At 36.8% G+C, this 106,929-nt stretch overlaps 1 protein-coding gene across 1 annotated transcript; it reads right to left on the bottom strand.

Annotated features, from left to right (window-relative positions):
- Positions 1-9,530: 9,530 nt before the first annotated feature.
- On the bottom strand, positions 9,531-83,237 carry LOC307106055 (sodium channel protein type 1 subunit alpha; the record flags this gene model as incomplete). Its single annotated transcript, XM_079782152.1, has 26 exons — positions 9,531-10,708; positions 12,879-13,149; positions 14,728-14,825; positions 17,079-17,220; positions 18,772-18,825; positions 21,316-21,597; positions 29,127-29,249; positions 31,418-31,591; positions 33,648-33,802; positions 35,670-35,790; positions 43,782-44,261; positions 45,471-45,827; positions 46,810-46,983; positions 48,371-48,609; positions 49,740-49,872; positions 51,136-51,516; positions 52,931-53,215; positions 54,721-54,927; positions 55,584-55,725; positions 56,467-56,530; positions 59,339-59,608; positions 60,918-61,009; positions 62,741-62,869; positions 64,406-64,486; positions 66,343-66,509; positions 82,974-83,237. The coding sequence occupies 26 exons, from the start codon at positions 83,235-83,237 to the stop codon at positions 9,531-9,533; spliced, it is 6,063 nt and encodes a 2,020-aa protein (XP_079638278.1).
- Positions 83,238-106,929: the final 23,692 nt, after the last annotated feature.

Here is a 106,929-nt window from a genome sequence, read left to right as displayed (position 1 = left end):
TGCCTAGTTTCATACTATATTTAATGCTATTAACTGCCAAATGAGTTTTATTTCAGCGAACATTATATATGACAAATAGAATGACCTCTGCCTATTTGAATGAAGTCCTTCCTCACTCTCCTTTTTCCTGAGCAAAATATTTCTAGGTATTCTGACCATTCTCCATAAATCCTATTATTTAGCTTCTTACATATTTGTAAGTTCACAATCTTCTGGTTACTATATTTTGCCTGAGCATTGCACCTGTTTCAGGTTATCAGTCAGTATAACTCAATAGATATTTTCCCTAAGGTAAGGCAAAAGGCTGCACTTACCACTGCGGTTGAACAAAGGTGCAATCTGCTTGCCTTTAGAAATTTGTGTTTTCAATGACTTCCAGAGATACTGCTGAACAAGACATTTCTTCACCATCCTCGATGAAAAATGAACATTAATAATGCAGATAAGAACCAGGCCAAGCGATGCTGAGGAGAAAACAAGGTCCAGAAGCCCTAATTCCTTTTAGAGAAATAAATTTAAAATGATAAGTTCAGTAGTTCCACATAACAAAGAATGAGGTGAGTATTGTATAACCCTTAAGTTCCAAAAAGTTAAATATCAATATATGGACTCCTATACCTTGGAAATATTTATGTATATATTGGTGTATACCTATATCTACACTTATACTATGTTTATTTCTTATATAATAGAGAGGAAGTATATGTGTTCTTATGGATGTCATATATGTTTATTTAAATGTTTATTATATGTACTAGAGGCCCAATGCATGAAATTCATGCAAGAGTAGGCCTTCCTTCCCCTGGCTGCTGGCACCAGCTTCCCTCTGGCACCCGGGACCCGGGCTTCCCTCGCAGCCCTGGCTTCGTCTGGAAGGTCATCTGGAAGGACATCTGGTCTAATTAGCATTTATGCTTTTATTATTATAGATACCCATTATTACTATAGTATACCAAAGCTGAGTTTCATTGGTAACTTTTGTGATGTTATTACTTTATATATTTTACATATAATGACAGGCCTCTAAAATTGTATACGAGAGGAAAAGATCTTAGAGAGGTAAATAACTTAAGAGACAAAAAATTTAAAGCAATGCTAACAATTAATTAACTAATTTGCTCATTTACAAACTATCTACTGAGCACCTCCTGTGCACAAAATACTGTAAAGGATACAAAGTACTTAAGGCCAGTTTCTGATTATCAGACATTATCTGGTGTGTGTGTTCTCATGGCAGAAGTGGAGGAGAAGAGCGGTGAGAGGAAAAAGTCCACATTCCAACCACTGTAAGGAGGCAGTTTACATACAAATGGCATATGGGAGGTCCTGTTTTGCCTAGAAGGGTCTGCACTTATGCCTGCTGTTTTAGTGTAATTATTAACAGTCCTCTCCTTCATTCTCAAAAGTGTCTGGGGTTGGACATGTACATCAAAATCCCATGGAGTTCATAGGAGATAAAATTATCTTCCAGTAATAAGAAACAAGGAAGCTGTCGCCGAATCCTAAAAGGTGGTTTTGTTTGTGGAGGTAGAAACAGAGATGAGGAGGGTGGTCAAGGCTTATATCTCATCATTGCTTTCTTGTTTCCCCAGTAGCTGCTTAAATTATGTCCCTGCTTTCTATTTCCTTTTCCTAAAAGTAAAAATCTGCTCTCACTAGCACCCTCAAATTTGTTTATTTATTTATTTATTTATTTATTTATTTATTTATTTACAAATGCCTTAATGATTCTTCATCACCATAAGTTAAAGCCAAACCCCAACCTGCATTTGGGGTCTTCATTATCTGACCCCTGCTTGCCTCCCAGGCACTCTCAATGCTCGCTTTTCACTTCAGCAGAATTGAACGTTTGTGGATGTTCTGAACATGCCGTCCTGCTTCTCATTCTCATATATGTCCTTGGTCATCATCATCAGGGCAAACACATACTACAGTAATTAGTATATGCGTGGAGCTGTTGATCTGAAAGCTTCACTTGTATGAACTCATTCCACGCTCTCAAGAATTAATATTACCATTTCTGATGAAAATTTGGGGCAAAGAGGGATTAAGAAACTGTTTAAGGTTGTTCAGCTGGTAATTAGTTTAACCAATATTTGAACCCAGATAATCTAGCTTCAGAGACTATGCTTTTGACTGCTATTGTAGAAAATTTCAGATGTTTTCGGGTTGCCCTACACCTCTGATTCTTCTAACCTAGATCAGAACTTACCCTGTTATAACTATCCCTGTATTCTCCCATACAGAAAATTTGTACTTACTTCTTTGCTGAGCTACAAGAATAATCCAAACCATAACAGATGTTGGGAAAGCAGTTTAGTGCTATTGGTGGTTGAGAAGAATAGAATTTCATCAGATCAGTTTTACACATATTTAATTGGCGGTGATAGCTGAGTATTCAAGTATAAATGACCAATCTTTGGAATTGCAACATAGGCTTGGCAAAAAAGCGAATGCTGCAGTATAAAACTAAAAGAAGAGGAAAAGTTAACAAGCAGTAAAGGCAAAGAATCTAAAATACAAGAGGCCTAGAATAGTTTATTTAGTTTTATTGACAGCAAAGGAAGATACAATTTTTAAACAAATATATATATATATAGTTGATTTCAGAGAGGAATGGAGAGGGGGAGAGAGAGAAACATCAATGATGATAAAGAATCATTGATCAGCTGTCTTCTGCATGCCCCACACTGGGGATCAAGCCTGAAACCCGGGCATGTGCCCCAACTGGGAATTGAACCCTGACCTCCTGGTTCATAGGTTGATGCTCAATCACTGAGACATGCCAGCTAGGCAGAAGATACAATTTAATGAAGGAGGTGGTGATGATCATTAACATCAAATTCTGAAAATCCACGAAATATGATGACAACAGAATAAAGGTGATTGAATTAGGCTAATTGTAGACTGGTAGAAGTAAGAGGTGGATTTGAGAGCATTACAGAGAGGAAGAAGGTGCTTTGGAAGAATAAAATTCAGCATCTGTTTAATATTTGAATCTGTCAGTCACAAGTTCTTTCACACAGCTTGAAAAAAGGAGAAAAACCTGTGTCTTAATGTTTGCCCATTTCCCATGAAATATATACACTGAGTGGCCAGATTACTATGATCTCTGAATGCATAATAATCTGGTCACTCTGTGTGTGTGTGTGTGTGTGTGTGTGTGTGTATTAGAGGCTTGGTGCATGAATTCGTGCATGGGTGGGGTCCAGCCAGCCTGGCCAGGGGGAGGGGACATGGGTGGTTGGCCGGCCTGCTTGCTGGTCGAACTCCTGGTCGAGGGGACAATTTGCATATTGGCCTTTTATTATATAGGATATACACTGAGTGGCCACATTATTATGCGTTCAGAGATCATAATAATCTGACCACTCAGTGTACATATTGTGGCAAGTTTAACACAGGATAGTGAAGTCATTAATAGTTTAGTGAGAAAATTAAATTTTCTATCACAATATATTTTTCATGAATAATTTAGACAAAATATAGTTACCTATAGATTTATTTTAAGAAATTTTTGGTCCCTAGACCTTCATTAAAAAAAGGTTACATTCCTGGAAAACAAACAACAACGACGAAAAAAAATTTTTTAAAATGCTGCAGTTAAGATTGAATAGCTCTATGAACATACTGCCTTTCTAAGTAAGCATTAAACAGGGGAGACATAATTCACGATAACCAGTAACAGAGTACGTACAGCTTTGCTTCACATGGGTAACAATCTTTGTTCATATATGCACCTTTTGTATTTTCTAGTCCTTTCCTCCTAATGTTATTGAGAAGGATAATAGCCAGAATTTCATTTTGAAAACTCAAAGTGCTATGTTAATAAGATTATTCACAGCCAATTTTTCACATAAATATCATTGGGACCTATATTTCATTGAATTTTAACTGAGATAGAAGGTGATTAGTGTAGAACCCTGATTTTAGAAGGTAATTTTTAAAAGGAATGAGATAATGGGACTGTGGGTCAAAATGCATCAGACTTGAGCAATTATTTTGCAAGAATAAAATTAAAACAGTTTTGAAAATGCAAATCAAGACAAAAAGGATTAATCAAGAGTCAGAGAGAGAATAGATACAAGGGTATGAAGAAATGAATGGGGGAAAATGATCTCTGGAAAGATATGAAGGAAAGAAAAGGGGGGCAGAAGAAGAGAGGGAAAGAAAGGACAGCAAAGAGAGGGTCAAGGAAGGGAAGGGAATAGAAAGGAAAGGAAGAGAAGGAAGACATTTTTCATTGGAGAGGAAGGAAGTTGAAGAAGTTGTTGACAATGTCCTCAGGTTTCTTGGTGAAGTAAAAGCCAGTTATCTGAAAATATGAGACTTCTGGAGGCATGATGAGGAACTTGAGCAACATTAAATTGACATTGCAGATTATCCATTTGTGATGTTAAGAATTTCTTGGTGATGCAACTTCCCTAGCAATACTTGGTTGCCTGGAATATTTTCCTCTGCAAGTGCCTTTGCTGCCACACTGGTTGAATAAATATTGACAACCTCATAGATTATTCCCATGTACCAGGAAGAAATGTATTATCAGCTGCACCTGATTGAAGTAATATTTTTGATTATGAACCTTTTAATAAATTCACAGTGATTCAGAAACATTTATTTTCTTACATAATTACATGAAATTTCTGTGCACATTGATATGAATCGCAATTACAGGACATATTTTTCTGTCTTTAATGTAGTTTATACAGTTCTAATGTCTGAACTATCTGGTACACACATACAAACCTCTAACTTAAAAGGATGAGTGGTTGTGTAACCCAGTGGTGTCTAGATTCCATGTACCAGTAAAACACAAATAGTTAATTTGGCTAAATAAAATATTAAACAAACAACCCCTACAAATTATTCTAACCATAATTTCTAAAAGAGCTTTATAACATAAAAATAATTTTAGTCTTTTTTTTATAAATTTACTAGAGGCCCAGTGCATGAATGAATCATGCACGTGTAGGGTCCCCTACACGCTTTTCGCTTTTGATCACGAGGAGCTGGGTGCCTGTCCACTGGTGCACCAGGCGCCAGAGGCTTCTGAAAGGCCTGCTGCCTGAGCGGACAGGCACCCAGCTCCCCCGCTTTTGATGGTCCGCGCAGCGGGACGTGAGCTCGCTGCCCCAGAGGCCCCTTCTGTGCCGCAGCACAGCCATGGCGCAGATGCTGAGCTCGCGCCGCCGCTGGCGACGCAGCTCAGCGTCCCGCCTGCCCAATCAGCCCCCCCGGCCACCCCGAGTCCCGCCCCCCCGCGCCTCCTGGCCAATCGTGGGCATAGCGAAGGTACGGTCAATTTGCGTATTTGTCTATTATTAGGTAGGATTTTTTAAAATTATTTTTATAGAGCTCTCTTGTGAGTATTCTGAGAACAGCACCCTCTTGTGGAAATTTAGAAAACAGCACCCTAGTGAGAAATTCTGTAAGGCTGAAAAAATTCCTTGCCTCACAGCTCTCTTAAGCTGTACTCCTATTTTTTCTTTGATTTTTCTTTTTGCTTCTTTGATTGAGTGATTTTTTACCACCCTGTAATCTAATTCACTGATCCAATCCTCAGCTTTTCCTAATTTGCTGTGTACTCCTGCCAAATGTGTTCTTTATTAGTGCTATGTCAGCCTTTATTTCTGATTGTTCTTTTTCATAGTTACTATAAATTTTCTCATGCTGTTGAGCATCTTTACCACCATTATTCTGAACTCTATATCAGGTAAATTTCTTATCTCCATGTCATTTATCTCTTCTTCTGGACAATTCTCTTGTTCTTTCACTTGGGGGTTGATTTTGTCTCCCCATTTTGGCTGCCTCTTTGGATTTGTGAATATGTATTAGGTAGATCTGCTACGCCTCTCAATCTGTAGTGCAGGACAGTGTCCAACAGTGTTTATGACTAATTAGATCAGGCAAAGACTCAAAGCCTCTAGAGACCTGCCTCTGCCTGCAGACTGATTGGATTAACTCTTGAGTAAACTTCACCCAATGGTCCACAGGTTTGGAGAGAGGTTTCCAACAGGTTGGGGCAATTGCTTCTCCCTGGAGGCTAATTGTCATTCTCAGTCTCCTACTGGGCCTTAGAAACTCCACAACATGGGGCAAGGTGTTTTCCAATAGGGTGGGGCAACTGTCTTCCCCCCAGGCAAAAGCTGCCTTGATAGCAAAAGTCTTCCCGAGAAAGATGACCTCTCCAGCATGAGGGAATGACTCAGCAAGAAACCGTGGTGCCTGCCTTCTGAGCTTTAACCCCAGAGCCCTCAACCCTGGCTTCTGCATACACAGCTCCAGTCCATTATGACCTTCCTCTGCCGCAGCACAAGGTGAGCGTTTGCCCATGAACTTTTGTGTGTTGGCCCTTTAAGAGGGTGCCTGCATTTCCAGCCATCTCTCCCTCACAGACAGCAACCCTGCTACTTTTCAGTCAGATGTTATGTGGGCACCTTTCTCAGTTCTAGTGCTCTCTGCCCAGGGATGATGACCCAGAGTTCTCAGTGGGAACCCTCCACACCTGAGATATCTTTCCAAAACTTCAGCTGCTGTCTTTGGGAGCCTGGCCAGCACTTTTGCAATTGTGCCCTTTCTTCCAGAGTCTACATGAGCATTAAGTTACTTTTTGGTACAAAAATATTATGCAAAATAATACAAAAATGAATATGTTGATCTTTTGAATTATGTTCACCAGTTCTTTTTGTATTTAGTACTGGTATGAATGTGGAATATAAAAAATCAGCAAGAATTTTTCTATAATTCTTATTTATATTGATTGGAAATAGGAAATTCTTTTCAGCCATTGATAAATCAGTATTTTTGTTGTGGTATTTTAGGGCTACGATGTGAAAAGACAAGCCTGTAGAAGGATGAGAGAAGCACTGTACGTTACTGCTCCTTTTCTTGTCAAGGTCATATTCTCCCTTCTGGCTTCATAACTGAGATTGTCAAATGCGGCCACTGCCAGCCCAGAGCAGCTCAACAAAGGAACCGGGGATAAATACTCAATTCACTCTTCTCCCATCGGTGCTTTCCTGATGCTGCTGCCCATTGGCCAAAGCAGTTGTGAGCTGTAGAGTAAGAGATTGATTGATGAGACTGATGCAATGCATACAATTACCCTCACACAGAGCAGCGTGGAGAAGCTTGGAGAAGTGTGGCTCTGGGTGTACAAACAAAATATCCAACTCACATACAACAACTTTTACTTTTTTAAAATACAAATTTAAGGGATTCTTTTTGTGCTTTAAGTCGCCATCCGCCAATATTTGGGTTTCCTTACGTTTCCTCCTGAGGACATTAGTTCTTTCTCCTAACAGAGACACACCTTACCGTCAGCCCAGGTAGAACCAGTTGTGTGTGTATGTGTGTGTGTTTAGCTCCCCTTTTCCCCCAGTTTGTTGAATAAAAATAGCTTCATTTTGTTATAAAATACTTTTAACAAAAAGTACCCGGGCAAACAATAAAATAGAAAATGTAATTTTTATTAGTTTTGCACATTTTTAATGTTGGTTAGCATCATTTAGGGTAACAGTAGCATTTTCCAGCATGCATTTCACGAATACAGTTTATCTAAGTAGTTTTAAGAAAAAGAGGAGCCTACGGTTTGCTTCTTCTGTAAGAAACACAAAATATCCTGATGTAATTGCCTAGATAAGTTCACTACTCTATTTTTGTGGGGGGGAGAATGTGAAACCCACATCATATTTACCACAATCTAAAGCAGCATGAGTCCAAAGAAATAAAAAAAGTTAGGAAAAAGGACAAAAGTGAAAAATAAACACTACCTTCAATCAGCCACCAAAAATATGTAAATAAAATTTTATACCCTTTTCCAATTACAAAGCATAATTTGGATGTGAATTGTGAACCCATTTTGGCTCTTAAAATTATGAAATAATCTAAAATTAGCAAATGTAATAAAAAGCAGAAATACACAACTACCCAGTCTTGTTTTCATTTCTTTTTTTTAGCAAATTTCTTCCATTAAAAAGTACTATGGACAGAAAGTAAGAAAAGTGATTGTGATCTCAACCTGAAGGTAATTAATTTCCTCTTCATATTTATGTACATAATGCTGAAAAATAAAATAAAATGACTTTTTTTTACAGTATTTATATTTGCTTATAAAATTCTAAACACATTTTTAACAGGTTAAGCAAGGTGTTTTTTTTGTTTGTTTGTTTATTTTTAAACATGTCTGTACAGTCTGGCTATACACCATATGTTATCCACTTAAAATTTAAAAATAACCAAAAGGCTATTAAAGTGCTGCAAACTATTGCTTAATGACATAAAGAAATGAAGTCGGTTGAACAATTACCACTGACATACGGTTTCTCATAAATGAGATTCTGAGCCGTGGGAGAAACCAGATATAGCAGCATGGTAATAAAAACATGCATTTATAGCATCCAAACTATTTATAATGGTACAGAATACTTTATATTACCTGTGTAAAGCTTGCACTCTACATTTGTTGTGGTACATATTTGATGCAATAAATACTGTGCTTAGGTCATTATTTTTTTGCTCAAACGTGCACCACAGGGTAAAATGACTATTTACATAATAAATAGCATTACAGTAACATATACAGCGTTGATCTTGCTGAGCTGAAGATGGCTAAACAAAGTGCAGGATTAAGCAGAAATTTATAAAGGGTTCTTTTGGTCAATTCAGTCTTCAGGGGAGAAGCAATGCTCATTATTTATTTTTTTTAATACAATAAACAAAAACATAACATTATGATTCCAGACATTTGAATGAAGTTTGCACCTACTAACATTTAATGGCCTACCACCCCCAAAATGATGTACTTGGTCTAGGGGCTGGATTTGAAAACAAAAACACAAAAGAAGATGAGCAAAGCACCTCCAATGATCACCTAATTACCCCTCCGGAAACATGGATGGAATTTAAGAACTCAATGTTTTCCTCGTGACCTTTTTTCATGCATGATCTCTAAGTGTTGCATGCCCCCCATGCAAACCACGTCTTTGTTCAGTTAGGAGGGCGATGTGATTGCCATCACTCCCGGTGGCATACCTGGTAAAGAGGTCCTTTAATCTATTTCCCAACAGAAACCCCGTTTACAAAAATAGTCACATATAATAAACAACATATGGATTAACAAAAAAAAGATGAACCCACTAACAGATTTCATAAAAATGTGACAAATGTGGCAGTTGAAATGCAAAGAGTGGATACAATTACTACACTAAAGTGTTTCATGTTAAACAACCCAAATCATAGGTTTGCACCCCTTGGAACTGGTCCTCACATTCTGAGTAGCCGTTTTGTCTCTTGTCTTCAGCAGTGTCAGCTGGTAGTGAGAACAGTAACCTCCTGTCATCTCCCCTTTACACAGAGTTGCAGTTTTCTGACAAGGGGTCACTGTCTTATTGTAGGCACTGACCTTAAGTAGATTTGTGTAAAAACAGTCAGTTTGGCATTGACCTCCTAAAGGAGTCCTATTGACAAAAATACATCACCTTCACAGGCTGTAAACAAATAGTAACCCGATTATTTTTATCTGTTTTTGTTTATTTCCCTTTGGCTTTTTTATCTTTGCCTTCTTGCTCGTGTTTTTCCACGATTGGCTTTGTTACCCGATCATAGGAGGGTGGACAAGCTGCTGTGGACATGGTCAGATCAGTTTTTTCTGTAATAGAATTTTCATTTATTCTGTCAATGATCATGTCTTCTTTTACAAGAAGATTAACCCCACCTTTGATTTTATTTTTGTTATACATAAATGAAGCTTGTTTTACAGTTCGCCTTAAAAGGTAGCGCCTATAAGCACGCTGAATAATAACAGCGGACACCTCCTCTTGTTTTCGTTTTAAAGTTGTAGTAATTGGCTGGTAGGAGGCCTTTGATGGGTTAGAAGCCATGAACCGTTCTTCCATCTGTATTCGGAGAGCGTCCATCTCTCCACTCTCCCCCAGAACCCTCTTAGTAAAAGCAAATAGAATGTCAAGACAGTGGATCCGGTCGCCACTGACCATGGGCAAGTCCATGGCAATGAGCTGGAGTTTGTTTGGTTGTGGCAAATTGAGAGGGGGTTCGAGAGCAGCTGCAAACTGCGATAATTTTTCAAATTCCATGAACTGGGTGGCATCGGGGTCAAACTTCTCCCAGACCTCGTAGAACATCTCAAAGTCATCCTCACTCAGGGGCTCTGCACTTTCTTCAGTAGCGACACTGAAGTTCTCCAGGATGACAGCGATGTACATGTTCACCACAACCAGAAATGATATGATGATGTAACTGACGAAAAAGAAAATCCCAACAGATGGGTTCCCACAGTCTCCCTTAACTTGGCTTCCAGGGTTTACTTTATCAGGATCACAGTCTGGAGGCCCACTATTAAGAATAGGTGCTAGCAACCCGTCCCAGCCAGCAGAGGTGGTAATCTGGAACAGGCAGATCATGCTGTTGCCAAAGGTTTCAAAGTTGAACATGTCATCAATTCCAACTTCCCTCTTGACATAGGCAAAGTTGGACATTCCAAAGATGGCGTAGATGAACATGACCAGGAAGAGCAGGAGGCCGATGTTGAACAACGCAGGGAGGGACATCATCAGAGCAAAGAGCAGCGTGCGGATCCCCTTTGCCCCTTTGATCAGACGTAGGATCCGGCCAATCCTGGCAAGACGGATCACTCGGAACAGGGTAGGGGACACAAAATATTTTTCTATCAGCTCAGCCAGAAACATGCCTGTAGATAAAAAAAATGAGAATGTCAACCAATGAAGAAGTTATCTATTAAAATAACACTTAAGTTTCTGTCAAGGCCCTAGGGTAAAGTTCAGAGTATTGATATTCAGTTACGTAATAATAAATTTGATGGACACACACACACACCCATATATAATTGTATATAATACAATAGAATATAAATAAACCAAAATGATATCCAGTATTAAGTTAACTCAATATTTGCAACAGATGGAATATTTTCAGCCCCAAATCCATATGTTAAAGCCCTAACCATCCTCCCTGTGATGGTATTTAGAGACAAGGCCTTTGAGAAATAATTAGGTTTACAACAGATCCTGAGGCTGGGCCTTCATGGTGGATTAGTTCCCTTATAAGAAGAGACACCGGAGAGCTTTCTGTCCCTCTTCAAACCCCCCTCCCCACAGCCATGTGAGGATTCAGTGAGAAGGTGGCTGTCTACAAGCTAAGAAGGGAGCTCTCATCAGAAACCCACCATGCTGGCACCTTGATCTTGGATTTTTAACCTTCAGAACTTTGAGAAAATATATTTCAGTTGTTCAAGCCACCTGTTCTGTTATGGCAGTCTGAGTTAAAACAACATTCAGTTCAATAAAAATTTTACAGTACCTTTTGACTTTATAAACTATTTATTAGCTTACTTAAAATTTCCAGACTGAATCTTAAAAAATAAGTTAAAATTCTCAATTCTGGCTGAATAACATTGGCCAACAGTATAAGAACAAATTTACATGAATATACTTTTTTTTCTGAAATTGGCAAACCACATATCCTCTTTTCAGTCCTTAACCATCTAAAAGCATCTGCAGTATTTGATGCTATGTTCATCTCTCCATGAACTTAATACTTTCCTGCGTCTCCTCTATAATATTCTTATATATTTATTTACAGATGCTCTGGTGCATGTACAAAGGAATCTAAGGCTGATGATCTTTTTGGTCTCCTGTAGCTGATACTGGTCTCAGCCCTCTTCTTTTAAGCTTCTTTCTCCTCTTACCATTTAAATAATGAAATAATAGTTGTACTGAAGAGGAGCCCAAGAAACCAAGTGCCTTGTAGTTATACTGTCTCATTCTTTACAGGGTAAGTAAGCCTACATAATTGTGTGTTTGGGTGTGTGTATGTGTATGTGCATGTGTGTGTGTGTGTGTGTGTGTGTGTGTGTGTGTGTGTGTGTGAGAGAGAGAGAGAGAGAGAGAGAGAGAGAGAGAGAGAGAAATAATAAAAAGAGAGTCACATACAACTTTAGTACCCTATGCACAAAGGATTACATGAGGGATTAGTGTAGGAATCAAAGGCTACATACAAATGTGAATTGGATATCAATCAACTTCTTCAGAGAGGGGAATGACATAAAAATCTGCCCAATAGAGGTGCCCCATATTGGATGGTTAAATATTGACCTAATCATATTATCTGGTTTAGGAAAGAGTGAATGCTTCAGTCCCACAGACAGACTTTTTTGTTTCACTGGAGCTGGAGTTGTATCTTTAACAAGATGAGCTATTGCTCATGTGACCTGTTGAAGGATTTTGAACAAACATCAAATAATGTCCCGTGCCACCTGCACTTTCCCTTGTACATCATTACTATAGACCCTTTCAGGGCAATCTAGAAAATCTCTACCTGATACCCTTAAAGAAGTTGTGATATGAATTTGGTAACATTTTGTTCTTATTTTTATTTTCTTCTCACTCTAGGCTTTACCTTCTCTTGTCATCAACTTCCACTCCTATCTACTTGCTGATGGCTCTATGTCCATATCTCTGATGCAATGTATTTCCTAAATACCAGACTAAATTTCTAGTCCTCTTCTTAATAGAGCCATCTAGATATTGTATAGGCTATTCAATCTCAACATCTCAAAACATTTTGATCTTAGTTAATAGTACATTTCTAATTCAAATGAATGAAAGTTTATTATGTTGACAAATAATACACCTAGTATCTAAAATGGACAGAATAGGATACAATCCTGTATGTACAGCAGGAGCCTCGTTTTGTAAGAAAAACAAACACACCTGGATGAAATACATTAACATTTTCTTAATGGTTATCTCCGAGTGGGGGGATGACCTCTAATTTAAACGTGATTGTTCCCACTTTTACTTTTACTGAGCTGAACTTAAGAGACTTTAAATACTTCTTACCTACAATGGAGAGAATGACAACCACAAAATCAAAAATATTCCAGCCTATGGTAAAATAATAATGGCGGAGGGAGATGAGCTTCAGAACACACTCTCCGGTGAACAGCACAATGAACACCAGGTTGATACGTGCCAAAACGCTAGTGACATATTCACTTTGGTCATCTGTTTCTACCATCATTGTGACCATGTTGAGACAGATGAGGATCATAATGCTTATGTCAAACACTTGTCTGGTTACAAAGTCAAAGACCATTCCTTGATACTTGTTCTGTAGAGAAATAGAAATGCTTTTAGCAACAGAATAGTTTTCCTGAACATATTAACATCTATGTAATATGTAATAAAAGTTTATATTACGCACTTTCTCCATTTACTCTCTAGAATTGTACAGAGTAATCATTGGCCCTGAATTTTATAAAAGGTGGTTTATAATGCATTACTTTTTAAAAATATATTTTTATTGATTTCAGAGAGAAAGGGAGAGGGAGAGATAGAAACATCAATGATGAGAGAATCATTGATTGGCTGCCTCCTGCACACCCCACACTGGGATCAAGCCCACAACCCAGGCATACGCCCTGACCAGGAATCGAACCATGACCTCCTGATTCATAGGTCAATGCTCAACCACTGAGCCATGCTGACTGGGCAATACATTAATTTTTTGAATTCAGTTATCTAAATTGCTGTTTACCAATGTGTATTCCACAGAATAACAATCTCTTCTCAAAAGGAGACTTCTGATAAGAAACATTGCATAGTAATACAAATGCACATTAATGTATTAAGTTTATGAGAAGGTAAGAAATCTGCTTTATTTTGTTTTACCAAAATGTCCCATTATCAGTTGAACCATGCATCCATTTCAAAATTCAGTATCTAATAACATAATCATTTGTCTTATTTTCAAAGAACTGTTCAAGGGAACTTGGGATTTCTAGGACATTTTGTATTTAAAGTTCATGTATGGCAGTATTGATGTTCTTCCACCACACAGTCTTTGCTGACATTGTCAGACACAGAATTCTGATTGAGTCTACACAGAGATAACCAGACCAGAAAAGCACTCCCTTATTCTTTGATGTAAAAAATTCACATCCTCAGCCCTGGCTGGTGCTCAGGTGGGCATCCTACCATGCACCAAAAGGTTGCTGGTTCTATTTCCTGTCAAGGCACATGCCTGGGTTGCGGGCTCCATCCTTGGTAGGGGGTGTAGAGGAGGCAGCTGATTGATGTTCCATTCTCACATCGATGTTTCCCTTTCTCTCTCCCTCTCTTTTCCCCTCTCTAAAAATCAATAAAGATATTTTTTAAAATTCACATCCCTTGTCACTGATCCATGGTTCTGCTCCCCAGTTCTGCCACTGTCAGTCACTGCCAGCCATTGTCTGGCTCATTTCCCTAGGTCACTGAGGACTCTGATGACATCTTCTATCTTACATTTTTCCTAGACACAGTTGACCCATTTCTACTTCCACTGTTGAGGCTTATCAAGGGAAAGTTTATATTACTCATCATTCTCAAGAATGCAACTGCTGGCTAGCATATTATGAAAGTTCACCAGTATTTTGTGTCCTTTGCCATTTAGTTTGGATGCTAACTGTATAATTCTAAATCCCTTGAAATTTAGAGCACATTTTCTATTTCTTCTTCTTTTTATTTTTGGTTTCTCTCTTTTTAAAAATATTTTTTACCATTACCATAAAAGATATGAATTAATGATGTTTTAAAAAATTAAAGAAATCTTTGAGGCTAGAAATGTTAGCTGCTATCAGTCTTGTACGAAAACCCATGCAAGTTTTTGTTTTTGGTATATTTTTTCCCCATGTCATTTGGTATTTCTTACTCCTGGTCGAGGTATAGGCTTTTGTGGCTTTTTCGATCCTAATTTTTTCATTGCATTATAATATTTCTTCTGTTCTTCTGTCATAAAGATGTCTTGACCTCCAAAGTATAGAAAAGAAAAAACAAAACTGGTTAAAACTATGTCCCTTTGCACACAATATTTTAATGATATACTTAAAATAGGAAAGGGGTAGTTAAAAAAGGAAATGCAAACTTCAACCAGTTAGGATAATTATGCCTGGGACTTAAAATTTAAAAAATTAAAAATACACTTTAGGTAATATAATCCTATTTAATTCTCACAATCATCCAATATTGACTTTATTTTTTTCATTATCCTATATAATAAAAGGCTAATATGCAAATCAACTGAACAGTGGAACGACTGGTCACTATGATGCACATTGACCACCAGGGGCAGATGCTCAATGCAGGAGCTTCCCCCTGGTGGTCAGTGCGCTCCCACAGGGGGAGCGCTGCTCAGCCAGAAGCCGGGCTCATGGCTGGCAAGTGCAGCAGCGGTGGCAGGAGCCTCTCCCACCTCCTGGGTAGCACTAAGGATGTCCGACTGCCAGCTTAGGTCTGCTGCCTATGGGGAGTGAGCCTAAGCCATCAGTTGAACATCCCCTGAGGGCTCCCGGACTGTGAGAGGGCGCAGGCCGGGCTGAGGGACCCCCCCCCCCCCCACGAGTGCATGAATTTCATGCACCGGGCCTCTAGTTACTTTCTGAAGGAAAAAATTCCAGAAACTGGGAGGCTAACTTATTCCAGACCAAATACTAAGTGAGAGGTAAAATTTGATTCTTAGAAACAAAATACTTGGTTCATTACACTATACACACTGCCTTCCTGAAGTTAAAGACAATATTTTAAAATTCAAATGTAGTAAAGAGTGAACATATTTATATTGCAAGATGGTTTAGAGTACTCATAGAAAGGCACTTTCACTCTGCCAAGAATTTGTGCAAAAGTATGGAAAGAAAAGTGGATGAGTTGGTAGAAGAGTTAAGGGATAAGTCAGAGATCATAAGTATGGCAGGTATGTGATAGACCAGTAGATAGGATTTGGAACTCAGTCCTGATATTGACTACAACATAATATTAGTAATAATAAAAGGGGATGGACCTGGCCAGTGTGGCTCAGCGGTTGAATGTCCACCCAGGAACCAGGTTCGATTCCTGGTCAGGGCACATGCCTAGGTTGTGGGCTCGATCCACAATGTGGGGCATGCAGGAGACAGCTGATGGATGATGTTCCTGTCTTATTGATGTTTCTCTCTCTCCCTTTCCCTTCCTCTCTCTCTCTCTCTAATATATATATATATATATATATATATATATATATATATATAATATTTTTATTGATTTCAGAGAGGAAGGGAGAGGGAGAAAGAGAGAAACAACATCAATGATGAGAGAGAATCATTGATCAGCTGCCTCCTGCATGTCCCCTACTGGGGATTGAGTCTGCAACCCAGGCATGTGCCCTTGACCAGAATCAAACCCGGGACCCTTCAGTCCATAGGCAGATGCTCTATCCACTGAGCCAAACCAGCTAAGGCAATACAAAATATTAAAATAATAAAAAAATAAAAGGGGATGGATGGGGCAGGAATGTTCTAAGAGTGAGACTCTCATATAACAAAAGGAATCATCCTATATAATAAAAGGCTAATATGCAAATTGACCAAACAGTGGAACAACCAGTCCTATGATGTGCACTGACCACCAGGAGGCAGACGCTTAACACAGGGGCTGCCCCCTGGTATTCAGTGTGCTCCCACAGGAGGAGTGCAGCAGCAGCGCGGCAGCGTTAAGGATGTCCAACTGCTGGCTTAGGCCCGCTCCCTAGAGGGGAGTCGTAAGTGGGACATCCCCTGAGGGCCTCTGGACTCTGAGAGGGCACAGGCTGGGCTGAGTGACCCCCGAGAGTGCATGAATCTCATGCATTTGGCCTAGTTATATAATAAGAAAACATACTGAGCAGATGAAATGAAAGAGCAATACACAAAGAAAGAAAAATAAATGGCAAAAAAGCACTTGAAAACACATTCAAACCTACCAATAAAAGACAAAAGTAAAATAAGCCCTAGCTGGTGTGACTTGATGGATAGAGTATCGGCCCATGGACTGAAGGGTCCTGGGTTTGACCAAGAAGAAAAAAAAACAGAAGGGAGAGAGGATTTGTAAGTCTATTCCCAGGAATGTGAGCAGTGTATGGCAAGGGAGAGGATACAAAAAAAGACTTTCTTATACACATCCATTTGGTCTCTGAATTAAAGTATACTTTGGTGGTGACAATACCTCAAATAATTTTACTATCTTTAGTGAGAGAGAAAATATTAGAAATACTTATCTTCTTTTTTTGCTGGTTGAAATTATCTATGATGACACCAATAAACAGGTTCAAGGTGAAGAAGGACCCAAAGATGATGAAAATAACAAAGTAAAGATACATGTATAGACTTTCTTCATACTTAGGCTGCAATTCCACCTACCAAAGAAAAATATTTTGTAAAATATCACAATACATATTGATACTAGAAGTCATTGGTACTTTTTCATGAGAATAGAAAAGAAAATTCCTAGTAATACTCAATCAGTACTTCTTTTCTCTCTAAATCAACTACCTCTAAAAAAATCTCTGAAAGTGGGCTTTAAGGATATATTCATGTAAAAAATATGGTTATCAGGACACTTACGGATTTATTTTTATAAGTGTAAATACAACTATCATCTTGATATTTGGACAGTAGTATGCAAAATTTGGAAAAAAATTTAAGGTACTGAATTTTAACAATTTAAAAAGTAGTGAAAAAGTTTTACTTGAGTTAATATGTATACAATGTTTAGAAGCAACCATTTGTGCATACATGAATTTATTCAGCAAACAATAATTGAGTTATTCATTTAGATTTTCAGCATCATATCTTTAACATTACAACATTCACTGAATTTTTCAGATTTAATAGATATAACTAGAACTCCATCTTATAAATCTTCAATTGATAATTTGATATCTAGATTGTGCTTATTGTAAATTAGCATTGAACTGTTATCTATCACTTAGTAAAGGAGTAAAGAAGTCATTATGGAACTTATTTTTGTAAGTTCACTCATAGGTTTATGTCCTTCTAAAGACAATAGAGTTAAAAGCCAACCAAACACACAAAACAAAATAATAAGTAACCAAGTGAAATAACACAACTCTGGAGCATATCAGGATGGCATTTAATATAAAACTAAAGCCACTTAAGGAAAGTGCATACCAAGAAAGATAAAAGTGAGCTCTATCAGGTCAGTTTAAAGATTATCGGGACAGTCTTTAATGAGAGACTAAACAGATTGGGCTTCAGAATAAAAAATCAAGGCTTTTAGAAAACCTTGATTTTGCAAAGTTTGAGTTGAAATGAGCATGGATATTAGTTCTTTTCTTGAGGCTGGAAAGAGGTTGTGGTAGGAGAAATCAAATAAGTAGGTCTTTACTTTGGTGATATACAGTCTTAAAGGTATCTGTTGGCCATAGAAGTGATAACAGCATTAGTAAAGTATGGATACTAAAATCATATAAAAGAATCAATTTGAAAGGAACTGTTATAGAAATTTAGGGTTGCCTGGACAACAACATCTCAAACTTTCATACCATTCAATATGGGGAGTAACTATATATTTCAACCTCTTGATATTTAGACAGTAGTTGGCAATCACATATATTTTCACATTTGCTCCTGCACAGCAAAATTATTACTGATTATATAACTAGTAGATAAGAGGAGAAAAATAGGAAATATTTAATAGAAAAATATTTGTTAGTTATTAACTATATGAATATGCTAATTTAGTTTGCCTTTCAAAATAGTTTTGATTTATCTTTGTAAGATCTTTTTTTATAAACATTGGTATACTTGAATATTAATTTGAGTCAGACTTTTTTCTTTATTTTTTTAATCATTGTAGAATCATTCCATTTGGCTGCAATACTCTGCTGATTTAATTTTAGCACCTAACAAATATTATAAAAAGACAGTATATACAAAATACTTACATTTCTGGAATCAACTGCTGCATACATTATATCCATCCATCCTTTAAATGTGGCCTATAAAAAAGGACACACATGCTTTACTTTGGCATAAAAATAATTGAGATCTAACTTATAATAAATATTCTTACTCATGTATTTTTTACAAAGGAACATTTTCAAAAGACTTTCAAAACAAGTTTGACATGGGTTTTGGACCAACACAATATCTTAGTAAGTCTTTTCACTTCTAGAACACATAATGAACAAAATGGTCATTAGATATCAAATACTTGTGATATTTGTGAATATTTCTCAATTCTTTAGAGTTAATGAAATCATACAATTTAAAGTGCTATCAAAATTTGGTAGACTGCTTTTAGAAAGCTTTACAAATACCACCACATTTGGCAATGTCTGTAGCAGCAAAACAATTACAATGATCTGATCATCTACTGAAATCTATCTGTAAGGTGAACAAAGTATCCAAAAGTTTAAGATTTCTCTTTTTTTTTGTAACACTAAAGATCACGCAGATATACAGGAGTAGGCAAAAGTAGGTTTACAGTTGTGATTATATGAGTTTTTCTTGTATTAATTATTGTATTATTTATTTGTATTACAACTCTAAGCCTACTTTTGCCCATCCCTGTGTATAAAGTCAGAGTTGCAACTATCCTTTTAAGAATTTTGGAATATAACATCCAGAAATAATACATTCTTCTCTATATTTTTTTTAGGAGAGTGAGTTAATATGGGTAAGAAAGGTGAAAAAAGGTACAGTAGACACTTGGCTTTCATAAATTCAAGAAGGATCCTGAGTCTAATAACTTATAGCAATTTGTTATTTTTCCCAGGAAATAAATTTTGAGCCTATGAGCCTGAGAGGATTGTTAGCTAGTAATTTTAACTAAGCTTTCAGCATCTGTATTGCAACACAATACACATATTTTCATAACACTAACACTTTTGAAGTGGTGGCTATTGTAGGAAGAAAGCCACATATGGGTATGATGGCTGTGAAGATCATGAAATGACTTTTAGCTAGAAAATAGAAGTTATTTGTATATCAAAGAGGGAAATGATGAATGTATCAATGGCTGTGGTCAATGATAGAACATGTCCATTACACCCTGGGAACATAAACAGAGAAAGGTGGTTCAAGGAACCACTTCAGTGAATTACTAAACAACAGAGAGGCAATTCTGTTTAAAGCTAAGTATAAAACTTAGTTTATTAAAGAGCAGAATTTATTTTATAGTTTTGTGCAGGATCATTATCCTATATTTTCAGAATTGTTTAGTATTTTAAGGAATTACGTGAAGTTTTAAAATTCTATTTTCTCAATTTTATGAAGCGAGACACTTTTACAAGTGTGGCCATTAGTTAACGGTTAGGCTAAATGCCCAAGTAAATATAATGTGTCTACTATAATATTTAAATAAATCATACACGCCATATTTTTTAAATCCCTATTTTAATTTATTTTAATTGCATGAGCATTCAGAATAAGTCAGCAACATCCACAAGAGAAATAAGAATTCTAACAAGAAGGTGGGAAGAATGTGTAAAAAAAATAGTAGTACAGACACCTCTGAAAGAGATGCAAGAGACCAGTGTAGATTTGTTTGCTTGTCTGGTCTTCAGGCTGAACAACTGAAATCATAATCTTGATGAAAAGAAATAGACTTCTGCCCTAAGAACTCTGTAAAATCACAAGGGGAGAACTTATACAACTTTTAAAAACTTTCAGTGGCATTTCCATGGCCTTTATCCGCTGCTTTGTTGATGTGCAGCTGCAGCTAAAAGCAGCATCATGTGAAAATATTTAAAGGGCCACCATCTTTTGCATTTTCATAAATTATATTTTTATTTTGTATGAATCAGTCTTAGAGACCCAGGAGTGGAAACATTACTATTAAGATAAAATAGGCTTAAGTAATTGTATTGAAAGGTCATTTGAGGTGTAACAACAGCTGCTTATGTTGCTTTTCTGTATCCAGGCATTATCCGGTATTATTTCCATTTCATTGTGAGAATCTGATCCTAAAACCGAAATATCATTCTCCAACCTTCAATTCAAATGATACAACTCAGTAGCAGTTAATGCCCACCAGAGTCAGTCTAATCAGGTGTATTGAGTCTGTGTGCTTTCGTGTGTGTGTGTGTGTGTGTGTGTGTGTGTGTGTGTGTGTGTAGAGGGGTGGGGGGTGGGGAGGTGGGGAGGTGATCCCTCAGTGAAACAAGCTTTTCAATTGCAATAGAAAAAAATAATAAACTTATTGATGTATTAATCAACCTTTTCACTTGGGAAGAGAAAGCAATATGAGAAGAAAAAGACCTTTGGAATGAACTGAAATACCTGGCCACCATCAACTATGTCTGTATTGCTTAAATATATAGAGTTTCCACCCACTTGGGCTCATAAACTGGTACTAATAAAACAAAATTAGAAAAAATAAATGTTATAAACTTCCTTCTTTAGTAGCGAAATAATGGATATATATAATTACTTTGTTATTATTCTAAACAATAAACAAATTTCAGAGAAAAAGAGTGTTCACTTACAACTTGAAGCAAAGAGAGATACCCAAATCCTACATTATCAAAGTTCACTTTCACATTTTTCCATCTTGCAGTTTCATTTCTTTCTATTAGCTTTTGGCAGTCAGAATGATTGTTCACTTCGCTGATATCAAATATTTCACCAGTTGTGGTGTTGATACAGTGGTAGAATTTGCCGGCAAACAAATTTACACCCATGATGCTGAAAATTAGCCAGAATATAAGACAAACCAGAAGAACATTCATGATGGATGGAATTGCTCCTAAAAGGGCATTCACAACCACCTAATACACAAATGGAAAAAAAGAAAAGTCAGAATTCTTGTTGTTTAAAAAAATAAGACACCCCCCTACCAGTCTTTAATTTTTCACTATTGAGTCTATACTGGAAAAGTAAAGTAAAACAATCTTACAATAAAATCTATTATTTCTTAAGCAATACATTTAGGGAAACAAATATAGATAATATGACAAAGAAACAAAAAGTTTAAAAATAGAGAAGGGTAAGTACTCAAAAGTTAAAGAAAAAGCAAAATTAGAGGATTTGCTGCCAGAGAAAGTCAGAATATGTGCCGTTTATTAGGGGAAAAAAAAATCATAAAAAAAAGTAGGGAATCCTAATACAGACTAACTCACTTAAAAAAAGGCAATATATTAAAAAACAAAACTAAAATATTTGGATGAATATATGAATATACTCTAATTGATTAAAAATTAAGATATATAAGTATAAAAATATTAAATACCTAACATAATTTTGTCCTTAATTATTCATGCATTGCTATGACTAATAATTTTTGCAGAAGAAGCAAGACACTTTAGCATTATGTATTTCATTAGATCATCACATCTTTATTTCAAGCTCCAGTCATGTCAGTTGTTTCATTTACTGAGTTTAATTCAATAAACTTATTTTAAATGAAACATAATAGAAATCAGTTTCTTAGGAAAATAAGAAAAGAAGGGATGCCATATATAGTTCTCAAATCTGATGTGATTACATCAGGTTCTGTGCTAATTATCTACTCTTTCCTACTCAAACATGTTTTCTCCCCTTGTCTTTATTTCTTTATCGTAAATTCAAAATCTGAGTTTTCGTATTTGGCAGCATTGTAGAGGTGACTGTCCTTGCTTTCTCCTCCACAGTTCCCATTGGAACGGTATATGAGTAGCTAAGAGGGAAAAATAAAGCAGCCCCTAAAATGCTCCTCAGTGGCAGATGGCACCTCAGACTTGAACATTAATAGCTAAGTTCATTCTACCTATGAATCTCAACTATTCTTGTCAATCTGGTCCAAAGCAAACAACAGGCTTCTAAATATCCTCTATCTGCCATATGATGTCAGCGTATTTTTAGAACAAAGTTTCTGAAAAAAACAGTGAATTCCAGATGCTTCTGAACCTTGCTATTTAGTTACTTATTAAAGTCTCTAAATAACTGTAGGCCTTCAAAATAGTGTAGTAAGTGGGCCAAAGGATATGATAAAACCACAAATGACAAAGGTGGAGACATGAGCATGAAAAAGTAAATCAGTTGCGTTATCCAGGCAGATCCGAATGATGTCATCTATGCAGCCTACTCTCATTGACACATGGCACCTTGCCTTATCTCATTTGGCTCTCCACATTAATATAATTCATTGAAAAATATTTATTTTATACTTCATTTTAAATATGGATACACTTCGATTTCTCTTGGATTCAAAATTTGAAAGCTGAAGTCAAGTTATTATTTATTTGCCTCTTTTTTCTAAATATTTTGCCTACCATCCAGATAAAAAAGCTATTTCTATTGTGTACACCGGAGAGTACATGTTAAAATGTGTACTTTTTACCAACAGCCAATTTAGAGCATGACCAGAGCACTGGTTACCTATACCTATTTCTTTCCATATCAATCTATAGGTGTCACACTTCTTCAAAACCGTTATCACCTCTGTCACTTCTTTTCCATTTTTCCCTCCACCATCCTAGTTCTGGCCTCTAAGAGCTTATACTTGGACTATCGTTAGAGCCTTCTAATTTCTCCTTCTTTTGATCCATGTAAGATGAATTAATCTTCTCCAAGTCTCACTTTAAAATTATTTAATGGCTTCCCACTCATTATCAAAAATTTCCCTACCTTGATATTAAAAATACTCTACAATCTACATTTCTACTTTTAAATTCGCTAGCCACCTACTCTTCATGGCAAGCCAACTAATATAATTACCCTAGAATTGAGTTGCCATTTCTTGTCCAAAATCCTCTTTACTTAAATACTCTTTCTTCTCCCAAGCTTTATTTCAAGCAGAACTTTTTTTTTTTTTTAAATGGAACCTAACTTTACCCCCTCAGTTTAGCTTCCAAAATAAAGGTGAATGTTTCCTCTTTTGACATCAAGAATTAGAATTCCAGTGCTGGTCAGGGCCATAGAAATAATTTAGTATTGTGTTCTCATTTGGTAAATGAGAAGAATGAGGCTAAGGTAGGTCAAGTTCAGAAAGGAGACTAGAAGGAAGTACCATCTAGTGCTCTTTGCACTCAACTTCACTAATTCTCCTTAGAGTTCTTGCACTTATCTGGTACTCATATTGCTCTTCATTAGAGTTAATTACATTCTAATAACCCTCAACAATGATATGCTTTTTATTTTTAAAAATTTAAGATGGAAAAATGTATTTGTGAATTTTCCAAGGCCTTGAGTGCCATGAAAATAGGAATATAACAGAGTGCTTTGAATAAAGGAATACAAAAATGGTTCATTGAATGAATGAATGAAGTTTAGCTTAGCATTTATTGATCAAAGCATAATTGTTAAGTGCTCATTGTGGATATGGAATGAGAAAAAAGAGCTGGGCACAACAAAAAATTGAGGGTTAGTTAATATGTCTGAGAGATTTATTTGAAAAAGGGGACTTGTTTGGCATTGAAATTAACCCAATGGAATTTACGGTACAAGTGTTCCGCAGCAGTGCCTTTCAGACATGATTACAATATTGGCATACATTGGGCCCAGAGAAAAGGTTTATTTTTATGAAGGTAAAATAAGTATATGTAAGAAAATATTCCACTAGTATTAGGGGATTTACTAGACAAAGGTCCATTCATATTCCAAATTTTATTAAATTAGGCAATAAAGAAATAGGGAGGGAAAGGACTGTCTTTTCCCAAGAGCCCCTAGACAGCTCTTGGTTCAGCACCGAAGGGGGTGCATTAACTCTTTTCAGCCTCCAGGGAACTGCAGTAATTGTTTCCCATTTGGTAAAGGCGCTAGGCAGCACTAGCCTGAATAAATTGGGAAGAATGGATTGAGGTTTCAGGCTGTGTAAAATGAGATATCTAAGAAAGGAATTATTTTAATGGATTAACATTAGAGGTTGCTTCTTCTCACAAATGTTTTGTAAAACATCACCAAATGCAATTTCACTATTCTGGCACAACCCATTCTTACAAAAACTCTATTTTTGGTTCCTTATCTGCAGTTTTGATTAAATCAATATGAAATGAGGAATTGACAATTAAATATACAAATTAATATTAGGAATTTTGATACATGAAGAAATGTCCTCTTATCTGAACCAATTGCCTTTGAACTTGAAATCAATACTACTCATGGATTCTAATGTTTCTCTAATCCAAATACAAAATAACTATGTGAATAAAAAATAAAAGTAGGTAAAGTAGAAATCACATTATTAAGTATGAAGAAGAGTCAGATAATCTTTTTAAAATCTAATGCCTATATTTGTTGTGGAATTTAATTAAGGTTATTATTTTTGAAAGATATGATATATCAATTATCCATGCAAATATTCCAACCTTTTTCTGCCTCAAAAATAAAAACTCTCCTCCTTGTACATTATTTCTAAACTTTAGGAATACATAAAATGTAGATTTATTTTCATTTATGTTTTTACTGTGATGTCTTCTAAGATCCTAAGCAGTTAGTTGTATCTTAGAAGATATCAAAGTGATTTATTCTAAGAGTGAGTTCATGCATTAAATTCATTTAATTAATACATCTAAATTTAATAAATATTTAATTTAAATTTATTAATTTAAACATCTTCTCTTACTTCACAGGCTAAGATGTTTTTGTTTTATTTCTAGGTGGGTGTGTTAGTTTACGTAATTTAAAAAAAGCCCTTGTATGTTAAGTTTCATTTAAAATATAAATCACATGTGCTTACTCAACTCTTTCATAATATATATTTGCCTTGTTACATTTTTAAAGTAACCCTATAAGCTTACACTTAATAAAAGAGTGAGAATGGTCACACAGTCAATACCAAACTTAAGAAACCAGAAATATTGTACCCTCACATCTGCTCATGTAAGTCAACAAGGCAAGGAATCAACTGCTGGCAATTTTCAGGACCCAGACCAATGCAAAAAAATGCCAAGGGTTTTATGTCTCAAAGAGCATCATGAACTTGACAAGTTAAAATATTCACCCAATCCTTTTAAACCAAGGTCCCCCACCATCACCAATCCGTCAATCTCCCCATCAACAGATAGCTCAATATATACATAACTAAACTATATTCAATGAAACTTAATAAAAATATCAACAATTGGGGTTCAAATCCACAGAGGGTAAATAAATACTCAAAGCTACTTTTCTCAAAAGAAAATTCAAGACAGTTGAAAACTGGGAATTAGAATGTAAGTACTATATTTTCCCTACTGTGGCACCCTTCCCAATCCCTCCCTCATCCCACTACACAGTCACAGTGAAAGGATGAAAGGTAGCAAAAGGGGTAATACAGTACCCATAATAAAGGGCTGAGGGGAGGAACCAGCGCTCCACCCCATCCAAGTTGGAGCAAGATTATCCTATATAAAATAGAAATATATAGTTTGTTATTAGTTAGAAATCTGATATGACAGAACATTTGGTGTTACTTTTTTTATGATGCTCTCTGTCTGTTTCCCTATCAATCAAGACTTGAGTTATTTGAACAAGGTCTTTACCATTTCCTAGATTAGGAAATTAAAAACACAAATTTAAGTACAAATTTTATTTTACTCTAGATAGTCACGACATCAATTCACTCAGTTCAATTTTACAAGTTGAAAAATTTGGACTGGAAATTTGAAATACAATAAATGTTGAAAAGCTCTCAGCCAGAATGTGCATAAAACATGCAAAACATAAAGTGCAACGTGATGATAATTTGTTTATTACTTTCTAACTTCCTATCAAGCATTGTGCAACATGCTTTACTTGGTAATGTCGCATAAAAGCACATGCTTTGGAAATGTGACAAGACAACAAAAAGAAAATGAATGGCTGATTTACGCTTTTACACAGCTTATTGTGATTTTATGCTAGTAGGAAAAATAATAAAATGAGAGTTTCTACGTATATTCAAATCTCACTTCCCAATTATAATTATCATTATTATCTCCATCCTCACCACCATCCATGATTACATTTTATAAAAAGTCAAAAGATCCAAACACTTAGAAACACACAAAAAAACACCAGAATCTGTAATCAGATTATTTTGTCTCTACAATGCCAAATACACACTGAAATGATCAGCCATTTTAGAGTTGTGTGTATGCTGTCATTATGAGGCAAGGAACCATATTCATAAATCTGTTAATTTAAATGATTAGTTCATCTTCTATCAGTATTTATAAGGAGTTTACGCTTTTGAAACTCCAAGATTAAAAAACGAATCTCTTCTTATATTATAAAAAGCCTCATTGATAAAAAAGTATAGGTAAGGTTATTCCTGTAAAAATTGCAAGTAGACGCACAAGACCAACATTGTTACAAAAATAACATGTTAAATACGGGAGTATCTGGCCATTTGATTTATGGTCAATTTCCATTTGATTCATGGTCCCTTCTTAACTGGGAGGTATGCATTCTAAGACCCCTAGTGGATGCCTGAAACTATGGGTAGTACCAAACCTTATATACACTATGTTTTTTTCCTATACATACAAACCTAGAATAAAGATTAAATTACAAATTAGGCACAATAGGATATTAACAACAATAACTAATAATAAAATAGAACAATTATAACAACATACTATAATAAAAGTTATGTGAATGTGGTCTCTCTCTTCAAAATATCTTACTGTATTGTACTGCCCTTTTCACTGAAAGGAAACATGCCCTGTAAAGCATCACTACTCTTGAGTTTCGGGGCCATATTAAGCAAAATAAGGGTTAGTTGAACACACGCACAGTCAGTCTGATACCCAAGAAGGCTACTAAGTGACTATCTCACTATTCAAAGAGATGAGTCATGCTTTGGGTGGGACATAGCTGGAGGTGTGTGCCTTCTCAGAATGGCACACAATTAAAAATGTATGAGTTGTTTATTTCTGGAATTTTTCATTCAATATTTTCAGACCATGGATAACTGAAACCATGGAGTGAAACCTCGAATAAAAGGGAGCTGCTATACTTTGATTCAGGTGACAAGTTTTCAAGTAGAATGTATTAAAGTAATATTTTTCTCCAGAACTGACACTGGCAGGATTAAACAATAGAAAGTGACATTTAATTGGAAAATAAATTTCATTTTCACATACCCTGGAGAGAATTTAATGTTTTGGTAAAAACATAAGAATCTCTGTGAGAAATAAAATAAGACTATTTATATTGTGTTAAATTGTTTCTAATGAGGGAGTTATTTATATATGTTAGGAAAACTGAAGACAAGTCTTATGTTCTTAAAAGTGACATTTAAAATAAATTTTATTTTAGAAGAACATAGTATAAGGCTATCAACAACCTAGAAAATGCAAATGGAAATAGACAAGTCTGCTTAAATTCTACAAACATAACTAAATCTTAGTCAATAAAAGAGCAATATTTTTCTATTTAAATCATACTTAATTAAAAATCTTTGTTCTGGTTAAAAAATTTGATTTCTTAATAAATAACTACTTTCTATGCTATATATCATATATAAATGCTTCATGCTTTTTAAAAAGGTTTGGAAAATTAACAAGTAAATAACAGCAAAATTTCTAATCTGTTATGAACCATAGGGAATGGTTTAGTATTTCCTTAGAGGAAGTAATATAAAGTTTTGTGTAATTCTGATAAATGATATTTAAGTTATGGTTAATTTATAAATCATCTATGTATTGAGTCAAAATTACATTTTCTGTTCATTATGCTGTAAATGTTTTACCACATTGTCATGAAAATTGTGTGGATTTACATGTAAAATCTTTAAGTTACTATTACTATTTGTAAAAATTAAGAATATTAATACAATTATAAATTGAGGCTATATTAAACATAACTTTTTAAAAAAGTTTAAAATTTAGTCAATATTTAATATCTACCATTGAATATATTACAATAATGCAAGCTTTGGCATTATACAGACAAAACTCTGTCAATTTTTTATTTTTTCCTTTATGTTTATTCTTAGGCACATGTGTGATTCATATTATTTTCAATAAAACTCAAAGTACAGTTTAGATCATCACAATGAGAAGCACATGATGTCAAATTCACTTTAGTTGATTATTATCGTATCATTACACACAGTACTTTTAATAGTGCATTTTCATTTTTGCATACAGGTTTGTAAGGAAACTCCCAAGATAGATTAGGAAATAAAGTCATTTTAATAAGCACAGCAGATAAATGATATTGAATCATTTCAAGGGTGGCCTAAATTCTCTTGCATATCACCTAGAAGTAAATATGCAACAGATAAAAAGATAAAGTAGCAATTTTGCAAGGATTTGCCATTCCTTTGCATGCATGGTTGTTTTTTCGTTTTTAAAATTCAGTATAATTTAATTTTGGCTATAGGCAATACTTCTGGTTCTTTCAGTTTCCTTACCCTCATCCCTTCAAATCGTGATAAAGCTCTTAGGGGTCTCAAAGCTCTTAGTGTCCTGAGAGATTTGATGGCACCAAGTTCGGAGTAACCCAAGGCATTCGCTGTTAAACTGACCAATGAAACCTGCACCAATAAACAAACAAACACAAAGGTAACTGTTATTCAATTTTTAGTTACTATGTCATTCAACAAATATGGTCTTGCTTATAATTACTCAGAAGATAAATGGTTGCATATTTTCAGTAAACCTTTAAAAATTTTAAGGAAATATTTTCAGTTTAATGAAAAAAAAAGTACCTTTGAAGATGTTAATTAAAAGCTAGTTGAATAAAAATACCTCAAATGTCATGTAATTTATTAATTGCTCAATTAATTTGTTAGTAGACCAATTCGTTTTAAAAAACTAAATAAAAATTAATTTAACAAAGAAAGACATCTAAGTGTAAGAAAATGCCATTGGCTATCCTTCCTTTATTTTATTAAGTCACTGCTGAATATAGGGTTTTGCCTATGGCTAAATAAAATACAAAAACTGCTATTGTATCAGAAACAGCAAGAAATCTCTATCCTCCATTCATATGTTCACCTAACTATAATTGATATGCTCCTAAATTAAGGTGCTAAATCACATTGATTTTGCAGTTTATTTTTGGAAGGGGATGCTTTGTCTTGCTAATACGTTGTGTTTTCACTTGTTTAAAGTTCATTCTTATGTAAGTAAATATAACTTAAAATATTATTTCACTATGAAACTCTCAGCTTTTTTCTATACTAATTTACAGCTTCTGCTATAGTACCTGGTCCAAAATGGCCAATCAATATTTATCAAATAAATAAATAAATAAATTTATATACCAAGACTAAGAAATAAAAATGTTAGGTGTATAATTCTCTAAATAAAGAGTTTACCAAAACTCCATGTCCAAACAGAGTTTTCATTCATTTGAAAATGGCTAGTATTGGACAGTTCCAAATACACTGGACACTGTTTTTGTAAAATTTTCTATTTTTAAGTGAATTAAGTTGCCTTATATTTATTGTAATTTTTATAATACTTTAGATTTACTATAATTCCTTTTGTTTTTTTAGACTGATTTGCTAATCCTTATGAAATAATGAAAATAGAACCATTGGAAAATAAAAGTATTATTATTGCAAAACTACAAAATGCTCTATAGAATTATTTTCCTAAAATATATCATAAATGATGATTAAAACTCAACTTGTAATAATTGTAAGAGTTGAAATATAACTTCTAATGTTTGAAACCTCAATATTAGAAACTATTTCTCTCTATGATATGATGAAGCAATTATTTTGAGCTTTTCTCTCAATTTACTAATTTCATAGTAACATTATTAAGCTTTTCAAATAGCTCTGGCTTTGCCTTTGTTTAGAATTAAGAAGATTTAATATATGCAGGACTCTTAGCCTAGAAATACTTTCCACAAGAAGCCTGCATCTTTCTGCTGGATTATCTTTTTGGGATAAAACCATTACCTATAAAATCTGTGATATTTTGGATATACTTTTCTAAAGCTGAAATTATGCCAAATTGATAATATGAAACATGATGTTTAATTTTAACAAATTTTAGGACAGTAATATCTTTTAGGGCAAATGAAATATTATTAATCGTTATGTGTAGAAATCTGTGAAGGTCTGGTACATTGCTAGTTTATAGTCTAGGCTCTAGGGGAACTCTCTTTACTGCATGAAATAGATTTTCCCTATACTCTGTACCTTACCTCCTATAATGAAGTTATAAGCCATATTATATACTTTTTAAGCCTACCCTTTAAAAACTTTGAGTAGATCAAAGAGAATTTAAAAAATTGACAGGAGCTCCCACCATCATGACTATTTATCGAGAGCCTTTAAGACTGTATGTACTAATATCATCCTTTACAGAGTTAGGAGCCAAGTACATTTCTCACTGGCATACAACCAAGTAGAAGTGGGGCCGGTATTCAAGCCCAACTGCCTGATTCACAACATAAGAAATTTAAACAACATGCCCAGTTTTACCACTGTCCCTACAAAGTGCTGCTTTTTATATTCAGCTTTTTCCTAGATAATCACCATAAATCCCATCCTTCCAATGCTAAATCATTACTGAATTAGCCTATTCTTACAAAAACAACAGTTACACTCAAGGGATTATTTTAGGGACTGTTATGTAGCACATCCCGTCAACCCAACATAGTGGTCAGAGACTCCCTATTTTAGAATTAGCATATACATAAGACAAACTACCTTAAATGGCAGACAAAGATATGGAGAATACCTACATCAACAATTAAGAAGTCCAGCCAACACCAGGCATTGGTGAAATATGTTTGATAGCCATAAGCCACCCATTTTAGAAGCATTTCCAGAATGAAGATGTAAGTGAAAACCTTATCAGCATATTCCAACATTGTCTTGATTGTCTTTCGCTGGTCAATATATATATCTTCAAATGCCTATAAGAAAAAGTTATACATTTTAGATTTCTAAAGCCATTGTACTCTATAAGCTATTTTTTTCTGATCTTATATATATATGTATATACATATCTATACTTATAATAGGATAATATGCCAATTGGTCAGGACACCGTCACATAATGACTGATCAGCAGGCTGCATCCCCACCCCCTTCGCTGGCCCGGAGACATGAGGCTCGCGTCCTCGATCCCGGTAATGGGCCCCGGGATGTGAGGCTTGTGTCCCCACCCCCGGTGCCGTCCTGGGGACATGAGGCTCGCATCCCCAACCCTAGCAACAGGCCTGGGGACGTGAGGCTCATGTCCCCACCTCCCTGTGCCAGCCCCGAGATGTGAGGCTCACGTCCCTGCCCCCTGCGCTGGCCCGGAGACATGAGGCTCAAGACCCCACCCCAGCAGCAGGCCCGGATGTGTGAGGCTCGTGTCCCCGCCCCCTCTAACTAATTCCCTTTTAACGTGCATGAATTTTGTGCACCGGGCCACGAGTATATATATGATATTTAATTGGAATAGGAGGACAGAGGAACAATAGCTATTGCTTTTTTTTCTTTTAAATATCTTTTAATGAATCAAGGGGAAAGTTATTGTCTCTCTTTATACTATAGCTGAAAGAAAAAAGTAAATTTTTATGAATTAATTTGACCTAATAGAAAATAGTTCTTGATGTCATATCCTGATAGTACTACCCCAGCTTGAAGTTATTTATTCCTTCTGTTTGATTTCTTTTGCTTCCCCTTGTTGGCTTTTTGCCATTGAAAGGAGGTTGAAGAAGTAAAAAGTAAAACTTATATTTTACATAAAGTAGAATTGTAACTGATAATCACATTATCCAATTTTACTTCATGGTTTGGTTATTTGTCCCTTCCCCCCTTCATTTTGTTTATAGTTTATATTTCTCAGCAGAGACAAAGTCTATGATACATTTCTAGTCTACATTACTTCTCATTTAGATAAAATTACTTCTTATTGAGACCACAATATATTCTTCTAATATGAACCTCTCTTGATATTTTACATATGTCTCACATTTATTTTAATGGTAAAATATTATTTCTTGTCTTAGTAGCATATAGAGAAATTCATTTTATCAGAGAAATATTCAGAAAATATAGGCCTACATTCTAATTATAAACTTAAGTGAAAGAAATGTTAAGATCCATCCATCTATCTACCTATTTATCTATCATCAATCTATCATCTATCATCTATCTAATGGCTTAAGTATTCCATTTGTGTTAGTGTTTTTCTAAAATGATATCTATATGTTACAGTTTATATAATTTAAAGAGAAACCAATCCTTAAATGAATCATATAAAGAGAAACCAATCCTTAAATTAATCACTTAGACACACTGACCAATATTTGTTACCAATATTCATTGTTTCCTAAATAGCATAAGAATAGTTACACAATTCAAAAGGGTCAAAGAAGTGGTTCCTAAGGACTTACTGACTGTCCATAAAGAGATAATAATAATAATACCATTCAGAAAAACAATTCACCAGGATTTAGAAGTTATAAATTCCCAATCACAGGATTATCATTAACTTCACTGCAGCTGCCATGCTTACTTTCTTATTAAAATATAAGTAATTAAATATTCATATTATTTGGTTATAATAAATAAGCTGGAGGGAGAAATTTTTGGGTTACTGAATAAGCAAAAATTAAATAACTTATTAGAAAAATATATATATAGTAAAAGTAAATTCAGAAATAAATAGTTATACATTTAGTCTATAGTCTGGAAGATATGAAATGGGGGTAATTACAAATGCCTTGGAAATGGGTTCAAGGGTAGGATGGTCGATATAGAAATGTATTTATGTTTCAGGAAGAAGTCAGAAGCAGAGATAATAGTTAGGGATTAATTAAATGGCTGATGCTGTGGAAATGAAAATGGATGTACAATGAAGGTTGAGGGGGAAATGTGCATTTACTAAAACAATGCAGCAGAAAGGGTTAATAAGTCATCGGTATTAGATTATTCTAAAAATTAGTATTATACCACTTTTGCTCAATATTCACTCACCAGAGCACCACTACTAAGGAGAATCATGAAAACAATGAAGGTTTCAAACCAGTTATGTTCAACTATTCGGAAACATGTTCTTCTCAGGTTCCACCACTGTTTTCCTCTCCCTTCTTCCACACTGACTTGACAACATTTGAATCTTTGTACACAGCCTGCAAGTATAATGTTCAAATAGATAAAATAATTCTGCTGCTTCCATAATAACTTCTGCCATGTCCCAGATCCATCTTTTCTTCCCTATTGCCAGTTCTACCTTGCTAGGATAACTCTCTAAGCCTGAGTAGTAAGAGCACATTTATTAGCTGAAGTTATAAAATCATTCAGGCTCTTCAAATGGTTCCCTGGCTAATAAGACCTGCTTTTTCTGACTCAACTGTTATTCTCCAAGAAAGAACTTTGTAAAGTGAAAATCAATGTCAAGGAGCTTTGCCTTTTCCTCTATCATAACATTGCGCTCTGTTAAAGTCTCTAGCAGGAATGGGGAACATTATTTTTCTGCCAATGGCCATTTGGATATTTATAACATCATTCCAGGGCCATACAAAATTATCAACTTAAAAATTAGCCTGCTATATTTGGTCAAATATTTAATTGACTCACTCCTAATGCCTTGGCAGGGCCAAACCAAAGTATTTCGTGGGTCTTATAGGGCCCACTCTTACTAGAAAAGGACTTCAAAATGCAAATTAATAATAAACAGAAATCTTCTCTTTTAAAGATGATATACATCTCTCCCAACAATGCTGGGTTTGTTACTGTTCAGGTTTTCTTGTGGTGCTCCTAGAAGAGTTTACATAATTTTCAAAATTAATTTTGTTCACTAAAATGTGATTTGCATGGCCCTGCTTTATTTGTCATTTTTTTCCTTCCACTGCTTCCACTCACTCTAACATAAGAATTAAATCAACAGGAAACTGTAAAAGACTTTGTAAGCACCAGGGAGGACACACACACAAACACACACACACACACACACACACACACACACACACACACACAAGGAAGGAAGGAAGGAAGGAAGGAAGGAAGGAAGGAAGGAAGGAAGGAAGGAAGGAAAGAAGGAAGGAAAGAAGGAAGGAAAGAAGGAAGGAAGGAAGGAAGGAAGGAAGGAAGGAAGGAAGGAAGGAAAGAAGGAAGGAAAGAAGGAAGGAAAGAAGGAAGGAAGGAAGGAAGGAAGGAAGGAAGGAAGGAAGGAAGGAAGGAAGGAGAGAAGGAAGGAGAGAAGGAAAGAAGGAAGGGGAAAGAAAAGAAGATGGACCTTGCTCCCAATAATATTACATCCTGGTTTTCAAGAAAAGATATAAACACAGGAACCCTGCCTCAAGTGGGGAAAAAAAAAGTCAGGTATGCTGAAAAAAAGGGGGAAAAGAAAAGAAAGGGAAGGAAGGGAGAGAGGGATTGAGGGGGAGAGAAAAAAAGACAGAGAAGAGACATATTACAGTTCAAAAGAGAGAAGAGCTCTCATAAAAGAATATATGACTAGTTATCAGGAGAATTAAACGGACATATTGATTATAGCTGCTGAGCTCTTTTCCACATGGTCAGATGAAGGTAGTTTGAGAAAGACTTTGAGTGATGTGTATAATTTATATAGGAATTAGAGGGAGATATTAGATATCAGGCCTTTGAAGAAGGGAGAATATTCAAATAGATTCATCTCTTCAAAGCTCAAATTCTCCAGAAAATCTGACCATGGGAATTACTACTCAGGGAAAACAAAGATGCCAACTTGTGAAATCATTTTATTTTAAAAATGATACATTACTTACTAATTTTGATTATATTAAAATATTTTTCTCCATATTCATGATCCCTACCACATAATGGGCAGAGATAACTGAAACATGACAGACTGAAAATTCATTAGCATATTAGAGGTCATTGATATAGATCCACTACAAAGTTCTATCCTGTTATGAGTGGTCTATTTTGGGTGATCAAGAGCTAAAAACACACAGACACACAAAACAAAACTTCACTCTACAAATGGAAGATTAGCATGGGGGTCATTTCCTTCACCTTCTGTGAAACAGGCTTCAGGCTCCAGGGTTTCCTCAGGCTCCACCACAGGCTGTTCCTCTGCGGGTGCGCCAATGTCTACAGTGCTGCCTTCAGACGAGCTGCTGCTTTCATTAAGTTTCTGTGCGTGAGATGGACATAATTAGTAAATCACTTTAATTCTGGTAACTAATAAGTAGCCCACCAAGAAAGGATTAGTACTATAAACTGATTTTGAATTCTCTTTGAAATGAACAGATTTTGTTTAGAACCAAAGTGGGATTGAATAGGAAGACGAAATAGGGAAATTGCCTATATGAACTCCTGTGCCATAATTCACAATGTAGATGTGAAATCAGATTGCTATGTGATGAAGTCACAAATAGCCACCAGAAACATGTACTAAGCAATCCACTGTTCTACGGATTAGAGAAGCTCCGATATTTGTTTAGGAGCAAATCTTTTAATTTTCAAGTGGTTAGAATTCTTTTCTGTCCTTTCACTATTACTTTCTAGTTTAGCTGCATTGTGATTAGATAATAACCTACATGATGTCTTCTATTTTGAATTTATGGAGACAATAACACTATACAGTATATGCTATTCTGAATTTATTGAGGTTTACTTTGAGATCCAATATATTGTTAATTTACATAAATGTAACATGGGCACTTGAAAGTAAGAATTCTCTCTACATATAACTTTTGAGATAATAAACACTTATAGCATATTTACTTTTATTATTTACTAGAGGCCCAGTGCACAAAATTTGTGCACTGGTAGGGTCCCTAGTGGCCAGCAGCTGGGGCCTCCCTTTCTCCCTCTGGCATTCTGCTGCTGCCACCACCACCACTGGCCAGGGCCTCCCACCTTACCACTGCTGCTGGCCAGGGCCTCTCTCCCCTCGGCCAGCCCCACCCCCTGGCTGAACTCCCAGATGAACTCACGGTCAAGGGGACAATTTGCATACTACGCTTTTATTATATAGGATAATATTCAAGTTATTAGTGTCCTTTTAAAATTTTTCTTTGTTTTATCAAAGGTTAAAAGAATATTATTAAAACCCTCACAATCTTACCTAATAAAAGAGTAATATGCAAATCGACCCTAACTCCGCTACACCCACAAGCCACGTCCACAAGCCACATCCACCAGCCAATCAGGAGCAGATATGCAAATAAACCCAACCAAGATGACTACAGCCACAGAGAGCAAGGTTTCCCAGGCAACGGAGGAAGCCAAGCTTTCCGCCTGCCCTTGCAGGCCTAAGCCTCCACTCAAGCTACAAAGTTTCAATTATAAAAGGTAAACAAATCCAAACAGAAATGGCGGCAGCCACGGAGCTGGAGAGAGCGGGAGGCAAGGGTTGCCCCCAGCAATGGAGGAAGCAAAGCTTTCCGCACACCCTGGCCAGCCAAGGCCTCCACTTAAGGCTACAAAGTTTCAATTACAGAAGGTGAATTAACCCCAACAGAAATGGCTACCGGCCACAGAGAGAGCAGGAGGCTTGGCTCTGCTCCAGGCTACAAAGTTTCAATTGTAGAAGGTAAATAAATTCCAGATACCAGGGCCTCCGCTTGGGTCGCCAGGGGGTGTGGCTGGCCTGCAAACCACCACAGGCCCCTTGCTCAGGCCGCCCCACGCCCCAAGGGAACCCCCATCTTGATCCGGGACACCCTTCAGGGCAAACCAGCTGGCGCCCACCCCTGCACCAGGCCTCTATCCTATCTAATAAAAGAGTAATATGCAGATTGACCATCACTCCAACACACAATATGGCTGCCCCCATGTGGTCAAAGATCCTGCCCCCATGTGGACACAAGATGGCCACCACAAGATGACCAGCAGGGGAGGGCAGTTGCGAGGCACCCGGCCTGCAGGGGAGGGCAGTTAGGGGTGACCAGGCCGGCAGAGGAGGGAAGTTGGGGGCAAACAGGATAGCAGGGGAGCAGTTAGGCATCAATCAGGCTGGCAGCGGAGTGGTTATGGGGTGATCAGGCTGGCAGGCAGAAGCAGTTAGGGGCAATCAGGAAGGCAGGCAGGCGAGCAGTTGGGAGCCAGAAGTCCTGGATTGTGAGAGGGATGTCCGACTGCCCGTTTAGGCCCGATCCCAAGGATCGGGCCTAAACGGGCAGTCGGACATCCCTGGAGGGGTCCCAGATTGGAGAGGGTACAGGCTGGGCTGAGGGACACCCCCCCTCCATGCATGAATTTAGTGCACCGGGCCTCTAGTCAGTATACATTACTTTTATCAATATATTCGTATAGTTCTCATTATTGAAATAAAAGATGAAGTTGCTCTGAGTAGTTTATTTGATTGGAGTAATAACACTATTATACAAAAAGAGAAGGGAAAGATTTGTGGAAAGAATCTGTTTCTACATTAGTACATTAGATATACATTCAAATAAAATGCTAAATAAATTGAATAACAGCAAAATAAAACATCCTCAAAAAAGTGTTTTATTGATTTAAAAACCAATAAGGTCAATTAACTTTTCATTTTTTGTTCTTAAATTAAAATTTTATTTTGAAATTCACCTAATAAAGCCTCTGGTTCTCATAGTATTTAGATTAATAGACTATTTTAAAAATGCATGTTAATGTTTACTAAACCATTAATCAGCCTTTAATTTACTAACTTCCAAATGAGCTAGTTTATTTGAAAACAGGTATATTTCCACACATGACTCTCAGTAACTAAACTACAGTCTACACTGACTTGTATTCTCCATGGGTTTTTGGCAGGCTGACTTAACAAGGGAACACATGGTGCCTGAGGCATCCATTTTGCCTCGTACAATAAGCATTTAATAACTACAACCCTGATAGTAAGAACATTTTTCTTCTCAGTGGCTTTATGCAACATTTTTCCCTTTTAAAAATGTTTGCTATGGAAGCAAATGATTTTGACCCTGAGTGTGAAAACAAAGTAAAGCAAATAAAATACTCCATGATATTATTTTAAGAGTACATGATTAAATAGTATTTTCTTGTTCTCTGGCTTGATCTTAGGATGTTTTTGCTCTTATTTTAGACTTGGTTTGTTAGAGGGAGCTTATCTATAGGGTTTAATAGAAGTTTAATTGATAATACGTGCTAAAATATATTAAAAATAAAGTGGGCCCAGCTGGTTGAGCTTTGACCTATAAACCAAGAGGTCACAGTTCAATTCCAGGTCAGGGCACATGCCTGAGCTCAATCCTCAGTGGGGGGCATGCAGGAGGCAGCCAATCAATGATTCTTTCTCATCATTGATGTTTCTGTCTCTCTCGCTCCCTTTCTGAAATCAATAAAAACATATTTTAAAAAATAAATCTGAAATTTTGGGGTTCTAAAGGGTACAGAATATGTATGTGTTTACATATATTGTTTTTGAAAAAAATACTTAATTTTAAAGCTAGGCATGTACTATTTTAAAGGTGAATTTTTCACTATTGTTATATATTTAAGATATATATATATATATATATATATATATATATATATATATATAATCGTAAGTCATACATAAATGAGATGTTCTACAACCTCAACAATATTAATATTTCATTGTGTATATTGTGCATTAGTAAATATTTCCAATGTACACTAAGCATATTAAAATTTAAAATAGCCTCTATAAAAGACTCTCAACAAAACACCCATATAATATCAAAGGAAAAAATACTGTACAGAGATTTAGTATTTTCACAGAGCAGCTAGAAAGATTAAATATTGTCATTAATTTCCACATCATTCCTAAAACACAGGTGATTTCTTCATCAATCTGTGTATTAGAATGACAATCTTCAGTAGATCATTCACAATTACTAAATATTGAATTGTTCTTATTGTGAAATCTAGTGATAGTCAAACACTTGCCCAGAGCAGAGGTGATGGTGGAGGAATAAAATTCTAATATATTCTAAATTCTGCTTTTTAACATGAATTTTTGTATCAATGATTAGCTTTAAAGTAACAAAAGAAACATAACATTCCATCATATATTAGACCAACAGGAAATTATTGTAACGCAAATAAGTTAGACACACACACACACACAAAAAAAATCTGCAAAATTCATTAATAATCCCCAGGCTAGAAAACAAAATTGTAAACCAAATGAGTAATTTCCATTGTTAAATTCATTTTGCTGAATTGAGCAAAGTCACTAGTGTTTTGACATTAATTTTTAAAGTTAAATAACATAATCTATATTAATAAAAGTGTAATATGCTAATTAGTCCAGACCACCTTCCTGACGACCTTCCTGATGACCTTCCGAATGACCTTCTGGACGAAGCTGCGGTGGCAGGGGCTGAGGCAGAGGCAGCTGCCGCCATGGCGGAGGCCAAGCCCCTTGCACCAATTTCATGCATTGGGCCTCTAGTACTATATAATAAAAGGCTAATATGCAAATTGTCCCCTCTGGAGTTCAACTGGGACACTGGGAGTTTGATCACTTGCTATGACATGCACTGGCCACCAGGGGACGGCGTGGAACATGGCGGGTGACCAGCGGCTATGGCTGGGTGCTGAGGAAGTGAGGGAAGGAGGAGGTTGGGAGGCTTGGAGGCAGGGAATATGATCGGCCCTGATCACCGGCCAGGCCTAGGGACCCTACCTGTGTCAGGCCTCTAGTTAACAAATATTTAATGTGCCTACTGAAAGCGTTTAGTTCTCTTTTTAGTCAGACAAGCTTGGGTTTGAGTCACAATAACTGTTTTATAGACCTTAGGCAATTAACTTGATTCCTTAAGCTTTAGTTTCTAATTTATAAAATTATCCTTACTTCACATAGTTGCTATAGGGATCAAACCAGATAACACATGAGGAATGCTTGGCATGTGCTTACTGAATAAATGGTAATAATTTTCATAACAGTATTATATAGTTTTTAATATACGTATCACCTCACAGAATGGCTACTATCAATAAATCAACAAACAACAAGTGCTGGCAAGGATATATCGAAAAGGGACCCCAATGCACTATTGGTGGGAATGCAAACTGATGCAATCACTGTAGAAAACAGTATGAGTTCCCTCAAAAAATGAAAAATGAAACTGCCTTTTGACCCAGTGATCCCACTTCTTAGGAATATATCCTAAGAATCCTGAAACATCAATCAGAAAATATTTGCAACCCTATGTTCATAGCAGCATTATTTACAATGGCTAAGATCTGGAAATAACCCAAGTGCGGATCAGCAGGTGAGTGGATTAAAAAAGCTGTGGTACATTTACACAATGGAATATAACATGGCTGTAAAAAAGAAGGAACTCTTATCCTTTGCTATTAGCATGGATGGAACTAGAGAGTATTATACTAAGTGAAATAAGCCAATCAGAGAAAGACAAATAACAGATGATTTCACTAATATGTGGAACCTAATGAACAAAATAAACTGATGAATAAAGTGGAACCAGAATAATGGATACATGAAACAGCCTGGTGAGTGCCTGAGGGGAGAGGGGTGATGGTGATTGGATAAAGAAGGTGAAGAGATTAGTTAAAAAAACACTTATGCAAACCCCATGGACATGAGTGTGGTGAAGGCCAAGGGAGGGGAAGGAGAAAGTGGATTGAGATAGGCAAAGGAAGGGAAAAAGGAAGATACTTGGAATAAAGTCAACATTAAAATTTTTAATTAGCCTGGCTGGCATGGCTCAGTGGTTGAGCGTCAACTTATGAACCAGGAGGCCAGAGTTTGATTCCTGGTCAGGGCACATGTCTGGGTTTCAGGCTCGATCCCCAGTGTGGGGTGTGCTGGAGGCAGCCAATCAATGATTTTCTCTCATCATTGATGTTTCTATTTCTCTCTCTCTTCCTTCCTCTCTGAAATCAATAAAAGAATATATTTTAATTATAAAAGAAAATAATTTAGACAATGTACACTAAAGAGCATTCTTCTGTTTTTGAGATTTCCTCACAATAAATGGGAAGTGAAGGTGCTTTATTCTAGACTTCCTTTGAATTATCTTTCATATCCATTAGAGTTTTATCTTAATATTTCTAATTAAGTTGCTATGGATTAAATTGTGTGCCCCCACGATTTATTTCTTGTAGCTCTAACTCCCAGCATGACTGTATTTGGAGATAGGGCCTGTGAGGTATTGATAAAGGTTAAAGGAGACCCTAAGGGTGGGGTCCTAATCCAACAGGGCTGTTGCTCTTACAAGAAGAGGAAAAGACACCAGAGCTCTTTCTCTCTCCACACATACATATCAAGGAAAGGCCAGGTGAGCACACAGTGAGAAGGCAGCCATCTGCAACCCCAGGAGAGCACTCTCACCAGACACTGACCCTGCTATCACCTTGATCTTGAACTTTACAGTCTCCAGAAATGTGAGAGAATATATTTTGGTTGCTTAACCCTTTGCACTTGCTTGCTTTTTTCTCAATTCCTTTATTCTAATGCTAACCGTGTCGAGTCACACTCGACATCCGAGTGCAAAAGGTTTTAAGCCATGCAGTGTACGACATATTCTATGGCATCCTGGAAGATTAACACATAGATCACTATAATTTTAATTGGAGGATCTATATAGGATATTTCTTCTTGTTAAGTTCTCTTCCATGTATATGAGACAATGTGATGCAATGGAAGATACACAGACCCTGTAAACAAAGACTATAAGTTCAATTCTCATCTATACCCCTCATTAGTTATATGACTTTAAGCTATATAAGCTAATTTTCTTATCTGAAAAGTTAGAATAATAACACATTTCTTTCAAAGTTATCATATGTATTAAACCAGATGACCCTTATTCATTTCTGGGATCATTCACTTATTCACCATCTAACAAATATTCATTAATAAAAATGAGAAAATTCACACAAAAACTATATTATTCTTCAATTTATCAATCATTTTCCTGGTCTTAAATCTTTGATTTCTCAGTGAAATAAAACTTTATATGATGGCAAAAAAATATAGATGGAAAATATCCTATCTAATAATAGACAAATATGCAAATTGACCATACCTCTGACACACCCACAAGCCACACCCACAAGCCACGCCCACCATCCGATCAGAGCGAGTATGCAAATTAACCCAAACCAAGATGGCTACAGCCACAGAGAGCAAGGTTTCCTAGGTAACAGAGAAAGCCAACCTTTCCACCTGCCCTTGCTAGGCCTAAGCCTCCACTCAAGCTACAAAGTTTCAATTATAGAAGGTAAACAAATTCAAACAAATGGTGGCAGAATGGAGCTTGAGAGAGCAGGCCAGGGTTGCCGCCTGCAACAGGGGAAGCAAAGCTTTCCGCACACCCTGGCGGGGCCCACCCGCTTAAGGCAACAAAGTTTCAATTATAACCCCAACACAAATGGCTGCCGGCCTCAGAGGGAGCCCCAGGCTTGGCTCTGCTCCAGGCTACAAAGTTTCAATTGTAGAAGGAAAATAAGTTCCAGATACCAGGGCCTCCGCTTGGATTGCCAGGGGGCGTGGCCGGGCTGCAAACCACCACAGGCCCCTCACTCAGGCCGCCCCACGCCCCAAGGGAACCCCCACATGATCTGGGACGCCCTTCTGGGCAAACCAGCTGGCCCCCACCCCTGTACCAGGCCTCTATCCTATCTAATAAAAGAGTAATATGCAGATTGATCATCACTGCAACACACAATATAGCTGCCCCCATGTGGTCAAAGATCCTGCCCCCATGTGTACACAAGATGGCCACCACAAGATGGCCAGCAGGAGAGGGCAATTGGGAGGCACCTGGCCTGCAAGGGAGGGCAGTTGAGAAGGACCAGGCCTGCAAGAGAGGGCAGTTGGAGGTGATCAACCCTGCAGGAGAGGGCAGTTAGGGGTGACCAGGCCGGCAGAGGAGGGAAGTTGGGGGCAAACAGGCTGGCAGCAGAGTGGTTAGGGGGTGATCAGGCTGGCAGGCAGAAGCGGTTAGGGGCAATCAGGAAGGCAGGCAGGCAAGCAGTTGGGAGCCAGCAGTCCTGGATTGTGAGAGGGATCCCATCGGGCCTAAACGGGCAGTTGGAGATCCCTTAAGGGGTCCCATATTGGAGAGGGTACAGGCTGGGCTGAGGGAAAACCCTCCTCCGTGCACGAATTTCGTGCACTGGGCCTCTAGTATAATTATAAATACACATACATATTCATATCTACCCACAACTACAAAATCTTACCTCTTTGCTTTCTTCCAGATCTGATTCACTACTGAAGTCCTCTGTGTTTAAATTTTCGAAGTCAGACTCTCCTACAGCAATTGGTACAGTCACAGTAAGACTGGGATTGTTTATGAATGACATGTAATCACTTTCATCAATAATGTATTTTTCAACACTGCTGCCAGTTGCTATTCCACTTGTGGTTCCATTTACATCTTTAAGATAACGAAGCTCTTTCCCAATTTCTGTATGATTGGACATACAGCTTTCTTTTTTATTGTGTAGATCATCAAGTGGTTTAATTTCATCTAAAATCTTTTGCTTTCTAACGAAGGATTGTTGAATAAATTCATATATTTTTCTCTTCACATAAGCGATTCCTTTATGCATCCTCTCCACAGCAATTTGGAGATTGTTCATTTCATTATCGTCATCAGTGGCTGCAAGGTTGTCTGCACTAAATGAACTCAGAAGCAAGGCCAGAAAGAGGTTCAGGACCTTAAAAATAATATAAACATGATTGTGATTTCACCCCAATATAAAGAATAGCAGATGGACATCACTTATTCCTCTAAGTGTACAGGAAACTATAAGTTCTAACAACTAGACAAGAAAGGAACACCACAGTACAGTGATTAGAGATTGGGCGATTTGAATTTTTGATCCTGCTCAATAGCTATTTCCCTACACATATATCGTTGGGCAAAGAGATGATTTCTGTTGGTCTCAAGTTCTCTCACTTATAGAATGAGAAGTTGAATGAGATGCCCTAAGGTTTAGCTAAGTTTAAAACTGTGTGATTATAAGAAAACAGATTGATGTGTATACTTATACAAGAGCCCTGAACTTAAAAATCACTAATGCTTGCAATTATTAATTTAAATACATTATATGGTTTCTTTATTGATAAAAAGTGATATTGCATTGGACATTAATTGAATTATGACCATTATGACCCAGAATGAGAATTAGGGGTTTAACATAGGCATTGACACTTATTTTCTTAATCTATTACATTTTTCATACCTCACTAGTTGAACTAATTGACTAATTAGGAGAACTGTTTATTAATTAGAAGAACTATTTATCCCTAATATTTCCATAAGACTGACACACTAATGTATATGTCCTTTGGAATATATTATCTATTTCTATACTATAAAAAGTAATTAATATTCCAAGTTTAAAGAGAGAGAAGAGTTGATCAGTTACTCAATTCAGGTAACCTCAGGACTTATTAGCCAACCCTTGTTTTGATTGTGAGCCACTAGAGAATTGGCTAATCCAGAGAGTGACTGTTACTATTGCCATGAAGGGACAAGAAAATGGTAAAATCAGTAGGAACACTTAAAGGCTTTACTTTTTAGTTCTAAACTAGCAAGTAAGAGTGGGTTTTCTCTAAATTGTTTCCAGACTTTTCCTTCTCTTGTCTCTGAATGTTCCCAACATATCCTATTAGGCCTGTCTTCAATATGATACTATATAGGAATTCACATAATAAATGTGATGACATGATTGACAAAGTGGTGTTGAGTATTACTGTAGAGTCCCTGCTATATTGCTGTGTTGTCAAAATGAGACTATAAGCATATGCAAGGTAAGAGACTTTCAAAATTATTAATCATAGTTTTTGTTTTGGATAAAATGTCACCATTCTATTGTGCTCTTAATCTATTTCTGAAACACATATCTTAAATGGGTGCATACCACCAGGTTTCCAATGACCATGACCATCATGAAGACAGTAAGGCACATGGCTTGACCAGCGACCTCCATGCAGTCCCACATGGTCTCTATCCACTCTCCACACAGCACACGGAACACAATCAGAAAGGAGTGGAAGAAGTCATTCATGTGCCAACGTGGGAGTATACAGTCTTCATTGATTTTGCAGACACAATCTTTGTAGCTTTTACCAAAGAGCTGCATGCCAACCACAGCAAAAATGAAGACAATGATGGCCAACACCAAGGTGAGGTTACCCAGAGCTCCCACTGAGTTGCCGATGATCTTTATTAGCATGTTTAATGTTGGCCAAGATTTTGCCAACTTGAAAACTCGAAGCTGGAAAATAAAAATAAAAAATTATCATGACCTTTAAGAGGGTTATATATATATTATGGTTTACCAAGAAATTATGATTAATATTGAATCTGTTATAACATCTGCCCTGTCTTTGAACCTTCTCAGGCTCATGGTAATTTTGGACCCTCTAACAAGAATCTGGTTCTTACATATTTTAACCATGTAGATCATTTTACCTAAGTGTAGATGTTTAATGCATATGTGGGGTTCAAATGTGCTTAATTTGTTTAGTGAAGGTGGTTATAAGCCAAACTAGGCCTGACACTAATATTAACATAGAAATTGCAATGATTTCTGCTGATACTTATTTGTTAACAGCATGCAAAGTAACATCATATTGAGTTCTACTATAAGTGGAGAAAAGTATTATTTATTAATGCTCCTTTGAGGCACTGCCATAGCTAGATGTGCCTGCATTTTAAAATTTGGAATATTTCCCATGATTACAATTCTTTCCCTGATGTGTAAGAACATATATGTGAATCAATGGGCATGTTAAGTAACCCTACAGCTTTCTTTCCTGTGATTTTTGTGAAGAAGCTCATTTTCCAGAGGTAGAATTAGAAAAAGTTTCTGCCTGCACATCTTGTATCTGATCATCATCCATTGTTACAAAGGGGTGTTTATATTTTAAGTTACTACTAAAATGAGATAGATTTTCATTATAAATATTTTTTAGATCCAGAAATATTGACTGTAGTTATCTCTAGAAACAATAATTAGAATGGTAACTGAGAAATATATTAAACTTTACATGACTATACTTTTTGCAATAAACACTTTTTGAAATAAGTGAGGAAATTTTTATCCATTTAAGAACAGTTTCTGACAATGCAAATGTTACATAAAAAAATGAAAATGTTAGTGGTTGTGTGTTTAAATCTATAATAGTGTTATGCGAAAACCCTGGTTATTGGAAAGATTTTGTTGTTGATGTTTTTGTTTGTTTGTTTGTTTTTACCAATCGAAATGAACGGAGAACTGATAATCCTTCCACATTGGCGAGGCCAAGTTCTACCAGGCTAAGGGTCACAATAAAGCCATCAAAGATATTCCATCCTTCTTGGAAATAATAGTAAGGATCCATGGCAATAATTTTCAGAAACATTTCTGCTGTAAAGATCCCAGTGAAAACCTAAGATCAAAACAAAATTACTGTAATTCCATCAAATAATGATAAAGTAGAATGACACAATATTTGCTCTTAGAACAAAATGCTTATGCTACTTTCCCCATAATGATTCTATTGCTAGCTTACACAATTATAATTGATAAAAGGCTTTCATAGACATTAATTCATTTTATTCTCACAGAAGTTTTTAAAAAAATATTTTTATTGATTTCAGAGAGGAAGGGAGAGGGAGAGAGAGATAGAAACATCAATGATGAGAATCATTGATCGGCTGCCTCCTGCTGGCCCTACATTGGGGATCAAGCTCGCACCCTGGACATGTGCCTTGACCAGGAATTGAACCGTGACCTTCTGGTTCATGGGTTGATGCTCAACCACTGAGCCATGCTGGCCGGGCCTCACAGAAGTTTATTAAATGGCTAAGACAAGTATTATAATTACCTAGTGTTGAGGAAAGTGGACTTTAGATGGGGTCAATGACTTGCCTGGTAACATACAATTGGAAAATGGGTGAACTAGGATTTGAGTGAAAATCTATTTTTAAACAATGTTCTACTCATTAAATCAACCTGCCTTTTCTCCAGACTTTATACAGCACAAGTACTGACAAGATTTTGCCCAGGAACAATTTTATTTATCTATAAGTTTATTCTCATTTCCCTCAAATCAGATAGTTATTAAAATCAGATAGATATGCATATCTATTATAATAATATAATAATAACATAATATCATTATAATAATATAATATTACTATTATCAATTTGTTAAGCACATGAAAAAATAAATTTACTTCCATAGTCTAAACCCTAGTGCTTTGAAAATGTAAATACTACAATGCAGTACATTTTACATGTTCTGCTTTTACCATCATATAATACACAAAATGTACTGGACAATTTCAATATTTTATAGTTTTGATATAGAATAGATGGATAAAACAATATATGTCCTACCTAGATCCTGGAAGTGGAAAAGCTGGAGATGTTTTGACTGGTTAAATTCTTGCGTATAATGATGATGGCCAGGCAAGATAAAAGGATCTACAATTTTATTTTAGTCTTCTACCGGTAGGGGAACTATGATAATATTATTTCAAAAAGTGTGTTCTTAAACTGTTTCTGCATCTTAAAAATATTATAAGTACTGTATCAATATTGACTTTTTAAATAGTCCTATGCCTATTACATTTCTCAGTTTTTTGCTCTGACATCAAGGGCTATTATTGTTGGCAAAATGTATAGTGTAGCCAGCTAGATATATTTCCTATCTTTTGGGAGCCAGGAGTAGGAAGTGTGGTGGAAAGACTGCTATAAGCTATTAAATGTAAACAATTTCTCAAACAAAAAAAAATCAAAGACAGAACACATTTACCTTCTAATATGCTTACCAAGTTTCCTACTGTAAGCACATGATTGAACTGCTCTGTCATGGGGTAGTGTTCCATGGCCATGAAAAGAGTATTTAAGACAATACAGATGGTGATGGTCAGGTCAACAAATGGGTCCATCACAACCAGGTTGACAATATGTTTCACTTTTAACCAATATGGTGAACAGTCCCAGATTAAGAATATGTTGGCAAATTTGTACCAACAGGGCGGGCATTTCTGCCTGGATTCTTCAAGTTCTAGAATGGAAAAAAAAAATAAGAACAACCACCAAAAGATTTATTTTATACACACATTTCAGATCCACTAGACTTTTGTTCAGTAATCAACACGTTTCCCATTGCTACAGAGTCAACCCCTTTTGTACTTATAACGAAACAAAAACCTAAAGTATTTAGACTCCTGAAGATATTTCTTTAGACATAACATAGAACAGATGTAGCAAAGAATAGTGTTTTTTTTCTTGTATGTATTGATAATGTGGCTCAGCCTTTAACTTAAACGAATCATCTTTTAAATGAAGTCTCAATAGAAACATGGATTGGGGAAGTGTCATTCTGTGTTAATATCTGGCTAAGCTATTATCCTCTGGCTGTAAGAGAAAGGGTAGGGATCAACATGAGCCAAGAATAGTTTTTTAAATTTGTTTTTACTTTGCAAAAATGACCTACTTCTCTCTTGCAATCTTGAGAGTATTGAGGTTGATGTTGGAAGTCTTAAACTAAGTAGAACAGAAGAGAGGATCACTATGACTAATGGGATTAGAAACCCCTAATATAGAAATGCTTATTCACATGATCTCACTCATATGTGGAATCTAATGAACCAAATAAACTGATAATCAAAAATAGACCTAGAGTCATAGAAGCATGAACAGACTGTTGAACCTCAGAGAGAAGGCAGGGGAAGGCAGGTGGGAAGAGATCAACCAAGAACTTGTATGCATATATGCATAATTCTTGGACACAGATAATGGGGCGGTGGGGGCCTGGGCAGAGAGGACGGGAGTGGGCTGGAGGAGGTTAATGGAGGGAAAAGGAGGACCTATGTAACACTTTCAACAATAAAGATTGAAAATACAATAAACTAAACTTATATTAACTCTTTTTAAAAAAGAAATGCTTATTTTGCATTTTCAAGGATTTTCCACACACAGGAAAACATTTGTTAGAGGTCCAATATCACTGAGTTTAAAGAATTTTTTTTAAAGCTCCTAGGACTTCTTAGTAGGTATAACAAATAATAACTCTTGAATAAGACCTACTATCTTCTCCCCAGAATATACTGCTTCCAATGCACAAATAAAGATACTTGTTTCAAAAGAGACTACAAGTTTAGTAAAATGAATTGAATGGAATTTGTTACAAACCTTCTACTGTATTTGTTAAAATGCTGGCTATACTCATCGCTCTTTGCCTTTGGGAAGGATCTTCTAGAAAATCCAGGGACACATGGAAAGAACTTGACCGTCTTTTTCTCATTTCAGTTTCAGTAGTTGTTCCCTGTAAAGAAAATGCTGATGTATTAAATAATTAACTTGAACAATATGATGAGTAAACAACTAACGTGACACAGTGAATTGCATGAAACACATGCATCATGCACTTTCATATTTAGTTGGTGATGGCAGATATTGCTGACTTATTGTATAATTAACCTGGAGTGTCCAAACTGTCAACTGTTTAGCCATACAGCAAAAACTGAGTTTTTTTTAACCTTCTCATTTCTTAATTTTATGAGACATGATGCAATTTAGATATAGTTGATAATCTCTTGAGAGACATATTTAACAGTTCCCTTTATTTTAGAACTAATAGTGAAAAACCAACAACTTGAAAAATTCATATAAATGATTAGGGCATTTTCTTTTGAGAAAGGAAGCCATTTATTTTTAAAGAAATACAAATGATCATAACACATGTAATTGCCATCTCAGTTTCTGGGCACAAGACATAGATGGTCATTGACAACACAAAATGTATGTTTAAAGAACACACACACACACACATGCTGCATGGACAACAGTTTCATCCAGGGTACCAAAGCAATAAGTCATCTGATACTGACTTAGTCATGCCTCATCATGCTGATATATTTCCAAGTGAGTTAACAGTCTAATGAGGCAGCATGTGTTTAGAAATTCCTCATCAGCAGGGTATGCATCACAAACATATAACATACCTTTGAACACAATTATTTTACCTGTCTGTATTAATCATTTATTTGTTTCTTTTCACTAAGATGTTTTGAGAAAGCCTATATCAGCATTTTTTTTTAGTAAGACAAATATGAGTACTAGAAATTTTAAGAGGACAATGAAGCTATGTATTTAGGCACAGTGTTCTTAAAAATCTTCTAAACTAAAGCAGGGCTATATTGAAGACTCTGATGGAAAGATTTATTATACACCCTTTACACTTAAACATGGACATCATCCATTCACTTTTATACCAGGCTTTAGAAGATGCCCTACTATCTAAGTTTAGCATGGGTATATAGCAAATCCTCCAACTGGAGCCAATAACTTAGGATTGTGTCTAATTTATCCTTAGCGTGTTTAATAAGTAAGTGCATTCACGTGTTATGCAAGAGAGTGTTGAGGCTTTAAGTTTTAGTCGGTTAGTCTATAAAGATATTACAAGATGCAGGTGCATTCACAGCTTGACCAACCAGGAATCATTCTCAAGGGGTTCCATTCTGTAGAAACACTGGCTGGTGCAGCAGTAATAGGCCAGCCATGCCTGAACTGTTTAAAACTTCCTTACATTGTCATCAGTAGCTGGCTTATCTATTATCACCTCTGGCAGAAGCTGTCCAACAGGCGATGTAGGAACCGAGGGTCCACCAACCAAGGAAACCACACCATTGCAATCCACAGTGCTGTGCATCTTCCCACTCGCTGGAAACACTGCCAGCACCCGGGATGACCGGCTGGTCTGACTTAGGTTACTGTTGCGCCGTTCTCCATGTCGTCGGGGCACAAACAAGGAGTCCCTCCGGCTCTCATTATCCTCAAAGGTGCTGTGCTCATCATCAGCAAAGTCATTCTCTGATCCCACATCCTTCGCTCGCCCTCTAAAGCTGAAAAGGCTTGTTCTGCTATTGCGCCTTGGAGAAAAGATGGAGCCCCGGATGCTCAACAAAGACTGAAGTTGGAAACCAAATAGAAAAAAATAAGTAAAATCATATTAATATAGCCATTTGAAATGAAATGTGTTTTTAATTTGCAAGATTAAGTTGAAGGAGATTTTAGCATTCATGACATAACATGATTCATTCCTTTTGATTAATAACATTTTCATTTTATAACATTTTCATTTTATGTGCATTTTCAGATTAAGTTAAATTTGTTTTATAAGAGAAGGTTTCGAGTCCTGGAGATTAATGAATGGGGAGACAGATTGCAACTTAAAGATATTGAAAAACAGAACCCTGAGCTACCGTTTTTTAAAATTGAAAAGGAAACATCATTGGAATATCACTATGGACATTGTAAACTATCGATAAATATCAGTAGCATGGCCGTAATAAGGCTACCTTTGTTTTCATTGCTCTTTCCTTCCAAGGAATTTCATCACCTTTCACAAATTGCTTTAGTACATCTTTCTAAAATCACTTTAAATTAATCATAATGTCTGCTTCATCTATAAGGCTCAGTATCTTGGAACTAGAAGTCAAAATTTCTGAAATCAGACTGATGAACTTTTCGATAAAGTATACCATGACTCATATTTTCAGAAGCACACATGATGTTTTATAAAGAAATTTGGGGGAGGGGGACCAGTATAAAATGACCAAAAAGACTGATTAGCTAGTCCAAAATCCACTTTTTTTTTCATTAAAAAAGCTGAGGAGCCCTGGCTGCTGTTGCTAAGTGGTTGGAGTATTGGCCCTCACACTAATGGGTCATGGGTTTGATTCCCGGTCAAGGGCATGTACCTGGGTTGTAGGTTTGATCCCCTGCCCCAGTCTGGTTACGTGTGTCAGGCAACCAATCGATGTGTCTCTTTTACATATATGTTTCTCTTTCCCTTTTTCTCTCTCCCCCTCCCTCCCTTTCACTCTCTCTAAAAATCAATGTTGATTAACAACAACAACAACAGCAACAAAAAGCCGAGGAAAGGGGGCATAAATGGTAATGGAAGGAGACTTGACTTGGGGTAGAGAACACCAATATAATTTACTGATGCATTACAGAATTGTACTCCTGAAACCTATATAATTTCATTACCCATTGTCACCCCAATAAATTTAATTTTGAAAAGTTGCTGATCAGGACTATTAAATGCCATTAGTTACAAATAGCAGCAGACAGTATTAGGATGAGAATCCAGGTCTCCTCACTTTCAACTCAGTGTTGTCTCAACTACACCAGGCTGTAAGACTTCCATATAGATGGAGTATAATTTTCTCATAGCTATGTGAAGAAAGGATGGGTTTAAGTATAATAAACATAGCAGTCAATTCAGTTGATGGAGATTCATAAGTCTGATTTGATTCTCCCCCTGTTTCAGCATTCTCATTTTCATCCGGGCATCATTGAACTCAGTAGTGCCGTACCTGGTGTGGGGAGGAGTACCTCTTTTCATAGGTCAAGCGATTCCCTTCAATGGAGAAGCGAAACCCTTTCCTCCTGATGCTGTCTTCAGATTCAGATTTTTGGAATTCATCCTCATCTTTCTCTTCCCCACCGGACTGTTCTTTCTGTTTTCTCTTCTTTCTCCGGTTTCTTCTCTCCTTAGCACTCTTGGAACTCAACTTGGAGGCTTCAGATGAGCTGTCTGAGAGCCTGCCTGCTGCACTGGGTTCTCTGGAATGCTCTGAGGCGGTTACAGTGGCTGCCTGCTACATTGAGGAGAAATGGTTTTAGCATGGCGCTAGAGAAGACTTTATCGTTTTTAAAAAAGTGTCCCAACTATTTGCATGACATTTAAAAAATACATTTGGCTGACTCAAGCTCATCTTACATAGAAGCAGCTCTGCAATTATTAGAGGGAATTATTTTTTCTTTCCACCCAATGAACGCTTGCAGAGTTAACTTGGTGTTCTCTGGGCTAACATTTATTGTGTTTGTGTTGTGCTTCACAGGCCACATATTCAAAAGGATCAATCAGGCATCAACAAGAACAGATATTTATTGTACTTTTGGGGATCTCATGTACTCTAAAAATTGGTATTTACTTAGCACTGTCTTCTTTTCTCTGAAAAAGAAACTGGCACTTGTGAGAAAAGCTGATGAGTTAGTTGAGGTCATATCCAAAGGCAGGAAAAATGTGATAAGAGCTGAGGTCCTCTCTCCAGTTATTGAAACTGTGCTGTCCAATATCCTCAAAATATTGTCAGTAAAATCCATGGAAGGTAGTAAAATCCCTTCCTCAGCCCTGCATAATGCTCTATCAGAAGACTAGAGAGGGGAGGGTCAATAGTTTCTGCCAAGCAAGACAAAACATTCAATTCCCCAGTACAGTCCCCAGCTTCAGCTCACACTGGTTCTTGCTGGCCATGTGAGCATGGGACCGAAACAAAGTTTTGTATTGCAGCTTGTACTGGTATGAAGCTGGCAGTGTTTGATTACTATTATTGTCTCCAGAGAGCACTCAATACAGGGATTCCTTCAAGTAAATTAATGTTACCCAGTCAACTTGGGTAAAGACACTGAGTGTGTATGCTAAACTAAAGAGTGAGGAAAGATGGAAGTGATAGAAAAGGAATTTTATTGAACTATGAATAGGGACACCTCCCTATAAGAACAAGTAAACCTTAGGTTACCTGATCACCACAGAATTGATAACTTCCATATCGCTATTGGATATTGCTATATCAGAGAACATTATATTATTTGATGAGTTCCTTATTTACATAAGAAAGGCAATTAAGAACCACATTAAAAACAATATAATTTTGGTTATTGAAAGAATGGACTATCTTCTAAGAAAGAGGTAAACATTTTTAATTTGCAATACATTTTTTAAATAACCAATAAAGTTTTTTCTAAGAAAAGATGATTTCTTAGGATTTTTTCCAAATGCCAGTCTACCCATTCAGTAAGTGTCTCTCATTTGAGAAGACCCAAAAATCATATTTCCCTTTTATTCTAAAAATATTCAGCTGATTAAAATAGCATGAGAGTGTTCTATTGAGGTTAATATTTTAAACAATGTAGAATGACTAAAGGATCTATATAGATGCTCAAAATGTAGAAATGTTTACTAATCTCCTCTACTACCAGCTTCTCTTAAATACAATCAAATTATCTGTCTCTCACTTTCTTTCCAGTATTTTTGTAACAACCATAACAATAAAAAAATATCATACCATGAGACAGGACATATTTCATTTAATGAATTTACCTGAGCTGCCTCTTGCTGCTTTTTAAGCTGTTCGAGCATCTGCTGAAATTCAGCCTCTTTCTGCTCTGCCTCTTCCATGGTGGCCTGATTCTGTTCCTCATAGGCCATGGCCACCACAGCCAGGATCAAATTTATCAGATAGAATGAGCCCAAGAAGATGACCAGCACAAAAAAGATCATGTATGTTTTCCCAGCAGCACGTAATGTCTGGAAACAACAACATCAGCATTAGTTTTCAATATTATTTCATTAACTGGTGGCCTCATCTTTTAACTTACTTGTGTATTTTGAAGGATTCTGACCTAAACAACAATAATGATAGTCACACCCCCTCCCACTTCTTTGTTTGTCTTTTTAACCTTAACCTCTTCTTCCCTAACTCATGCATTCACATTTTGAACTCCAAGAGGGAATTCTTAGAATTACCAAGAATAAAACAGAATTGAGTAAAATACCATGGAGAGCTTCATCAAGGAGCTGAATCTTAAATGAAAGTCAAGGAAGAAACCGAAATCATCTTTCTACATCTGCCTATGAGTTTTCATCCCCTGCCACCTGAGGGATGTAGATAATAACTGAGGGTGTAGATGGAGCCAAGGAGAAGGTGTGCCTTCTGTTGGGGAAGCTGTGTCTCGGAAGGGTGGTTAGTAAGTTTTGAGTCCAGGGGAAATTAGAGAGAATCACTGTCCCCAGCATCACTATGCTTAATAAATGTTATAATCAATAGGATAAAGGAACTCAAATCTCCTGATTTCAAGTTGTGCCCTTTCTATTATATTATGCTGCGGTTTGAATTTCATAATTAACTTGGTTTTCTTATATATTTCTACTTAAATGCAATATGTGTTGCTTCAGGTTCTCACCAATTGGTAAAGGTTTTCCCAGAAGTCCTGAGTCATCAGTCGAAACAGGGACAAAAAAGCCCAACTGAAAGTATCAAAGCTTGTATAGCCATAGTTGGGATTTCTACCAGCTTTCATACATATGTATCCTTCTGGACATTGGCTGTAATGGGGAAAAAGGAAGTTTTACAAGAAATTCTGTTTTTCTTTTTTTTTTTTTTATTCTGGTAGCATGTTATAACATCGATTATTTCAAGGAATAGAAGTATGATAAATAAGTAACGAATACTTTTCTCAATTTTTTACAACATAATTTTACTAGCCACTGATATCATCATTAACATATTGCATAGAATTTCTGATAATATTTTACAAAATTGTTTTCTGTCAATAATTAGCATTTTATCTCTTTTTCATTGTCTCTACTATGGAAGCCTCCAGAGTTGAGTCTTGGCTCATAAATGCTCATCTAAGAAAAAAAGCATTAGAACCTGGCTGGAGTGGCTCACTGGTTGAGCATCGACCTATGAACCAGGAGGTCATGGTTCAATTCCTGGTCAGGCACATGCCCGGGTTGCGGGCTTGATCCCCAGTGTGGGGTGTGCAGGAGGCAGCCAATCAATGATTCTCTCTCATCATTGATGTTTCTCTCTCTCTCCCTTCCTTTCTGAAATCAATAAAAGCTTATTTTTAAAAACAGCATTAGAGCATTAAAGTTATAAAACGTAAGTACTTGTCTAATATTTAGATAAGTTGTCACCTTATAAGTAACCATAATTGTACTAAATTAGTATAAATAAAGTTAGTTGGCTGTTATCTGTCAGTTTCCACAAAAAAAAGAGACAAAATAAGTGTGTATATATACATGCACATATACAGGAACACACACATATTATTGGCTTACCCTGCATCAGAGCTATTTCCACATAGTAATGCATCTAAAAAACCTTCCAGAAAATAATGATATCCTATTTAGAAAAAAGAAAGTCATGTGATGAACATTTGCATTACATTGAAAAATGAGAACAAGAAGATCAGGCACTACTTTTAGAGTTCATTGAGTAATTTAAAATACACTATATAATTCAAAGACACAGATATTTGCCCCTTCTCCCTACAAATGTTAGATATTACATTAAGGGGATTAAATACTTACTAGTACAAAGCATTTGTTCTTTGTAAATGTAAAATTAGTGGTAACTATAGGTATTAACATAATATTTTAAGAGGTATCAGTGTTTTTCCACAACCCTCATAAAAAATAAAAATTGCATTCTGTAAAAGTAGATAAAAATAAAATGGATTCCTTTGCCTTCTCCAAATAGTCACATGTTTCAAAATAAAGGTATTATATTTTTTCTGGTCTTCTATATTTTTAAACACAACTTTTAAAAGTTTAATAATAAATTATAATTTACATTACACCAACTTCCAGACTATATCATAGGTGGCTTTTATTTTATTTTTTATAGGTGTCTTTATGTAAAGGATACATACTAGTAAGTCATGTCAAGTTATGTAAAACAAATGAAATAAAAATAATCTTAAATACTAAAGCTTAAATAATTATTATAGATGAATACTACATTATCTCAAAGCTTTCTATCTCTGGAAATTCCTTAGATTCTTTTGCTATTCAGTTGAAGAGTCACTTCTGTGAATTATTCTTTGATATTCTCTAATTCTTTCCCACTAAAGATTGGCAAAATTGAGAACTTCCACTGTGCTGCCAATAACATGTACATATTTCAATTATTATTATACTCATTATCCTATAGTGTAATTAGTTGTTTACAAATATTGTTTCTCCTTGAAAGAAAGCCTGATAGTTAATTATTTCCACATTGTAGTATTTATAATGTAGTAGTCTTTCAATAAAGTTTACTGAATGAATAAGTAAAGGGATAACAAGAAGAGAAACACAAAATTAAATAATCATTTTGTGAGAAGAATTTTTCAGAAGAAAAATTTTAGATGTTCCCAGAAGAAATATTTTCTAGATCTTAAACTTTCAGAGAAATTTATCCTATGCATAGTTCTGTAAGGGATACAAAATACATAATGCAAAATATAATTTTCATTTTTAACAACTTTATTTCTTTGAACATAGAAAAATTATGATAGAATTTTTAACTTTTATTAAAAATTAAACAAAGTGAAAGGAATATGTAGTTTCTGGAGGAATTTTTTATATCAGGTATTTATGTGAAGTTTTATAAGCTTAATCTGAAGAAATTTTTAAAAATTTTAATAAATTTAATTTTCTAATACTTTCAAAGAGAAACTACTTAGTTTATATTTCTATTTGCTTTAAAATAAATGTTTTCAACAAATGGAATATTATTAGGAAACAAATTTTAGAGCTGAAAATGGTCTTAGATATCCTTGACTTTGAATATATGAAAAATGGCACCCAATAAATTTTCACTACAGAAAATAAATCCTAAATGACATCTCTAGTCAGCTCTTTGTTATTGCATTAAAAAAATTCAGAGTTGATGACATCAGTGGACTTATTGGCATAGGAAGTCAATAAGGGACATTTCATGGACTGCTCTGACATGTATTTTTCTTAATCAAGGTATTTTCTTAATCTAGATATTTACAACTTTGTAAATTATTTGTTGGCATATCATTAATATCATGGAAGAGTTCATCTGTAGCAACCAAGGTATTTTCTAGATCTGCAACTATAAAAAGACACTGATTCATTTTTAAGATTATATTATCATTACCATAAAAATTATCAAACCACCAGTAACCCTTTATAAAAAGTCACTAATGTTTCTGCCCTTCTTTGATTTTTCCTTATCATCTTAAAATAATAAATTTTTCCATAAGCATCACCTCAAAATAATAAAGATATAGCTAAATTTAAGTACATCTAAAGTTTAAGTTTCATATATTTAATATTTTTCTCTGAAAGAACATTCCTGTTACCCATGAATCATGTTCTAACTCTCTCTGCCTTTGAAATATTGCTACTGGCAGATATTAAAATTAAATAAAAGAGAAAATTTGACTTACATTTCTTGTCACTTTTAAAAGAGAAAGGATATTAGGCCAATTATTTTTTCCATCCTTTAAAGTAGACTATTTAAACATTTGACTATTCGGTCTGAACTCTTGAAATAAAAATAAACTGAATTCCCATAAATCCACTGACTTATTTGACATTTTTTATTACTCTTTTTTAAAGTTTAATTGACTCCAATTCCCTTCTACTTTATGTAATGCTACTTTTAATTCTTAATCTACAAATACAGTAAAAGAGTAATGTTTGCCTTTAGGTCTCACTTGATTTCCATAAAATGACAATAAAAATAACTTACTAAAACATAAGCACCCTGAAGCCATGTGTAATCACCATTAATTTCCCAGCATCCTATACAGTTTCTAGTACATGAAAGGCATTCTATAATTAATGTTTTATGGGTTACATTTGGATAGTACTTTACAGTTCAAAAAGGGCTTTAGAAATTCTTATGTTATTTAATTGTCTCAATCAGCACAAGGAGAATGTACAGCAACCAAAGATTCCAAGAAAATTTCTAACTGAATTCTTCAGCCTCCCTTATGATGATACAACAGAAAATGCCATTTAGGAGTCAACATTAGAATAGTTATGAATAAAGTAATTAAATGTATGTGCAAAACATTGATATGGTGATTAAGAGATTACAAACTGTGATGCAACCATTTAAAAAAATATATCTATGCCTAAATGGAAGGCAGATCAACAATGAAAAATAAATCTACATAATAGTAATTCTTACTTGAATCTTGAATATATGATTTCCAGTCAAACTCAATGACAGTTTCATTTACAAGTGTGCCATTGTAATTCACAGTTATATTCTTCTCTATACTATGCTCCTCCAGGGAAGAATTGGTGGGAGGCCATTGTACACATTTATTCCGCAGGTTGCCCATGAAGAGCTGCAGGCCGATCAGCGCAAACACGCTCAGACAGAACACCGTCAGGATCATGACGTCTGAGAGCTTCTTCACAGACTGGATCAGGGCCCCCACGATGGTCTTCAGGCCTGAAAGAACGAAAGAAGGCCATTACCTCGAAGACATAAAAGGTCTGAAAAAATAAAAGCCTTACAATTGTCTTGAAAACATAGATTCCATGCACAAGTCTGAAAATGATGCCAATGCTAGTGAAAAAGCAACACGTGATGGTAGGCTGGTGCTTCTGGAGATGACCTCCAGAAAGAAACAATGAAATGAAGATCCATATCCCAATATGTTGGAGAGAAAATAAGGGAAGATTCCTGGTCATCATAAAGCCTATATTGGGAAAGGCTCTTGTATTTCTCTTTTTGCTAATGAAACTTGCCCCATAATTTCATTAGAGTCAGTTTTATACCAAATTACCTGAATAAATATTTTTGAATTTCTACTTATAAGTAAGAAATATTTTGATATAAAACTGGGGGTAATTTGGAATATAAATACACCTTAAGATAATACATTTTCCATGCAGACTTATGCTAGTCTGTATTATCTTATTCCCTTGCCTTTGAAATATGTATATATTTTTTATTGATTTCAGAGAGAAATGGAGAGGGATAGAGAGATAGAAACATCACTGATGAGAAAGAATCATTGGTCGGCTGCCTTCTGCATGCCCCACCCTGGAGATTGAACTCACAACCCAGGCACGTGTCCTGACAGAGAATGGAACCGTGACCTCCTGGTTCATAAGCTGATGCTCAACCACTGAGCAATACTGGCCAGGCTTCCCTTGTCTTTTTAAACAATATTAAGATTACATTGTATTGGCATAGATATCAATGACTACAATAAATAAGAAATTACAGATCGGTACCTTCAATAGGGACCAAACCCTTACAACTGATATAGAGAAAAAATTGACATCTCTAAGCACAAATCATACAGATTCTATATTTCAGTGTCTCAGGAAAGAACTTGTTAAACTCCAAGGCTGATAAAAAATGTGAGATCAGTCCAACCGGTGTGGCTCAGTGGTTGAGTGTTGACCTGTGAGCCCAGAGGTCACTGATTCCATTCCCGGTCAGGGCACATGCCTGGGTTCGGGCTCGCCCCCCACCAAGGGTTGTGTAGGAAGCAGCAAATGGATGTTTCTCTCTCATCGATGATGTTTCTATCTCTCTATCCCTCTACCTGCCTCTCTAAAAAAAAAATCAATAAAAAATGTGAGACCATAAAAACTTTTGTCCCAATAATAAGAATAATTTTCTTTAAAACACCCTACTACGATTACTATGATTTTGATTATTATGGTTCTGATTTTCTGAAATGCCGCATATCAAGTAAAGAAGCTGTTGCTGAAAAACACATGATGGCTTTTAACCCAGCTCTCACCTGGAATGACTGAAATTGTTTTCAGTGCTCGGAGAACTCTGAATGTTCTCAACGCTGAGACATTGCCCAGGTCCACAAATTCTGTCACATATCTGTAATAGGGAGTTCACACACAAACACAATAACAGGATACAAAGAAAGAGCTGTAGATACAAGGAGCCTTATGCTTTACACTAACTACTTCTTACCTGGGATTACAGAAATAGTTTTCAAAGCTCTCTGAAAGTTGGAAGAGCTGAAAAATTGCCTAGGCTTACAAATTCTGTTACATACCTGTAGAATTAAATCAGAGTTATTAAAAATTTAAGCAGGATTTTATATATTTGCTTGGGTCTTTTATAAAGACATTCTTGGTGATTTTAAATGATAATTGTGTCAATAGCAATTTAAATATTAGAGTCTATTGCTGTAGGTTTCTTTATTCACATAATTTAAGGCCATCAACTAGATGTAAACTTCATAAAGTGCACAATCCTGTTGCCATTTTGAAAAGCAAATGCAATCAACATCATGTGTGTAACTTAGGAGAATTAAGTTAAAAGAAAGCTTAATTGTAGTTTCCAGGTTGCAGTTAGAAAAAAAATGCATACAATCATGCAAGTGAAATTTATGCATGAAAAGGCAGATTGCCTGACTAGTTGTACATGACAAAGTTTTTCTAGTGTAACCTTTAAGTGAAAGTTAGGCAAATTAAGGACAATATTTTATGGGGACCAATGATGCTCTTGCCACTACTGCTATTTTGTTCTAAAAATCAGTAGTCTCAACATGCCTTCTTTTAAATCATGGCCAGAGGGAATGGCGAAGAATTGGCACTTCTAATTAGATTATGGAATGAAGAGGAGAGAGGCAGCGTTTGGATCCCTGAGTATATCAGCTCTGCGTCTCTTCCCATCTACCCAGTACACCTGTAAAGGCTAAAAACGTTCGCTCCGGAGAGAATGATGAGGGCAAGTGGTGCAGGTCCACTTTCCTCCACATTCTAATTTCACCTACTCCTGAATGACCTTCTATTACTTTTCTGAGTTTCTTCTCTCTTGGGGAAATTTACCACTTGAAATAAAAAAAAGGTGGGGGTGTGGAGGTAGACAGGGATGCTGATATTGTGCACATACTGAGTGTATCTGGAAGGGAGGTATGGATAAAAGGTTTATGTTGAGGGTGAAGAGAGAGATGACAAAAGTCATAAAGGGAAATAAGAAAGAACGAAAAGAAATCAGTTTAGAAGTAGGAAGTGACAGAGAGAGAGTATGTCCATTTATAAGACTTAAAATTATTTGCTGATGAAATAAAAATTTAATATATTAAATACCTTATCTCCTCCACCCCCCACCCCGCACCTCAGTTTGATTTGGAAAGTTTTGATGCTAATAGATATTTATTTTCTATTATTTTACCAAGCTAATAGAGGATGGAAAAGTCAATGGGTAAGGTCAATGAAAATTGGTGCGGCCAGCAGAGTTGTTTGTGCCTGTATTTTTTAAAAGTCATTTTCACAGATGTAAAATGAATAAACTTTTGCTTTCTTATTAGTGTGTGTGTGTGTGTGTGTGTGTGTGTGTGTGTGTGTGTTGAAAAAGCAGCATGTATGAAATTTGCTAGGTGTTTGTTACATGTGAAAATTGTCATTTCAACCAATGCAAAGACTTTATGCCAAAGTGAAATGTCACTTTGACCTCTGTTATACTAAATTAAAATCCGAAGCTTAATTGTATAAATCACACCAAAATATTCTACAGTTACAGCAAGCTTATTCTTTCAAAGCATGAACAGTCATATAAAGCCAAACCATACTCTTTTGAAGTTTCAAAAAAGGCACTTACGCAAATGTAATGACTGTAAAGTCGAGCCAGTTCCATGGGTCCCGAAGGAAAGTGAAATCCTCTAAACAGAAGCCCCTGGCAATAATTTTTATAAGTGATTCAAAAGTATATATTCCAGTGAAGGTGTACCTGGAGGTAAGTATCCAGAAAGAATTGATAAAGTAATATATTTTTCATAATATGTCAATTTCTTATCACCCTATCAGTGGAATAGGTGAATATTATAAAAGGAATCTAAGTAGGTTGATATTACTTTCATGTAAATCAAACATAGCCCTTACTTTAAGTTCAATTCCCTAACACATGAAGAGTGTTCTGAGAGCAGAGTGAGAAATACATGCTGTATAAAGTCTAGCTAGGTACTGTCTGAAGTGTCTTAGTATTGACATTAATGCATAAAGCACCCTGAGAATTATCTAGTACATTCATGTGATGGAGTGGCCAATCCATAATATTGCAGAAGCATAAAGTGATTTTTCTTCCGAAAGTAAAAAACTCAGTTTCAATCATGTTTTATGAATGAAAATCATTGACAAATTAGCAAGTCTTTATTTCTCCCTTTCCATAAGACAGGTTAACTTACTTGCAAAAAGAATTTTGTTAACAACAAAGTAGATAATTCCAGCGTCATAATTTAGAATGAAATATGAGGCTAACTCAGAAACTTGGATGATTCCAAGGTTTAAATCTTTTACTCAGAAGTTGAAGAATAAAATCACAAAAACTAGGATGACTAAAGACCTGTGGACCTCACATGTCAATGTCAATACTTCAGGCATTCTTTGTATATAATGTTTTTCCTTCATAATCTTGTCCCTTTTCTGATTGGCTCCAATCTGGAACTGTCTAAGAACTGAAGAAGATCTTGGGAATAGCTCTGGGCTGTTGTTTTAAGGGTCAACATCCATGGAGTAATAGTGGTCACAACATGGGTAGAATGAGCACCTATCACAGATCTGGACCCTCTGCTCTCAAACGTATTCCAGAACAGAGCCCACAAATGTAGTTAGTAATGTTTCTGTTTTCTGAAAATGCTATTCTTTCACCTCAGTTAGTTTAGTCCTCAGTCTATTGAATTTTCAAGTTTTAAAATCCCAACGGTTGGGGTATTTTGTCTGCAAATTTTTTGGTGAAACTAATACAGGCCTGACCTGAATAGGATGTGCCTGATGGAAGGGAAAACTTTGTGAGACTCAACAATGTCTTCTGATGGCATGTGTAACCTGCCCCTATAAATTTGTAACTCACCGAATTCATCTGAAATTTACCTGGGAACAAGTCCTACTATATTGGCTCTTTTTTGCAATTGTTTTCACCACACTTGCTTTGACCACTCTAGATCCTAAAGGAAAAGTGGTAAGTGTCCAAGGATGATGGGCTCCTGGTATCCACCAAGTACACATGAAGGAGAGATATTAGCCCAATCCTAGCAAGTCTATGGGTCAATGAGTATCGTCTTCCTGCTTTGTAATTGTGCCTAGAAATGCCTTTAATAAACATTCTCTTTGGTTTTATTTAGAAGGTACATTAAGACATAGTTTCAAAATCCTATCTATACATATGTATATCTATGTCTATATGTCTATATGTATATATTTATATATATCTACCTAACATACATATGTAGTCACATAGCAGGTAGTTTAAAATATAAGTTGAACTTACTCTACATTCTTTGTCCATTCAGGAGGGTTACTCATTGTCATAAACACACAGTTGGTCAAAATAGTGCACATAATTAGCATGCTGAATAATGTGGGTTATTGTTAAGGAACACACACAAAAAACTACAAATCCATGTATTATATAAAACTAACATTGTAAAGCTTAAACTGAATTTTAGCCAGGGCTCATGAAAAATACACCATGGACAAGTTATCTAATCTCTTTAAACTTCAGTTTTGTCATTGGTAAAATGTAGTAATAATATCACCCTCACAGAGTAATGATATAGATTAAATGAGATAATGTACAAGAAAGCTTTATATAAGGACAACATGTTGCTTTTGCTATTATTACTAAATGAAATTATTTATCCCCCAGAGAACTTTAAAGGGAAAACTATGTGCAATCTGGAGTCATATAGTTTTTGAGCAGAGAGATTGACTTAAACTATTTCAGGTGATTAAAATAGTAAGTTGTTGAAGAGGGCACATATCTGCAATATTGTAATTTCTGAAATAAATGTTACTTAATAGAGTTCAACACATTTAAAAATTTATGTACAAAGTGCAGCATGGTGCTAGGTATTGGGTTGCTCTGTTTTGACTGAATTAACTATAGCAGCCATGAATATGATTAAAAGTGAATATTCTTGAAGGCCAGGACTTAACATGTTGTGAATATAATTAAAATTTAGCCTAAAAGTGGTCTTGGGCAAGTCACTCAGTCTCAGTTTGAGGTACAGATTAAATGAGTTAATGTGTGTGATATGATAAGTATTAGCTAAAACAAATGACTAAAAGGGACCTAGAAAAACAAACATTGTAATCACTCTATTTTAGACATCAGGAAAATAAGGCCTAAAACATAGAGAAATTAGATAACTCAGCCGAGGACTAGAATACAAATTTTCTGCCTTCATATTCAATATCCTTTCTACTACAGTTTATTGCCAAAACAAAAATTTTCCATTAAGTAAAAAAAAGAAAGTTTTCATCAAATGACCACATGATGGCACTAGAAACAAAAACTAAGATATGGAAACCATACCCATAAAAATGCTGAACATATGATTTTCATATTTCAAATCTTTTAATTTTAACAATAACATATTGATATCACTGAGGATTTTCTTGTTATCAGTTTAAAAATAGAATGGTCTTTTAAGTTTTATACTTTTTTTTTAAAAGAACCAGGTTGTATGAGTTTATGATCATTATATAAGTATTTCTATTTTTCTTATTGCCAAAGCCATCAAATGAGACATAATCAGAAATTAAGTTTTTGCCAATGAATATGAACATTTGAAGTTATTTGTAAAGTCCTTCTTTTTCTTTAACACCATGGGAATCACATTGCCACATCCCTAAAGACCATTTGGAAATATAATCTAAGCTTCTTTTATTAACTTCTGTAGCTTTACTAAGCAATCAGTTTTGCTTGGTAGTAATAATTCAGTGACTTAAAATGGAAATTCAGCCAGTATTTCTGTATTCAAGAATTAGCTAAGTATTAGTCAAGCCCTCTGACCCTCTTTCATAGAAAATATGCTTAAAGGTTTATTTTAAGGTAAACTAAAATGCTCTTTAATATAGATATGTCTAAACTTGGCTATGGAATTAGATTTCTTTAATATCATTCTTTGCTGCATATTCCTGATCATTACAAACTGTGTACAAATATAGTAAAGAGTAGTATAGCTATCTTACACTAGATTTGTAGTACTTAACACATACAAGTATTATTAGAAAGATATATGTACATATATAATGTTAAGACTGTAAGTTTCAGTGACATCTATGTGACTAATACACTTCAAGAATAAAGCTTATAAAAGAAGAATAAGGCTTATATGACAAAAGTAGATACAAAATTAAAGTGACAAAAGCCATAAAATATATATGTGTCCTAACTTAATTTTATATTTAGCTATAAAGCACTTATAGATTATGTAAAAATAGTTAATATTGATTACTTGAAAAGGATATGAATGTACCAAAATCTTAATAGCTATTTTCCTAAGAGGATTGAAGGGAGTTAAAATGTACAGGGCAGAGGTGGCACTGAACCGGAAGATGGCCTTCCCTTTATTCAATACTATAAAAGTCTGTAAGATAGGAACACAACATAGAAGTATAAAAGTATAAACCATTTAAACTCTATTGTCTACTTTCTATTATCTGTCACAATGAATCTTCCAATGTTACAACTTTTTATGTGCACCATGTAGACACCTGGATTTCTTCTTAACAGAGAGGGCATCCAAAGGCATCACTTACCTTTTACCCCATGCTTCCCTGCAATTTCATCACACAAGACATTTGCCAAGGGAATTTATTTTCTTAATATTTTAAACATCTGAGTTAAATGAATGTCTTAAATGGGTGGATATTTCATTTTATTCTGAAAATTGTAAGACACTACATTCCTTTATAGCAATTTCAGCTTTTCCAATTCAAATATCTTGAAAAGTAACTGTAGAATGCAACATCACTCAACAAAACTAATATTTAAAAAATAACTTTTTTATCATTTATGCTTATAAAATGAATATAAATCTATTGGTAATAGGAAATAAAAACAGTCACCATCAAACCCACTCTTGGGTTAGATGGATATAATCCAATAATTGATTTTTGGAGGCCAAGTTCCCTGGAGAGTATCTGTTGACCAAGAGTGCAAAATTCTGTACTGGGATTTCTGAATTAGCTGACACATTGAATTCTAATCCCAATTGACTGCCTATCTCCTGTAGTGCTTTCTTAGCACAGAGGAGTAGCTCAGAGCCTCTGTAGAACCTATAATCCATAAATGTGAAAGAAACTGCATTCCAAAAATTAGGTCTAGAAAGCAATTAGCAGTGTACAGGGAAAAAAAGCAGCAACCTACAATAGCATATGAAAGATTCTGATTCAGTGTTTCTTAAGATGTTTACTTACAATCAGACAGAGTTGGGGGTGGGGGAAGCCATTTTCTCTGTGAAGAATATTTCATAGGAAGAAGACTTCATACCTTTTGAATTAAAATTCACCAATTCTTTAAAAGTTGTGGGTTTTTGCCTTGATCACATTATGACATAGCAAGCATTTACTGTTTACTTTCTACTAAGAATCTTTGATAAGTGTTTACATGCTTCATTTAGTCTTCAGGTCATTCATTGATAGATTTTTTCATTTCTTTTTCCCTCTAAATTCAAGTAGAGCAATCATTCCAAAACGTTCACTGAGTTTCTGTTTGAAAGTAGCATTCCTGTCTGGTATGAGTGGAATGCCCTGAATCAGGGCTGTGAAAGTGTAGTCTCCCTACTGGTGCTGGTGTCCAAGTCATTGCTGGACTGGGACAACATAGTGACAGTGAGTGTTTAGAAACTTGTAAGTCAATATGACACACTAATTTCATCAGTTGAATGCAATAATAAAAAGGGGGTATATTTCATGGGTTTGTTTTTCAATTTTCTAGTACTTAATTTTATTGTATTTTATAGAAGAACTAGAGGCCTGATGAACAAAGATTCATGCAAGAATGGGTCTTCCTTCCCCTGGTTGCCGGCATTGCCTTCGCTCTGGCCGGAGCTGCCTTTCTGCCTTCCCATGCTTCCCAGAGGCCCAGAGCAGCTGGGGTGGGTTAATTTGCATACTCACTCCTGATTGGCTGGTGGGCATCGTGATGGTACGGTCAATTAGCATGTTACTCTTTTATTAGTGTAGATGGTGACCTCACCTCTACAACAGAGTTTGAGAAGCATTGCTCTAACTTTAACTTCAACCCTCTAGTTCCTTTTTCATCTTTGAAGGTCTCTGGTTCAGAATACAAAGAAAACTGTATACCAAGTCCATTGTAGGAGGGGAAAGTTTCACCTGTACTTACTGGAGGAGCAATCACCATGTCTACAATACTTAGTCCCCTTTTTTTCTGATTCATTCAATGCTCCTGTCCCTAAATGACATACTGAGTTCATAAAATGTGAATAGACTTGTAAAATGCAAATGCCTTTGCCCTAAGGAGTATATGCTTACAAAGACACAAAAAGGCCCACAGTGAGCTAATCAGGACTGAGTATGGCCCACCTTGCAAACCTACAGCATATGTTTACTTTTCTCAAAAACATGTTAAGAAATATTGGGGGCTAGGAATGGGAGAGCCAACAAAAATATAACCTAGCATATATATTTTAAAACTAAGAATCTCCTGCCTGGCCTGCATGGCTCAGTGGTTGAGCATCGACCTATGAACCAGATCATGGTTGGATTCCTGGTCAGGGCACATGCCTGGGTTGCAGGCTTGATCCCTGGTATGGGGCATGCAGGAGGCAGTTGGTCAATGATTTTCTCATCATTGATGTTTCTCTCTCTCCCTCTCCCTTTGTCTCTGAAATCAATAAAAATATTTTTTTAAAAAGATTCTCCTTACATCAAATAATATTATAAACTAATTTTGAAATAGATACTAGTGATTCAAAGATATAATGAAGTTACAATTCATAAGTAGCCTAAACCATGGGCTTGAGAGTAAGAGGGATGATGATGGTACTGGATGTAGCTCAGTGGACAGGGAAAATCACCTGGCTCATTCTAAGGAGACCGGACCATGCACATAAGAGGTCACCTGTGATTTTGGCTATGTGTACCTTCCAGCCCGAAGGAAGAAGGAAGTAGATAGTGAAAGGGGTGGTAAAGCAATCAGTGAAGTTGTAGAGGCCAAAAGAGGGGGTAGAGGAGAGAAAGAAAAATTCTGCCTTCAGAACTAAAACGTAAAGGAGCAAAACTCAGAAACTAAGCAGAGAGGAGCCCCCAAAGGCTGTAAAAATGGCTGGAACCATTAACATGAATAGAACGAAGGCCACTGCACCCCTGATGCTGATAAGTAATGCTAAAGCTAAAAGTGCTTTCACATGGAGGAGTCCATACTTTGTCACAAAAAAAGGCTAAAGGACATAACTCTCAATTGTTCCAGCCTTAGTTGGAAACTTTCACTGATTTTAGGTTGTATTCCCTTTATCCTATATAATAAAAGCCTAATATGCTAAGTGTCCGGTTGTCTGGTCCGCCGTTCAACCAATCAAAGTGTACTATGTTAATGATATGCTAACGCCCCTCAACCGCTCGCTATGACGTGCACTGACCAACAGGGGGCAGACGCTCTGACCGGTAGGTTAGCTTGCTGCTGGGGTCTGAGCGAGATGGGTTGGACATGCCCTGGAGCTCTCCCACGGTCCCTCCCCGGCTGGCCAACCTCCCGCATCCCTCCCTGGCCCCAATTGTGCACTGGTGGGGTCCCTCGGCCTGGCCTGCACCCTCTCACAATCCGGGTCGAGGGACACCCCCCCCAAGTGCATGAATTTCATGCACTGGGCCTCTAGTTTATTTATAAAATTCAAATAATGTGTGGAAGATAATTATTTTTAACAACATTTACAAAAAAATATATGTACATTGTGTAAGTGCTTGCAATTTGAATTTATAATGATATTAATGAAGTTTACTGTACAATAATGTTTATTCTGTTTTAATTTTTCACAAGACATAGAGATGGCCAAGGCATCCTTGCTAGGACTCCTCTGCTTTTCTCAGATTGAAACATATACTTACCAAAAAACTTCATAAATGTCGCTTTAAACGGTTTATGGGTTTATTTTAAACAGCCTCCAATAAAGCAGACCTATAGAGCAATCCAATATATAGAATCTTACATGTGTTACCATTTCTATGCCAGTAAGTTGCATTTAGACCTGTAAATTTACTGTTTGCAACTGATTTGATTTCTATTACCTCATCTCTGTATCTATCCTCCTTATAGTTGTTTGCATAGCCAAAAAGCTAAACATTTCATTTACAAGTTTCAAGAATTAATGGGACTTAGATACATGGTTCTCCACATAATGGTATTGATAGTATTGAAGGGAGAATAGAGTCAGAAGGAAACATTTTATTTACAAGTAAAGTAAATCTAGAATTTTCAAACATATAGATAGGTAATTGCCCTCCCCATTTAACAAATAAGAAAAGGCTCAAAATGGGAAGAATTCAAAGACCAGCCAAGATGTTATGTACCTCAAGTTGTATAAACAAATACAGGGTGGGGGCAAAAGTAGGTTTACATTGTAAGTACTCAAAACAGTTTATTCTTGTGTTATTACTTACTAAGTATTGTGCTATTTTCCATATGAATAACTGCAAAACTACTTTTGCCCCACCCTGAATTTTACGTTTAAGCAAATCAAGATTTACCAACTTTTCAATTGAGTGTGATTTTTTACACTTTCCCCTCAAATTTTTATTGTGGTAAACTACATAACATAAAATTTACCATCTTAACCATTTCTAAACATACAGCTCAGTGTTGACTTTTTTTTTAACACATTGTATTGGATGGCTTATTACAGTGAAGTATCTTGACATCCTTTAAATTTAAATTAGTCCTATAAAAATTTAATTAAAACAACTCAAGATACATTCTTTTTGCCTGAAGTCACTTCAATACAAAAGGAAAAGTTCAAAATTGGTGGGGGAAGAGAAAAGCCTGATCCAATAGCATCTACCTTGAAACGGGCTTTAGAGAATTCATGAAATCAGTTTAATGTGAAAAAATTTGTGCTTGGAAACAAATTTCAAAACATGGCAGTTTGATTGAATTAGAAAAATGAATTCTATATATAAAATACCACTGTAAAGATATATTTGTAGGAACTCTTTATATCCTATACTAGAGGCCCGATGCATGAAATTCATGCAAGGGCCTTGGCCCGGGCCCCCGCCCGCTGCCGCAGCAGCCAGGGGCCTCTGCCAGCTCTGCCGCTGTCCGGAAGGAAGGATGTCCAAAAGGACGCTGGTCTAATTAGCACATTATGCTTTTATTATTATAGGTAATAAAAGCCTAATATGTTAAGTGTTCGACTGTTAACACTAATACGTTAAGTGTTAAACCAGTTGCTGTGATGCACACTGACCACGAGAGGGCAGATACTCCGACCAGTAGGTTAGCTTCCTGCTGGGGTCCAGCTGATCGGGACTGGGTGAGACGGGGCCGGACATGCCCTGGCGCCCTCCCCTGGCCCCTCCCTGGCCTGATGATGCACCGGTGGGGTCCCTTGGCCTGGCCTGTGTCCTCTTGCAATTCGGGACCCCTCGGGTGATGTCAGGAGAGCCAGTTTCAGTCCGATCCCTGCAGGCCAGCCTGAGGGACCCCACCGGTGCACAAATCCATGCATCAGGCTTCTAGTATTAGATATTGGTCAAGTTTTTCCACTTATCTCTTCATATAGTTACTAAAGTAACATGTATTGAGCCCCTGTATAATAAGCTATTAATAAGTGTGAGCATTGCAGATACCTGGAAAGTAGCATGAAACTAGTTTTAGGTACAACTTTTGATTTAACTGATTTCATTGTAAAAAAATGTATTTTGTTTAGCACAATACATAAAAGCTCTGTGTTATGGCTTACAGAGGAAGCAAAGATACATAAATCATTACCTCAGGAAGCATATAAACTAGTGAATGCTCAACTGTCTCTACTAATAGAATAAAATCCAAAAGGATAAGTGAAGGTTTTCCTAGACTAGAGCTGCCCAATAGAAACATTATGTGAACTATAAATCTGAACCACATATGTGATTTTAAAAAATATATTTTATTGATTTTTTTTACAGAGAGGAAGAGAGGGATAGAGAGTTAGAAACATCAGTGAGAGAGAATCATTGATCAGCTGCCTCCTGCACGCCCCCTACCGGGGATTGAGCCCACAACCCAGGCATGTGCCCTTGACCAGAATTGAATCTGGGACCCTTCACTCCCCAGGCCAACGCTCTATCCACTGAGCCAAATCAGCCAGGGTAATAATGTTTTCTCTAATCCACTATTTCCAATACGTTACCATTTAGGAATGAAATCAATATTTAAACTATTGGGATATTTTACATCCTTTTTCATACAATCCTGTCTTCCAAGTCTGGACTTGCCACACTTTCCGTACAATAATCACATGTGGCTAATGTCTACTCTGTTGGGCAGCACAGACCTAGACACAAACCATTCATTGTACTGCGAGGTTCTCTTCAGCAAGACTGCCAGGTACAATATCATTTCTGACTTAAAGACAAACCAAGAAAAATAGGTAAACACCCCCAGTCAAATCAGTCATCAGCAGCTTAATAATCTATAAAGAAACATTAGAAAAATATAAGTAGGATTCCTTGGAACTTAAGTGGTTTTTAAGAGTGCAGACTCTGGAGTTGGGTGCCAGGTTCCAAATCTGGCTCTGGTGCCTTCCAGCAGGGAGATCCTAAACAACTGACTTGACTTTCCCGTGACTCACTTGCCTGTTTTGAAAAATGTGAATAAAAGTATGTCGCTTATAAAGGTGTTGTGATTTCAATTCAGGAGAGATTCTCATGCCTAGTATTCTGAATTTTTTTAAAAAAATAACTCAGGCCCTAGCTGTTTTGGCTCAGTAGAAGGGTCCTGGGTTTGATTCCAGTAAAGGGCATGTACCTTAGTTGCAGGTCCTGGTCGGGCCACGTGCGGGAGGCAACCAATCAATGTGTCTCTCTCTCTCTGTTTCTCCCCCTCCCTTCCACTCTCTAAGAATCAATGGGAAAATATCCTTAGGTAAGGGTTAACAAAATAATAATAATAATATTAATAATAACTCAGGTGATTGTGCGATAGCAGGGCTGTGAATCTGTTTTGGTTAACTAGTGATCTTTTAAATTGCTCAAATTATCAATAATTATGTTGTACACATGTATTAATTAGCAAAAGCTATAAGTAACAGAGAAAGCTTAGCAATGATCATGAAGAACAGAAAATGCAGAATACACTATTGGTTATTAAGTTCATGCCTCCGCTTCAACATTTAAAACAAGCAACTTTCAACTTTTAACATACATTGTGTTCCAAAAATGTGTTTGGAAGTCAATTGTTTAGGACTTTGAACATCTTTTCCCACAACAGAGTACTAGGTTGGGCTGCAGGGTACACCTCTCTTCCCTTGATGATGCCCTGGCATTGGCACTAGGATAATTCCCTTGCTCTATCTTCTGCCAGAAGTGGGATCAAACTTTTTCCAGCTCCAGGCTGCTGGCTTAAGAAGAGGTTCCAGCAGGGAGGGGTAGAATGAGTCCTGGCAGGAGGAGAGATGCTTCAGAGGCTTGGGGGTAGAGAACTGCATGGAGAAGTCAAGAGATTCCTATGATTGCACATCTCCGGGGACATTTCTCATCCTGAGGAAATGCCATGGCATCTAATCCTGTTTTCCTTCCTGTGGGCACTCTAAACGGTCTCACCTACTTCCCTGCCTATTTGTTGTAACCTGCGGATTCAGGCCAAGATTTCCCTCCTTTTCTGGCTCCCGGAGGGACGGGAAGCTCTCTCACAGGTTCTCTACCTGACCCTGAAGTGAGCATGTGATAATATAATAACTGTTTCTTCCCTAGTCTCATTCTGCTTTTCCCTTTAGTCGAGGGATAATCAACCTACAGAACAACCTGTGGCACTTGCCTGCTGGGGCCCTCCAAGCTTTAATACACAACCTTTACCTAATTACTCATTGGCCTTTAAGCCAGCAATTACAATCACAGTGTTCATGGAGGCTAGGTAGCAAGGGGGGTCTGCCAATTTTTGGTATGCAAATCAGAAATCCTAAACATGCATGAGTATGTGTGTGTGTCTGTGGTGTGTCTGTGAGTGTGTGTGTGTAGGAATGGGCATGTGTATAATCTCCAGATTTATATATCTCTGAAACTATTTCAAAATTTTAAGCAATATTTCATGAGTCAACAAAACATATCTCTGAGCTCAATGCTTCACAGACAGTTATTTTTTTTTTTTCTGTAAGCTCCTGCAAAGGAGAATAATTTGTATGTAGAGAAGAGTCTATAAAATTGCTGTCCCTGGCCTGTAACTGGGGGAAACAAGGTGGGTGGGGAGGTAGAGCCAGTGCAGGAGATGACCCATCGGAGGTGCCAGCTGGGCGCTCATCAGCCAGGGGTGGGGACGCCTCTGTCTCTACCACAGACAGAGAGAAAAACTATAACCACAAGTGAAATGGTAAAATCGGGGATCAAACCTTTCTTAGCTCTGTATCTTATCCTATACGGTGGGTGTGGTATACTTTTACTTGTGCAGTTACCTTTTCATTGACTGGAAAAAAAAACACAATTTGAGGCCCAGTTTTAGTGCAGACTTGGTGAGAACTTTATGTCAATTTCTACATCTGGATGGAGAAAATTATAGTAGTACTAACCTCAGACTTCTTTTGAGTATGAATGAAATACAACTTGTGAATGCCCTTAAGTTCTAAAGTACCATAAAAGAATAAGGATTAAAAGATTCAAAGTGTGTGTCTGTCTGGCTTTCAAGTATATGCACATATGGACACATGTTTCTGAAAGCAATGCCACTTTTCACATTGGAACTTTTTTGTTCAATAACTTTCCTCCCAAATTCCATATTTAGGAAACAATGCCATTAGCTTGTTCCCTCTGATACTTAAAAGTTACACTTCCAAAATAGATTCTGATCCTACCCATTATTCTCCATCTTCATTGTCAAAAATCTAGACCAAGTGTCCGGACGACTCCTAACTTGATCTTTTAAAATGTAAAGTGGCCCAGCTTGCGTGGCTCAGCGGTGGAGTGTTAATCTATGCACCCTCCCACAGCTCTAGGCTGTCAATGTAAGAACTTATAATAATTTTGTTTGAGCCCAGCTGGCCTGGCTCAGTAGTTGAGTGTCAACCTATGAACCAGGAGGTCATGGTTTGATTCCCAGTCCAAGCATATGCCCAGGTTTCCAGCTCAGTCCCCAGTGGGGGGCGTGCAGGCGGCAGCCAATCAATGATTTTCTCTCATCACTGATGTTTCTATCTCTTTCTTCCTCTCCCTTTCTCTCTGAAATCAATAAAAATATATTTAAAATGTAAAGTGGACCATGTTACTCCTCTATCCAAAGGTTTCTGATAATTCATTTTGCCCTTAAACTTCAAACTCTTTCGGATGAACTAAAAGGGGCCTTTTGCCTGACCCCAGGCCCACATCCCAACCTCATCCTATTCTCTTCTTAGTACAGTCCATCCCCATTACACATCCTCTGATAGACTGTTCTCTTTCTCTAGAAGATGCTTCTTTCTCTTCTCCTTTCTATCCTTCAGATCCCAATTTGAATGCCATTTCTTTACAGAGACACACAATTGAAGTGTCCCGAATCTGTCCTCTTTGAAAAATAAGGTGCTTATCAGACAACTAGAATCTGGTGGGAAGTGTAATTATCTACTTATTTTAGAAGCCGATGCAGACCCAATGAGTCTCTAAGATTTTAGTTTTTGCAAAGGCAGGGGATGCTCCTGATGGAGGAAAAATAGTGAGTGACAAGTCAGCTTTGGGAAATACTGCCAGCCTGGGAGAAAAGGGGTACAACTAGCAAAGCGGCATGGACAGAGGGTCAGGAAAAGCAGTAATGGGCTTATTTAGATTCTATCACTGGTTTATCTTTTCCACTGGTATCATGACTACAAGTGCAGACCCAAAGTGGCATGGCAATGGCCTATGGAAGCGGAGAGATCAGGTTTAAATCTAGTCTCTCTTACTTAATATCTTTGCGATCTGAGGAAATTACCTCACCTCAGTTTCATTATTTTTAAATACAGACAAAAGCTATCTTGGAAGGACATGTGTTTTAAATAAGAACTGTATGTACCCTGATACATTTTGTATAGAATACAGAGCTCTAGTTTTTGCCTGCCTCACATACCTTCTTTAATGGTCCTCATCTCTTCCTTTCAGAAAAACCACTGCCCCATGTCTGCCCTTGTGGCTTCTGATGAGCTGACTCACCCCTTGGCAACACAGGTGAACATGTGACACTGCTCTGGCTAATGAGACCATCACAAACCCTTGGCCATGTGACCTAATTAGAACCAATTCCAGGGCTTTTGTTAGAGCTTTTGAAGAGAGTGTTCTTTTTCTTGGAGTTACTAAGCTGTAGAGTTAGGTTAGTGCTACTGGTGGCTATTTTTGCCATCGTGTGGGAAGGGCCAGCCTACCAGTGCAGCTAGCTTGGGTGAAAATAGATCCCAAAATGGAAAAGGACTGTATCCTGATGATGATGTTGTAGGTACTAAATCCTTCAATGTTAAAACCAGATTTTCTCTCTTCCTTCCTTCCTTCCTTCCTCCGTCCCTCCCTCCGTCCCTCCGTCCCTCCCTCCCTCCCTCCCTCCCTTCCTTCCTTCCTTCCTCCCTCCCTCCCTCCCTCCCTCCCTCCCTCCCTCCCTCCCTCCCTCCCTTCCTCCTCCTCTCTCTTTCTTTCTTTCTTTCTTTCTTTCTTTCTTTCTTTCTTTCTTTCTTTCTTTCTTTCTTTCTTTCTTTCTTTCTTTCTTTCTTTCTTTCTTTCGTCTTTCTTTCTTTTTCTTTCTAACTAGTTTCTGATGCATTTTGGTCATTTTGACTTGAAGGGCCTCTTACTAACATAGCAGGTACTCAATAAAGGCTAGCCATTATTTAATTACCAATATCATCATCTTGTTTCTGAGGCTTAGAGGTGACAAAAAAGGAGCTTAAGGAAAAAATCATGGGTGGGGATGAGAAAGAGTTGAAAGTCAATTATACTGTGTTAGATGTAAGGGAGATGCTGGGTGACTGGTAATTCAAGAGGAGTTAGTAATATGCAAAAAATTTTGTAAATCGGGAACTGTCCATATAATATTTTATGGAATCATAATCTTTTAATTACTATATACTTTTCTGATTTACTATTAAATTATTTTTTCAAGAAAAAATGCCCTAAACCCAATTAAAAACAAAGTAAACAATTTTCTCTACCCAATATAATAGCTAAAAATTTCTGTAGCCATAACAGACCAGGCATGAATTTAAAATAGCAAATTCATGTATGAATCTTCATGCAGGCCCAATAAAGAAGGAGTATGCACCTTTTTAATTTTTTTTAAATTATTTTTATTTTTGTAATATATTTTTATTGATTTCAGAGAGGAAGGAAGAGGGGGAGAGAGAGAGATAAACATCAATGATGAGAGAGAATCATTGATTGGGTGCCTCCTGCATGTCCCCCACTGGGGATCAAGCCCACAACCCAGGCATGTGCCCTTGACCAGAATTGAACCTGGGACCCGTCAGTCTGCAGGCCAACACTCTATCCACAGAGCCAAACTGGCTAGGGCTATGCACCTTTTTAAAAAGAGCTGATAAAAAGAGAGAATAAGTTGATTTTATATGGTCCATTAGACACTTTTAAAGGATAAATTTCTACATTCCATAATTAACAAACTTATCCATTCTCACTACAGATCTAAAATACCTCATTTTATTGTCACTACACTGTCACACTGTCAAAAGGATATTTCCTCCCATGGTGCTAGTGAGTCATCTGTAATTTTAAGAACATGAGGAGGGAGAAGTTTTCTGTAATAAAGAGTGGGTGAAGAATTTGAATGCATAGCCAAATGGTACAAAATCAACCCAAGCTATGAAAAGTAACTTGAGAAAAAAAAAATCCCATAACGGGGGGAAGGGGCGGGGGAGAAAGGTGAGTTCACAAGCTCAAATGTGCCTTGCCACACAACTACAGTAAATAAGCAAATAAGAGAAATCGAACCTTGAATGGTGTTCTGAAGAACACTGGACCAGAGCTCACCTGGTATGGGGAATTCTATGACAGCATTCTGATAGCACTCTTTTTTCTTTAGTTCTTACCTTGGACTTCTGAAGGCTTACAACATCTGAGGGTCTGGAAAGTTCCTAATGCTTCTATGCACCAGGAATACTCATGAGATGGTTGCTACGATTTCTTCAGTTGCTACTACAATGTCACTGATCATGGATTAAACTACTTTAACAATTTTAGTAAAATTTTTAACATTATGTAATTTGCACACTTTAAACTGGAGCAAAGAAGATAAAAATATGTGGGCATATGCCATCTGGAAATACACCATCAGCAGTGACAATTCCATAAGCTCACTGAAATTGTCTTTGTAGAAGATGATAGAGAGCTTAGCATCATTTCTATTTCTTACACAATACATTCCATATATGCTGCATATATGTAATTTAATCAAAAGTATAAAAGAAAGAAGAGATTCTGCAAGCGTTTTTATAGTAGTATTGCTTTGTTTATTCTATCTATTATTAAGAAAGAAACTAGAAACTGTATATAGATAAGAATGATACCTTAATTATTGTACTTGAGAAAAATCTTAGGAAAGTCACTGGCCTAACTGAGATTTGCATATTCCAACTCACTCAGGCAATACAATCCACATCCTCCATATCAGTAACAGTGGGAAATCTCATTCTAAGAAGCATTTTCTCTAGTGACATTTCCACAATTAGACTCTATAGCTATGCCAGTGTATTGCATTGTTTTAATGATGATCACTCTCCAAATCTCAGGTATTCAAGTCACTAAAATAAAATTAGTCATCAAATATCAAAAGAAAAATTTATTATGTTTAAAAGGTTATTATTTTGCTAAGCATTCAAACCTTAATCATAGCAAACAAATTCAGAATTTAAGTTTATTCCTTCATATGAAATAATACAATTATGAAAGAAAACATAAGACTAGAAAACTGTATAGGCAACTAGAGAAAGTTTTAAAATATGAAAATGCAAAATAGTGAAATTTCAAACACATAACTCAATCAGGTATCCTCAATATACCATATTGGTTTTAAAGGACTTGTAAGAAGTTTCATTTGCATTGCTTTGAATGACTTACATTTGAAGACTCATTTGATGTCAGCTCAATGTGAAAGCAATGGAAGTGTCTTACCTTGGAGAAAACTCCTTCCTGATAACAATATTTTTCTTATCAGGTTGTTCTACTTGCTCACTGTGATTTGTCCCAAAATGCCAAAATATTTTTCCTTCCTCACACAATGTGCATTTGAAGATAAGGATAGAAGATGTTAATGGCAAGTCTGAATGTAAACCTAACAAAGTTTATAAGGGTTACATCAGCACAAGAATCTGGCTGACTAGTCATTTCATCAGAGTTGGTCTTTCACACCTAGTTTTAAGACAGTTCTTTTCAGTATTAATAAGGGTTTGCATAATTTTGTTTTCCATATGCCTTTATATCCTTTACTAGAGGCCCAGTGCATGAAAATTTGTGCTTGGGGGGTTCCCTCAACCCGGCCTGCACCCTCATGCAGTCCGGGACTCCTCAGGGGATGTCCACCTGTAGGCTTAGGCCCGCTCCCCAGGGGAACAGGCAGCTTGGGAGCCCTTGGGGAATGTCCGACTAACGGCTTAGGCTGACTCCCCCCACCTCAGCCATTAGTCGGACATCCTTAGCGCTGCCAAGGAGGCGTGAGAGGCTCCTGCTACCGCTGCTGTGCTTACAGCCTTCAGCCTGGCTTGTGGCTGAGTGGAACTCCCCCTGTGGGAGTGCACTGACCACCAGGGGGCAGCTCCTGCATTGAGCGTCTGCCCCTGGTGGTCAGTGCACATCATAGCGACTGGTAGTTCCTGGTCATTCTGCTGTTAGGGTCAATTTGCATATTACCCTTTTATTATATAGGATTATATATCACTCATTATGAACCAATAATTTTATTTTGGGGACATCCTCTCAAAAGAACAAATGTTATCAGTGTGAAAACTTTAATTTAGGCAGGAGTGGGGAACTGCCATTTGGATATTTTTAAACATCATTTGCATCATACAAAATTATCAACTTAAAAATTAGCCTGCTACCTTTGGTCAAATATTTAATTAACTCACCCCCTCATGCCTTGGCAGGGCCAGACCAAATGGTTTCTCGGGCCTTACACAGCCCACAGGCTGAGCATTCCCCACCCCTGATTTAAACGGAAATATTATTAGATTATCTGATTTTCACATGAAGAATCTTTGCTTTTGTCAAACTGCATTAGTTTGGTCTTTATCAAAACATTCATTTGAAAAAGGAAAAAAAAAGTTCATTTGTTGTTTCACAAGTAAGGATACAGCATACGAGCTGCGATGCTAGATTCCAGCCCTGTTTTGTGAAGACCCTGTGCAGCTTTAACAATTTTTTGAAGGTGTTTACTACTGGAGATATGGGGGCTGGGTGTCTTAGAATAGAAAAAGCCTTCTGGGAATTGATCCCCTTAAACCATAATAAGAGCAGTCTTTGAACAGACTGAATATATCCAATGTCTACAAATAAACTAACACACTCTAAGGGGTGAATAAATTTCTGTCTAGAACACAGCAGAGTTATTACCTAAACAACAAAATACTTTTCAATAAGTTAAAATGTTTAAATAATTTGATTATCTGCATTTTTACTTTCCTCATACAAATAAACCCCTCCTAGTTTGTTTAATTTGGGCTTTAGCATTTCAGGTGAAATATTAAATTATATTCCAAAGGACTGATTTAATGATAAAGTGCAACTTTTTTTATAATTTGAAAGGCAGTTATGAAATGGATAACCTCTTACCTATTAAGATTTGGCAATATTCTAAGTAATGTTAAATAGAGAAAAAATAAAATCTTTGGAAAATGATTATCTTTTCCTTTAATGTAAAATGGGCAAATGCTTGTTAAAAAGTGTGTTACACTTAAACCAGCTATATCCTGAAACTTAAAAGAAAAAAACACACACAAACACAGTGCTAGTCACCCTTTTGTGAGGGTTGTTTTTTTTTGTTTTTGTGTTTTTTTATCTCTGAAACTATAGCAATGAGAAGTGATTTACATGACTGTCTCAAATCCACATATTAAAATTGCCAAACTTATGCATTTGACAAAGGCTAATTTCATGTTATTAAGAACTGTGTTAGCAACAAACAGAGCCTAATGTATTTTAAGGTCCATGTCCAACTAAAATATTTCATTTGCTTAATTACAATCTTTGTGCTTTACCCTTCCACCAAGAGTTCAAAAATATATTGTGTCAGATGAAAAAGATAAAAATATATTGCAATCCGAAATCAATACAATAATCATTTTTTATTTTGTCTTTTCCTGTAGGCTCTTCTTGGTTTGGTGAAATCAGCCTATCTAATAAAAGAGTAATATGCAAATTGACTGTCACTCCAACACACAAGATGGCAACCCCCATGTGGTCAAAGATGGCTGCCCCCATGTAGACACAAGATGGCTGCCACAAGATGGCTGGCAGGGGAGGACAGTTGTGGGCAATCAGGCCAGCAGGGGAGGGCAGTTGGGGGTGATCAGGCCTGCAAGGGAGGGCAGTTAGGGGTGACTGGGCCAGCAGGGAGGACAGTTGAGGGGGACCAGGTCTGCAGGGGAGGGCAGTTGGGGGGGACCAAATCTGCAGGGGAAGACAGTTGCAGGGGGGACCAGACCTGCAGGGGAGGGTAGTTGGGGGAGATCAGGCCTACAGGGGAGGGTAGTTGGGGGCAACCAGGCTGGCTGGGGAGGGCAGCTGGGGGGGACCAGGCCAGCAAGGAAGGACAGATGGGGACGACCAGGCCAGCAGGGGAGAGCAGTTAGGGGTTACCAAGACAACAGGGGAAGGCAGTTGAGGGTGACCAGGCCTGCAGGGGAGGGCAGTCAGGGGCGACCAGGCCTAGAGGGAGAGACATTGGGGGTTGGGGGGACCAGGCCTGCAGGGGAGGACAGTTAGGGGCAACCAGGCTGGCAAGGAGGGAATTTAGGGGTAACCAGGCCTGCAGGGGAGGGCAGTTAGGGGTGACTAGGCTGGCAGGGGAAGGCATTTCGGGGCAATCGGGCCAGGAGGGGAGCAGTTAGGTGTCGATCAGGCTGGCAGGGGAGTGGTTAGGGGATGATCAGGCTGGCAGGCAGAAGCAGTTAGGGGCAATCAGGCAGGCAGGCAGGCGAGTGGTTGGGAGCCAGGAGTCCTGGATTGTGAGAGGGATCGGGCCTAAACGGGCAGTCAGACATCCCCCAGATTGGAGAGGGTGCAGGCTGGGCTGAGAGACACCCCCCCCCCTGCACGAATTTCATGCACCGGGCCTCTAGTGGTCTTAATAAAAGATTGGGTGCTTAATACAAGGTACTTATTTCAAGCATGGATACAAAAAATGGAGGCACTAAAATATCATTACACGTTCTTCAGAATACTATATTTTTGTTAATTCTTATCAATATAAATATATTTTTACAAAAAGTTGAATAATTTTTTAATTGGAGTTTATATAGCAATGTTCCAGAAATTAACTGATTTACTTATAACATATTTAGAAATTGAAAACACTTGTGGCATCAAATTTTGTTCCATAAGAAATTAATAATAATATTTTTGAAGTCTTTATAATGTGATAATTCCAGGATTTTCAAGTACAGAAAACATAAAATTTTATAGTAAATATGATCTTGGGGTAGGAATTTTTAGTTCATTAAATTAGCTGCCTATAACTTAAATTTGTTATTAGGTATGTGTGGTGGTGCATTTGGGACAGCTCCGTCAGTTATGATATATGTATTTCTCACGTTTGTGCATAAACACATGCAAACATGTTTTACTTCTTAAACAGAAGGGTACTTCAGACTGTGCTAATTCAGCCTGTGTTGGTGCTACAACCATCCAGGGTATGCAGTAGGCAATTCGCAGCAAAACATGCCTGATTAAAAAACACTCACTTTTTTATTGATGTAGTATGGGTCCAGGTCCTCCAAAGGTTCTGACACCATCCCTGGAGGAATGTCTCCATAAATAAAAGGAAGGTTCCTTCCAGCTTCCAAGTCACTATTTGGCTTTGGGCCATTTTCATCATCATCTTTCTTGTCTGGTTTGGGATTCTTAGCTTTTTCTTCTGCAATGCGCCTTTCAATAGCCGCAAGAGATTCTCTGGTGAAGAAGTTGAAGCTGTCAGGTCCTGGTGGTACAAGCACTGTTTGCTCCATCTTGTCATCCTGCACATTTTAATTACCATTTACTCCACATATGAAAGTCCTAAAAAAAAAAAAAAAGAATGCTGATATTTTAAGGAGATTAAGAGAAGACTTAATATCTATAAACTCTTGCATTAAACACTAGAGTATTGAAATTGTTTCCAATTAAATTGAAATGTAATTATTAAATGTGAATCTTTTTTGTAGTAAGAACATTTAATGTTAGATCTACCATTTTAACAAAATTTTTAAGTAAGATAGTATTGTTAACTATAGGCATGAAATTGTACAGCAGACTTTTAGCACTTATTTCAGTTACTTCAGGAGTGAAAAAAAAAATCACTAATTGGTCTTAAATGAGAGCTTTCTCTTCAGTAAACTCTAATATACTAGAGTCTTTGATATAAAACTGGAACAGATGTAGACCTGAATAGAAACTCGCCATTTTTCTCTCCCACAGGTCCTGGTAACTGCCGTTCTACTCTCTGCTTCTATGACCATGGCTTAACAGACATGGTTTCTATCTAGGGTTTTATTAATTTTACCAACCTTGTTTATTCAGTCTTATGCTTTGCAGATATAGGAACTGTGCCATAAGTTAAGAAAGTCATTCAAGTCTAGCCTTAATTGAAGTACATTTGGCTAAATACCACCATGTCCCTAATGGGCTGTTCACTCCGTAAGATGCAGAAATGAGGATGTCCCATAGAGACAATGGTTAGTTCATCAACAGGATGAAGTGGAAAGGGAGTTGTCTCTGAGAGGATATAAAACCCAACCCTCTAGTGCAGTGGTTCTCAACCTTTCTAATGCCGCGACCCTTTAATACAGTTCAGGTTGTGGTGACCCCCAACCATAAAATTATTTTCGTTGCTACTTCATAACTGTAATTTTGCTACTGTTATGAATCATAATGTAAATATCTGTGTTTTCCGATGGTCTTAGGCGACCCTGCTAGCGGTTCTCAACCTGTGGGGCCACCCACAGGTTGAGAACCGCTGCTGTAGAGCCTAAGACCATAGGAAAGGTGGTCAGAACAGTTTGCTGCAGCCAGCCTTAATGACCAATCAGGCTGTTCTGATTGGGTCTTCATCTATTCTGAGATTTGAGACAACTAAAACTATGATCTGGTCATGTCATTAGCCATGTTGAGGTTGTCATACTTGAACACATACAGAAAGAGACAATTAAAGACTGGACAAATGCCACTGATATGACTAAGAATGACAGAAAGACTAAATAGAAAGAAAGTACTAGAATGGGTCATGGTGGAAGATAGCTGAAGTTGCTGGAGACAGCAGGGTTCTCCTATTTCAGGGAAAAAAATGACCAGAAAACAGACAGGATACCACGAGCTCAATAGGAACTACACTATTTTTCTTCACGAAAGCAATAATAATATTCTTGCTGATACTATAGTCCTATAGTGCTATAGTCCTATTATGAGAACCTGAGGCAAAACTCTCAACTCCAGATAGCAGAGTCAGACCTGATCTGATGCCAGAGGCCAAATCCCAAATGTATTATTTTCAGGCATATTTAATATGAGCTCAAATTTCACAGGTATTACTAGCCAAAACTTCCCAGAGCCTATGCTACTGCTTGGCCACAAAGTTTATTTGGATACTGCATTAACTCTTTAAGGTCAGCAAGCTATGATATGGTTAATTGCGTCTTTTGTATATAGGAATTGCAATGAGATTGTAGCTGTAACTGATCTTTGACAAAGGGGCAAAGGCAATATAAAAGAGCAAACATAGTCTTCTCCAAAAAATAGTGCTGGACAAACTGGACCTCCACATGATTTTATATATATACTAGAGGCCCGGTGCACAAAATTCATGCAAGGGCCTTGGCCCTGGCTCCTGCCTACCTCTGCCACAGCCACACAGCCAAGGGCCGCTGCCTCCTCTGCCGTGGCCCCCGCCCGCTGCGGCTTTGTCCAGAAGGAAGGACATCCAGAAGGACATCCGCTCTAATTAGCATATTATGCTTTTATTATTATAGAATACACACACACACACACACACACACACACACACACACACACACCTAGACACAGTTCCTATCACTTTACAAAAATTAACTCAAAACTGATCACAGATCTAAAGGTAAATCTTAAAACTATGAAACTCCTACAAAATAAATTAGGATAAAATTCAGATGATCTTTGGTTTGGCAATGACTTTCTAATGAACACTGAAAGCACAATCTATTAAAGGAATAATTGATAAGCTAGACTTAATTAAAACTAAAAACATCTGCTCTGTGAAAGACAATATCAACTACATAAAAAAGACAATCCACAGAAAATATTTGCAAAACCAAAGCTGATAAAGGACTCCTATCCAAAATATACAAAGAACTCTTTTTTAAAAAATATATATTTTATTGATTTTTTTTTTACAGAGAGGAAGAAGAGAGATAGAGAGTTAGAAACATCAATCAGCTGCCTCCTACACACACCCTACTGGGGATGTGCTGGCAACCAAGGTACCTGCCTTTGACTGGAATTGAACCTGGGACCCTTCAGTCCGCAGGCCGACGCTCTACCCACTGAGCCACACCGGTTAGGGCCAAAATATACAAAGAACTCTTAAAGCACAACAATAAGAAAACAAAGAAATTAATTTAAAAATCAGGCCAAAGCCCTTAAAAAATACCTCATCAAAGAAGACATACAGATGTTAAGTAAATATATGAAAAGATGCTCCACATCATATGTCATCAGGGAAAAGCAAATTAAAACAACAACGAGATACCACTACATACCTAATAGAATGGCCAAAATCCAGAACACTGACACCACCACATGCTGACAGGGATGTGGCTCATTCACTGTTATTGGGAATGCAATACAGACACTGAATGTTACAGCCACTATTGAAGACAGTGTGGTATTTTCTTACAAATGAAAACTTACTCTTACCATACAATCCAGCAATTGCCCTCCTTGGTATTTACCCAAATGAGCCGAAGACTTATGTCCTGAAAGACCTGCACATGGATGTTTATAGCAACTGTATTCAAAATTGCCATAATTAGAAGCAACCAAGATGTCCTTCAGTAGGTAAATGGATACAGGCAAGGGAATATTATTTAGTGCTAAAAAGGAATGAGCTATCAAGCTATGAAACCACATGGAGGAAAACAAATGCATATTCCTAAGTGGAAGAAGTCAATCCATCTGGAAAGGCTGCATACTGTCTGGTTCCAACTCTATGACATTCTGAAAAAGGCAAAACTATGAAGACAGTAAAAAGATCAGTGGTTGCCAGCGATTGGGGGAGGGAAGGATGAATAGCTAAGGCACAGAGGATTTTTAGAGCAGTGAAATTTTTTCTGTATGATACTGTAATGGTGGATACAGGCCATTATATATTTCTCCAAACCCATAGAACATTCAATTCAATTCCAAGAGTGAACTCTAATGTAAATTATGAACTTTGAGTGATAATGATGTGTCATTGTAGGTTCATTGATATAACAAATGTGACATTCTGGTGTGCACTGTGGATGGTGGATGGTTTACACTAGCTTTTGTGGGGCTGGGCGTATATAGGAACTCTAATTCCTACTCAGTTTTGCTATGAACCAAAAAAAGTCTATTTAAAAGGGGAAAATACATTTGATGAAAATTTTATGAATAAAAAGAGTTTTTTTAAGTTTTGAATAAACTGAAAAGAAATATAAATGGATGAAAAGGCACATCTTATTCTTGGATAGAAATACAATATAATAAAGATGTGAAACTTCCCTAAATTGATGAATGATTTAAATGTGGCCTCTACAAAAATAACAAAAAATTTAGAACTATGCAAATTTATTTGAAACTTCATATGGAAAATCAACCAAACAAAAATAACCAGAAAATTATTAAAATAAACTCTGACTTAAAATTCCTCTTTATTGTAGAAGCCATGGTAAATTAAAGTGTTTAAAATTTCCAAATAATAGAATAATATATTTTTTCCAATGATTTATTTAAGTTTAGTTTTATCACATTATAATCTAATAATATAGTTTAGATACCATTTCTGTTTGTAGAATTTATTGATATTTTCTTTTTGTCCTAATTGAGGTTGTTTTTTAAATGATTTCCCAGAACACAGAAAATAAGATCATTATTGGCTTTAAAAATATAGAGTTCAGTATGTTTCAATTCAATTTATCTTTTTTTTTTTTTTGACTTGGATAATTTTTTTTTTATTTTTTTTAAAGACTATATAACTCTTCCTATTTATTTATTTATTTATTTATTTATTTTTAGATTCTTTATTGTTTAAAGTATTACATACAGTACTACATATGTCTCCTTTTTTGCCCATTGACCTCTCCCCAGCCACCCCCACCTCCCAACATATGCCCTCACCCGCCTCGTGTCTGTGTCCATTAATTTATCCTTTTTCTTATCTTACTCAGAGCTTCTATACCTGTACATATTTTTATTCTAATTGATTTATTATGAGTTAAAATAGGTGAATTAAAGTCTACTTTTAATGTGTCCCTATTTATTTTCATAGTTTCTATACTTTTTGTTTTATAAATTTTAATGCTATGTTATCTGAAATGTAGATATTGCTTATGATTCAATCTTTGGAATAAACTAAACCTTTTACTACCTTATGTAGTCCTTGTATCACTTTTTGTAATTTCTTTCCTCTAAAGACAACTCTGTCTATTACCATAAAATGACTTCTACTTTCTTCTCTTTGCATTTTCCTGGTATGTTTTGTCCATTTATTTGGTTTCATCTTTTCTATTTCACTGCTTTAGTGCTTGCATTCACATATATATGTTTAGATTTTATAACCAATCTGTGCCTTTAAAGGGAGTGATCAATCTGTGCCTTCAAAGGGAATGCCACATTGGAGATCAGCCTATCTAATAATAGAGTACCATGTAAATTACCATCACTCTGCTACGCCCATGATTGGGCGGCGGGAGGCTGGGGGCGGGACTCGGGGTGGCCTGTCTGGCCATTGAGAGGCACGGATCCACTGCCACTGAGGGGGGCTACCCTGCTGTTGAGAGGCACAGGGGGCGGGACTCCCGCCCCCTGTGCCTCTCAACGGCCAGATCCCCAGCCGCTGAGGGGGCCTGCCGCGGACACCCAGCTGTGCCTCTCAACGGCAGGGTAGCCAGGTGTCCACGGCAGCCCCCCCTCAGACCGGGAATCAAACCAGGACTCCCACCCCCTGTGCCTCTCAACAGCAGGGTAGCCCCCCTCAGTGGCCGCGGACCATCAAAAGTGGGGGAGCTGGGTGCCTGTCTGCTCCGGCACCAGGTCTTTCAGAAGCCTCCGCCGAGCCGGAGGCTTCTGAAAGGCCTGGTGCACCAGCGGACAGGCACCCAGCTCCACCGCGAAAAGCGAAAGTGTGTAGGGAACCCTACACGTGCATGATTCAATCATGCACTGGGCCTCTAGTTGTCCATAAAGTTGTGTAGATGGAACAGAAACATTTTACTAAAAGCCTAGTTATTGTCCAGAAATAGTCCAATTGTGAAAGCCTTCTATGCAAATCTTCCTAATCACTGGCTATCAAGTGCCAACTAGAGAAGTAAATAACAAGGAAGCTAGAAGAAAAGAATTTTACACTAGCAAATATGATCACTTCAAATATAGTATATAAAATTATAAACTAATTCAAATACTGGAATAACATTTATATGTGAGCAATTTAACCTATATTATAATGATATCATATCGAGGTTAATGAAAGTGTTTCTTCAACTCTAAGTATACCTTATATTCAAATAGTTTCAAAAATAAACCCTATATTATGGTAATTACAATAATAAAATTTTTTAAAATAGGTTTCATATGGAATATTTAAAAACTGTTAAATGTAATGAATATTAACACTTTGTCAGTAACATTATAGAAAAAATTCTGAATTATATTTAGGATCTGTACATACTTTGCTAAAAAATACAGAAATAAATCATGAGTTTTCTATCTATATTATACCTCTCTCTTTTTAAAAAATATATTTTTATTGATTTCAGAGAGCAAGGGAGAGGGAGAAACAAATAGAAATATCAATGACGGGAGAGAATCATTGTGGCTTCCTCCTGCAACGTGGTCATGTGCCCTGACCGGGAATCAAACCAGGACCTCTTTGTTCCTAGGTAGACTCTCAACCACTGAGCCATACTGGCCGGGCATACCTCACTCTTAGTGTAAACTTTTTTACTGAATACTTTAAATGGACCTAATTTCTGAAATTATACCTCATTAGATATGGGAGAGAGAAACCTCACAGAATCTGTAGTTTTGGCTTTCACCTTTCTCTGTACATGAGAACAAGCACTGAAATATGTGTTTGGATTGACAGAGGAGCCCTTTCAAAAGAGGAAAGCAACATAACTCTCTTGGTGAGAAAATACTTCGAAGAGATGGCATATTTCCCTTATGAATAATGACAGGCACTTAGACAAAATAAAAAAGAGAACAGAGAGAGAAAGAGAGAGATTAACTACTAGTAACAATAGCTAGAAACAAAAAAATAAAAGGAAGTATATGTTAACAGACAGCAAATCTGAAAGAACGACAAAAGGATACTGGGAATAAGGAGTGTAGTGGGCAACAGAAAAATGATGATTTTTTTAAAAAGAAAGACAAACAAAACTAAAGTAGAAACCAATTAGAAAAGAACTCCTAAAGAAGAAAAAATAATCCAAAAGAAAATAAATGGAAGCCAGAGGCTGTGGGGAAAAATTTTTTATAAATAAGCAAAGTAGAATTTGCGAGTGGAAAGAAATAGTAAAGTAAAGCAATACTATGACCAATATTACTTAATATGGGTGAAAGAATAATAAGAGGAGGAAATTTATTAGAATGTACAAATAATAAATAAAAGCAACAATACATTCTGGTGATGTAAAACTGATGTAAAAGAGGAGGAGCTAAGTCAGTAGCATTAGGATTATATTTTAGTAATACTACACCTTTGCAGGGGGTTTGTCAGATCTAAAAGTTACTAATGATAATGTCCTGCATGACTTCTAAGACTTACCTATTTCATTCCATATATTATTATAATAAATATTTTAGTCTGGATGAGGTTTTTGCTTCTGGATATTTCATATCTCTCTTTCGCAGAGATTATACATGTATTACATGTTGGACTTGAATAAGCATCTATCACAGACAAAATACTTTGTTCTTAGGTGGCTTGGTGAGCAATATGGTTTTGGTTACCTTCATAGCATAGATGGAGAAGCTTCATTTAACGTAAGCATAACTAGTGAGGTCTCACAGTTCCAACTGCTTTGGGCATCTGTATTTTTCCACCCACAAATATATCTATAATAGCTCAGAATGGAGTATTTCATTTGCATTGTGGCATTTCACACAAAGGTCTTAATCTTATAAATGCTTTTGTACTTGAAGAAATATGACCATTTATACATTAACTAGAGGCCCGGTGCACGAAATTTGTGCACGGGAGGGGGGTTGTCCCTCAGCCCAGCCTGTACCCTCTCCAATCTGGGAACCCTCAAGGGATGTCCGACTGCCCGTTTAGGCCCGATCCTCGTGGGATCGGGCCTAAACGGGCAGTCGGACATCCCTCTCATAATCCAGGACTGCTGGCTCCCAACTGCTCACCTGCCTGCCTTCCTGATTGCCCCTAACCGCTTCTGCCTGCCAGCCTGATCACCCCCTAACCACTCCCCTGCCAGCCTGATTGATGCCTAACTGCTCACCTGCCAGCCTGTTTGCCCCTAACTGCCCTCCCCTGCAGGCCTGGTCACCCCTAACTACGCTCCCCTGCAGACTTGATCACCCCCAACTGCCCTCCCTTGCAGCCCTGGTCCCTCCAAACTGCCATCCCCTACTGGCCATCTTGTGGTTGCCATATTGTGTCCACATGGGGGCAGGATCTTTGACCACATGGGGGCAGCCATCTTGTGTGTTGGAGTGATGGTCAATCTGCATATTACTCTTTTATTAGATAGGATAGAGGCCTGGTGCATGGGTGGGGGCCGGCTGGTTTGTCCTGAAGGATGTCCCGGATCAGGGTGGGGGTTCCCTTGGGGCATGGGGTGGCCTGGGCGAGGGGCCTGTGGTGGTTTGCAGGCCGGCTACGCCTGCTGGCGACCTAAGCAGAGGCCCTGGTATCTGGGATTTATTTATCTTCTACAATTGAAACTTTGTAGCCTAGAGCAGAGGCCTGGGCCGGCCAGGGTGTGTGGAAAGCTTGGCTTCCTCCATTACCGGGGGCAACCCTAGCCTCCTGCTCTTTCCAGCTCCGTGGCTGCTGCCATTTCTGTTTGGATTTATGTATCTTCTATCATTGAAACTTTGTAGCCTTGAGTGGAGGCCTAAGCTGTCAAGGGCAGGCAGAAAGCTTGGTTTCCTCCATTGCCGGTGAAACCCAAGCCTCCCTCATGCCCTCTGTGGCCGTAGCCATCTTGGTTGGGTTAATTTGCATATTTGCTCCTGATTGGCTGTTGGGCGTGGCTGTTGGGCGTGGCTGGTGGGTATAGTGGAGTGATGGTTAATTTGCATATTACTCTTTTATTAGATAGCATTACTATTCGACTTCTTTTGGGGAGCACCTCTGGCCATGACTATTCAGGCCTGGATGGGTAGGTCTGCCTAACTCTGGAGTTTGGTTAACAGTCCCTTTGGGTTTTTACACAAAGCTGCACTCTCCAAACACACCTCTATGAGGTTATAAGGTGATACTCTGCTACATAGCTGTCTTAGTCTTCAGTTTAATTTTTGTCTTTGTTCAGAATCCATGTGAGAAAGAGGGATGGTCTTTACATGTTGCCCTTAAGAGATTTTCAACATCCACAACTTTGCATTCTGATGCTATTGTGGATTTAGTAACATAATCCAGTAACTTTTCATGGGAATTGTTTCTGTTTGTTTGTTCGTTTAACAATGTCCTTAAATTCCATGCTGTTTTTAAAACCTAAAAGTAATTCCCTCTCTCCATTCCTCTCCCCCAACAATGCTGAGACAATTATTTCATCTTTTCATCCAAGCTTCTACTGCTGCTATTGTAATCTATTAGAATATTGCTATTATTTAATGCCTTATATGACCCCGCAAAAAATTTACAAGGAAAAAAATTGACTAGTTGATGAGTCTCAGAATGTCATGGGTTATAGCTTTTAAGTGTTTCCTTTCTGACAAGAGTATATATGTAACCTGTAATGTACTGTAATCATATTTTGATTTTGATGTGGAGTAGGTCATTAGAGTTTACAACACGGGCTTTTCGAAGAGAAGATTTAGTTTGCCTCAACCTTTGAACTTCTGAAATGTTAAATAAATTAGTTTAAGAAAATCAGACAAATATAAGTAAATCATAAAATCAAGAAATAGCAAACATTGAAAGCAAAGTTAGAGATCATCTAATCCAGCCCTCTCACTTAACAGAGAACAAAGTGACATTTCTTTGTTTAGAATTTGTGTGCTTCCTACCTCCAAAATAAATATGTGATTTGTCCAGGGTCACACAGCTTATTAATGATAGAATTGGAATCAGAACTTTTATTTCCTGATTCCCAAACCAGTGCCTGCCAGTTTCTAATAATCCATAATAATAAAGTATAATATGCTAATTAGACTGGACAGCTGAATGACATTCCGGACGTCATTCTGGATGTCCTTCTGGATGAAGCCGCTGTGGCAGGGGCCAAGACACAGGCGGTTAGGGGCAATCAGGCAGGCAGGTAGGCGAGCAGTTAGGGGTGATCAGGCAGGCAGGCAAGCACTTGGTGACATCAGGCAGGCAGGCAGAGTGCTTAGGGGTGATCAGGCAGGCAGGCAAGCAGTTAGGGGTGATCAAGCAGGCAGGCAAGTGGTTAGGGGTGATCAGGCAGGCAGGCAAGTGGTTCAGGGCAATCAGGCAGGCAGGTGGGTGAGCAGTTAGGAGCCAGTGGTCCCGGATTGAGAGAGGGATGTCCGACTGTGGGATCAGGCCTACCCTGGCAGTTGGACATCCCCCGAAGGGTCCCGGATTGCGAGAGGGTGCAGGCCAGGCTGAGGAACAATCCCCCCCCCCCACCAGTGTACAAATTTTGTGCACCGGACCTCTAGTTCTGAGATAATTTTCAAGTACTAAAATGACTGTAAACTTAAATAAAATGTATGCAAATATAACACAGTAGCCATATTAAACTAGTATTCACTCAATGAATTGTATTCCTTGGAGAAACACAAAACAAATCTAGTAAATGAAGTATTTTGGCAGAAATAGAAACAATCTTTAAAAATCTGAAAAAACAAGAGACCAAAAAAGAAAATGCTCATAATATTTGAATTTAGAAATTGTATTATACAGGTTTGAAACCTAATGACCTAACTATATTACCACAGTCAATTTATATTTTACTTCTAAAACTTTAAAATATTTTGGTAAACCTGATTATTTTTAGTTATCAATTGAGCAAATCACTTTATGTAATTCACCTGTCCCACTTAATCTCCCCAAAGGTTTCCTAACACCAAAGTTATAACATAATCATACAATATTTATGGATCTTTACCACCTTCTACTATATCATTTGAGGCAGGGAAAAGTCATATATCTGCAATTCTATCTTTAAAAGGGCTTGATTTTCACACTGAGGAGAAAATAGACTCCTGCCAAAATGACTGCCAGCTCCTTGTAGAGTCCCTCTACTATTCTGGGACATACACCATCTGGGCATGACAAATCGTGGAGAAGTATTTGAGATGCTTATGTGGTGTTTCTGCTACCCACTTTACAAAAGACTGTTACTGCCACTAATAACAGAAATGACCAGGTGCAATGTTATTCTTACAGTTGAGATCTCACATAACTCCTTTTTTAACACCCAAGGAAGAAATTGCTGTCCATAAAATTTCACAAGCCTAGGAAATATTGCTTTATAAATTTATTTTTTAGAAATAATTTATTTTACTATGTTTATGATATGTATTTCATTTGGTTTATAATAATATTCATATTTAGTATTACAATTGGGATTAACTAAACAACATATTTCATACATATGTTTAAAACATTTACATTCTTTAATAACTTTATTATCCAACCTTAAGTTTTCATGGTACATGCAGATTACATTTAAAATAAGGTCACATAACTAACATATGTCTACCTCTTTATTTGTGTTGTTTTTTTTTTAAAATATATTTTATTGATTTTTTTACAGAGAGGAAGGGAGAGGGATAGAGAGTTAGAAACATCGATGAGAGAGAAACATCGATCAGCTGCCTCCTGCACACCTCCTACTGGGGATGTGTCCGCAACCAAGGTACGTGCCCTTGACCGGAATTGAACCTGGGACCTTTCAGTCCGCAAGCTGACGCTCTATCCACTGAGCCAAACCAGTTTTGGCTCATTTGTGTTTTTTAAGAGTATTTTTCAGAAGATTCTAATAATAAACTACAAACTACAAAATTCACTCAATGCACGACTGCCTTTGCCAATCCAATATCTATATAAAATGCATTGTTCAAATTGACTACACAATTAATTACTCTGTTGAATAGATGGTCTATATTAACTTCAGATACTAATGCAAAGTTAACATAAATAGCATGATAAAAAGTGCTGTGTGGTAAACTAAAATAAAACACTGCATTCTAGGCATGTTTGGAATCAAGAAATATATAACACATCACTTTTATTAATAAAATTGTGCAACCTGGGGCATTGTATAACTATTGAATTAAATGTTTAGAAAAGCATAATAGGATCTAACATTCCAGTCACATCAGTTGAAGTTAACTTTGAATGTAATCCTAGTTTAGGAATATGTTTGAGGCAGTATTTAATTAATTTAAAAAGATACACAAGCCCACCTGATTGGTATGGCTCAGTGGTTGAGCGTTGACCTATGAACCAGGAGGTCATGGTTTGATTCCTGGTCAGGGCACATGCCTGGGTTGCAGGCTAGATCCCCAGTGTGGAGAGTGCAGGAAAGAGCCAATCAATGATTCTCTCATGGTTGATGTTTCTATCGCTCTTTCCCTCTCCACTCCTCTCTGAAATGAATAATAAAAATATATTTTAAAAAATACCTAGGCCCACTCAAATCAGTTCCCATATCGTGCTTGACTATGTACTGTATATGTACATAGTGGCTTGTACTCTTGTACAATATTGGCTTGTACTCTTGCTCTACACAGAAATTTCTTATGCAAATTTAGTTCTAATAGATATTATCCTGTCTTTAATTCTATTTTTCTTTGCCATATGATAAATTTCATTTGCAAAATAATTCATTGGGTCCAGTTTTATGTGCAATTACTATTTTCAGATTATGCCTTCAACTATACCATTGGATTGTTTCCTGAACTCCGGAAACCACTCAACCCAGTAAGACATAACTTGCACTTAAGTAAAATGATGCTTTGACAGTATGAGGTACTGAAATATATGTGTCCTACATTTAGACTGAGAGCCTTAGCCATTAGAAAATCATTATGTGGTGGCATAGTTTACTGAAATATAAATTTGTGTGTGCTGTGCTTATAATTTTTCCTTTATCACTTCAAGCAAATTGAATTATGAGGTCTCTAATACCTCATTTTTTTGAAGGTATATATGAAGGAAAAGAAAAATGAAATCACAGGGCAAATCAAATTAACTAATTTCATATGGCTTCAATATGTGTAAATAATGATGTTTATACTAATGACTTTGGCTTCCATTTTTAACAGAAATCTGACATAGACAATTTTGAAAATCCAGTTCCTGGCATGGATCATATGTTTGCTCATGTGTTAATTGGTTAGGTTTATTTTATTACTAGAGGCCTGGTGCAAGAAATTTGTGCACAGGGGTTGGGGAGTGTCCCTCAGCCCAACCTGCACCCTCTCCAATCTGGGACATCCCTCTCACAATCCAGGACTGTTGGCTCCCAACCGCTCGCCTGCCTGCCTGCCTGCCTGATCATCCCCTAACCACTCCCCTGCCAGCCTGATTGACGTCTAACTGCTCCCCTGCCAGCCCAATTGCCCTAACTGCCCTCTCCTGCAGGCCTGGTCTCCCCCAACTGCCCTCCCCTGCAGGCCTGGTCCCCCACCAACTGCCCTCCCCTGCAGGCCTGGGCCGCACAACTGCCCTCCCCTGCAGGCCTGGGCCGCACAACTGCCCTCCCCTGCAGACCTGGGCCCCCCCAACTGCCCTCCCCTGCTGGCCCAGTCACCCCTAACTGCCCTCCCCTGCAGGCCTGGTCACTCCCAACTGCCCTTCCCTGCAGGCCTGGTCTCCCCCAAACTGCCCTCCCCTTTAGGCCTGGGCCCCCCAACTGCCCTCCCCTGCAGGCCTGGTCCCCCCAACTGCCCTCACTTGCAGGCCTGGGTCCCCCCGCCCCAGATGCCCTCCCCTGCTGGCCATCTTGTGGCAGCCATCTTGTTTCCACATGGGGGCCGCCATCTTGTGTGTTGGAGTGAGGGTTAATTTGCATATTACCTCTTTATTATATAGGATAAAATTTATCAATGTGAGATTATCCTCAAAGGTTTGAGTAGTGCATCTTTCTACATCAGTGACTTTTCTCCTTTGTTGATGTTATCACTTCACTCTTGCCTCAATAGGTCTGATACATGCATATTTCACAAGGAAAGAGTGAGAAGGTAATTTCAGGTGACTATGGATAAAACTTCTAAACCTAAACAGCCATATAACAAGAAGAAAAATACTCTTAAATATCTGTGTGTATCATAAACCTATATATATTTTTTGAGAGATAAGGCAAATTATATTTCCCCTTCAATCTTAGAGGTGATGCAATAAATTCCTATCAAAAGCATAAGGACAAGTAGGAATTGGCAACACTTAGCTCTCTTTATATACAGTCAGGCCATAAAGTCTTCCCTAGTCACACAGTTGACAGCTTACACAGTTGACTCTTGGACAATACAGGTTTGAACTGCTCAGGGCCACTTATACATGATTTTTTTCAATATAACATAGTATATAATAGATATAACATATAAAACCTGTGTTAATCAACTGTTTATTGTAAGGCTTCCTATTAATAGAAAGTTATTAATAGTTAAGTTTTGGGGGAGTCAAAAGCTATACATGGATTTCTGACTGCATGGAGGGTTAGTACACCTAACCCCATGTTATTCAAGGGCTAATTGTATTGTCTCTACCACTCACTGTGCAGAGACAGATATTTTCTTATAAAATGTAACTATATTGTACACTGAATATAGCTACAAATTTTTTTTACCTCCCCTATCACCCAGAAGAGTAATATGTACCAAATATTTTGGTTAATTGGACAATTATTCATTAAAATTCATCTTTTAAGCAAAATTCTCCAAACATATTCTATATTTCAAAACCTAATATTTTATATTATCTATTGGTTCATTCATACTTCTATTTGCCATTCCTAATCAAATAATCCAAGTTTAAAATTTCATGTTCTTAAGATTTGTGCTTAAGATAACACAATTTACCAAAATTAACTCAAACTACATTTACATTCTATTTTAGCTATTAGCACTTTATTGCACCACAGGCTGCATGAAACAGATGTCAGGACATAATGAGCTAACCTCCATTATATTTTTGTTTTTTACCCCCTCCTGAACGATGATTTTAATGGGAAAGAGAACGAAACAGCTGACTAACTGAAGGGGCAAGTTATACAATGCAGAGTTCTGAAGCTACGGACCAATGCGGTAGAGAGAGGCTGCAGCGAGGCTACAAATAAAACCATTTCTGGAGTAGCACTGCTTGTTTTCAACTGAGAAAAAAAAAAGACATGTTCTTTTCCTTTCTTTTTTTTTTTTTTTAAACTCACATAACTAATCTAACATTACTGGCTATAAGGGAAGGTATTTACCTTAGGAAATTGTTTAGAAGGTTTTTGAAATTAGAGACATAGAACTTTTAAATATTTTAATTTATTAACCAAAGCAGAGGGGCCTTACAGGAGAGACTTTGATGCCACTGATTTGAATAAAGAAATGAGTGCTACACTTATTGTGGGTTTAATTTAGTTTGAGGCTCATTTTAGAAACAGGGCTATAGAAACTCCGGGATTGAACAGCGCTGGTAGCGGCATTAACTGAGCTGCAGAGAAGGGGCTGACTGGCCTGTTACATTTGCAGGCATTACTCAGCACTTTGGACATTTTCACAAACTGATAAATCTTGCCAGCTGCACAAGCAAGTTGAGACCGTTTTTTACTGCTGCTCCATTGTTTGTTTTTCCACCAAAGAGAAAGGAAGAAAAGACAAGCATTAAGGAAAAAGGCAAATTGTGCAACTATTCAATAAGAACTAAATCAACTCAATCTCTTGTGTCCTATATTCTCCTCCAACTCCCCTAGAAATAAACCTATAATCATTCTATCTGACACATTAGAGAACCAAAATGTGTGCCGCACTATGTTCGGTAAATGTTTTTTTTTGAATGAATGAATGAATGAATGAATGAATTAATAATCAATGGCTTATCCTAGGCCATCTGCTCAGTACACAGGTCATAAGACAGCAACATCACTATCCTAGTCTCCTATCTCATTCTGACACACATGTTATCACTAAACTAAGAGAACTAAAACATATGGCCACAATGAAAAGTTTTAGAGCTTCATTCAGATAAAAATTCTCCTTTCTTTGAAATCCAAGACTGTAACATAAAAATTTAATTAAGGGAATATTTTTATATTTGTGAACCAAAATCATATGGCATATTGATTATTGTTTTTCTAATACATACTGAACTTTGAGGATATACAAAATCACCTGGAGAGCTCTTTGAAAATACATAGTCTAAGGTCCCATCCCAAGGTTTTGTTTTAGAGCTCTGAAGTTGGGTCCAGAATCTGTCCTCAAAACACTTGTCCAGGTGATTAGGATATAGGGCTTGTACTTTATCATAGGCAAATATTGAGAGACGCTAGTATAGAATAATGGACTGGGTGAACATCTTTAACAAATATCAAAAACAAGCTTTTGATATGTAAGGAATTAAGTTAATTTATGAAAGTATTATTTTGTTGATTAATGATAAATTCATGATTCAATTAATTAAAATGTTGGAAGGAATCATTTTTGACCTAGAGTGGTCATGTGCCCTGACCAGGAATGGAACCGTGACCTCCTGGTTCATAGGTTGATGCTCAACCACTGAGCAACACTGGCCAGGCCAGAGGTTTATTTTTCTTAACCATGAAAGTTCAGTGGTACAAGCAAAGGATTTAGAATGAGAATATCTTGGTTCACATTTCGGTTCTAATTCTTAAAAAAAAATGTGACATTAAAATAATCTCTTGACTTCCCTCAGCTTCAATGCCACCATTTATAAAACGTGAATGATTGTTATAATAACTTTAGGTGCTTCTTAGCCTTCACACATTTTTGGAAATTGTGCCCCATGTGTAACTCATGCTGAAAGATGAAACTAGACAACCATGTTTGTACCACCTCATGTTCCCATCCCATTCCCAGAACCAGAGTCTGGTAGATTAAATGAGGACACAGATCACAGGGAAACCAATCCATAAGCTTAACTGAGACAATAGGATTCTCTTTCCAGAGAATGTTTAAATTGGAGTAAGACTGAATGAGTCAGAATGTTGTTGGAACATGAACTGAGTGATCTAAAGTTGAGTGTGGGGAAGTGATATCTGGCCATGAGCAAGCAGAGGACACCAGCCAAAACAGCAAAAGAGAGATAAGCAGAAACAAGAAGCCAGCATGAAACCACTGAGAAAAAATGGGCTATTTTGATTTGGTTCCTGACTTCTCAATTCCAGTTCAGGCTCTTTATGGCTTAGCTGTGTTTTGGTCAAAGCACTTTCCAATTGTATTCTTACAATAAATAGCCCGTTGTACTTATACTAGCTTGAATGTGCTTTTATTCCTTGAAATTTGGTCAGTGTTCCCTGACCAAAACTTTAAAAATGTAAAATGGCTTTGCTTATAAAGATTCTTAAATTTTAACTGCCTACCTCACAGAGGAAAAAAAAAAAAAAGAAGTTTCAAGAGTGGTAAGTTATCACAGATGAAAGATAATTTGTAGGAAGTTTGATATTTGATTTTGGGTCTACTGGTTCACAGTTCAATACATTTTAAAAACAAACAAACAAACAAAAAACACAGGAATCCAGGCAGCAGGGCTGATATTTTATTTGAAACATTTATTGTTCCAACATGCTTTCTTACTGAGAAATTGAGCCATCTACTTTTTCATAAAAGTAGACTAAAAGAATCCTTCCAGGATAAATCTTTTTCAAAAGTGGCCTTTAACATAATTGCAAACATTTGGACAAATTTCTAGTTGGGCTGTCAGAGCTTTATGTTTTAAAGGATGGAGAGGAATTGTTATGGGAGAGGTGAGGGGAAGGCAGCCATTATTATTGCACCTTAAACATTAAAGAAGAAGAAGAATTACATTTGGAGACTGATTTTGAGAATGGTATACTGATAGGTCTGTCAGAATGGATGACCTGCAAATGGAAGCTCTGAACCACTTAATGAGTTGAGTGATTGAAAGTGTTCTTTTAAATGATCATTTTAGATCTTGTATAACATCTGCCAGAAAGAACAAGTTTTAGTGCAGTCGACACTAAGTTATGCCCATAATATTGAGCCAAATTTATTTTCCACATAAAGTCACAGTTTTATATGTTATATAATCTTTTGGCAGAAATAAGGAATAACATTCAAAATTCAAAGAATCTTGGTATAAAAATACCTAGTATTTTAGATGTTTCAGAGTAAGGCCAGAAAATAAGTTGGATATGATAAAAATACCAAAAATTTCTATTCAGTTGGCATAGGCAGGCAGTTACTAGGCATACATGTAGTAGAATGGAATTCAACAAGAAATTAAAAATGATCACTAAATACCAATCAGCCAATCAATCAAGCACCAAAGAAACTATTAAACCACAACTATGCTAAGTTAGATGCTGGAGGAAGTAGGGCCATCAGAGATTTGCAATGTGCTCCCCTTTAATTAATAACTTTTCTGTGTAGATAAGAGAGTCTATCTATATAATCTCCCATGATCCCTTTAGCTGTTATAAGCACAAAGCTAAACTCAAGATCAAACAAAAAACACATTATACTTCTGCATTTGGCAACAACTTCATCACTCTCTTTGGCTTTTTGGTCTTTATTATTCTGATTTAAACTGTATTTGATGTTATAATTCAGATCAAATCATTTTTGGAAGTAAAAAAGAAATAAACCAAATGAAGCTTTCCCTTGCTATAGCTTATGCCCATTTCCAGTGACCTTTCCAGCGATAAAAGATCCGATCGCATGCTCTCGAGACACACCTGCATATACCTGAAGACAGTTATACTGTCTTCCTTTATGAATACTGTATAATTATTTGCATTGTTCATTTGCTCCTTTCCAATTTATTCCCAATTTCACTGATCTGCTTAGACACTCTAACAGAGAAATGGTAATAAAATAGCATAAAGATGATGCCTGATATTTGCATACATTTTCCTTAATACACATTATTGTCACCTTCTAGTAATAGTATTTTTTTTAAAATTCTCACCTGAAGATATTTTCCCCATTGATTTTAAGAGAGAGTAGGAGAGGAAAGACAGAGAGAAATATCCATGTGAGAGAAACATTGATTGGTTGCCCTAACCAGGATCCTGGCCAGGGAGGAGCTTGCAACCGAGGTAATGCCCTTGACCAGAATCAAACCCAGGACCCTTTGGTCCACAGGCCGACGCTCTATCCACTGAGCCAAACTGGCTAGGGCAGGATATCTTTTTAAATTTAGCCTGTATCTTTGTGCTAATCAATTTGACATTAAAAAAAAAAAAGGATTGAAACAATAAAATTGATCTGTACATGTAAAAATGTCCTATAATCCTCCTAGTCTTCCTGTGACTAATCAGAAACAACAAATATATATTGAGTTCCTGTTAAACACAAGTCACATATTTTGTTTATGTGGGGTAAGATTATTGATATTTACTGTATTAAAAATTAAAATAGAGAAATCATAAAAATGTATTAATTCATTTATAAATAACAAACCAGTAACATGTTAATAAAATAATATATTAGATGAAAAATAATTATAGCCCTAAAAATATCTGAGTGGCATTATTTTATAAATTTTCAAATCTTTTTAATATATGCCTTAATGTCTAGATTCTTAAATCTGCTTTTAATTCAATGTTATAATTTACATTTGATGAAGAAAATCTGATCACGTGTAGATATGTAGCTGGAAAGTTTTAATAGCCTTTTCACATAAGTGTGAATAGTCTTCTTTGATAGCCTAGCAAAACTAGACAGGTGGAACCCCAAACCGTATCAATAAACTTCTTGTTTCTGCTACACTAAAATCTATTTGTTTATCTTGCACTTTGAATGGATCCATTATCCATGCATGATTTTATATCATTATCCATTTCTCATTTGTAAAATATCTCTTAAGTCATGCAGATCTTTGAAATATTGAAATACTTCATTATCCTTCTGCTAACATCAGCACTAATCACATCCAAAAATCCTGTAAATTTTGAGAAGTTGTTGAGCTCATGATGACAAATACAAGTTTTCCAAAATTCTAATTATTCTTTTGAAAGTTCAAATGTTGTCATTGGTAACAAATATTATCAGTTATTTTTTTTAAATGATAGGCTCACTTCATTTTTTGAAAATCATCTGTTGAATAACCACTATTTTTCTGTCAGTCATTCTTTCAAGTAAAAATGATGTCCCATAGAAAAGCAGCTATGGCCAGCTGGCGTGGCTCAGTGGTTGAGTGTTGACCTATAAACCAGGAGGTCATAGTTTGATTCCAGTCAGGGCATATACCTGGGTTATGGCTCGATCCCCAGTGTGGGGTATGCAGGAGGCAGTTGATCAATGATTCTCTTCCATTATTGATGTTTCTATCTCTCTCTCCCTCTCCCTTCCTCTCTAAAATTATCAATAAAAATATATTTTAAAAAAGAAAAGCAGTTTGTTCTGCTTGCAACTCAAACATTGCATAAGATTTTTGTGGTTTTTTTAGGCAACTATTGTCATACTTTACCATGTGGCAGATGTTCTTTATGTGTACTTCTATTTCAGCACACAGAATATTTAAAATATTTGCATGTCTAGACGAAATAGAGTTAATATTTTTTAGTGCTTCATCAAAGACATTTCTTTAGTAAAACTGGCTTTTAATGTTATTTATTTATTTACTTACTTATTTTTATTGGGAGTGTATGGCAGTGACTAATAGAATGACTACTACTACAGATTGGTGCCACTGTCTTGACAAGTGTTAAGGCCAGGAGTTTTAATTGTTCTTGCATAATAAGTGCAAATGTCAATAGAGTTAAAACGGCAAAAAATGTTTTTGTATTATTATGAAGATAGTTTGATGTGATGGACTCCCTAAAATGTTTCAAGGGAATTCTAGAGGGTCTGTGGACTACGCTTTGAGAGTAGCTGCTGAAATCATGCTAATAATTTTCTTATTTCTTGAATTATATTCTACATGAATCAGAGACTATGAACGTGCAGAGAACACAACTGTGGAATATTTTTACATAACTCAATGAGTGGAGGGAGGGTTAGAAGTGAAATGCATAAACAAGAGGGTAAAACAAAACTGCCTAGAAATGAAAAAAAAAAAAGAGTAAAGAAAAGCAGTAAAATAAGGTTTGGTCCCAGGAAGAGGCAGTTGAGATTCCATTCTTTGTTATTCCGTAGAGAATTTTATGAAGAAGATCACCCTCTTATTTTCTTTTTCTTTGCTTGCTTCTCTTTAACTTCTTCACTATGTTCAAACTTCCATTTTGGAATTTCTACAAAAAGTACTCTTGTCTTCATGCATATAGGTTGATCTATAAACCTCTAAATGCCTTTAAAAAAAATGGTGTGCAATCTTCCAGACTTCTCAAATCACCCAAAACCTGAAACGCCAAGGCCCAGGCCCAGGTAGTACATAAATTATGGTGTTCTAGACCTAAAACCAGTCTGTTGTCTCTTTGGTTTTGTCCCAACACACTAACATACATAGCCCAAAATACCACTGGCCTTTTAAAATGGCATATCACATTCCAGGGTAATATCAAAACTACTGTCTGGTAGCATTTGTCAAGTTTCAAAGTAACTCTTTCCAGGATTTTCAAATTCACTGAACTTCTTAGATTGAAATATTTTATGTAACAGAACTCTTAGTTTTCCCTTCTCGCTGGGTATATTATTAGAAACCCCGAAATCTGGTTTCTTTTAATTTTTATTCAATATTTCTCTTTAATTTTTAAATTATTAATAATAGCTTAAAAGAAGTCATATTATAATCTAAGACTTGTCATTAACCATTTATTACCCTTCACACAGATTCCTCCCACTACACACTCAACACAAATAATCTCACATCTCCAAATGCAATATATTCTAGTAATTATCCTCATTGCTCCACTCTGCCAATTCTGGCTCAGTACCGTACATTGTTAATTTACTCTTGTTGTCATTACATTTGCTAATGATGGTAATTTTATAACTTCGTTTTGCCAATTTGATGAGTTCTATTCTATATATTTAAAATTTTTATGTACATATTGTGATAGTATTTACAGGTTGGTTGGTTGTTTTTTTTAATGTTCTCAATCTGAAGACAATTTTTATGAAAACTATTCATTGGAAATAGTAGATTCTCCATGAGTATATAATGACTTTCCTAAAATTCTGCTAAATTCTAAAGAGAAAAAAACAACAAACCTGCCCACATCTTGATCTTGGACTTCCAGCCTCCAGACCTGTGAGAAATAAATTTCTGTTGCTTAAGCTATACATTCTGTGGTATTTTGTTACGGCAGCCCCAGCAGCTACAGCAACAGCCAATCCAATATGAATGGAATTCTTCTATCTCTAGTTCAATGATTTCCCTCTAACGGTATTTATGGAACAAAAGCAGACTAGCACCCTGGCCCATTTAGCTCAGTGGTTAGATCATCAGCCCTGGGATGGAAGGGTCGCGGGTTCAATTCCAGGTCAAGGGCACATACCTCGGTTGCAGGTTCCCCAGCCCTGGTAGGGGTGTGTTTGGGAGGCAGCCAATGGATGTGTCTCTCTCACGTCTATATTTCTCTTTCTCCCCCTCCTCCCTCCCTTCCACTCTCTCTAGAAATCAATGGCAAAAAAATCCTCAATTGAGGATTAAGGGAAAAAAGCAGACTAGCATCGAATATCATAAAAGACATGGATAATGTTGTGTAAGTTTGGTAAAGCATGTGCAATACATTAGAGATGTTTCTTAGAAATAACTAGTAATTTTTCTCCTAAAATATTAGGTCCTTACTGAACTATACATCATTATCTCCTTGAATTTCCAGTAGAGTAAAAAATGAATATATTTTAAATTAGAAAATTTTGACATGAAGTTAGGTCAAAAAAGTGTTTAACAGTTAAGGTCATATGGGTCAATTTTCTCTTTAAAGTTATGTGAATTCTCAAGAAAGAAGAATATCACTGCTTTTTTCTTAAACAAAAAAGTTGTCCCTAGCCCCCAGTGTATAAAAGTGTTGTTAATGGTAATTTGCTAAAACATAGATGCATGTATATATGGCACAGCCAACAAGATTAACAACACAATTCAAGGGGGAAAGAATCGTTTTTTAAACAAACAGTGCTGGGACAGCTGGATAGCAACATGTAAAAGAATGAAGTTAGACCCCTACCTCACATTATATACAAAAATTGGCTCAAAATGGAGTGTAGACTTAAATGTAAGAGCTAAAACTATAAAACTTGTAGAAAAAAATATAAAAGTAAAGTTTCGTGACTTTGGATTTGGCAATGATTTCATGCATATAACTGTTAGGGGCAGAAATAGAATATTGGGGGACTAGTTATAGTTATAAGAAATATTAATCATGCTAAATTAACCATGTCTGTTCTGCTCTGATTAAAGAAAGCCCGTTCTAATATCTGGCTGAGAGTTGTACTCCCCAGGACATGGGAGTTAACCTCGGAATGCAATCCATTTTCCTTTTCTGAGAACTGTCTATCATCATGGAAAGATTAACAACCTTGTTGACAAAATAATCTGGTCCCGTAATTCCTACTTTCCCATGTAATCTTTGTCCTTCTACCCAATATAAGCAGCTGGCTTATGGGGAGGGATAGAGCAGATTTTTGTGGATGACCTGCTGCTCTCCCATACTGCTGGCATTATTGGAATTAACACCCACACATGATTCAACCCTATCTCTGCTTAATTGGCTCCAGTAGTGACAGGCAGCCCATTTGTTGCCCAATTTCATAACATCAAAAACACAAGTGACAAAAGAAAAAATTAAAGCCAAAGATTATTCATATTTCATCAAAATTAAAGCCAAGGTTGTATATGGAGCACCAAAGGAGGAAGAGGCCATATGAGAGGGCAAGAAGTTCTTTACCACTTAGAGGAATAAAACAAGTACCGAGTTAGAATAGAAACTCCCATTTGCCAGAGAGGAACTACAAGGTTGGTAGGTAACTGAGAAGGAGTGGGAGCAAAGAGTCAGAAACTATCCTATCTAATAAAAGAGTAATATGCAAATTAACCATCACTCCACTACAGCCACCAGCCACGCCCACCAGCCAATCGGAGTGAGTATGCAAATTAACCCCAACCAAGATGGCTGTGGTAACAGAGAGCAGGAGGGAGGCTTGGGTTTCCCTGGCAATGGAGGAAGCCAAGCTTTCCACACACACTGGCAGGCCCAGGCCTCCACTCAAGGCTACAAAGTTTCAATT

The sequence above is a fragment of the Cnephaeus nilssonii genome (assembly GCF_951640355.1).
Source record: "Cnephaeus nilssonii genome assembly, chromosome: 10".
In the NCBI taxonomy this organism is placed as follows: domain Eukaryota; kingdom Metazoa; phylum Chordata; class Mammalia; order Chiroptera; family Vespertilionidae; genus Cnephaeus; species Cnephaeus nilssonii.
This window is presented reverse-complemented; position numbering and strand designations above follow the sequence as displayed.